Source organism: Diabrotica virgifera, chromosome 1, assembly GCF_917563875.1.
Source record: "Diabrotica virgifera virgifera chromosome 1, PGI_DIABVI_V3a".
Lineage (NCBI taxonomy): Eukaryota > Metazoa > Arthropoda > Insecta > Coleoptera > Chrysomelidae > Diabrotica > Diabrotica virgifera.
The window spans coordinates 254,899,831-255,029,168 of record NC_065443.1 but is presented as its reverse complement, the minus strand read 5'-3'; the positions used below and the strand labels follow the sequence as shown (position 1 = coordinate 255,029,168).

The 129,338-nt window shown below is 32.7% G+C and overlaps 1 protein-coding gene across 1 annotated transcript; it reads right to left on the bottom strand.

Moving 5' to 3' along the window:
- Nucleotides 1–11,361: 11,361 nt before the first annotated feature.
- Nucleotides 11,362–122,126, bottom strand: LOC114338892 (scavenger receptor class B member 1-like). Its single transcript, XM_028289522.2, has 6 exons — nt 121,968–122,126; nt 26,338–26,429; nt 26,114–26,274; nt 22,241–22,388; nt 15,717–15,917; nt 11,362–13,008 (listed from the first exon to the last, which is right to left on the bottom strand). The coding sequence occupies exons 1-6, from the start codon at nt 121,996–121,998 to the stop codon at nt 12,037–12,039; spliced, it is 1,605 nt and encodes a 534-aa protein (XP_028145323.2). The 5' UTR covers nt 121,999–122,126; the 3' UTR covers nt 11,362–12,036.
- Nucleotides 122,127–129,338: the final 7,212 nt, after the last annotated feature.

Here is a 129,338-nt window from a genome sequence, read left to right as displayed (position 1 = left end):
AAATGGTGGAGGTATTTAGCATCAACGGTTCTCCTTTAAAATCAATATGACGGCTAACCCTTCAGCGGAATTCAGTCGCAATTTTAAATTTACACCACTATTGACCTCCCCTAAAGGTTAGAATTATAAAATTTGGGGCAGCTCGGAAACAAGATTCAATTCAATAATTATGCTCCCCATCCCTTTTTAATATATTCCCGCTAACTCGGAAAATATCAACCGCACGAAAAAAATTGTCAAAAAGAAATAATTGTAGGAAATCATATTTGAAACAATTTTAAATATTCGTAAAAAAAATGAAAGAGATCAAAATTCAAAATTATGTAAAAGTTAATTCTATCTACTAAGTTCTATTTTTGTATTATAGGTACCTACATTTTTGTCGTAAAACTCATAATTAACGAGACAATTCAATAGTTATGCTCTAACTCTAACCTCTAACTGTCACTATTTCCCCCCATAACTTGGAAAATATCGACATCATAAAATAGTTATTTTCCTAACTACTGCGGAAAGTGATAATTTCACGCACGAGACGCCGTTGACCCGAACGACGCGATAGCGGAGTTCGGGCAGGCATTCGAGTGCGAGGAACACACTTTCCGCACGAGTTAGGAATAATATTTATTCTAGGGCCGTACGTTTGGAAAAAGCCACAAAAAATAGAGTTATATCAATTTTTATTTAGAAGTGAAAATACACAAATCAATTATTTGACAAGGTTGTCAAAAACAAACTTTCAATATTAGTTTATTGTATGTATTATAATATATTATAATGCAATATTACAAGGTATTTTACTTTCCCGCACGTCGTGCGTGAAAGTGGAACTTTCGGAAAGGAAATGCGTGCGTGAATCTTTAGTACCATGGTTGGATTATAACCGTTCACTGTACACTCGTCACCTCATCTGTCATTCTGCCTGGCATAATGACGGGGTAGTTACATTCGCGGTCGGACGGACCGATGGACAGACAGCCTTGGTCTAATTTCTCATCTTTAGTACCATCCTTGGATTATAAGCTTTCATTCGACACCTTATTTGTCATTCTACCTGGTACAGTGATGGAGGAGTTATATTCGTGGTCAAGCAGACCGACGGACCAAATTGCTCATCTGTAGTACCATTGTTGGATTATAACCGTTCATTCGACCCCTCATGTGTCATTCTACCTGGCATAATGACGGATTAGTTATATGCGCGGTCGGACGTACCGACGGACAGACAGTCTAAATTTCTCATCTTTAGTACCATCCTTGGATTATAAGCATTCATTTGACAACTTTATTCGGCAAAAATATTTCTTGGGGATTTTTTGTCCGGGATTTTTTGCGGGGATATTTTGTCAAAAAAAAATTGTGGGGATTATCTGTCCGGGATTTTTTGTGGGGATTATTTGTCCGGGGATTATTTGTCCGGGGATTATTTGTGAGGATTATTTGTGGGGATTTTTTGTCCTTGGATTTTTTGTCCGGGGATAATTTGTGGGGATTTTTTGTCCGGGATTATTTGTCCGGACCCCTAATAAACTCATATTTGTCAAGTACCGAAATTTCCTAAGGAAAGTTTCAAACGGGCCATTACGCTCCTGAATTTTTGATGTTTATTTAATTTTTTTCGTAGCGCCATCTTATACATAATTGCTACATTAACAGAGCTTAGATTCTTACAGATTCCTATACTTTTTGTGTATTATATGTACAAGATTTACGTTTCACATGCCAATTTCTATTAATTCCAGAAATTTATTTTAAAAGTACACCACGCAAAAAGTACTTTATTAATTCACATTTTTTTAACGTTACATCCTTCCGTTACATATAGGCTAGTGCTAAACGGACTTTTATCATGAAATTCATTTAAATACTTGAGTAATTTAGATATAAACGCTCTTATATTTATTGAGAAAAAAGCAAAACTTTCACATTTTTTTATAAACAATACACAACAGGTAGGGTAGCAAAAATATGGCTGTAATTAGCGAGATATATTGTTAGTAGGTTAAGCATTTTTCGGTATACATATATGCTCTAGATTATGAGTGGTGTACTTTATAAAGGTGATGGGATCGCCTATACTTGTAACATTACCAATGGCCGGCCTTAAACACATTCCAAAATTTTATAAAATATAATAAATTTTATCAAAGTATTTGCCAAATTTAGGCCACACACAGTGCAAGAATGTGTATAAGGTTGTCTGCGATCAGAGTGAAATTATATTAACAATATTTATTTTAACATTATATATCATATTAACAATATTTTGAACTGTCAGTATTTTTATTTTATCGTTTTTATTGTTTAAAAAACAATAAAGTCGAAAAGATGTCCTCAGTTGAGTCAGTTGAGGAGAAAATAGTAATAATAAAGATGTTTTATTCAGTAAATAGTTTGCGTACTGTCAGAAATAGTAACGTGTGGCTTTTACGCACTTACTTAGGTATGGCAAATGTATTCTATTTTTCAAAATTTTGGACTCTGTTTAAATCGTAGAACAATTTTAACTTTTGTTTTTAATACACAAATAGTTTCTCACGGCTTTTGATGTAAAATAATTAGGGAAGCAGGAATTCGACAATTTAGAATTTTACATTGAGTTTCCTATGGCCCGTTTTTCAATTCACCACCCGGTATGGTTCCGTTTATGGTTATATTTAGGTATATTCTTCTTCTTCGTCTTTAATTTATTGGCCTCCACCTACTTGGGTATTTGGCCAGCTCGTCGTCGCGTAGTAAACGAAAAATATTTATATTCTAATGACATTTATCGTATGTCATTGTAATAATATATACCAGTTTGTTGAAATTGGAGTTTGATACAGTTTTTGAAGGAAAGGAAAGAAGGTTTACTATGAAGAATAAAACCATGTTGTAAAAGTACAAGTTTTCTATGAATAGTTCGAACGATCAAAAACACTTGTAACGTCAAATAACTATATTTTCTACTGACGTTTATAATGTCTAATTTAAAATTATATACAATTTTGTTTACGAATGTAAACATATAACCCCGTGACGTCACGACGCATTTGGGGCTGGCTGGTATAAGTTGAATTTTTAATCGTCTTTAGAGGCCAAACGAAAGACAAACAAAACTTTTTTATCTTTGATACATGTTTTAAATTATGTTCTGTTGTGATTTATAACATTTTTTTCGAATTTAAAATTTTATGTAAGTTCCCTATTGCAACCGTAATAAAAATTGATTCCATGTTAACAGAACAAACCGAATTATTCAGTTTTGATATTACGAATTTGTTGTTGAATTACGAAGTTGTAGTTACGAAATGTCGCCGTTACGAATTCATAGCGCTACGAATTGTGGGGTTACGAAATGCCGCGTTACTGTATGTCTTGTCGCGCAGTTTCGTATCCAGTATTATCCTTACTGCTGTTCCTTAACAAATCTAAATTGTATGTCCTTTTTATCAAATATGTATGTCAGTCTCTGGTACGTTTTTAACGTTTAGATTTTGGTAAAAAATATTTTATGTAATAAAAATATTGATTGTTTACTGGATTGAAAACTTGAGTTTATTTCTAGTAGGTAACTATATTATAGAACTCTAATGATTTCTTTTATAGGATATCTTATAAAAAATCTTTGGTAATAGATGGTTTGCAAAAGGAATAAATATATTTTCCATTTTTGCTAATTTTTATAGAAATCAATAATTATAATACCAAAATCTCTAAGATGCCGCGAATCTTAGTGCTTCAAAATCAATTAAGAAGCACTTATATTGGATGATGCTATAGTCAGGGGTCACCAATTAGCGGACCGCGGTCCGCATCCGGACCGTGAGCTACTTTTGTGGGGACCGTCATTAAATTCAGAATATAGCGTTTGGCAATTATGAAAATCTTTGGCCATGAAATTGTATATTATGTTTGACTCAACTTATGTGTGCGAAGCCGCTTTATCAAGAATGAACTTTATTAAAAATTGGTACAGATCTCAGCTAACAGATTAATATCTCAACTCCCTAATGAAAATCAGTTGCACCAAACTCACTCCAAACTTCAGACAGGTTGTACATAATAAAAAATGTCATTTTTCTCACTGATAATTTAATTTTGTAAAGAATGACAAATTTTCTGATTCGGTTTTTTTGGATTCCTGTTCAAAAATGTCCCCTTAAACAAATCAGAAGGGGTCCGGGATGCCGGGCAAAACAATATTTTTATACAAATTCAAAATTACCTATTAGTCCCGAAAATTGTAGGAAAAAAAGGTCTCTTGTCATTTTTTTCAAGAGTTGATGGTTTTCGAGTTATAAGCGATTTAAAATCTGAAAAATGTGAAAATACCTACACATTTTCGAGGTTTGAAAACTCGTATGTCAATTATTAGTTTTCAGGTTGCCAGGTGCCTAAATTGAAGTTTATAAATTCAATTTCAAGATTCTAACGAGTAATCGAGACTTAATTCAGTATAGACCGTTGTTTTTTAATTGTTAATTATGCGAGTCCACTCGACTTTTAAGTCGCCGCACATCTCAATTTATGGTGCGTCTCTGTCGCACTTATTACACATATTATACGTACTTATGCAAAAAATGCCCAATAAATACTTCACATTTATTAAAATTTTATTATTAACATATTTTTTCTTAATGATTTATTTATTTATTCAATTAATTATTGCCAATGTGCTAATTATATATGCCAATAAAAACAAACGGTCGAAATTGAAATAAACCCCGATAACTCATCAGAATCTTGAAATTGAATGTTTAAACTTCAATTTAGGCACTTGACAACCCCAAAAATAATAATGTACACATGAATCGTCAAGCTTCGAAAATGCTTATTTTCGCATTTTTCAGTTTATAAATCGCTTAAAACTTGAAATCTATCAAGTTTTGAGAAAAATGACAGAAAATCTTTTTTGTTTAAGATGACCCAAAAATGCTAAAAACATATTTTCGAGAGCAAAAAAGGTGCTGTTTTGGATTTATTAAAAAACTGTTAAAACAATTTCTGCCTAAGAATTTCGCACTGTACCCTTCTTAGTGCAGTCAGTGAAGGTTTTCACCTACGATTTCGTTGAACCTGTATCGATTTTCATGAAAATTGGTGAGTAATTAGAGGATACTTCAAGGAACAAAAGTGACATGATGCCAACTTGCGCTTTTACCCTGGGGGTGGATGCCACCCCTTCTCGGGGGTGAAAATTTTTTTGTTAAAAATAATACTATAAGTCCATAGAGGGACAAATTATAAGCAAAATTTGTTATATAAAGTTATTAAAATAAATCAACACTTTTTGAGTTATTAAAGACCAAAGATTTTATTTTTTCGTAAAAAAATGCATGTTTTAAATCGGTTTTTCACGTATAAATCAAAAACTATAAGCTTTTTCAACAAAGTTGTTATTACTGAAATTGAAGATAATAAAAAATTGAATACATTCCTTACATAAAGAACTAAACTTATGTTAGTTCAAAGTGAGTTATTGGCAATTGAATGTGTATTTTTTTCGACAAGTACTCAAATCTAAGTATTCAAGCTTAAATAACATAAAAACCATGCAATGTATAAAATATTCCTGCGAAATATTTGTCAAAGTACTTCGGAATACCTATCAAATGAGCTTCAGAACAAGGCAATAGCGTCAAAATTGAGTAAGTTATAATGAAAATAAAATAACCGTTTCGAATTTTTTAGGAAAAAGTGAAAAATAAAACATACGCCATTTCCACAAAGATTAAAATTTATAGTAATCCTTACATGAACTTCTTTATATTAGCATAAGTAATATTTTCGATAATTTTGACTAGTTTAGAATGCATATTTTTGAAAAAAAATATATAATTTAAAAAAATCATAATTTTTAAAATGATTGTAATTCTCATATTCTTTTGATAATACTTAAAAAATACTCAATATACGTAAAAAATTATATATAAAAAATTTTTAGTTTTTTCTGTGCCAAATATTTTACGTGTTTTAATTTTTCTATAGGGTAAAAAATAACCTAGATAGAAACGTTTATATCTTAAATTTTGCTGAGGGAACCATGCAATCGGGGCCATTTAACCTTTAATTTTTAAAAAAGGAAGGGGTTTAAAAGATTAGTTTCAACGTGCTTAAATAGCACTTAGAATTAACGTTTACACAGTTTTTAGATGAACCTGATATCGTAAACACGAACGGAGTTACTAATAAAAACAATAACATTTTTTGGAAAAATTTTTAAAAGATAAATTTTGAAAAAATTTTGGAGCATAAATTTTAACGCTATCAACATGTTCAAGGGCTCATTTGATAGATATTTTTAAGTACATACTTTGACAAATGATTAATAAGTTTATGTTATAAAATGCATCAATGTCCCATTATTTCAGCTTGAATACTAGAGTTTTCTACTCGCCGAAAAAATATACATTCAATACCTATAGCTCACGTTTAGTTAACACTAAAAGGTTTTTCTAGTAAGAGGTTTATTTTATTTTTCATTAGCTTCAATTTTGATAATAATAACTTTTTTGTAAAAACTTACACTTTTTGAGTTATTGATGAAAAATTGGTTAAAAACAAGCATTTTTCTCAAGAAAAATTAAAATCTTTGATCTTTAATAACTTAAAAAGTTTTGATTTATTTTAATAACTTTATATAACAAATTTTGCTTGAAATTTGTCCCTCTATCGAATTATAGGGTTATCTTTAATAAAATAATTTTCACCCCCGAGAAGGGGTGGCATCCACCCCCAGGGTAAAAGCGCAATTTGGCACCATGTCACCTTTGTTACTTGAGATATCCTCTAACCACTAAGCAATTTTCATGCAAATCGATGGAGGTTCAACGAAATCGGAGGTAATAGCTCATATCCACCTTCATTGACTCCACTATCTGATTTGTTTACCGAATTGGAACAACCAGACAGGCAGTGTTAACTCCGGACCCCGGAAGTGTCATAGGTTTTCGAAACGGACCCGCAGGAAATATAATTGGTGACTCTGCTATAGAACAAGATGAATATTATTACATTCTCATTATTAATTACATTATTGTCCGAATAACGTAAAAAAATGATTGTCCGAGTTTCAACTTTGGGTTTCAATAAGTAGTTTAAAAATGTCTGAAATATATGCAATACCTTTCAAAACAACAGGTATGTATATTAAAAGTCCTGCCCAAAGTTATGATGACAGCTACTTTCTTTGCGATTATTTAACAGTGTGATAGTAGATCTTTGACGAGTTAATCTATAAAAGGTGTCCCAAAATTCACGAAAGACTTGACTTTGCCGCCATTTGTGCAGTAAAGTGTTAACAATAAAATAACAACAGTTTGACAGCTGACAGTTTAGGGATGGTAAATATGGATTGATTCACGAAAGACCAACCAGTTTTCATTGTTGAACAATATTTCAAAAATTATGAGAGTTTGACGCTCACAGTCTGAAAATTTCGTACAAAATATTAGACGGAGAGGCAGCGCTGAAAAATCTCTTTGAATTTACTAATGCTAGATTATTCACAGTTGATTACTGTGAGTGTGTAGAGAAACATACTGCGGTCGGTCAAGCGAAACGTAGAACAGGGGTTACTGAGAGGGTATCAAAGTTGCATTCCTACGAAGGTACCCAGCAAACAGGTTTGAGCCCAGTTACGTGATAATTACGTTAAATTTACGGCAAATTTCAACGAATACGTAACTCGGTGATTTATGACGGGAAAAAACCTATATATTAGTGCTTCCTTTATACATGTTTGACATTAGAATAATATAAAATCATAATGACGAATATAGTACATATTTTTTATAATAGGTGTGAATGTCGGTTACATCGCAAAGGTACGTTTATTTTACGTAATAATCACGAAACAGAAATAACTTCCTTTGGTTAAATTTTGAGAAATATTTTGGAAAACAATATTTTACAACGGTGTTGGTTAAATACGTATCGATTGAATTTTACTCACTGTATTTTATGGACGTCGAAAAATTAGATGTATTTCACGTAAAAGTAATGTAAATAATACCAATATTTAAACAAAAAGTTTATGATTTCGCTTTTAAAATCATTTAGCATAACTATTTCAATCCAACCTTGATTTGAAGTTATTTTTACTATTTTTTTCTTTAAAAATAACACAGGAGCTAAAATGATGTTGAGTCTAATTTTCAAATCGCGCGCGGTGATGACGTACTACCAAGCCTTTCTCCTCCTTTAAATACTATCACGTGACCACGGTACGTGATTAACATAGTTGGTTCGAAAACTAAATTAATCGATTTATCGAATAATAGATACGTTTCGATAGGATTATTTTTCTTATATTATTCTGGTATTGAAATAGATTTTTAGTAAGACCAATAATTAGTTAATAGTAGAAGAAATTTAAAAACAAAAAGAAAATACGTAATACTAATTTAAAGTAAGTAGAATAGCTTAACTGTAATTTAAAAATAATCGATTTTTATAATCGATGATCATAACCTCTAATATCACTAATATCAGCTTCTCACATTTCTCACAACAAAAAGTGAAACAGTGAAACGTGAAGAGCTTTATTTCCCTCGTTTTATTTTAGGCGGGTGTATTTATAATATTGTCTTTCGTATTAACGTTACTATATATTATTTATCTATGTTAACGTTTACCTCACTACTCGAGGGTTGAAGTGCCGATGATGCAATTAGGAAAAACAAGAAAGTGTCGAAGTGTCCTCCTCGAAATAAAAAGTGACCTGTGTTGTGTTTTGTGTTGGCAAATTTTTTAATGTGTCTTTAGGTCGGTACCATTTTTGGTTCATTATCTTGTATAATAATTATACAAGACAAATGTTTTAAAGTCTCTAAATTCTACTAAATAAATACATTGTTAATACTTTATATGCTTGTTTTATTTATATCATATGAGGATAATAATTACGTGATGCATAAGTTAATTAAGGTCGAATTATTTACGTGAACCGAAGACGTATCTTTCACGTGAATTACTAATATATACATTCCCTAAAAAAAACGTTAATCAACACGTATTTGCAACGTGAATTACCCGAAACATTTTATTGCTATTTAAGGTAAATAACACGTCTATTGAAGACGAGTTATTCACGTAATTTAAAGACGTATTTTCAATGTGACATTCCAACCAAATTTTCACGTGAAATTCACGTAAGCAATTTACGTATATTGGTGACAAATGTACCCAAAATTCACGTAATTAACACGTCAGTCTGTTTGCTGGGTAATTATTTCCATTTACTAAGGCTGAAAATCAGTACACACTTTCTAAGTTGAATATAAATAAAAGTTATTATAGTCGGTCAGCTGTATGACGGGACAGAGCCGGTCGGTCGGCCCCAATAGTCGATTGAGGAAATGAAGCATTTTGGCTCGCAATTTTTTCGTCCAGCATGGATTTACTTGAAATTTTCACAGAAGGTACGGAATAGTCCAAGGATCATTTTCTATATTTTCTATCAGAATAATTCATTAGAATCAACTCAACCAGGCCAGATGTGCCTTTAAATTCATTCCTTCGAGTAACTTCAACGAGTCAATATGTAGCATCATAACAGACTAAATATAATTCGCGTACGAGCCACATATCAGTACAACTACGTTCTCCCGGGGTTGGTTCTACTACCCTGGTGTCAGTCGCTATCAATGAAGTATCTAAGTGCTGTTGGTGTTTCTATAACAGACGATCATCCTCCACTGAGCCCGAAGATTAGACAACGGGGTTATTTGAAGTCAATGATCTATTCCAATAAGCCTACAAGCACCCGTGCATTGAATAAGGAAATTCAACGCTGCATTAAGGAAAATCAGCCACATTCAATACAAAACACGATTCAATATAAAAGTTACCATCCAAAGAAAAAAACAGTGTTTTCTATTATATTCAAATCTTTCATAAATATTGGGACACCCTTTATGTGGACAGTCGGGGTAGTAATTAGTTAAATCTATAATCCTGGATTTAACTCACTAAAAACTTTCGTTATTAAACTACCTCTAAAGCTGCGTTGACATTGGTCAAGTGACTTGATCAACTCACTTGAATTCAAGTGAATTGAATGCTTTTTGAACGTCTAAACCAACGATTCTTTCAAGTGAAATGAATCAAGTGCTATGAATTGGGGGGTTTGACGTTCAAAAAGTACCTATTCAATTCACTTGAATTCGAATGAGTTGATAAAGTCACTTGACCCATGTCAACGCAGATTTAGGAGGATCTACCAAATTATATGATAGATTGTGAATTTTAGTGATAATTCAGTAAAACCATCACCACAATTTAAAAGGTGTAAAAAGATCATAAATATCCATGCTGGAAAAGAATATAGTATTTTTTAACCTTCGAGCGGGCGCGCAGTCGTAAATTTTACGACAAAAACACATTGTTAAACCCTCGCTCATATCACAGGGTCTAACGAGTCTTTGTGAGATTCAATGTTTCTAAACTAACAACATATCGGGTTTACGCACACGTGTTTGATATTGACAAAATTTCCGTACTCGAAAAATTTTCGACACGTGCCGTTTCATGTAAGTATATTTATGCATTTTATGCTTGTAACTTTATTTTCTCATTTATTATGTAAAAGTACATTTTTTTCCAAACTTCTCGTATTATGGCTCGTAGACCGCTTATGCAAAATCAGATCATCTTCTTCTTCTTCATGTGCCTTGTCCGTTGCAGACGTTGGCTATCATCATAGCAATTTTAATTTTGTTTATATATCAGATCCTTTTAAAATATATTTTTAAAGCAGTGGGGCACCTAGAATTTTGCTCTGGGGGGGGGTTTGCTTGGGCACAGAAATTTTTTTGTATTGTTTGTGAAAGATAAGTTACATTTTCCTACTATTCTTTATATATTTTTATATGCCCTGGGAGGGGTTTTAACCCCCAAAACCCCCTGGGTGCGCCACTGTTTTAAAGTGTTGTTTGGTTTTTTTGTAAAGAAAAATAAAAAATATTAGTTTAAAATATAAAATATTCTTTTTTATAAAAATCCACGAGGAAAAAGTTTTCCTGTAGTTGGCTGTATACCATATATTAATTACAAAAAAACAAGTAAAAGCCTTTATAAAAGGTATATTTATTAAAATTCCCTAAAAAGGGCTACACCACAGAACTAGTTTTCGATCGGATGACCGATCTTCGTCAGTACTGACTTAAAATACGTATAACCTGATAAGTTAATTCAAAGTTTTTGAAATTTTGACTACGGTTTTAAAAAGTTATAGGATATACTGCCACGATGCTGACATGCTAACCACCAAAATACAAAAATATACGGGTAAAAACTTTTTAAAATTCATCCGTCATGGAAACATAGATTATATTTGTGAACTTGAACATGGATGTAGAAAATATCGAGCAAGATACAAGTTCACAAATATAATCCTTGTTTCCATGACGGATCAATTTTACAGGGTTTTTACCCGTATATTTTTGTATTTTGGTGGTTAGCATGTCAGCATCGTGTGAGTATAACCTATAACTTTTTAAAACCGTAGTCAAAATTTCAAAAATTTTGCATTAACTTATCAGGTTATACGTATTTTAGGTCAGCACTGATGATGATCGGTCATCCGATCGAAAACTAGTTCTGTGATGTAGCCCTTTTTAGGTAATCTTAATAAATATACTTTTTGTAAAGGATTTTACTTGTTTTTTTATAATTTTTATATTCTTGTAACAAGTTCCCAACATTTATAAAAAAAATTTACAAAATGTAGTAAATTTTACGACACGCGCCCGCCCATGTTACATTAAAGGGCGCGCCCACTTGAAGGTTAAGTAATCTAGATCTAATTTTACTATACGCAACAATATTAGGTCTCATTTACATTATGTCTAACAACATAATTGAAGCTCAAGGACATTTTTATATACTTTTGGCATGAATAAGTAGGTACCAAAGAGCAAAAGTGTTCAGAGTCTCGCCAATATTTGTTACCTATTATCCACGGCAGCGGTACTATTTTCACCTAAATTCTATACTGCACTGGCATTGTACTCTTTTTCAGGTCCGAATTTTAAACAATATCACAAAATAAGATCATTTACTTATCCGAAAATCTTTTTCTTTAAAATACTGAGCCGGGATAGTGATAAGAGGCAAGGGCGAGTACTCAGAGGCAATGCTTAATGACCTGGGAACATTAGCCTTCGTGAAGAATAGCGTGAGAAGAGCTGCTCCAGAAATGAATGCTAGTCCTAATATTCCCAATAGATAAACAACTACCTTTTGTAATATGGGTGCTACATCTACTGCTGCCCTTAGGAGGAAGTTTACTAGGGGTGATAGTTCGTCACAGGAGAGCTCGATCCATAGTATAGGAAGTGTGAGACCGTTAAAAGGTCTTGTCTTGCTGTTAAACTTTGTTTCTTTAACCCCGAGGTTGATTTGGATTCTCAAAGCTGATTCGTCCAGGGGAACGCCAATATCAGGCTGCATTTTAGCTAAACTGCTGTGTTTTTCATCCGAAGGGTTCATACCATTAACACTTTCCACTATTTCTTTAGGAGAATTGAGAAAGTGGGGCTGTGAAAGCACTATAGGAATGTCGTAGTAGCAAGGACCTATATTTTGCAACCCTTTTCCAGGACACTCCCCATTAAAACAAAAACATTCATTATCCTTATTTTCTTCTGGACTGGCAAACATATTATTCGGCATTTTATAGTTGTAAGACCTAAATCCTTGCTTGGTGTATCCTTCTTCGACAAACTGCAGCGATACGGGTCTGCAGAAAGCTTTTCTGAACAAGGTGATGCTGGTTTTTGTCATCGGTCTAGGGTAAAAAGTTCCATCGAAAGCACCTTCAACTAATTGACATCGTTTGGTCGATGAAATTGCTTCGTCACTACTATCATATCCCCATTCTGGCAGGCCTTGTTTCCCGTTCCAGTTGATGATGTGGTAGTCGGCAAGAGTCTCGTTTTCGGTAAGTATATTCGGGTAGCGTGTTTTCCTTCTCTCCGGATATATAGCAATGCTGACGTTATTGCCATTATCTCTGGATAGAAGCTAGAAAAAAATAAAAGAAAATTAAAACTTGAATATTGACTTTGATATATCGCACCCTCAGTAATATAAGGGCTCAACTCAAAATTTGTGTTAACTGTGATTTTAAATGATAAAGGCACAAAATGAAATTCTCTACCGGTTAGCATTGACAGAGGGAAAAAAAGAACATGAATGGTTCGGTAAATATATTTGTGCCTCTCTCTCACTCTCCCCGGTCACCTCTGGTTTTTACTGCTACAACGGAGCAATCACTAACCTGTCTATGATTTTCTATGACGAAAATCCTGGTGAGTTTGTGTTTTAACATTTTGTATTATATAGAACAGTTTTTAGTTGAGCCGTTATATTATGCAAAATATAATAAATAAATGGGTCTCATTCATAATAGATCGATATTTTGCATAAACAGTGACAAGATATTAATAATATAAGAGATCAAACTTAAACAGTTCCTTCTTTCTGTTATGTTTTTTTGTACTATAGGGGACTAACTTGAAAGGATTTTTTTCAATTACATGTAATTAATGGAATATTAATCATGTAAATGTAAATGTGTCAGGTGCCATACGCTAAATAAATAAAAACATAAAATATCTGAAGCTCCCTTTATAAGTTACACCTAAATTTCATGCTATCAGGTCATCAGGTGTATCCTTAGCCCTAATAATAGAAAATAAATTTTCTATACAGTCTGGTGTTAGCCTTCTTGTAAAAAGAAATTACAGCTAAACACTCTCTCATCGGGGTGAATGGAGGGAGGCAAAGTAATACACTTTTTAGTTAATTTTGTTGCCATCCTAAGTATTTGCTGAGAATCCATTTTACCGAACCTATTTTATGAGACATTTTGTGTAAAAATACAAACACAATTTACCAAGATGAGCTAATTAATTATCCAAAAATTAACAAAACTAAATTTGTATGTTTACTAGTCCAGAAAGCCACTGCGCATCCGCTAGGAAAAATATTCTAATTCGGATTTTTTGCACAATCTTACTCAAAAAGGACCCCTTTTAACAAATTTGCATGTTGCCAGGACCAAAAGTTGGTCAAAAATTTTTTAAACGTTTTTTTTTTGTTTTTTTCCTAAAATAATTTTTTTGCATGGAACAAATTTTTTTTAGGTTTTGTGGATCATTCCAAACAGAAAAGGTCTTTAGTGACTTTTCTCTAAAGTTGATAGTTTTTGACGTAAAAGTGATTAAAAATTGAAAAATTGCGAAATTGGCCATTTTTAACCCTCAAAAACTATGTGAAAAACTGAAAATTTGAATGTTGCCAAGGTAGGTAGATATTCTTTAAACATCGATTGATGAAATTCCGAAGAGTTTTTTGCAATACATTATCAAAAACCCCTTTGTTTTTTAATTGCCAATCAAACGTGCGCGACACTATTTTCCGCATTAAATATAAATGAATAAATTCGTTATTTCGTAAACCGGTGACTTTAAGGAAAAATCCCAAAGCAGGTCGGTTTTTATTTTTAAGTTATGATATTGTGGCATATATAGTATACTAGTGACGTCATCCATCTCGGCGTGATGACGTAATCGATGATTTTTTTAAATGAGAATACGGGTCGTGTGTTGGCTCATTTGAAAGGTTCTTCAATTCTCTATTCAGTAATATAAACATGTACATAATTATTTATACAGAGTGTCCAAAATGTTTTTATTAAATTAAATCATTTGGCAAATTGACAAAAAAATTAAATTATTGGACACCCTGTATAAATAATTATGTAAATGTTTATATTACTGAATAGAGAATTGAAGAACCTTTCAAATGAGCTAGCACACGACCCCTATTCTCATTTTAAAAAATCATCGATTACGTCATCACGCCCAGATGGATGACGTCACTAGTATACCATATATGTCACAATATCATAACTTAAAAATAAAAATCGACTTGTTTTGGGATTTTCCCTTAAAGTCGCCGGTTTACGAAATAACGAATTTATTCCTTTAATTTGCACCATACTGCATACACATGCAACGGTGGAAAGTAGTGTCGCGCACGCTTGATTAACAATTAAGAAACAAAGAAGTTTTGAATATTGTATTGCAAAAACTCTTCGGGATTTCATCAATCGATGTTTAAAGAATATCTACCTACCTTGGCAACATTCAAATTTTCAGTTTTTCACATAGTTTTTGAGGGTTAAAAATGGCCGATTTCGCAATTTTTCAATTTTTAATCGCTGATATGTCAAAAACTATCAATTTTAGAGAAAAGTTACTAAAGACCTTTTCTGTTTGGAATGATCCAAAAAACCTAAAAAAAATTTTTTCCATGCCAAAAAAAATAATTTTAGGAAAAAAACAAAAAAAAAACGTTTAAAAAATTTTTGACCAACTTTTGGTCCTGGCAACATGCAAATTTGTTAAAAGGGGTCCTTTTTGAGTAAGATTGTGCAAAAAATCCGAATTAGAATATTTTTCCTAGCGGATGCGCAGTGGCTTTCTGGACTATACGTTGAGAAAACGTAGTTTAACTCAAGCCGGCAGAGGAGCTAGTGGCAACGTGCTTCCAGTTTTCTGTGGGAGTTGGATGTATTATAGTCTAATGTATTTGGTCCGATACAAATCCGAACTAAGATTTAATTAATAAAAAAAGGTTAAGCTGTAAAAACAGTGAGTAAAAAAGTCATTTAAAGAAAGTAGGTAACTAAAAAAAAGAGTATTGTAAAGATTTTTTATACATACCCTTTCAAAAATTCCAAATGTTCCAAAATCGATCCAACTTGGTACGAACTCATTTGCTATGGAAACCAACTTGTCAGAATATCCCCAAAGATATTCTTGGATGGTTAGATTAAGGAAAGGTTCAGCGCCCAATGTTGCGCTCAGTGAGGAGAAGCCAATGTTCGTGATAAATGAAGAATTACTAAGGAAGCTCTGAATACCCTGAAAATATATTACTTATTAATAGTTAGCATGACAAAATAAATAAATAATACAAAATAAACAAATAATACAAAAATAAATAAATTACACAAAAATCATACGAACAAGTTGAATTTTACTGAGAATGTTAATTTTGAGAGTCCAAAAAAGTTACCAAAAGTTTGCTACTTCCTCTCGGAGAGGGATGGAAACGGAAAATATCGATTTACCAAATATCTGTACGCAGTAGAAAACATGCTTTATTTAGACAAGAAATGTAGCTGAGATAATTTTAAACAAAAATATTGATTAGCAATTGTTGTGTAAAATGAACTTACTGTTCTCTCAGAAACAATGCTTGTAGGGACCGGAAATTTTTAATGTCAGTTACTACCGCTAAATCGATTTTTTAAATAAAATTGGTATTAACTCGACGTTAAAAATTCGATATCTTGGATCAGAGTGTTCTATTGATAAATTCAGCATTTTCTAGGCATATTTCAAATGCCTCATATTTGTTTCCACAACTCAAAATCGAAATTTCATAATCATATGTATTGAAGATTAGGCTCTAACAATGAAAATTACATATAGTGATCGGTCAATGAAAGTAATAAAGGACACCGCACACATCTTATGGAACTAGATTGGTCTCGAAATTGCAATCATTTCATATCATTGCGCCAACTCTGTGTTTTAGTTAATAACGGTTAATAATAAATATTCGAGATTGATTCAGAACCGTGAAAAAACATACAGGCACACCGAGCGATAAGAAGTAGTCACTAAAAATTTCCACAGTATTTAACAACAAAACCAATCTGTATGATTATATGTGCTCCAAATTCAGCTCCAAATTAAATTGCAAAATTAAGAATTGCTGCACAAAAGGACTGGAATCGACTTTCTCAAGAAACCATCCAAGACCTGCGAGGCATGTACCTATAGAAGGATGCAGGCTATCACTAGAGCTAGAGGATAAAATACTAGTAAGCATAGGCGTAACCAGGGGGGGTTTTGGGGGTTGTAACCCCCCCATTGGGATGTACTTTGAGCTCTATACGCTTAACACCATAGCCCTCAGAGACCTTCCAGTAGTTGTAACCCCCCCCCCCCCTTTCAGGTAGTTGTAACCCCCCCCTTAAGATCATCCTGGTTACGCCTATGCTAGTAAGTACTAAACTGTTACAAGGTTGCCGTAAAAAAGTGTTCTATTGTCATTATTATTTATTTCTAATATTCTTTTTTTGCTTTTATGGTATAGACTTGGGTGTCAATTAGCCAGTCACAACTTTTTTTTCTACTCGTACATAAAGAAGGCAATGAGATCCTTAGAATTCCATAGCAAACTCTTCCACAGCTCTCTACTCAGTTCAAAAGCTGCAGCTGGCCGCTATAGACTGTCCAAGTTGCTCACCACATTTTTCCATTATACATCTTCTTCTTCTCTTTTCATATGTACAAATATATCAAATTATCAGGATTAATAAGTTTAGAGGTTAATTTTAATTTCACAGATAAATTTCATTAAACAATCATATATATTTTTGCTGTTCAGAGACAATAGATAGGATATATTGAAAGGTGGAAAAACATTACATTTTATTAAATTTTCGATTAAATTATAGGTGTATGGAATGTATTTTGTGCACTCAAATAAAGTGTGATTCAAATCACCCACCTTCTGACATTCAGTACAAAGATTTGAATCAAAAACTTTAATTCTTGCTAGATGTAGAGCGAAATATGCATGTCCAAACTTTATTCTGATTAATGTTGTTATATATCTTCGAGATACTACATATTTCAACCAATATATGTTTGGAACAGAAGGTTGAATCAGTGAATACTGAGATTTGGATTGTTTACAAAGATCTCGCCATGATTGACTCCATTGATTTTTAACTCGATGCTTAATAGTGTTAACTAAATCAGATATGCAAAACTTACAATTATTTGAAGTACCATACTCAATTATTATTATTATCCAGATTTAGCCATACGGCTCACACTCCCTCTAAGGGGAAAATTGACTCATCCCAGATACCTACGGTATCAAAAGGATTGAGCTCTGGTGGGACTCTTTCCGTGTTATCGAGCCCTAGGTAACTTGGAATGCAGGTGTATCTCCCAGAAATTTTCGTACGCATCTGGCCGTCGCGAGTAGTACAGCTTTCTGCATGGTCTTATAAAGATGTTCATTCAGACCCAGCTTTTTTATGCTTTCGAGGAGGGTCTTCGGAATGACTCCAGTAGTAGACATAATAATCGGTATCGTCTGGGTACTTTGCATTCTCCATTGCCTTCGTATTTGAATTTCTAGATCTCTGTACTTGGCGATCTTTTCAGTAAATTTACTACGTAGATTATTGTTGTTAGGTATCGCCACATCAATTAGTGTTGTTTGTCTTGTTAATTTATTAACTAGTACGAGATCTGGTCTATTATGTGCCACTGTTTGGTCTGTGAGCACAGTGCGGTCCCAGTATAGCTTGTAGTTGCCATCCTCAAGCATACTCTCAGGGACGTATTGATAATACGGGAGATGGTCTGTTTGGAGAAGTCCCAGCTTGATAGCTATCTCTTGATGAAGGATTTTTCCCACTGCGTCATGCCGTTCCTTGTATTCAGTTGCAGCAAATGCCTGGCAGCCCCCTGTAAGATGTTGGATGGTTTCTTGGGCTTGACATCCATATCGGCATCTGTCGTTTTGAACCTGAGGGTCTTTGATGATATATTTCAGGTAATTTCTGGTTGGTATAACCTGATCCTGAATGGCCAGTAATGAACCCTCCGTTTCAGGGAACATCTTTCCTGATGTCAACCAGTAGTTCGACGCTATATTGTCGACATAATCTTGGCTGACCTCATTGGGATGTCGCCCGTGCAGAGTTTTACCCATCCAGGCGCGCACTTTTTCGTCCTTAGTAAGGTGGTTTATGCGCATTTCTGGTTCCCTCAGTTTGATCGGTGTTGTGTCATCTACTGCGCAGATAGCGCGATGTAGAATAGATGTCTCAGCCTGCATCTGAAAATAAGTTCTTAAATTAGCAATTTGTTTATCTAATTGCTCACCTATATCCATAAGTCCTCTTCCTCCTAGATTCCGTGGTAATGTTGTTCTTTCTACTGCACTTTTAGGATGGTGTTTTTGTGCCTTTGTGAGGTGTGTTCGTACTTTTCGCTGAAGAGCCTCTATATCTGTTTTTGTCCACTTAATAATACCAAATGAGTAGCTAAGCGCGAAACATGCGTAGGTGTTTAGTGCCTTAAACAAATTTCTACTGTTAAGGTGTGAGCGAAGCAGCTGTTTTACCCTTCGTATAAACTCAGTAGTTATCTCTGTTTTCATTTGTTTATGGTCAATTTTCCGCGCTTGCTTTACTCCAAGATATTTATACATATCGTTTTCACCCATGGCCTCGATGTTCTGGCCATTTTGCATATCGAATCCTCCGGGCTGTACTTTTCCTCTGACTATATTTAAAATACGACACTTATCTAGTCCGAAGTGCATATTAATATCATTAGAAAAAGTTTCTACAGTTTTTAGCATCTCGTCGAGTTGGTTTCGAGTGGAAGCCATTAATTTCAAATCATCCATGTACAGTAAATGATTAAGCTTCGCCACCACATTGTTGTTATTTTTGATGCTAAAACCTGCATCTGAGGAGTTCAATAGCTGAGATAGTGGGTTCATAGCTAGACAGAACCACAGAGGACTCAACGAATCTCCTTGAAACAGGCCCCGGCTGATTACGATATTTTCAGTTTCGATGTTACTTTCACCAGGTATTTGAAGGTGAATTCTAGTTTTCCACTCTGTCATTATATGTTGTAAAAAGGTCACTATATTATCATCGACTTTATATATTCTCAAAATATCTATAAGCCATTCATGCGGCACTGAATCAAAGGCCTTCTTGTAATCAATAAAAGCAGTAAATAGATTCCTCTTTTTGGAATATGCTTGATTAGAAATGACTGAATCGATGATAACTTGTTCTTTGCAACCCATGGAACCCTTAGCGCATCCTTTCTGTTGAGGCTCTATGATATTGTTCAGAGCACAGTGTTGGTAGATACGCCGGGCTACACAGGATGTGACCAATTTATACAAAGTTGGAAGGCAAGTAATTGGGCGGTATTTTGCTGGATCTTGGGTGTTATTTTGATCCTTCGGTATTAAATAAGTGGTTCCCTGAGTTAGGAATGATGGTATATCCTGCGGATTAGAAATAACATGATTAATTAGTGTTGATAAGCATTCATGAGCACTCGAGAACTTCTTGAGCCAAAAGTTTTGAACTCCGTCTGGTCCAGGAGATTTCCAGTTATGAAGCTCTTTGATGATATTTGAGACTTCTTCAGTGGTGAAGGGTTCGTAGAGAGTAGTAGTGTAGTGTTGGCAGTTCTGTGCCGTATCTTCTATCCATCCAGCATTGTTGTTAAGAGCAGCTGGTGTGGAAAGTTGATTTCCCCAAAACTCATGAATTTCTTCTTGGCTTGGGTAAGACTTATCGAGATTTTCTACGGTGGAACTGAGTTTCCGATAGAACGCCTTCTCAGCAGTCTCAAAAAGGGCATTGTCGGATTTTCGGTTGTTACTCACTTTGTACTTTCTTAGTCGTCCTGAATAAACTGAGAGTCTTTGTTTTAATGTATCCAGGCACTGTTGGGCTGTGTTGTTTTCTGGATCGTATCTTGAGTGTCTTGCAGTATTCCGTATTATTTCTTCAGCTCTCCTGATGACTCTTGTACTTCTTACACCTCTTATATATTCTGTGACTTGACCAATATCCCTACGCAGCAATTCAATCTTTCCGAGCAGTCTTTTTTCCCAGGGTGCAATTCTGTTACCAGTCCTTCCGTTGTTAGTACCCCGTCGTGTTCTGATCTTAACGCCCATTACATTAGCAATTGCTGTTGCTGCACAGTAGATTAGCATGTGCAAATATTCTAATGTGTGGGCTTCTACGACATAATTGGGTAGGACTTCAGTGTTCACAATTTGTAACAGCGCCCCTAGTTTCTTACAAGAGTTTATTCGTGGTAGCGGTGGTCTGCTAAGTGGGTTTGTTCCATTAAACTCCTGTACAGCACGTGCCATTTCGCTTACTAGGTTATCATGTAGCTCGTTGTTTTCCTGCTCTGTATTGTCAGGTTGAGTTTCTTGTATGGCAAGCTCAGGAATCTGCTCATGAACTTCATTGGGGACTTGATCTTCAATTACAACATCGTTATGAATCTCCCGTTCGACTTCGCTTCTGATGATATTGCGTCTAGTCTCTGGGATAAGGTTGTTTCTTATAATTACCCGGTATTGGTCTGATACTCGTTGCTCTGATACTTGAATATCTGGGTACGTCCTGCAAAATTCGGCATACAGCTGTTGTCGGTAGCCGATCGTTTCTTGACCGAGGTTTGTCACCTTGTAGTAGAAGCGCAAAATGTTTTCATTAATGGACACAGTCCATTTCATGCGCTGCCTCGGCCGTCCCGCTTGAGTGAGCGCCGGCTGATGATCCAGCGCAGCACCTTCGGCGGGTGGAGCTCTTGTTGTTGTTTGGCTCGCTTGTGGTTGTGGTTGGGCTGTAGCTAATTGTATGACAGGGGCCCGCCTCCTCAACACCCTGCCACCGACGTCCCGCATGCTGTCACGTCCAGCGCCGGCTCCAGACGTGCCCTGGCGATCCCCAGGCAGCGATCCTAAACATAAATTATTATTCTCCATTCTCATGGGTGTGCATTTTATACCTACTGCCAGGTGTCAGTTTTTGTTCCATGGCAAGTATCCCTGCTACTCTCTGGGTACTGGCGCTACGAATACCCAGAAAGCATCCCCCATTCGCAGGGGGCCGCGCCTGATAGAAGAACTGACAAAAACTCCCACAGGGATATTATTATTATTATTATTATTATTATTATAGATTTTTTAGCCAAACTATCAACATATTCATTATGCGTTAGTCCTATATGAGCCTTAACCCATAAGAAGTTCACTCTTCTTTTATAATTTTATAAATTTTATATTTCTAATATAAGCAAAATCAGATCACTTCATTATTTTCACTACTTTGTTGTAACTCTTCAATATGCAAGTTACTTGACAATTGTTGCCACCTAGTATGGTCCAGCATAAATTATTTTGCAATAAAAAGTACTAAACTTTTCAAAAGAAAAAAAAAACATTTCAAAACTAGACTCAAAATAACATGTGCACTATTTTTGTCTGTGAGGGTAATATGCGCGAATGTGGAAGGATAAAGTTATAGATAAGGTTATAGAACAATAAACCAACCCTTACATACCTAAATAAGAATAATAACATATTTTTTACTTACAATCAACGGAATATTAGGAACCAAAAGTCTATCCACTGAAGCATTTCCTATGGAACATTCTGGATAAACGGTCATCTTTCTTAATGGATTAAAATTTATCGTTCCATCTTCTGCATTAAAAGAAGCATTTTCGTGAGTAAGGTGTTCCCTAAAAGAAAGAAAATATTGTTGCATTTATTCGGTTATGAATAAATGGAAATTGATTTATATTATGCAGAAGAAGAATTAACTAACCCAATTAAAGCTGGCAATGGTTGCAATGAGATAACACAAGGGGATTCCTGTCCTGGATTGTTCAACCTGATCATGGAAGAAATATGTAACAAAAACAGCAAGGACTACAAAAGGATACCAAATGGGAGAAAAGCAACTTAAATTAATCTACTATGCATACGATGCAATACTTCTCATAGTGAAGATGATTTACAACGTATGCTGAACCAATTTAGTATAATTGGGAGAAAATGTAACATGCTACTTTCCGCAAAAAAAGACCAAATGCATGGTTATAACAGAAAGTAGACAACAAAATATGTAAATTAGAGCTGGAAGGTCAGATAAAAGAAAAAGTGATGCAGTTTAAATATCTAGGCATCACGCTATCTAGCTACGGAAAGCTCTAAACGGAAGTGGAGGATCAAGTGAATAAAGCAAACAGAGCCGCAAGTTGCCTGAATGAAACAATATGGAGAAATTCGAATGCAGAAAACATAACCTGATACAGAGAGGACAAAAAAAATCCTTCGAAAAATCGATGGTAACATACAATAGGACAGAGCTAGAAGTGCAGATATACGACGGAGATGCAAGTAAACAACATTAGTAACTGGGTAAATAACAGAAGAGTTGAATGGAACGGCCAAATAAGCCGAATGCCAACCAATAGAGTAAGGAGGCGAAAGAGGGTTTCTCAATAGGAAGACGATCAGTGGGAATACCACGATGGAATATAAGCTTACTGGAAACACATTAAAAAACAGATAGAGTCATATACAGGGTGAGTCATGAGGTACTGTACATACTCCTACCTCGTGTAGAGGCTCCTATGGGGAATAACAAATGACCATTAAAAAGTGTCTGCTCCCATTGTTTAATAATATACAGGACGAGTTTCGCATTTTGACAGAAATTTGTATTCGTCATAATTTTTGAACGGTCAGATCGATGTGTCTCTTATTTTAGTCAATCGTTACACTATTACCACCTTATCAACTGATTTATTCAAACTAGAAAAAAATCAGGTCCGGCTTCAAAAAAATTTGTTCGTTTGGGTCTTAGAAAAAAGTTCACCCTGTATACGCTTTCTGAAAACTAATATGAATTTTACAAATTAGACAAATAGGCAATTAAAATGACATATTTATTTTTTTCCCCACACGATTACTTAATTTTTTATAAAAAAAATCAAATTTGAGTATGAATTAAAAGTTTGGTAAAGTGAACCATAGATTTAAAAAAAATAACTTTTATTACAAAAATTAATTTTTTTTTGAACAAATATTTAATTTATGTTACCACCCAATCAACTGATTTATACAAACCAGAAAAAGATCAGGCCCGGATTTAAAAAATTAGTTCGTTTTGGTCTTAGAAAAAATTTCACCCTGTATACGCTTTTTGAAAACTCTAATATGAATTTTACAAATTAGTCAAATAGTCAATTAAAATGGCATATTTATTTTTTTCCCCACACGATTACTTAATTTTTTATAACAAAATCAAATTTGACACTGAATTATTAAAAGTTTGGTAAAGTGAACCATAGATTTTAGAAAATTAACTTTTATTACAAAAATTAATTTTTTTTTGAACACATATTTAACTTATGTTACCACCCAATCAACTGATTTATACAAACCAGAAAAAGATCAGGCCCGGATTTAAAAAACTAGTTCGTTTTGGTCTTAGAAAAAATTTCACCCTGTATACGCTTTTTGAAAACTCTAATATGAATTTTACAAATTAGTTAAATAGGCAATTAAAATGGCATATTAATTTTTTTCCCCACACGATTACTTAATTTTTTATAGAAACATCAAATTTGACACTGAATTATTAAAAGTTTGGTAAAGTGAACCATAGATTTTAGAAAATTAACTTTTATTACAAAAATAAATTTTTTTTTTAACAAATATTTAACTTATGTTACCACCCAATCAACTGATTTACACAAACTAGAAAAAAATCAGGCCCGGATTTAAAAATTAGTTCGTTTTGGTCTTAGAAAAAATTTCACCCTGTATACTCTTTCTGAAAACTCTAATATGAATTTTACAAATTAGACAAATAGGCAATTAAAATGGCATATTTATTTTTTTCTCCACACGATTACTTAATTTTTTATTAAAAAATCAAATTTGTCAAAATCGAAATTTTAACCTAAAACTGAAAAAAAAAATCACGGTTTACCTCGCTACAACTCTGTTCCATTTTAATATTTTTTTTTCTGAAATTTTACAGCACATATCTCTTACCATTGTGAATATGAAAATTGTTGTAGATTTTCCGTCTTCTTCTCATAAAAGTTATAAATTTTAAAAAATAAAAGGTGCAGATTCGTGAATTGCAAAGTAAAATCGCAAAAATTAAGTGAAAAATTGTAAGATTTATCTATTTGATCACGTCTATGTTAAACTATAGAGTCCAAAGAGAAGTGTTATGGGTTTTAGATCTAGACGTGGTATAGAAAAAAAAATGGTGAAGTTTTTAATTTTGAGAAAAACGTTGTTTAATTTTTTTATTTTTATGGCAAAATTCCGATTTTGACAAATTTGATTTTTTAATAAAAAATTAAGTAATCGTGTGGGGAAAAATAAGTACGCCATTTTAATTGCCTATTTGTCTAATTTGTAAAATTCATACTAGCGTTTTCAAAAAGCGTATACAGGGTGAAATTTTTTCTAAGACCAAAACGAACTAATTTTTTAAACCCGGGCCTGATTTTTTTCTAGTTTGAATAATTCAGTTGATTGGGTGGTAACAAAAATTAAATATTTGTTAAAAAAAATAATTTTTGTAATAAAAGTTCATTTTTTTAAATCTGGTTTCTAGTAAATACTGTTCACTTTACCAAACTTTTAATTATTCATAGTCAAATTTGATTTTTTTATAAAAAAATAAGTAATCGTGCGGGGAAAAAATAAATACGCCATCTTAATTGTCTATTTGTCTAATTTGTAAAGTTCATATAAGAGTTTTCAAAAAGCGTATACAGGGTGAAATTTTTTTTAAGACCGAAACGAACAAATTTTTTAAATCCGGGCCTGATTTTTTTCTAGTTTGTATAAATCAGTTGATTGGGTGGTAACATAAGTTAAATATTTGTTTAAAAAAAATTAATTTTTGTAATAAAAGTTATTTTTTTTTAAATTTATGGTTCACTTTACCAAACTTGTAATTCATACTCAAATTTGATTTTTTTATAAAAAATTAAGTAATCGTGTGGGGAAAAAAATAAATATGTCATTTTAATTGCCTATTTGTCTAATTTGTAAAATTCATATTATAGTTTTCAAAAAGCGTATACAGGGTGAAATTTTTTTTAAGACCCAAACGAACTAATTTTTTTGAAGCTGGACCTAATTTTTTTCTAGTTTGAATTAATCAGTTGATTAGGTGGTAATAGCGTAAAGATTGACCTAAATAAGAGACACATCGATCTGGCCGTTCAAAAATTATGACGAATACAAATTTCTGTCAAAATGTGAAACTTGCCCTGTATATTATTAAACAGTGGGAGCAGACACGTTTTAATGGTCATTTGTTATTCCCCATAGGGGCCTCTATACGAGGTAGGAGTATGTACAGTTCCTCATGACTCGCCCTGTATAGACAAAAAGAAGAACAAAATAATTTTTATGATTTATTGCTTACCTATAACAGTAAGGTCCAACTTCTGTCAGGTTCAGTTTCTCTTCGCCTCGCAGAAATTCTTGTGGGTTAGTTACGTTAAAAATGTAGAATCTTAGCGTTGGTGCATATGGGGGCGCCTGCCACAAACCATACAAAAAGTTTCCTGGTTCTATCCTTGCCATCTGAAAGAAAATGTACGGGTTTTAAGATAAGCGAAAGGCAATTTAGCATTATATTTTCCTTACCTTGTTAACGAGTAGTTGTAGAGGATTGTATAAATGTATCAGGCATGAAGAACAAACCATTATAACACCCACCAACGCCAGGGTTAATATTTCTGAAACAGAAAGAAAATAGTAAGAGTTTGTCAAATCAGGTATAACTAAGTAAATTTTATCGGTTGGTAATATACGCATAGAAAGGTTCAATACTTCGGTCATATAATGAGAGGACCTAAATATAGTACAGTCATTGAAGCTTTTTAGCTCAGAAATTTTTTACTGTAGACCGATTTACATGAAATTTTGGAATTAGGCTTATCCTACCCTTAACTTCAAAAGTGATATTGACCCGAACTTTGTTTTCACCCTGGGGGTGGTTGCTACCACTTTTCGGTGGTGGAATTTTTTTTTTCAAAATAACCTCAGATATCGATAGAAGACCTAATTTTAAGCAGAAAATGTTGTATAAAGTGTTTTCAAAAACACAATACTTTTTAAGTTACTGGCAATTGAAAATTCGGAATTTTCTCACGATTTTCAACAGTTTTTGCAAATATCTCCAAAAATATGCATGATATTATTTTGTGATATATAATTAAACGATGATATTATAATGAACAAAATTGTAGAAGATAAAAAAATGAACAAATTGGTTTTTTAACCCGCGAGTAGTCGCGCGGTGAGATAGAATCTCAATTTTTATCCTTTTTCGCGATAACTTGATGAAAAATTTTGCAATTTTGAAAAAATTTCGTAAGTGCCTCGAGGAAGGGTGTAGTAATGCGTAGGAATTGTTTTAATTTTTTTTTCTTTTTCTTCTTCTTCTTCTTTTTGTGGAATTTATGGCTTTGGGGAGAGCCAATTAGCTTTAACCCGCGAGTAGTCGCGCCGTTAGATAGGATCTCACATTTCACCCTTTTTCGTAATACAGTAAAACCTGTCAGTAACGGCCACTAAAAATAAAAGAACTATTGGCCGATATAGAAAGGTGGCCGCTATTGCCAGCTTTTGTGGTCTACATATAATTCGTTTGGGAAATTTTTAAACTGGCCGTTAGGACAGGTGGCCGATGTTGGCAGGTGGCCGATGTTGGCAGGTGGCCGTTATCACAGGTTTTACTGTACAGTAAAATTTGTCAGTAACGGCCACTATAAATGAAAGAACTATTGGCCGATATAGAATGGTGGACGTGGTTTGGGAAATTTTTAAACTGGCCGTTAGGACAGGTGGCCGATGTTGGCAGGTGGCCGTTATCACAGGTTTTACTATTAATTATTTATATGGGAAATAAGCCACAATTAAAATGAAAAAAATAATTTTATTAACGTTTCGACGCCCAAATCGGGTGCCGTTGTCAAAATACAAAATATTACTAAAATAAACAAAAGTGTTGTTGCTAAGCAAAAAAATTCTTCTAATAATTTATTTAATCTCACTCATTTATATTGGCAATTCAGACATATATTATACATTTTAAAGTAGAAGACTTTAAAATGATATTGCCAATATTTATGAGTTGCGTTCCTGGGACGACTTACTGAAAGATTCGATTATATGAAATTAACCCCAACTCAAGAATATCCGTCATAAAAAATTATAGCATGTGATATGTCTTTAAAAAGACAACCAAATGCAACGACAGTAAAATTCTCGAGTTAGAGACTTCATAGTAAATCACAAGGGAAAAACCCTGTGATACTATCCCGACATCGTAAGTATTTGGTTTTACATTAATTTACTCTCAAAAAATAATACCAAATTCTGACTTGTAACATGTTTAAATTATAAATAATATTAATAATACTAGATATATTTAAGTAATACTAAAATATAAAATATGTAGGTATTATTTGGTATTAGTTGGTATTAGTTGGCCACCCGGTATTAGTTGGTACTAGCTCGATATTATTGACTTACTAATCTTGGTATTTTCTTTCTATTGACTTCCTCTTTCAGTATGGGTAACCACATCATTATGGAATCATTAAATCCTTATATGATAGAGCCAAAATTACTTGTTCTAACGAAAATTCCTTTTTAGCAGAAAAACAATTGTTAACATCTGTTTTATTAAAAAATGATTATCCTTTATCGTTTATAAATAAGGAATTGTCAAGATTAGATCGAATGGAACAGAACAACTTAGAACGGGATCCTACAACATTCACCAGAAATAATACGAGGAAAATATCAATACCATATATAAAAGGACTATCCGAGAAACTTAAAACAATAGGAAATAAATTCAACATTTCAACAACATTCAAAACAACAAACACATTGAGATCTATTCTATCTAAAACTAAACCTAACAATGATCACGAAAGAACAAAGAATTGCATTTATAAAATACCTTGTGAATGCGAACAATTTTATTTAGGTGAGACATCAAGACCATTAGACGTTAGAATAAGTGAACATCAATCTTATATTAAAAATAGAGAATTTGAGAGATCTCAAATATGTCAACACGCATGGGATAATGAACATAGAGTTCAGTAGAGAGATTCAAGTATAGTCCTGAAAGAATCGGATAGTAAAAAGAGAAAAATCAAAGAAGCGGCTCTAATTATGCTAAATGAAACCAATTGTGTCGCAAATTCCTCGGTAGAATGCAGTAGGATGTGGTTACCCATACTGAAAGAGGAAGTCAATAGAAAGAAAATACCAAGATTAGTAAGTCAATAATATCGAGCTAGTACATATTTTATATTTTAGTATTACTTATATATCTAGTATTATTAATATTATTTATAATTTAAACATGTTACAAGTCAGAATTTGGTATTATTTTTTGAGAGTAAATTAATGTAAAACCAAATACTTACGATGTCGGGATAGTATCACAGGGTTTTTCCTGGTTTTCCCTTGTGATTTACTATGAAGTCTCTAACTCGAGAATTTTACTGTCGTTGCATTTGGTTGTCTTTTTAAAGACATATCACATGCTATAATTTTTTATGACGGATATTCTTGAGTTGGGGTTAATTTCATGTAATCGAATGAACTATCTTTCAGTAAGTCGTCCCAGGAACGCAACTCATAAATATTGGCAATATCATTTTAAAGTCTTCTACTTTAAAATGTATAATATATGTCTGAATTGCCAATATAAATGAGTGAGATTAAATAAATTATTAGAAGAATTTTTTTGCTTAGCAACAACACTTTTGTTTATTTTAGTAATATTTTGTATTTTGACAACGGCACCCGATTTGGGCGTCGAAACGTTAATAAAATTATTTTTTTCATTTTAATTGTGGCTTATTTCCCATATAAATAATTAATCATAAAAATGCCACAAGGAAATAGCTTCAGAACAACAGGTTTTACTGTACAGTAAAATTTGTCAGTAACGGCCACTATAAATGAAAGAACTATTGGCCGATATAGAATGGTGGACGTGGTTTGGGAAATTTTTAAACTGGCCGTTAGGACAGGTGGCCGATGTTGGCAGGTGGCCGTTATCACAGGTTTTACTGTACAGTAAAATTTGTCAGTAACGGCCACTATAAATGAAAGAACTATTGGCCGATATAGAATGGTGGACGTGGTTTGGGAAATTTTTAAACTGGCCGTTTGGACAGGTGGCCGATGTTGGCAGGTGACCAATGGATTGGACCAAAATTAAAATTAATCGCATTCCGTCTAGAATCAACTTTAGTATAAATAGGTTGATGGATTCTAGCAGTTTCGCTGCTTTGGAACACATATTTTTTGAAAAAATCACGATTTTAAGAATAAAAAAAAATTCGAATTTTTAAAAAACCACTTTCTTTTCATAATATCTCAAAAATAATGAAAGATGCGTAAAAAAGTGCAATAATAGAAAAATAAGTTTTTTTTTGATAAAAATTTTGGTTTGTTTGTTTTTCCTATCACAAAAAAATTGACAAAGATATAATTGATTAAAGAACGCGCGGTAGCGCAACCACAGTCTCTCTCGGGCCCTTTGACCCTCACCGTTTCAAAATAAAAGGTTTTTCACTGCATATTATAATGAAAAAAATTGTAGCTCTTTTAATTACCTTCAAAACGGTTTATCATAAGTTGTGACAGCTTCAAAATTGAAGTAGTTATGGTCCAAAAACTAATCGTAATTTTTTTCTACTTAGTAAATTAAACATAATAAATGGTGATTTCTTACACTATAATTGAATTGTTTTTAAATGTATAATCATACATATTCAATGTTTTAATTTAGGGGTAGTTTTAAGGGTTAAATAACTTGAGCATATGATTTGCCAGCATAGCTTTTTCGAGAACGTGGAACAATATTTAAATCCTTTTTAGTTTATCAAATGAAATTTTTTATACAGTTTTTAATCCAGGGGTTGATTTTAAGGGTTGAAAGGGATTAGATATTTAAGATAGAGAACGTAAAATATTATTTACTCTATATTTAAGTCTTCTTGTCAAACCAAATTAATGTTTTGTAATTTTTTCTATTTAGGGGTTGTTTTTAAGGGTTCAAAGGGGTTTAACAATATGATAATTAAGATAGAGAACGTAAAATATCATTTACTTTATATTTAAATCTTTTTATGTCATACTAAATTAATTTTTTGTAAATTTTTTCGATTTAGAGGTTGTTTGCAAGGGTTGTACGGTTTTCAAGGGGATGAAAATGAGTTTAACATGAAGCTATTGTGTTATAAAACACTTCTCAATGTCACTCTTTATTATTAAACACGATTTCTGGCAATAAAATGGCTCAATGTCAATTTTTCCATTAAGAGGTTGTTTTCACTCCTTAAAAATAAAAAGCGGAGTTCGGGTCAATATCACTTTTGAAGTTAAGGGTAAGATAAGCCTGATTCCAAAATCTCATGTAAATCGGTTCATAGTAAAAAATTTCGGAGGTAAAACCTATTTTACGCTTCAATGACTGCACTAATATCGCTTACTTCGGTTGATCATTCGGGGAGAAATCGAAAAAATCTTAAATATCATCAAAACAAGAAAATTGGAATATCTCGGACATATTACACGTGGAGAGAGATACAACTACTTGCCTCAATTGATTATGCAGGGAAAGATTCAAGGAAAAAGAAGCCTAGGGAGACATAGAATATCGTGGCTGAGCAACCTAAGAGCATGGTATGGATTTTCATCAAATGAACTTTGAGAGAACAATGATTATTATTTTAACAACTGATGTAACTAATTTCTACAAAATTAAATTTTTAAACTTATTAGTTCCTAAGATTGTATTATGCAATTTGCAAAATATTTAAATTTTGCTAAATATTGTTTTTGTTTTATTTTATTATCTTTTATTTTGTAATATGGACGATTTATGTAATTTCAGTAAATTGTAATTAATATTGTTATTTTCTGACTTTGATAAGGCTATTCTATTCTAAGCTAATTATAGCCATGTATTGGTACATTCCTACACAAAAATAAAATAATTTTTCATGTTAAATGTGTGGCTTATTTACCAATTGAGGAGCAACTGAGTAAAAAGCAATAAATTCGGTTTTAGACATTTTTTAAGTAAATACACTCACCGGCACAAAATTCCGCCACCCAAAATTTTTGATTAAGTTTGACAATTTATAACTTTATTATTTGTATTCCGATTTGAAGATTCTTGCATCAGTTTGTAGGTATATGTTTTTATTTCGTTTTTTATTATTCCGGTAACAAAATTTTTTTACTTAGATGGCATTATACGGGGATGAAGAAAACATTGTATTTTCTCCTAACTTTAAAAAATTCTGTGGAAAAATTGGAGGGCTGATATACATACTCATTTTGCATTATCCTGGAGGTATTACTAAGATTTTGTTTTTTAAATTATCTGAATATCTCCTTTCTTTTAAAAGCTGTAAATAATAACACTTCTTGAAGGCTTACTTAATTAAAAATATCAAACGCACTGAAATTACCAACACAAAACAACAAAACAAAACAATTGAATAGCGGGTCTGTCCACCTCTCGCAACAACGACTGCTCGCAATATGTTTGGCATCAAATAAAGATGTTTTATCCTTGCCTGTGGAATAGCCCGATATTCCTCTACCAGGGCCATAACTGTACCAAATTGGCTGGAGGCTTAGGAGACGGCGAATAGCTATTTTTAATTCATCCCATAAATGCTCAATAGAATTGAGATCTGGTCTGCATGCGGGTCATTCTAATCTTATCAATCCAACCTATATTTAAGATATTCATGTTTATGAGTCAATCAGTGTTTTTATTTACAAAAAATTGTAGAGCTCTTACAAGAAAAGAGATATTCAGATAATTCAAAAAACAAAATCTTAGAGATACCTCCAGGATAATACAAAAGAAGTATGTAACAACATCATTCCTCAAATTTTTCCACAGAATTTTTTAAAGTTAGGAGAAAATATAACGCTTCCATTCACCTCCGTATAATGCCATCTAAGCAAAAAAATTTTGTTACCGAAATAATAACAAACGACACAAAAACATGTACCTATAAACTGATGCAAGAATCTTGAAAATCGGAATACACATAATAAAGTTAAAAATTGTCAAACTTAATCAAACATTTTGGGTGGCAGAATTTTGTACCGGTGAGTGTAGTAGAAAGTACTTGGTTTAGTTCAATTTACATTGTGAACTATTTATTTCAGGCAATTTGCTTTAAATCTTGTGTAATATTGCAATGAATTATTCAAAACTAAACAAAAGTGCATTAAATCCCATTTTGAGACCAAGCAAACTGACGTAAATCCGTCATTTTTAACCAAACTGCAATAAATCCTTGACAAAATATTTATTGGGAAGAAGAAGACCTTAAATGATATAAAAACATTCTAAAAAACCGAGAAGATGATATTGATAATGAAGGTGAAAAAATTAAAAACCAATGCGATTGTCTAGAAAATTATATCTATAGGTCTACATATTTGAGAGCTTTGTTTTATAAATTAATAGTGTTTTCCTAAACTGGTGTTTTATTTTCGACATTCAGGTATTTACTTATTTGGCAAAAAGACATCAATCCAACCAACGCAACGGTTCAGAAAAACGAAGTAAATTCATTTATATGGAGAAAAATGATATAAATCTACACAATGTTTAAGCAAACTGAGATAAATCCAACAAAATGAAAGCTTTAAAAATTGAAAACTCCGAAATTGAACTCAAAACTCCAACTTACTCTTAAAAATAATGTTATTAATAAATTTCTATAGTCAATAAAATATTTACTTTTAACTAGGTTTAGTTCAATTTAATTAGTTTTTTGTCAATAACTCAAAAATTTTGGATTCAATACGTTTTTCTCAGTTGCTCCTCAATTAGAATAGTAAATTACATAAATGCCACAAAGAAAATAGCTTCAGAATAATATTAGGTTTAAACTACCGCCTAGTTCAAGCGTTTTCACCGCTGAACTATTTGCTTTGTATCGCGCCCTAAAACATGCAAACCTTTCAAATATTTCAAAGCCTCTGTTTCTCACCGACTCGCTCAGCTCTCTTCTCGCAATCCAGCATCTGTATCCTGAAAGTCCTTTAGAGAAACTAATAAAAATTGAGCTACAAATTGCCCAAGAGAACAACACAACTCCGAAATTTATATGGATCCCATCACATATAGGGATTATGGGCAATGAAGAGGCAGACAGAAGTTCTCGTAATGCAGCAACAAGTGCGATGTCCGAATTAGTGCGCGAGTGTGTATCTAAAGATCTCAAAACGTTTTTTAAACAAAAAGTGATCGGTCAGTGGCAACGCGAATGGTTTCTATCGCAATCTAAACTAAAATCGGTAAAACCAGATACACGACAGTGGAAAACAAGTATTAGTTCGCACACCAAGATTACACACTCATATTTACTCTCGGCCAGTGAACGTCCCATGTGTGACCTATGTGCTACGCCTCTTACCGTCACCCATCTGTTAATCGAGTGTCCAAAATATCAACGTGAACGTTCAATGAACAATCTACCAAACACTCTACTAGCTTTATTAGGAGAAAACTGTCCAGTAAAAGACTTACTCAACTATCTAATATCTATCAATATTTTGTATCAAATCTAGTTATTTTTTTTACTTGTTAAAATAATTGTTAACCTTTGTTTATCAAGTAATGCCGCTAATAACCTGTTGGTGGATGCGGTAATTTTCTTTAATAAAAAAAAATAATATTAGGTACATTCCTGTTGTCAACATTGTCCTCCTTACGGCGACACTGGTGAAGAGTCGTAAATAATATTAATTGAATTTATACCATAAATTATGAAATGCTTCGTTTGATTCTTTTTCTAAGAAGTAGTATGTTATTCAAAAGGCTACAAGAACATTAGTATATAATTGACCTACAACAAATATTTGTTTTCCTTGAAGAATTTTCACCGCCAACTGACGTGAAATAAACAATTCTTATCGTTCTTCGGAAATTTATTAGTTAAATGTACAATGTCACTGTAATATGTTCACTTGAGTACAATTACAAAGTCCAAGAACTAAAAAATTTAACACGAATACTATTATTAGAGAAGATTTGACATTATATTTCTAATGCTACACCTACTTACAGGTATACACTACGAGTACATACGATATCACTTAAAAAAATGCCTCTTTTACTCTGAAAAAATTAAGCTATTACTAAAATGAGACTGTTTATCCAAATAATGACTGAATAATACTATGTAACATTAAAACTCGCTTTTGTTAATAAATTGTTATGTTTCTACTGTTATTTATCATTTAAAATTATCCGGAGATTAGAAGTTCTTTACTTATTCTTTCTGGGATATTTATTTCTGAAAATTAAAAATGTGATTTTGACGAAACGTCTGCAACTGTGTCCCATTTTATGGGAAATAAACAACCAACGGTATGAATACCCAGAAAATGAACAATACATACTCCTCCACAAGTGTATCAACTTTATTAAACATATACAGGGTGTGTGAAAAGAAGCAGGACCACCGTCCGTCGGTCCCAAATACATATTTCTCGAAATCAATATAAAAACTGAAATACACGTTTATAATATTTTCCAAAAATCTATCATTTTTTATCGAATGACACCAAACAAAACCCCCCAGCCACACTCCTTGGAGCAGGGAGGGGGCAACTTTGAAATCCTAATACGAATCCCCATTTTTATTGCAAAATTATTTATACAAAATAAATACCTTTTATCTAGTCTATGTTATATTATGTATAAGTTTTTAGTTTGTGAAAACTGTCATTATAGATAGCAGTGCGTGAAGGATTTAAAGTGTGCGTGAAGTAACAATGTATTTTAAATGGGATTTACTTTTTCGCACTGTTTTTGACACACTTTCATATAATCAAATATCCTTAACTTTCGCATTGTCATGGCATGGTGATGACTTGTGAGCAATAAATTACAACAAAACTTTTGACAGTTTTGTGGTTTGAAAGAAGTTAGGATTTTTAAATGTCAAAGTTCTAAAAATTGTAGAATAGAAATGAATTCCAGTGACGAAGAGTTACAGTTTTTTTATTTGTTTATCTTAGATAAAATATCTTAGATAAAAAACAAAAAAAAAATAAAAAAAGCAAAAAAAAAACTAAGAAGATGAGGTTGAATCGGGTTTACGTCTTAGCGTAGTAAAAAAAAACAATTTATAAAAAATAACAATAAAAAAATAATAAAAAAAAACAAATTAACAATAAAAAAAAATACAAAAAAAAATAAAAATTTACAAAAAAAAAATGAAAAACAAAAACAGAGTATTATTTAGATAATAATTGTAGATAATAATGTTAGTTTGTTATGTATTTAGAGTTAGAAATACAGAAAAAAATCCTCTGATTGAAAAATCAAATTTGTTTGTTTTTTAAATAACAAAAGGTCTGGCTAATTGGCTCGGCCAAGGCCATCAAATTCATTCAAAAAAACAAAAAAAAAAATAGATAAAATATTGTATGAAACTGTGCGTACGGTTACTATAGGTAGTACCAGTTTAATCAAAAATAAAAATGCAAAAACTTTTTGTAATTCAGTAAAAATTAATTAGTAATTTAATTAACATTCATTTAAATAATTCTAATGAACGTTAGCTAAAATAAAAAATCCTCAAAATTAGTGGATCATATTTCTTAGCTATTTTTAGAATCATGTTAAATATAAATAAAATGTTTAGTGTTTTAAATTGACTTTATTGATAATGCTATGTTATCGTATATCCCTATTATAGTCCTGTCGCCAAGGGGGGTACAACGGCCTCCTTAATTCAGATGGACTTACCCAAGTTTTTTTTTATGTATTTTGACCCGTAGAATACGAATTTTTTGGGTAACACTTGATCCGGATGTCGATAAGATTGTTATAGACAAAGAACTTGAGGAATTACATAACAGCGATTTCTCGCAAAACAAAACATCTTTTTGTATTTTTTGGGTCATTTTAAGCAAAAAATATTCCTACAAGTTTTTTCGTAGAATCCATAGTTTTCGAAATAATCGCGGTTGAACTTTCCAAAAATCGAAAAATTGCAATTTTTGAACCCGAATAACTTTTGATTAAAAAACAGAGTAGCAATTCTGCTTACCTCATTTGAAAGTTTAAGTCAAATTATATCGGTTTTGATTATTTGCATTGCTAAAAATTTATTATTTTATTGTTAAACAAAGCTATAAACACCTAGTGCGTGAGTGATGTTTTCAATGATTTCTCATTTAAAATCGAACGAGTAGGTAGAGTAGCTACAAGTGCAAGCGAGGCAATTTCTACGTAGCATGCGTTAAAACGCATGTATTAGGCACGGGAAACACTATGTGTTTATAGCTTTTTTTAACAATAAAAAAATTAATTTTTAGCAATGCAAATAATCAAAACCGATATAATTTGACTTAAACTTTCAAATGCGGTAAGCAGAATTGCTACTTTATTTTTTAATCAAAAGTTATTCGGGTTCAAAAATTGCAATTTTTCGATTTTTTGAAATTTCACCCGCGGTTATCTCGAAAACTATGCATTCTACGAAAAAACTTGTAGGAATATTTTTTGCTTAAAATGACCCAAAAAATACAAAAAGATGTTTTGTTTTGCGAGAAATCGCTGTTATGTAATTCCTCAAGTTCTTTGTCTATAACAATCTTATCGACATCCGGATCAAGTGTTACCCAAAAAATTCGTATTCTACGGGTCAAAATATATATAAAAAAACTTGGGTAAGTCCATCTGAATTAAGGAGGCCGTTGTACCCCCCTTGGCGACGGGACTATTATAAGTTACGTTTTATTAATACAGAGTGGGCCAAAGAAAAGAGTCCACCTCGATACTTGGCAGTATTTATTAGATTTTAAGGAAATAAGAAACAGGTCAATTTTTGATCTAAGGGGAACACATTCTTACGGTACATACATCTGTCATTTGTCAACCTCCTCCCTTCTACTTCCGCCACCCCTTATTTTTAAATAGGAAATAGGGGTCGTGTGCTAGCTCATTTGAAAGGTTATTCAATTATCTATTCAGTAATATCAACATTGACATAAACATTTATACAGGGTGTCCAAGAAAAATTATTTTGAATTAAATTAATTGACACAAATAGAATAATGTATGAAATTTATTTAACTCAGAATACATTCGACTGCTGACAGAAAACAGAAAAAGTGTTTATTTGATAAATAAATATTATTTGTTGCTTAAATTCAACATCCAACCTACTAAGAGGCAGATGGGTGGAAGCTTGAACATTGAAATTAAGCGAGAAGCACTGTCTATTTATCAAAAGATATTTTTTTCTGTTTTGTGACAGAAATAGAATGTATTTTGAATTAAATAAATTACATACATTCTTCTTTTTGTGTCAATTAATTTAATTAAAATATTTTTTTCTTGGACACCCTGTATAAATAATTATGTTAATGTTCATTCATATTACTTAACAGAGAATTGAATAACCTTTCAAATGAGCTACCACACGACCCCTATTCCCTATTTAAAAATAAGGAGTGGGGGAGTGGGAGAGGGAGGGAGTTGACAAATGACAGATACTTGTACCGTAAAAATGTGACCCCCTTAGATCAAAAATTAACCTCTTTTTTATTTTCATAAAATCTAATAAATATTGCCAAATATAGAGGTGGACTCATTTCTTTGGTCCACTCTGTAAAAAAAACACAAAGAAATAGAGAATTTTTTTTAGAAAATGTAGTAGGATATATGATGTATCTGTTTATATAATGAATTTAGGCCTCTTTTGTCACCATATGTGTCTTTAGTTTGTGTTTTTGATATAACGAGAAATCGTTTTCCGCCATTATCCGTCATCTATCAACAATGAGAAACACTTTTCTCATAACAGTTATTTATGAAACAGTTCGTGAAGTATGCTTTTTGCGAACTTACGCGATGTATTACGAACTGGTTGAGATAACTGTTATGAGAAAAGTGTTTCTCATTGTTGATAGATGACGGATAATGGCGGAAAACGATTTCTCGTCATATCAAAATAATGCTATTAGCAGATTAACTGCAAATTAGACGAAGTCACGATATAAGACAAACTGTAGGTCCGACGCACGTGAAAACCACAAACTATGAAAACCACAAATGGCGTTAAAAGTTAAAATATAAATATAAGTATACAGAGTGGGCCAAAGAAATGAGTCCACCTCGATATTTGGCAATATTTATTAGATTTTATGAAAATAAAAAAGAAGTCAATTTTTTATCTAAGGGGAACACATTTTTACGGTACAAGCATCTGTCATTTGTCAACTCCCTCCATTCCACTTCCCCACTCCTTATTTTTAAATAGGGAATAGGGGTCGTGTGGTAGCTCATTTGAAAGGTTATTCAATTCTCTATTAAGTAATATGAACATTAACATAATTATTTATACAGGGTGTCCAAGAAAAAAATATTTTACTTAAATTAATTGACACAAAAAGAAGAATGTATGTAATTTATTTAATTCAAAATACATTCTACTGCTGTCACAAAACAGAAAAAAAGTCTTTTGATAAATAAACACTGCTTTTCGCTTAATTTCAATGTTCAAGCTTCCACCCATCTGCCTCTTAGTAGGTTGGATGTTGAATTTAAGCAACAAACAATATTTATTTATCAAATAAACATTTTTTTCTGTTTTATGTCAGCAGTAGAATGTATTCTGAGTTAAATAAATTTCATACATTCTTCTATTTGTGTCAAATAATTTAATTCAAAATAATTTTTCTTGGACACCCTGTATAAATGTTTATGTCAATGTTGATATTACTGAATAGTTGAATTACTTTTAAAATAAGCTAGCACACGACCCCTATTCTCTATTTAAAAATAAGGCGTGGGGGAAGTGGAAGGGAGGGAGTTGACATATGACAGATGTACTGTTTTTTTATTTTCATAAAATCTAATAAATACTGCCAAATATCGAGGTGGACTCTTTTCTTTGGCCCACTCTGTATTAATAAAACATAACTTATAATATGGATATACGATAACAAAACATTATCAATAAAGTCAATTTAAAAAACTAAACATTTTATTTATATGTATTTAACATGATTCTAAAAATAGCTAAGAAATATGATCCACTAATTTTGAGGATTTTTTATTTTAGCTACCGTTCATTATATTATTTAAATGAATGTTAATGAAATTACTAATTAATTTTTACTGAATTACAAAAAGTTTTTGCATTTTTATTTTTGATTAAATTGGTACCTATAGTAACCGCGACCTCTGATTCTTTGATAATAGAACTACCTATATAAATCAGGATGATCGGTTGACAATGTAGGTAAAAATTACACGATTTATTAATTTAAAAATTTGAATATTTGATAAACTGTTTCTAAAAATATCAAATTTTATAATTTTGTAATAACTCTCACGAAAAAAAATTACAAGAATTCTATTTTAAACTAAAAATGTGGTTAATTTTATAATTATGTAATAACTCTCACAGAAATAAAATACTAGAATTCTATAAGAGTTCATATTACTTTGTATCAATATTCACGATATGGGCTAGTCGCAAAACTTGTGTATTTAATTTTTTGTTCAACAAATTCTAAAAAAAAAATTAATTTTTTTGCTTTTGCGCCCATATTTTCGCTTAAAACTCAAGAGATATAAGTCCCACAGAAAAAAACTGTACAAGATAAAAGTTTTATTTTTCAATTTTACATATCTAGTAGGTACTTCTAGCTAGAAATTGAATATTTAATGTTTGTTATTGTTAAACAAATAGTATTAATTGAAACAAAGTGTAAAAAATGGGTAATTTTATTTAATCTAAAATACAAATGAAACGTGTGTAAAATTTCGTTAGAATTGGCTTGGTAGTTTTTGCATAACAATTATGTAATCCAGGATCTGCAAAAAAAATTTCAAATTTTCAAAATTTGCTACAACTCTGCTTTTGCTGGATCTATAGACTTCACGAATACACAATTTTTTTAGTTTTTTTATGTGCTACATTTTTGCTCCAAATATTTTTTTGATAAAATACTTACTTTTTGAGTTATTTGCGAAAAACCGCCTGAAAACGTATTTTTTTTTTGTCGAAAAATGAATATTTTTAATCGCAAATAGCTCGAAAAGTATTGACTAAGTTAAAAAACTCTATAGATCGAAAGTTGTTTAAAACTTATTTTAAACGCGCGTTTTTTCACCCCCGAAGAGGGGTGATCACCCCCCAAGTAAAAGCAACCAACGACACAAGTTGAACTTTGAAGTGGAGGGTAAGTAAAACCTAAATCGAATTTTTCATGCAATTGTAAGGGTTGACTCTAGAAACTACATTCCAAAACGGATATTTACTGGCCTAAACGTGTTGTTAAAAACAATAAATTCCATAGACACAAATAAGAGCAATCTAAGATAAAATTTACGATTTTATTTTCTATATTAAATCACCTAAACCAGATTACATTTTAAAAAGCAACAACTGTGTCTTCCAACAAATTATCTGAAATGACAATTCCAAAAATAACTTGTTTAGACAGTAGCTGACCATAAATACAATTTTTAAATCAGAGTTCGATAATTTACATCAATTAAACGGAGAGATAATGCCTTAATCAAACAGACACAAAAGTTTGTAACAGCTAGTTGTAATAAAAATAAACATTTTTATTTCTGCTCCAAATGTCATGTTATATCTTTTTGGAACGGATAAAATCGAATTTTGGTGTTGTGTATTTGTTCAACAGACTGGAACGATGTTGTAATATTATAAACATAACCTTAAACTTATTTGTTACCATAGATGTTACTTGAGTTTTGGCTTTTGTCGTCTTATTAGTTCAGAGAAATAAGGAAAAAAAGAATGTGTGTGTACTTTGTAAACACGTAAGAAGTTATACTTCTATTATATGATTATATGAATATAAACGAAATTAATATACTTTTTATTTATATTTTATTTAAATATAAAACTAATTTATACTTACTACTTCTCAAACATTTTTATTAAAACAGTCCCAAAAATTAAAATAATAAAAGAATAAAACACACACAAACACATTAAAAATGCCACAAATAATTTCTGAACATTAATTGTCGGAAATTTTTTTAACTAAATACGTATTTTCTGAAAATAAAATTATATAATAAATATACTTACAATCATAAAATGTATAAAAAAAATAAAAAAATAAAAGTTTCTAGTGGGATTTGAACCAACTTACCAGCGCGGCTGGTATTGGCGTTGTATTGGGGTTCACTCGCATTAAAGCTTCGCCACGGAGACAGTGTGTCATTATGTGCGAAGATCGACTAACTAAACGGATTAAATTTTTGACATTTTCGAATTATGTAAATCAAATTATTTTAATTTTGAATTGAAATGATTTAGAATTGAAAAAATACAACAAAATATAGAGTAAGAAAACAATATATTAGGTGAATATTGATAGAAATTTTGATGGTAATCAAATTATGTAAATAAAAGTATTACATACTATGCATTTTGGTAGGTTCAAATGATAGTTCAAATGATATTACATACTATGTATTGTTGGTAGGTAGGTACCTATGATACATTTACAATTATTACGTACCTGTTGCTTTAAAACTATTTAAAAATCACTACAATTATAAACTTTTTTGTTTTGCCATATTGGATAATTTTTGTCATGTAATTTGAACATCCAATCAGAACAAAGTTGTAATGCGACTGCGCCGGGATCAAAGGTTTTAATCCTATTAAAATTCACCCTCATATCGCGCGTAAAGAAGTATAACTTAAAAAAATATCCTATTGGTGACACAACCCTCTCCAGGCGGAAACCAATTTTTTTGAGTAGTATGGACATCTATAATAATAACCTTTACCTATGTTTCCTGCAGCCGATTTTGATGATATGCGTAGTTTATTTTATAAACAAATGAAGATCAAAAAACAGTAAATTTTCGCTTTTTTCATCTATTACCAAAAAGTTAAGCATTTTAAACAAATTTGAGAGTAAGAAACTCATAAATCGTATCAATATGGCGTTCGCTGAATATGTCTATCCTTATTGGTTGCTTAGAAAATTTCAAAATAAATCATAAATTTTGAGGTTTTATAAATATTCATAACTTATGTAAAAATTAACTTAGAACCTTCTTATTACATGGAATGCTGAGACTTTTGGTGCTTAAATCATACCCTAAAGTTCAAAGCAATTGCTCTTGGTATGAATGTTCTTCTTTCATAAACTGTCTGAAGTATTACTGTAACTTCATAATTTTATGACTTATAGTGTTGAAAAAAAAATGAATTTGGAAAAAACAAATTAAATAACTTTTAAACTGTTTGACCAATTGCGTTAAAATTTAAAATATAATTTAAGCACAAGAAGTCTCAGCACTCCGTGTAATAAGAAGGTTCTAACTTAATTTTTACATAAGTTATGAACATTTATAAAATCTCAAAATTTATGACTTATTTTGCAATTTTCTAAGCAACAAATAAGGACAGATATATTCAGCGACCGCCATATTGAAGTTTTTTATATGATTTATGAGTTTATGATTCTCGCTTAGAATGCATCACTTTTTAGTAATAGACGGAAAAAAAATTTACCGTATTTTGATCTTCGTATATATATATGATCAAAATCAAAGAAGAACCAAAGGAGTATAGAAGAGAAATGGGATAACTAAAACTAGCTAATAAAAAAGCGATTAAAGAGATAAATCAGCTACAAAACCAATTAAGTAATACGAATATAAGATTAAAATCTTCGGTGGGAAAAACTTAAATGGACAATGGGTAAGAAGAACAAATAAGGAACTAAATGAGCTCTATCAAGATCCTAACATACTAGCAGTAATTAAGGCGCAAAGACTTAGATGGTTGCGCCATGTGCAGAGGATGATTCCATCTAGAATTCCCAGAATGGTACTATCTAGTGCATTGGAAGGGAAAAGGCGAAGAGGAAGACCGAGGTCACGATGGAGTAATGGAGTTAGAGAAGATATGAGAAGAATTAACGTAAGGAACTTGGAAAGAAAAGCGACTGACAAAAGGGAGTGGAAAAAAATAGTACATCAAGCCATGGGCCTACTAGGCTCGTAGTGCTTACATATTATTATATTATATCATCAAAATCGGCTACAGGAAACATATAGGTTATTAATATAGATGTCCATACTACCCAAAAAATTTGGTTTCAGCCTGGAGGGGGATGTGTCACGAGAAAAATCTTATTTCTCTGGACTATATTATGAAACTTTGCTATACTTCTAAAGGGGTCACAGGAAAATATAGAACAAAAATACACATATCGGAAAAGTCTATAGATATTTTTAAAACGTAATAAAATTCAGTTGTTCGTTTACAGTTGTTCAACCTGTAGATTTTTATGAATAAAAAAAACTGCAAACGTCGTAACGAATATTTGTTAAAGTTTTTAACAGGAAAGAACTATAGTTTTCATACGGCAGTAAATCTTCTGGTAGTTTCGATTGTCTTCGTATTCTAAAGGTCTTGTTTACTTAGACTTTTTTTATGAAGGAACGACGTCATTTAACTTTGGATGAAATGAATAGGGCTGTAGGCCTTCTTCAATGTGGCATGCGGCAAACTAATGCAACTGAGCTTTTGGTAGTTTCCCAAAGTATTGTTAGTCAGTTATGGCGGTGTTTTTGTGACACTGGAAGTCCAGTAGAAGGTTATCCAGGACATGAGCGCGCCACAACTGCAGCTCAAGATCGATATTTAGTGTTAACCGCTAGAAGACAAGTGCATCGAATTGTGATGCAATTTCATCATCACCTTGAAGTATCTAAGTAACATAATAATAATTTGTACATATCAATTAGGATTTAGACAACAGAATTTTACAGTCAGATAAGTGCATCGAATTGTGATGCAATTTCCATCATCACCTTGAAGTATCTAAGTATTCCTCTACGATATCCATAGACAGAGAATTCTTCTTCTTAAAGTGCCTATCCGTTCCGGATATTGGGAATCATCATGGCTGTCTTGACTTTGTTTACCGCAGCGCGGAACAGTTCAGTGGTAGTCGTGTTATACCACTTTCGTAAATTTTGAAGCCAGGAAATGCGTCTTCTTCCCGGTCCACTTTACCCCATTTACCTTTCCTTGGAGAATCAGTTGGAGAAGGCTGTAACGTTCATGATTTCTCATTACATGTCCTAGATATTCCAATTTTTTTTGTTTTGATGGTTATGAGAATTTCACACTCTTTCCCCATTCTACGCAGGACTTCCACATTAGTAATTCGGTCAACCCAGGATATACGTAAGATGCGCCTATAACACCACATTTCGAAAGCTTCGAGCCGATTCATAGATGCAACAGTTAGTGTCCACGCTTCCATTCCGTAGAGCAGAACTGTGAATATGTAGCATTTCAACAGACGGTATTTTGTTTTTAATGATATGTCTCGACTGTTGAAAATGGGTCTCATTCTAACGTATGCTGCTTTCGCTTTTATTATTCGCTGTTTACTTTCTGTTGAGTGGTCCCATTGGCTATTTAAATTCGTACCCAGATATGTATATTGCTCAATTCTTTCGATATTCTGTTGGTTGATTGTAAGTTGAGCGTTTAGTATTGGTTTTTTACTAATTGTAATTGTTTTTTGTAATTGTTAAAAGCTAGTCCGTATTTGTTGCTGACTTCTGTTATACGATTTGTTAATATCTGTAAATCATTCGGATTATCGGCCAAAACTATGGTGTCATCTGCATATCTAATGTTATTCAACCATTCGCCATTTATTAATACTCCTTTCGCACAACCGTCTAAAGCTTCCTTAAATACCCATTCAGAGTAAATAAGTATTGAATAGTAGTGGAGATAAAATACAGCCCTGTCGTACTCCTCCGTACAGAGAATTAGCATTTGTTAATAAGGAAAATTGAGCTATGTTTCCCAATATATGATACGGTTTCTTTTTTGTTAAACAAATTTTGGGAGATGAAAGGAGAAAGATAAGATAAGTTTTTTAAACAACGAGAGATCTGCTTTCGTTTTGACTGTTGTTAAAGTGAGGAAACGCAACGATAAAGTGTTCAATCACAATTTAATCAGACCTCGTACTCTCAGTGCAAGTGGTTTTGTGGTATTTAGTCATTATTTAACTAAATTGTTTTATATACCGTGTTTAATTATCATTGTACGTGTGAAATCGGGTGTGGAATAATACTGATTTCTCGGATTTCGGTAACGCAACACGCGCTCTTCATAAACATGAAGGTTCTACCGTACATGTACCTACGCTATGGTTTGGCTTTTACGAGATTATGGAAAAATTTGACAATTATTGAAGATGCTTTACAAGAAAATTCCAGGCTCTGTAATTTCTGCTTTAATAAGAATGCAGCGAATAACTTATGGCGGATGTGTGAGGGAAAACGGAATCTTCAGAAGTCGATACAACAACGAGCTTTATCAACTTTATAAGGAAACACCCCTGTCAGACTTCATTAGAATAAAAAAATATATATATTCTTTTACTTTTGTTTTGTTATTATTATTGGATTTTAATAATAATGTCTTAAAATTAAAATAAGGTGTTGTATTTTGGTTTTATAGTAGGGATGGGAAAAACCTACTGGTTATAACCTAAAACCGGTTTTTTCCTCCGCAACAATCGGTTTTCCTGGTTGTTTTGTTTTTGTCCCGGTTATAACCGGTTTTTCTTCTTAATGTAATAACCGGTGAAAAACCGGATAAGTTATCTGTGGAAAAAAATTGAGCTCAGAGGAAAAAGGGGGCTGTTTTTTGTATATTATGGGATCCATATCCATATTATATTATATTAATCCACCCTCATATATATACAGAGAAACGTCTATAAGCTGATGCTGATATGAAAGCATCTCTAAGCTAGACAGCTAGTACATATATATTATTCAGACTGACCATCTTTATATTAGTGCGCCAAAATTGTGGATCACTGAAAATATATAGCACAAAGCTCATGATAATTGGCGAGAAATAGATAACAGAAGGTCAAATCTACGTCAACCAAACCACAGTAAAGAGAGTGATGGACTACAGTTACTTCGGCACTATAATGAATGAAGAATGGGCCAACAACCAGAATAAAAGAGCGCTAATTGGAGCTTGCCTCTTGAAAGGCCTCCTTCAAGAGCCATAAAGCCACAATCTCTCTCTTGGTATAAAAGTAAGAATGCTTTTCTGTCCTTTATCATTGTGTTTAATCGTGGATTTTGAACGAAGATACATACAGAAAATTGGAATTATTTGAGATGTTGCTATATCCGAAAATACTTCGGTTACTTAGAAAGATCTGGTGAACTGACGAGTCGTAAATGAGGAGGTCCTCAGGAAAATGACGAATAACCGAGATCACCATCAAATCTCGAAAACTACAATATTTCGGACACATTATGAGAAATTGGTCTAGCTATGCCCTGTTACAAGCCATCCTGAACCGTTTATATATATCTATTGATTATCTTGGTATCTTCTTTCAATAGTATCGATATCGATAATATTGAAATCCATTCGAATGGAGTATCTGAAACTAAAGTGGAATCTAAATGAAACATTGTAACTTAGTGGGTATTGGTGATTAATTAAAAAACCGAACAACGGTTTTTGGAATTACCGGTTTTTTGACCGGTTATAACCGCCAGGTTAAACTGTAAGTAAAAAAAAAACAGTATAACCGAAAACCGGTGTTTTGTCAACAACCGCCATCCCTATTTTATAGTAGAAATAAAATGTCTGTATACATAAGAAGTGTAAAACAAAGCCTGAGGAAAATAGAATTTCCTCAATGCGCCAAAGAAGCGTTACCTAAAATTAATACAAAAATTACAATGGCCGGACATGTGATAAGAATGGGAGAGGATAGGCAACCAAAAAGAGCACTGAATGCTAGAATGCAGGGAAAGAGACCGGTTGGAAAGCCATGACATCGATGCGAAGACACAGTAAACAGCGACGCACAGGCCCTTTTAGGAGTCCGTGTAAGGAGAAGCGCAGCCACAGACAAAGGTGGTGCCGTGCAAGGGTGGAGGCAAAAAATTAAGAAGGTCAAGCAAGGCTCAGTTTGTACAGTAGTGTCGTAGAAGAAGAATAACGTATTATCTTTAACCCGAGAGCAGTGGAGCTCACTTTTGTCACGTAAGCAGTCGCGCGTTAAAACAAATTTCTATTTTATATTTTTATTTACGTGTTATGTTAAAAATATCTATTTCTAACAATTTTAAAGCTAATTAGTTCTCACCAAAGCTATAAATTCCACAAAAAAAATAAAAAAATTCCCACGCATTACTACATTCTTAATCGAGGCACTTAAGAGTGGAAGGTTATCTTGCAAAATTTTTCAATGTTAGATTTTTTCTAACGGCGCGACTGCTCCCGGGTTAAATTAACTAAAAATTATTGGCCACTGTTTTGATAGAGCAAGTATAATGTCAGGTTATCTTAATGGCAGACCGCCTGCTCAGCATGGCAGGAAGTGAGATGCAATTCTTAGATTTCCCCTAGATTTTTGCCTCAGTATTCGCATGGCTTGCAGATTACAGAAACCGCGAAGTGTTACCAGAAAATCCGTCCCAATAAAAGTTTTATTTTAATATTATTTTTAATTTCATTAAGGTTAAACTTACGCTTATTGTAAGCAGATGCCGCTACGGCACCCGTATCGCTTTGTTTTGCTGTAATTCGGTACTAGCAGTCGGATTTGTTTTAGTTAATTCGGAGAAAGTCATCTACATACTATCTGATGAAGTGATCATAGCGAACGAGCTTGAAATCAGTAAAGGTGTTGTTGACGCTCTCTGAATGAATTGAAATATAAGACGTCTTTAGTTTTCGTTTTACAGCAAAACTGTTATTTATTTATTAATTATATATTATATTTTAAAAGTTTATTGGAAAATATGGAAATACGTTGCCAATCATTTATAAAGTTGAGGAGGATACATTAACAATAATTAAGTATACTATTTTCTGCTTTTTTAAAAGAATAGTTTTTTTATATCTACTAAAATATTTGTTTCAATTTGTTTAATTATTTAATTCGACGAGGTAATTGGCTAAAACCTTAGATTAATTACAGTTGCGTTTCTATTATCTACACATTTTTTTTATTATTGAAATTGAAAAATCTTGTAGTACATCAGTAAGGTTAACGTAAAGTCACGTAAAAGCAATAAACATATTTCAAGTTCCAATCACGCCAAAGCATACCTTTGCCCTGATATACAAATGCATTTTTTGTCGAATCATTTTGCCAATCAACAATTTGAAGGAAATTGAGCCGCAAAACGGTTTGCTCCACCGTCTACCTCTACGTGGCCCGTGGCACAAGCTTTTGATAAAGTATAGCACAAAGGACTTAAATATAAATTAAGCAGGATTATTGGAATCATATATCTCAAATAGAGTTTATGGGTTAAGCAAGAAGAAGCCTAACTCGGACCTAAAACAAAATAAGGCAGGTGTACTACAAGGTACTGTGATAGGACCAGTCCTGTACCTATTATACACTTGTGATATACCTGAATTAGATCATAACTTAATAGCTACCTTTGATGATGATAGCCCACCCTATTTTTATTGATTTAGAGAACATGCAAAGATACCTCATTCATTATAACAAAATTGGGGGAAAGAATCCAAAAAGTGGGGCTTACAAATAAATTTTGGAAAGTCTGAATATCTAAACGATGGAGAACCAGCGCTTAACAACAAGCTCTTAGAAAGTCATGAGAACCATTATATCCCATGTATAATAATGTAGGAATATCAAATAGAGATATAAACAGCGCAATATCGTAAGAAAAAGCTGCAATTGAAAAATTTAAATCAATACTTCAGTCGACATAGCAGATGTGATCAAAATAAACAGTAAATGTATTAATAATTTACAATAAAATCCTTTATAAAATGTATATATTTAAAATCCCTAAAAAGGGCTACATCACAGAACTAGTTTTCGATTGGTTTACCAATCATCATCAGTGCTTACGTGAAATTTACATGCTAACCACCAAGATATAATTTTACAAAAATATGTGGGTCAAAGCCCTGTACAAGTAATCCGTCAAGGGAACATCGGTTAAAAATGCTAACTTAAGCATGGATGCTTAAAGTATTTTTCATTAATATGCCCCAGGTAACATCTGCCCCAGGTAACATCACTTACAAGTGCCTTGCTGCCATACTTTCACCATGTGAACAAGTCAAACCACAGCTCAGATGATACCTGGGGCCAGGGCCGCCGAGAGGGCGGCACAGCCGATACATTTTACCGGGGCCCGGCGATGTAAGGGGCCCGGCGTCGACCAGACCAAAGACGTAATTTTTCCCGTTTTTTTTTTTGCTCTTCACTTTATGTCTGTAATGCGATTAATTAATACTCGGCTATATTTAACATTATGTCCTTTAATCGATTTGGTGTAAAATTTTAACAGCAATAAATCACAGGAGTCAAGTACTACAGTGCAGTCAGATAAAACTATGGTATGGATATGGAGTTTAAAAATATATCAGGGCTTCCAGAAGATTTACAAAAAATCAGAACAATCTATGTTGAAGAATCTAAAATAGTTACCAGCAATTATGGAATAAGTCCAGTATTTACATCAAATACAGAAAAACTGCGCAAAAAGCCTGTGAGATTTTTGGTGATTTGCCTGGGCCTAGTAGTGATGCGACTGATAATTTTGAGCCCGACGCAATATTTCGCTGGGAAATATTTAATATTGTCATATAATAAGCAATTTAACCAGAAAATTTAAGGCGGAAAATAAAATTTATTCGCTATTTAAAATTTTATGGATATTCCAAAATGAAGATGAAGACAATATTAAAAAAAATGATATATTTATGTATTGTGCGAGTTTTATAAAGAAGACATCAGTGAAGAATTGATAGATGAAATTTTTCATTTAAGAGCGATATACACGGATATTATTGGTGAATCTCAACTTTCTCCAATAGATTTGCTCATCACAATTAAAAACTGCTCAAAATTAAACATCTCAAATTTGAATCGTTATTGCGTTAAGAATACTTTGCACATTACGGTGACAGTTACAGAAGCTGATAGCTCCTTTAGTTTTCTTTTTTGCATAAAAAATGCGGTCGTAATGATAGCTACAATGAAACAGGATCGGTTAGCTGCCTATCAACTTTGTGAATTGAGAATGATTTGGCAAAATCATGCGATTTTTCGAAAATTGGAGACATTTTTGCCGATAAAAAACTCGAAAACACCTGTATTACAAATATTTTCTCTATTATAAATAATAAGAGAGCTCAATAAGAGTGGCTCCAACTCCGCACGGAGTGTATAGCCTGTATATATATATATATATATATATATATATATATATATATATATAATCAATAATATAATCAAAATTTAATAAAACTTATATTTGAAATGTTTCTTATCATTTATTGTTAATAATTTTATTTCTATAAAAACTAAACAAGTTTTGTCGCTCTTCACTTTTTGCCGGGGGCCCGCCCTTCACTTTTTACCGGGACCGGCTCATCCCTCTCGGCGGCCCTGCCTGGGCCATATTAATGAAACATACTTTAAACATCCATGCTTAAGTTAGCATTTTTAACCGATGTTTCCTTGACGGATTACTTGTACAGGGCTTTGACCCACATATTTTTGTAAAATTATATCTTGGTGGTTAGCATGTAAATTTCACGTAAGCATTGATGATGATTGGTAAACCAATCGAAAACTAGTTCTGTGATGTAGCTCTTTTTAGGGATTTTAAATAAGTATATACGTTTTATAAAGGAAGGATTTTATGTTTTTTGTAGTACATGATATACAGCCGACTACAGGAAAACTTTTTCCTTGTGGATTTTTATTAATAATTTAATAATAATATGATAAGCAGATATCACATTGGCAGATAGTTTTCCAGTTCTTCTCCACATATTGCGAGACGCATCTCTGATCTTCTGCGGGTAATTATTCTACATGTTTATTCATTGGCTTAACCAGGGGGGGTTTTGGGGGTTATAACGCCCCCCCCCGTTGGGATGTACTTTGAGCTCTATACGCTTAACACCATACCCGCTAGAGACCTTCCAGTAGTTGTAACCCCCCTTAGGGCCTTATAACCTACCTTAGGGCCATCCTGGTTACTCCGTTGTGTTTATTTAATGACATGGCTAAGCTGTTGACTTTAAGACCTGTGGGTTTGCACCTTATCTGTTCCCTGCAAATTTCTAGAGAAGGTTGTTTCTCATAGTAACCTTTTGTCATGTATCTGCTACTGAAATTTATGTTAGTCACTATAATACCGGGTGTCCACTTATATTTTCCCCCATTTTACCTGCCTATAACTTCTAAACTGCTCAAGATAAAAATATGCGGTTTTCGCTGAAATGTTTAATTTTAGTAAAAGTTTTGTCTGAATGGATTGAATTTGTTATATCGCTTTCAAATACGAAAAGAAAAATTGGGGATTTTTGAAAAAAACGTTGTTGACCTTTTTTAATGGAACACGCAGAATATTTTTTGTAAATTGAAAGAAAGGACATTCACCTATCCAGCGATATAAAGTTTTTCAAAATCGGTTATCAAATCAATGAGTAATTAATTTTTAAAATGAGAGGTGCAACGTGGATATCACATACCTAAATAACATAACTAAGCAAATTGATATTGGTATGTGATTTCCACATTGCATCTCTCATTTTACAAATTAATTGCTCACTCATTTAACAACCGATTTTAAAAAAAATTATATCGCTGGAAAGGTAAATGACCGTTTTTTCAAGTTTTTAGCTAAATGACCATTTTTTATATCGCATTTAAATAAAAAATTGCGGAATTTTGAAAAAATAACGTTGTTGACTTTTTTATTAAAACACCGAGTATATTTTTTGTAACTTGAAAAAAAGGTCATTTACCTATCCAGCGATATAAAAAATTTTAAAATCGGTTGTCAAATGGGTGAGCAATTAATTTTTAAAATGAGAGATGCAATGTGGAAATCACATAACAATATCAATTTGCTTAGTTATGTTATTTAGGTATGTGATATCCACGTTGCACCTCTCATTTTAAAAATTAATTACTCATTGATTTGATAATCGAATTTGAAAAACTTTATATCGTTGGATAGATGACCTTTCTTTCAATTTACAAAAAAATATACTGGGTGTTCCATTAAAAAAAAAGTCAGCAACGTTTTTTTCAGAAATCCGCCATTTTTCTTTTCGTATTTGAAAGCGATATAAAAAATTCAATCTATTCAGACGAAACTTTTACTAAAATAAAGCATTTCAGCGAAAACAGCATATTTTTATCTTGAGCCGTTTAGAAGTTACAGGCAGTTAAAATGGGGGAAAATATAAGTGGACACCCGGTATATTACGGTCTAATATGACTGTAAGATATTTGGGCTATCAGTATGTTCCAAGTATTGTCCTTCCTCCTTCCCAAGATACATTCAGGTTTTAGAGTTTGGTTATAATGAGTTTTGTTTGTATAAGTTGACATCATGTTTAAAGCCTCTTCCATTGTCGACTCTATTTGTCTGAGAGTTTTACCTTTTATGACGATACCAAAGTCGTCAGCGCAAACAAATCTCTCAAGTTAGGAGTGCAATGGCTAGTCGTTGGTGTAGATGTTAAATAGGGTCGGCGCCAGAATGCTTCCTTGAGGTAGAACATTTTTTTGAGTTCTCCATCAAGCAATGGACAAGATATAAACTAGACTGATATAGTTTACAAGTTCTTAATGGATAGAGAACTCTGAGAAGAAGAGAAGAAGACCCCAAGAAAATCAAGATATTCTGGGGGGGCAAAGAAAAGTAAAATAATCGTAACAATCGACTAAGAAAGTCAATTTTGCAAAAAATTATTGTTGGATGGTTTATGCATTTACCTATTATTATTATTATAATTTTTCCCCTCCTTCAATATACATATTTTATACCTGAAGTTACCTTCAGTTTTCATAGATATTATGTATTGTGGTTTTCCTAAACAAATCATGTACCTTTTTAACTTAAAACAATAATTTTCTACTTGACGCCGGTGATTATCATTGAGGAAAGGTTGTTTAAAGTAAAAAAGGAAATGCACAACACAAATACGTGACATGATTCATAACGGATTATGTTAAAAAAATACAAATTTTTAATGAATCTAATCGAAAAACTTGTTTTTGGAATAATAAACTAAAATGTTTATTTATTAGTATTAAATCCCCGTTAGGTAAATTATTAAGATTCGATTTTTTTGCACAAACTTACTCAAAAAGAGGTCATTATAACAAATCCACAGTGTGTCAGGCGGTACCGTGGTCGAAAAATTGTTTAAACAATTTTTTTAAACAAATTCCCAAAAATATTGTTTTTCATTTCTGACATTTTTTTAGATGTTTTGAGCAATATGAGCAAAGAAGGTCTCTTAAGCTTTTTTTTTTAAATTGATTGTTGTCGATTTAAAATTTAAAAAAACGCGAAAATAACCATTTTCAAATTTTAATTACTCGGTTAAAAATAACTATTATGAAAGTCAGAAACTGACCAAATCAAAGTTTAAAGCCCCTCTACAAGATTATGATGAAATTTTTGTCATTATTTTATCACTAAGATGTTATTTTTAATTATGAACAATGAGTGCTAAGCGTGTATTGAGGTGGCCGTCAATGTGAGTATGAGATGTACCATTGGACGGCTGGAATGGTGCATTTCTTTGGCACTCAACATTGACAGCGGCCTAATACGCTCTTAGCGCTCAATATTAATATAAAATATAAAAATAATATATATAAAATAATATAAAATAACAGCTTAATAATAAAATACTGACAAAAATTTCTTGATCAATTGATCAATTTTATACGAGGTATGTCAAAAAATATGAATTTAGCTCAAGAATAAAATACCTTTATTTTTCACAATATTAAAAATTTTGTTTATAATTAAAAACTATGTTTTAATATGCAATTACATTTTAATTGAAATGTTGGTCTCTATTTCCTTGTGGCATTTTTATAATCAACTATTTTCAATGGGAAATAAGCCACAATTTTACCAAAAAAATGATTTTTTTTAACGTTTCGACGCCCGAGTTGGGCGTCGTTGTCAAAATACAAAATAATACTAAATTAAACAAAAATGTTGTTGCTTAGTAAAAAATTCTTCTATTAAGTTATTTAATCTGACTCATTTATATCGGCAATTTAGACATGTATTATACATTTTAAAGTAGAAGACTTTAAAATGATATTGCCAATATTGATTATTTGCGTTCCTGGGACGACTTTACTAAAAGATAGTTTATTTGATTACATGAAATCAACCCAACTCAAGAATATCCGCCACAAAAAATCATAGCATGTGATCTGTCTTTAAAAAGACAACCAAATGCAACGGTGGCAGTAAAATTCTCGCGCTAGAGACTCCATAGTAAATCACGAGGGAAAACCAGGAAAAACTTCGTGATACTATCCCGACATCGTAAGTATTTAGTTGACTCTCAAATCTAATACCAAATTCCGACTTTAATATTATGCTATTTTAAATTATAAATAATATTAATAATACATAGATATTATATACATAATACTAAAATATAAAATATATACTAATTCTATATGTTACTGACTTACTAATCGTGGTATTTTCTTTCTATTGACTTACTCTTTTAGTATGGGTAACCACCTCCTACTGCATTCTACCGAGAAATTTGCTTAATTTGTCAATTAATAAAGTCATTTTTTGGTAAAATTGTGGCTTATTTTCCATTGAAAATAGTTGATTAATTGAAATATTGTGAACTATAAATGTATGTACTTTATTGTTGACCGAAATTCAAATGTTAGTGCGTCAGATTCGTGCAAATATTATAAGAATTGTGCATTTAATGATAGAAGCATATAATTTGGACTACATATACTACACATATAAAGGTTCAAAATTATATATGAGGCCATCTCAGATTTTACCTGTTACAAAAATAGCGGGCATTCAAAATGGCGACGATACATATGTGACTAATAGCATGATAACTTTTAAACGAAAAGTCCGACTTCAACCAAATTTGGTATATGAGTTCTTTTTTTGATGTATAAGATAGAGCTCCTGAACCGGAAGAATCAGTTTACGAGAAGTTGTGTTTTTCCTGATTTTTTATGTAAAAATATGTTGTTTTTTTTTTCAATTCTTTCACCCTGTATATATTAATTTTTCAAAAAGATAATACCGGCATGAAAAAGAGCGTAAAAATATTTTTTAGGAAATATTTTGAACTTTTTAGTTATGTTAATTACCATGTAATAAATGCATAACTTATCTTCACATGTACCTATGTGCTGCAGATTCGTGAAAATATTATAAGAATTATTGTGCATTTAATGGTAGAAGCATATAATTTGGACCACGTATACTACACATACAAAGGTTCAAATTTAGATATCAGACCATCTCAGATTTTGCCTTTTACAAAAAAGGCGGGCATTCAAAATGGCGACTATACATATGTAAATAATAGCACGATAACTTTTGAACGAAAAGTCCGATTTCAACCAAATTTGGTATATGGGTTCTTTTTTTGATGTATAAGATAGAGCTCCTGAACCGGAAGAATCAGTTCACCAGAAGTTGTGATTTTCCATATTTTTTTTTGTAAAAATATGTTGTTTATTTTTTCAACTTTTTCACCCTGAATATATTAATTTTTTAAAAAGGTAATACCGGCGTTGAAAAGAGCGTAAAAATATATTTTAGGAAATATTTTGAACTCTTTAGTTATAGTAATTATTACCATTTAATAAATGCATAACGTATCTTCACATGTAACGTATCTTCACATCTGTGCGGCTGATTCGTGCAAATAATATAAGAATTATTGTGCATTTAATGGAAGAAGCATATAATTTGGACCACACATACTACACATACAAAGATTCAAATTTAGATATGAGGCCATCTCAGATTTTGTCTTTTACAAAAATAGCGGACATTCAAAATGAATCTGCCGCCCATAGGTGCATGTGAAAATACGTTATGCATTTATTAAATGGTAATTAACATAACTAAAAAGTTCAAAATATTTCCTAAAAAATATTTTTACACTATTTTCAATGGCGGTATTACCTTTTTAAAAAATTTATACATACAGGGTGAAAGGATTGAAAAATGAACAACATATTTTTACATAAAAAAAAAAAATAAAAACACAACTCCTGGTAAACCGATTCTTTCGGTTCAAGACCTCGATCTTGTTCATCAAAAAAAACCTATATACCAAATTTGGTTGAAATCTGACGTTTCGTTCAAAAGTTATCGTGCTATTAGTCACATTTGTATAGTCGCCATTTTGAATGCCCGCCATTGTTGTAAAAGGAACAAAAACTGAGATGGCATTATATCTAAATATATATATAACACCGGTTTATAGCGTCCTGCGCCTTCCGGTTCCTATTCTCCAGCCGCGTCGATCTGTCCAATCTCCTGGTCGGAGATCTCTCTCAGACATGGCTTTCTGGATTCCACTTATCCAGGTTGTTTTCGGTCTGCCCCTTTTCCTTCTTTCCGGGGGTTGCCATTCCATTATTAGCTTTGGGAGTCGATGTTCCTCCATTCTTTGTACATGGCCATACCAACAAAGTTGTTTTTGTTAAACTTCTTCAATTATGTTTGTTTTTCTATTCATAACATCTCGTACCCGTTCATTCGTTATATGTGAGACTCTGGAGATGCAGGCCGATCTTTGCCAGAAGTCCATTTCCAGTGCTATATATCCAGTATTATAAAGCTGTGTTTTCTTTTCTTTTGATATGGTTTTTGACCAAAGTAGCGAGTTCAAAGCTCCTATTACCTTCTTTCCTTTTATAATTCTTTCCTCTATTTCGAATTCTGTCCTTCCACTTTGTTGGATTCTCGTTCCAAGGTATACATAATCAGAGCTTGGCTCGATAACCATATCTTCCTCTAGATGTAACTCACTTTTCTGTCCTCCTATACACATATATTTGGTTTTCTTCATATTAACGTATAGGCCCCATTTTTTGTATTCTCGAAACAGCCGGTTTGTCATAAATATTAGATCATCTTTATCCTGGGCAATCACCACCTGATCGTCAGCAAAATGCAGTGTGTATAATGTTGAGTCGTCGTTTAGCTGTATCCCCATTCCAGAACACGATTTGCGCCACTTATGCAAGACCTCATTTATATAGATTTTAAACAGTGTTGGCGATAAGCTGCATCCCTGTCGTAGTCCCTTATTCACCATGAAGCTATCGGATAATCTGCTGTTGATTTTTATGTTTGCTTGGATATTGTTATAGAATTGTTGCACTGCTTTTATTAAAGTTATATTAATAGGGGATTTTTCCAGGACTTGCCATAATTTACAAAGTGGTACGGTATCAAATGCCTTAGTTAGATCAACGAATAGTAGATGTATTTCTCTGTCTCTGGCTACTTTTTTTTCATTGAGTTGGTTGAGCGTGAAGATGTGGTCGATACAGGATCTTCCTGCTCGGAATCCTGCTTGTTGTTCGATCTCTATAGGTGCATATTCATTTTCTATTTGAGCTTTTAAAGTTTTCCCATATAATCTGCTAAAGGTGTTGGTTACAGTAATACAGCGATAGTTCTTGCAGTCTTCCTTGTTACCCTTTTTGTGTATTGGGGTTATCCATCCTGTTTTCCAATTTTCTGGTATGTTTTCTCCATTTGTGTAGTTGTTGAAAATTAAGGTTATTAGTTTGATCAATTTTGCAGTTCCATTTTTTATAAGTTCCGCTGGTATTCGTTCTGGACCACATGCTTTTTTATTTTTTAGTGATTTAATCATTCTCTCAACGAATTCGTCATTTAATTCTACGACTTGACCATTTAAATTGTAGTGCTTTGGTGATGTATTTATGTATTCCTGTCTATTTTCTTGAAGTTCTTCTTTGTAGTGGGTTTTCCATTTTTTTAAATCAATCATTTGAAGGTTTGTATTATTTCTGTTTTCATTTCTTAGATTTCGAATGAACCTCCAAGCTTCTGAGGATCTGCTTCCACCTAGATGGCATTCCACTTCCCTACATCTCTGTTCCCAGGTATTGTTCTCATTTTTTGTTAACATTTTTTTATATTTGATTAATTCTTGGCGGTATTGGGTTTTATCATATGCGTTTTGTGATTTTAACCATTTATGATATTTCTGTTGTTTTATTTGTTTCTGTTGTTCAAGTTCATTGCTCCAGACTATGCTGTTATTTTTCCTGGTATTTGTTATCTCCTCCATGCCTAATGCTTCACTGGCTGCTTCCTTAATCGCAAGTGTTATTTTGTCGTAAATTATATTGGTGCCACATGTCAGGTCAATTTGATCAAGTTTTTGATCCAGTCTGTTCTGGTATAGGAACCTGGTGCTGTCGTCATATAGCCCAGTTAGTTTGTATTTGGGTTCTTTGATTATTTCTACTCTTTCTTCTTTCGATGTTTCATTTATTGCATATTTGAAGAGGATTTTGATTCGAGATATTAGTAGGTAATGGTCAGATCCGCATTCTACACCTCTATATACTCTTGTGTCTTGGATTTTCCATTCTGATTTTTGTTTTATTATAATGTAGTCTATAATCGATCGTAGTTGTCTTGTCTCTTGATGCCAAGTGAACTTATGTATGTCCTTGTGGGGATAGAAGCCGTTTAAAATTTTTAGGTTAAATTGTTGACATAGACTAATGAGCCTTTCTCCATTATCATTGGTTACTTCTTCCCCGTAGTTTCCTACAATTAGGTGGTCCTTCTGTCTTCCTGTTCTTGCATTCAGGTCGCCCATCATTAATATCTCCCGTTGATCTCCGATTTTAGAAATCGTGTCTTCAAGCTCTTGTTGGAATGCGTCTTTTTCGTTTATTAATGTATCTTCGGTAGGGGCATATATACCTATTACTGTGGTTCTGTGTCCATGGATGTTTAAGTTGACAGTCAGAATTCTCTCGTTTATTGCTTCCCAATTTGTTATTTTATTTTTATATCTCTTATCGATAAGGATTGATACTCCTTTGGCAGCTCTTTGATGTTTTTGTACGCCACTGAAGATGTGGATAAAATTATCAATTTCTTCTATACCTTTACCTTTTCTTTTTGTTTCAGTAAGAACGGATACTGATATCTTGTGTTGTCTCATTCCTTTGATTACGTCTTCAATTTTTCCTTTTAAGCCTTGGACGTTCCATGTACCATAATTCATTGTCCATTTTCGTTGCGGATGTCGTCGTGGTTTTTTCAGGTCCGGGTTCCGAGGCTGGGTTTTCGGATTTTTAGCAGTTCCTTTTTTACGAATGTAGAGTCGCTAGCCCTACGATCCAACCCCCAACATGGAGGGCCAGAGTTTAATTTTGAAGTTTGCTTTCTTCTAGATGGACTGTCTTCTCTACGACTCTAGAGCTCCATCTGCCCATTTGTATTTGATTTTATACCATCCCTAAAATCGGGGGTCGCCACTTCCGCCATACACACCGTACCGAAGATTTTCTTCTCCGCCGTGGATACCGTTGTGGTCTTCATCCGTCACCCTGGACAAGGGACCCTAAGCAGGTACTAGTTTCCCGGGTCAGGAACCTCCTGGAATCTGCGGAAGGCAGGGATTGATTCACTTTCCCTGGTAGGACTGTCCAAAGGAGTTCCTACCCGCTACCGATTATATCTAAATTTGAACCTTTATATGTGTGGTACATGTGGTCCAAATTATATGCTTCTACCATTAAATGCACAATAGATCTTATAATATTTGCACGAATCTGCCGCACATAGGTACATGTGAAGATACGTTATGCATGTACTAACTGGTAATTAACATAACTAAAAGGTTCAAAATAGTTCCTAAAAATATTTTTACGCTCTTTTCAATGGCGGTGTAAGCTTTTTGAAAAATTAATACATACAGGGTGAAAGAATTGGAAAAAAACAACATATATTTACATAAAAACCAGGAAAAATACAACTTCTGGTAAACCGATTCTTCCGGTTCAAGACCTCGATCTTAAACATCAAAAAAAGAACCTACGTACCAAATTTGGTTGAAATCTGACATCTTGTTCAAAAGTTATCGTGCTATTAGTCAGATATGTATAGTCGCCATTTTGAATGCCCGCCATTTTTGTAAAAGGCAAAATTTGAGATGGCCTCATATCTAAATTTAAACCTTTATATGTGTAGTTTATGTGGTCCAAATTATATACTTCTATCATTAAATGCACAATTGTTTCACATATCGGCTGCACTATTTTGTGACATACCTCGTATAAAATTGATAAAATTTGATGTATGATGGTTGTTGCATCTTAGGTTTTAGACCATAGAGTTCTTTTTATTAAGAATTTTTTTTTTCGGTAATTTAATATTAAAATAGTTACCATAAAGATGTTGAAACAGTTGCATGTGTGAGTCCATAAATGCAATGGTTAGGTAAAGAAAAGGGTCAATACCCACAATTTTATCCTTTTATTGATGTTAAAAAATTGGCTAATTGTTTGTTACATAACAAACAAATTGACCTCTTATTTTGGCCTGATGATGTGACATAAATTATTATAAGTCCCAAACCGGCAGCCAATTTTATAACCTTTGTTATCATAAAGAGTTGGGTATCCACAATTTGAGAAAAAATTTCAATTTTTTTCAATTTTCAATTGAAGTGTAATTGTATATTAGAACATAGTTTTTGTTTCTAAACGTATCTCTTTAAAATACATAACAATTTCCGATATTGTGGAATATAAAGGTCCGTTATTCTTGAGCGAAATTCATATCTTTTAACATACTTCGTAAAATATTGATAAAATTTGATATCTGATGGTTGAATGTTAGGTTTTAGAACATGCAGAACTTTTTATGAAGAATAACTTTTTTTCGTAAAATTATTAATAAAAAGTTTCCCATCTGAAGCTCTTGCGTCTGTCATAAGTATAATGCTAATATTATGAAAGATGCTATGTGTTGGTCCCGTCTAGCACAACAGTCAATACCATTAGGCACAGCTTCAGTTCTTTGTATTCCATACCTGTTGGTCATATTCGTAATTATTTTTCATAATATGAGCTGGATAGGGTAGATTGTAGAATTCTCTTTTTAAATAAAGTTGACACTGATGTTAAAACTTATAAATAAATCATACTTTAATATCTTTAGGTATTTGTTTAGACATTCAGGGTAGTCCAGTACGAATATCATATAGCACACAAAACCTTCGTCCTGTAAAGAAAAATGCACTAATGAGATAGAATTTGCATTAAAAATAAATCACCAAATCTTGCACTACCTTCTCTAGTTCGTACTAGAGATAGACGATGGTCATTATTCAAGGAAATTCAACGATTTTGGTCAAGGTAAGTAGGTAAAGTGTTGTAGATTAGAGGAACATTAATAAAAAATATTGTTACTTTGGTCGTTAACGATCTTCCGCTTGCTAATGTATGATAATTTTATTTATTTATGAAAATCAATCAATTATTTATGTAACGGCTTACTTAAAACTGTACTGTAATGAAAACATGAAAGAAAAGAGTAATTAAATTATTACCAAATCACCGTTAACCAGTTTTTTATTGCTGTACACTGTTAACCATGTTTTAAAGCTTGACAATGCTTGATAAATACAAATTTAATATTCGTGGTACTCGTTGGTTCATTGGCAAACCGAGAAAATTTATTAAATTATTTAATTTTATTTATACAGGGTGTTTGGTAACGAATGGGCCATAACTTAACCTTAGATTCCTGAGGTTAAAATAAGTCGAATTAAGCTAACTTACCTTAGTACAAAAGCTGATAATAAGCGAAATACAGGGTGTCAAAGTTAAACTTTTATTTTATTTATTTTTGAATATTTCCTGACAGGCATGAGACAAAAACACGAAATTTGGTAAGTGATGCTGGTACTGTACATCCTACTAAATTATGTTAAACAAACGTTTCTGGCGACTACCAGAGGCGTACGACGGAGGAACGTGAATGGTTGACCCTTCCCAAATTCTACGCCACTGGCGGAATTTCTATTTTAGTGCAATTTTTTGATTCTCCAGTACTCTTTATATAAATAACATAGTCTTCATTCGTAACGATAAAGCTATTAGTTTTCGAGATATTTGAAGCTAAAAACGAATGAGCATAATACATTAATCAAAATAAGTGTGCCTTTTCATTTTTAACTTCAAATGTCTACAAAACAAATGACTTTATCTTTATTAATGAAGAGTATATTATCTGCATAGAAAGTATTGGAGTATCTAAAAATTATGCTAAAATAGCAGTTTCATCAGTGGCGTGGAATTTGGGAAGGATCAACCATTCACTTTCCCTTGTCGTACGCCTCTGGTATTAACCAGAAACGACAATTTAACATAATTTAGTAGGGTGTACAGTACCTACACTTTCTGCCAAGTATCATAAGGATATGTCAAATTAATTGTTTTTTAGTACCAGGCACACATAGTTCTGGAGAGAGGAAAATGGCATTTTAAAACAACTGCTGGCAACGTCGTCTATTTTTCAGGCCCAGATAACAAAAGTACAAATGGAGTCGCAATAATTGTACCCTCTAAACTTAACGACTGCGTAATTGGATATAGTACTATTGATGACAGGATAATATCCCTTAGAATCAAATACACTACATCCTAATAAGATCAAGATGGAAGTCGTCGTCCATCAACTGTAAAACATATCCTGGCGCAGACTGTGGAAGCGATCATCAACTCCTGGTATTGAACGTTCCATTTCGTTTTAAAGTTCTCAAAAGAAGACCCCCAGCGAAAAGCCATGTCTCTAAATCCATCAAAAATCAATGACTTCCAACAAAACCTAGAAGATGCTCTTTCTTTAGATCAAGTAGATAGTGACCCTGAGAGCACTTGGATCTATCTCAAAGATAAGGTAATCGAGGCTGCAAAAGATTGTGAGACAGCGGTTTCCACTGGCCGTAAGCCATGGATATCCGATAATACGTGGACTGTGATTCAACGCAGAAAAGAACATAAAACTAGATACGGAACAAACGATGAATACAGAGCGTTATCGAGAGAAATCAGAAAACAGTACCGCAAAGATAAAGCTGATTACGTCTCTCAAATATGCAGAGAGATAGAGGAACATGGCTGTCGAAATGAACCGAGGGACTTATTCTAGAAGATAAAACTCGTTACCAGAGAATTTAAACCTCAAACGTGGTCTGTAATAGATAAGGAAGGTAATTTAAAGACCGACACTGATGAAATATTGGAAACATGACGAAACTACTGTGGCGAGCTATATAAAAATAACGAGGTATCAGCAGAAAATCGGTAGCCTTCTGACTACCCTAGAGAACCTACTGTCTTACTCGCTGAAGTCAAAGATGCAATTAAATCACTAAAGAGGAATAAATCCCCAGGTATTGATTCAATACCATGTGAAATACTACAGTTACTAGGTGACAAAGGATTAGGTACATATCATCCATTCTATCTGTGTCGCTGTTTGGAATTCAGGAAAATGGCCATCTGATTGGTATACCTTAATTTATATCCCACTACACAAAAAAGGAACTACTACCAGATGTGAAAACTACCGCATACTGTCACTAATAACACATGCTAGTAAAATCTTGTTGCATATCATCAAAAACAGATTAAAAACCTATCTACATTACCAAATACCTCAGGAACAAGCAGGGTTTGTAAAGGGTAAAGATACAAGGGAACAAACCCTGAACCTGAGACAACTTATTGAAAAGTCTAGAGAATTTCAGGTACCTATGATTATATGCTTGGTTGACTACCAAAAGGCATTTGATTGTGTAAGCTGGATAAATCTGTGGTCAATTTTAATAGAAATGGTCGCACCAGTGCACCTGGTGACACTTATTAAAAATCTGTACCAGTCTAATATAGCGACAGTACGACTAGATCAGAAGTTGTCAAACCAATTCAAGACCCAGAGAGGTGTTAGACAAGGACGCGTGTTGTCACCTGACTTATTTAACATTTATGGTGAACATGTCATGAGGATGGTTTTAGTAGGATGGGCCGGTGGAGTAACAGTAGCTGGTAGGAATATCTCCAATTTAAGAATTGCTGATGACACTACACTTATAGCAGCAAATGAGCAAGAAATGTTTGATTTTCTGCGAAGAGTTGAGTACGAAAGCAATAAAGTTGGTCTGAAAATCAATAAAGCTAAGACAAAAATAATGGTGGTCGACAGATTTGACACTATTCAACTGACTAACATATTACAGGAATACCAGATAGTAAATACCTTTGTCTATCTCGGGTCTATTATAACTAACGATTGTAACTGTGAAGCAGAAGTTCGGAGACGTATCGGTATGGCAAAAAATGCGATGAGTCGCCTAACTAAAGTTTGGAAAGACAGATCTATCTCTCAAAATATCAAGATGAGACTGGTGAATGCCGTTGTATTCTCAATATTTTTATACGGAGCAGAGACTTGGACTCTTCGCGCATGCCAGCGCCAAAAAATTGATGCCTTTGGGATGTGGTGCTGGAGAAGAATGCTGCGCATACCTTGGACAGCTCATAGGACAAACGTTTCCATTCTAAACAAACTCAAGATTAAAAAAAGGCTGTCCACAATATTTCTGCAACGAATACTGCAATTCTTTGGTCACGTGGTTCGCAGAGGTGACGACAGTTTGGAGAGATTAATTGTTTCTGGAAACGTTCCGGGGAGAAGATCAAGAGGACGATCACCAACTAGATGGTCTGACCAAATAAAGCATTCAGCTGGAAACTCATTCTGCGAAGCTCTTAGAGCAGCTGAAGATAGAGACCAATGGAGAAACATTGTTAGGAATATTGGAAGAAATCACGATCCTCAGTAATGGGGAAACGACAGGAGAGAGAGAGAGAGACACATAGTTCTTAAAGTTTTAAATAAAGAATAAATTATTTAAAAAAATACTTTAAAATATTTTGACATATGCGTGTCATACTTGGCAGAAAGTGTAGGCACTGTACACGTGTACACCCTACTAAATGATGTTGAATAATCGTTTCTGGCTACTATCAGAGGCGTACGACAGGGAAAAGTGAATAGTTGACCCTTTCCAAATTCTACACCACTGATGAAACTGCTATTTTAGCACAATTTTTAGATTCTCCAATACTTTCTATGCAAATAATATACTCTTCACTCGTAACGATAAAGTCATTAGTTTTCGAGATATTTGAAGTTAAAAATGAAAAGGAACACTTATTTTGATTAATGTATTATGCTCATTCGTTTTTAGCTTCAAATATCTCGAAAACTAATGGCTTTATCGTTACGAATGAATAGTATATTATTTACATAGAAAGTATTGTAGAATCAAAAAATTGCACTAAAATAGTAATTCCGCCAGTGGCGTAGAATTTGGAAAGGGTCAAATATTCACGTTCCCCCGTCGTTCGCCTCTGGTAGTAGCCAGAAACGTTTGTTTAACATAATTTAGTAGGATCTACAGTACCTACCAGCACCACTTACCAAATTTCGTATTGTTGTCCCATGCCTGTCAGGAAATATTCAAAAATAAATAAAATAAAAGTTTAACTTTGACACCCTGTGTTTTGGTTATTATCAACTTTTGTACTAAGGTAAGTTAGTTTAAATCGACCTATTTTAACCTCAGTAATCTAAGGTTAAGCTATGGCCCATTCTTTACCAAACACCCTGTATTATAAATTTGATGTGGTATGCAAAGAGAAAATATCTTTTAAAAATCGTTCGCGTATTATCGATGCATTTTCAACAAAAATATGAGTCGTTTAATCCCCATAAAAAATTAAGTGGGCTACAGTTTTATGTATAAGGAAAGAGTATTTTGACGAATTATTAAATGGCAAGAATAAGTCAAACCAAGTAGGATGCATGAAAGCAGAAGCAGGAAACAAACACTTAGAAGATATAGAAGATAATTCACCTAGCAATGAACAAATCGAGGAAATCATACAAAATCTGAAAAATGACAAATGCCCTGGAAGCGATAACATAACAGCAGAGAGGATGAAAAAATATGGTGGAAAATTGCTAAATAATTGGATACACAAGATCATAAGGGAGATCTGGATAAAAGAACGAATACCAGAAGATTGGAAGGAAGCAATTATTTGCCCATTATTCAAATTCTATCAAAATCTAGAATAAAAATAAAGAATTAAATAGGTAATTCTAGAACCTTTTTTGGATGTAGAGGGATTTTGGGTATAAAGGAGTGGCAAAAACTTTTGGAGACTACTGAGCTATGTTTGTATTATTAAGATATTCTTTAGATATTCTAGAAAAACATCAATATATCGAATCGTCAAGATATTTCTAAGATACAAGCGGTTTTGTTCATAAAATATGTTAAGGGCAGCTTAAAAAGACTTACAACTAAGATGCGGTGCAATTAAGTTGTTTCCGCCATTTTATAATATGTACAATCCGACAAACGAAAGCTGGCGGGTGACCTTGAGTGAAAATACACAACGATAAATACACAATATGAGAAGGTCACCCGCCAGGTCTCACTTGTCGGATTGTAATAAAATGTAATGAAAATAAATATGTAATGAACATTAATTGTAAAATTGGAACCACTTTGTTTAACCTCCATTTAGAACGCTATTTTTAGAATACTATTTTATAATAATTACAAAAGAATTAGTTACAAGTACCAGAAGAAAATGGCTTTAGAAAAATATCTGTTATTATATTATTTTATAGTATCTTATACCCAACGATTAAACCAAACGAAAAGAATGTTTTAATAATTTAAAACGTATTAAACGATGCATTACGAAATTTACCAAGATCTGTGATTTATAAATTACTGTAAAAATAGGTCTTAGCATCAAATGATAATCATTATCACTGGCTACCAGTCCATCAAAATTCCGTTGCCGCATCTATTGGTGTAATGATATATTTGACAAACGCATAATTATATCTTTGTAAACAATAATATCCTAACAATTTCGTGCTTACTTGGGAATTCTTGAATTTATTAAATTAGTATACACGGTGTTCCACAAAAATACTTATCTCTATCTGTGACGTTTTCAAACGTATTATTATTTAAATCGATGGTTGTATTATCTTAGTTTTTATTAGTTTTATATTATTTTATTAGTATTAGTTTTTATTAAATATATCTTCAGGAATAAACGATAACTGTATATTTAACTGTTTCGGTTGGATTCCTTATTGATTATTTTACACTTTTATCTTTTAATTTCAGAAATGAAACACATTCACTCGTAAGAAGAATAAAAAAATGATACGGATAATAGAATAGAACGCAGAACGGGGGTAACGAAACTAATAGAACCAAAACATAGAAAAAGAGCAATTGATTGACTATCTAAAACTAAAAAAGCTCTATGCAGAGGAAGAACAAATGACATTAGCACCGAAAACACCAGAAATTACCACAAATCAAGATGTTCATAAAAGTACACAGAAAGTTCGAAAACACTTGAAAAGCTGAAGAACAGAAAAGCTGCAGACGGAATACCAAACGAATTACTGAAATACTGTGGATCAGCAATGACAGAACAATAAATTAAGAATAATAAAAGAATCATGTAAAACAATAAAATACCGGAAAAATGTAGAACGAACCTAATTCTACTATTGAAAAAAGGAGATAAAAAGCAGCCAGAAAACTACAGAGGTATAAGTTTAGCAGATGAAAAACAGGGTTTTTTTACTGGAAAATCATATACAGACGCAGTATTCGTCATAAAGCAAGTTACTGAGAAATCACTAGACTAAAGACTATAATGATTTGGGTTGTGGGGTGGTATTTCCTCCTATAGTGTTAGGTATCTTTATTGGAAATGCCACAATATGTTTGTTGTGTCTCTTCCTAGAACAACTATCGAAAATAACAAACAATAATATACTACATACATAATTTAAACTAAAGTGTTTCCGCCAAAGTAGAATCGACCAAAATATTTGTATCCAGGGCATTTACCTTTAGTCCGAAACTTGTTATCCTTTCCTTTCAAAGAATATACACTTCTTACACCTCAAGGATATATGCTGCATGTTAGAATATTAAAAATTTATAACCACACCAGATCTGCATAAAATTACTGGGTTACTCTTGTGTGAAAACGGTGCCGGTGTCTACAATTAATGAAGTGTGACGTTCGGATCTAACTGACACGAGAAATGTTTAATTAATTTGTCACGTTTCTCTAACTAACAGTATATTTTGGTAATGGAAAATAGTTATTTGCAGATATTTTATAGACCAGGACATTTGCAACAAAAAAAACTGGAATAAATCGATTTTTAACTACAGCACTTATCGTCTTATAAATATGTTAAAATCAGTATAATATTAAGGGACAGATTTTGTTACTCGGAGGGTTTTTGGGGTCACTCAACACGAATGCGCCCCACATCAGAACCTATATACGGAGCATATGGTGTCCAGGGTCACTTCTAAGTAGTGTTGCCCAAAATCGGTCTTGGTCTTGCAGTCTTGGTCTTGTTCTTGCGTTTTCGCAAGACCAAGACCAAGACCGCCTAAATTTAGCAAGACCAAGAACAAGATTTACCGTGTTAGACTTGAGCAAGGACAATACTAAGCCTGCGAGACTCTTGAGTCTTGCAGTTAGAACTGAAGGTCATTTTAGGGAGTATATTAGTTCGGCTATATTCTTAGATACTCTATGAGAAACAAAAAAATTTGTAACAAAAATTGGAAAATTTGACTTATGCGCATTGCGAACAATAACATAAACATACATAGCGAATCAAAATATCCAAAAGAACACTTGACACGTACTAGGAGGTGATTATCACAATGTAAAAATAAAATATTTTGTACAATTTTTTTCCAGCAGACGACTTCTTCGCTCTGAAATTAATTGTCCAGGTTTTGGGAATAGTCGCCCTCTAATAATAAAATAACATTCTTCCGTTGCGTAGCAAACAGTAATATCGTATCTCGAAACTTTTTAAAAATATGTCACAGCTGATAAAAAATATACCTAATACCTAAGTAATTTATTTTTTTCCTTATTAGTTTTCTAGGAACCTAAATATCACAAATCTTATCGGTATATTAAGTATAGTAAGACTATTATGTATATTGTTTCTGCTGACAAATGAGATTGTTAAAACAGTGTGCAATGATATGACTGGGTTAAACAAAATTTGCCGAAATAGCGCGGCTAATATTTAAAAGTATTCGAGACAAAATACCAGATAATGCAGGCTACCGTGTAAACAAAATACCGAAATATTATTTAATAACGATATACACGTCTCCAAGAAATTAACGCACCACCTTAAAAATGGGTCATTTTTGATGTCTCGAATTTCATACCTAAACATGTTGCCGATTTAAGTGATTTTTTTAATATGTTATATTTATCTTTATAAATTATTTATAAATATCGCTGTAATAATATTGTTGTTAGACAGGTCAATTATTGTCATTGTATATCGGGTGTACCAATTAAACTGTGTTTTTTTCTCAGAGTTAGTATTACTATTCTAGCATTTATAAAATACTTCTATTAAATCTGAATCCCATACTAGACTATCCAACCCAACGAGATGGAATTCCACACATGATAATATGATTAAATTTGGTTTAAAAATGAGAACTGACATTAACGTATTGTGCACATCTGTCACCGAATTTAATACTTTTCAAATCACATACATATAGTAAATGGCAAATACTCGAAAAAATACTTAAGTTTCTAATAAACTTTGTTTAGTTAGAACATAGGCACGGATCACTTAGATCGTGGGTTGAAACAACACCCGCTGTCAGTTGTTTAGATATTTATTAATTTGGCTGGTCTTTATTTTTTGGCTATGACATTCAAGTTTAAAATGTACCTCTCCGTTACTCTTGTTTTAAGATATGCAATATGCTAATGGGCAACTGCGAGACTTGCAAGACTCTTGCTGCAAGACCAAGACCAAGACCAAGACCGGGAGCGCAATACCAAGACCAAGACCAAGACCAGGTGTACTGGCGCAAGATCAAGACCAAGACTGTCTAAGTCTCGTCTTGGTCTTGCATTTGGGCAACACTACTTCTAAGGCACGTCATCTTCTGGAGTTTCGCAGGTTTTTGGGCACCAGGTGTTCTGTGTGCCGGTTCTGATAGCATATACGTGCTCAGCAACCCCAATACTCCCAAGTAATCTGTTTTCATCAATTTAGTGCGGAAAACTCTCAAAATTCCATATATCGCGCCTTAGCAGTGATGCTGGGCCTCAGGTGCTCCGGTAATTAGTTCTGACGGCGTATTCGTGTTCAGTAACCCAAAAATCCCCCGAATAACAAAAAACTGGCCCTTAATATACTGATATTTCTACATGTTTATGCACTATTGGGCCACGAATTACAAATAGATGAATAGCTTTAGGATGGACAGTGCATGGCAAACTAAGAGACGTGTTCAAGGGAAACATCCCAATAAAGCTAAAAAGAAAACATTTAACCAGTGCGTACTTCCGGTAATCACTTAAGAAGCTGAAACACTGACATTGACTAAAGCATCAATAAGAAAATTACAGAAAGCACAACGAAAAATGGAAAGGTCCATGTTTTGCCTAACTTTGAGAGACAGAATACGAAATGATCAGATACGGCGAAAAACTGGAGTGGAAGACATCATAAAAAGCATTACGCAGTTGAAGTGGCAATGGTCAGGACACGTCGCAAGATAGAGAGACAACAGATGGACAAAGAAGATCTTAGAGTGGCGGCCAAGGAGCCAAGGAGACAAGCGAAGCCGTGAAAGACCACTTACCAGATGGACGGACGACATTAAAAGAATAGCGACAAACTAGATTGCAGCGGCGCAGGACAGAGAAGAGTGGAGACATCTTGGGCCTTGGGGAGGCCTATGTCCGACAGTGAACAAATTTGGCTGTGTGATGTTGATGATGATGATGATAATGATGATGATGATGATGATGATGATGCACTATTGGATGCATTTGATGTACTGTAAATGCAATTAAACATTCCCTTTCATTTTTCTATTGTAGACATTTTTCCTGACGTTATCACGAATACAATGCAAAAAAGGAAAAGTCTATAGTTGCTGTATTTAAAAATCAAGTTATTTTTTCCTAAATGTCCTGGTCTATTAATATTAATTAACCTTCAAATTATTGAGAAGGTATACGTAACTATTGCTATTTAATTTTTATTTATTTGGCCTTTAAAAAAGATCTGGTGATTTCTTAGAAGAACTCAAAATAAGGTACAACAAATTTTAATAAATAGGTACTTTGAGAGTTTCTCAAAATTAATCCAAAGTGGCAAAAAACTTGAAAGATATTTTTGAGTGACGTTAATTACTGAAAAGGTGCAGGAGGACCTCGATCTAGATTTAATTGTAATTAAACAAATTTATGTGAAATATTACTATTTTATTGTGAATAATAAAATCCAATTCATAACTCAATTATAGTTATACACAATGGTTGTGTGTTGGTTTGTTTATTGAATGTTGATCACATACCGGCTTTGAACAGATTTTGCAATTTTTTGCTTGTCTTTTGTTGTTTTTGATTTTCTTAACGGTAGGGATGGCGGTTTTTGTCAAGACAGTTTTCGGGTTTACCGTTTTTTTTTTACTTACGGTTTAACCTGGTGGTTATAACCGGTCAAAAAAAAGGGTTATTCCTAAAACCGCTTTTCGGTTTTTTGAATCAATATTCAATACCCAATAGGTTAAAACGTTAAATTTGTATTGAACTTTAGTTTGTGATACTCCACATGCCGATTTTTAATATAAAATCCCTGACAGTTTTCGATATATTGCAAAAAATATATTTTCATTTTGGAACTTCTAAGGGCAGCAACTTTTTTTATGTGCACTTTTGTACTAAGGTAAGTTAGGTTCAATCGATCTATTTTTGGTCCCAGAATATGCGATTTAATTTCTTACCTACCTTTTTGTTACACCCTTTATAATAAACTAACGTAATGAAAATGTCGGCTCCAAATATTATCAAATAATTGCAAAATATAAATGGTGGTGAAATTAGGTATAAGACTATAAACGTCATAAATTATGAAGAAAATTATACTACAACGTGTAGAATATATGAATTATAAAAACAAAAATGTAACATCAAAAATGTTATAACTTATAAAATCAATCTTAAAATTCTGAACTGGATGTACTATTGTCTTCAATTTGTATGTGTATTGTATGTCCGAAAAAAAATCCTTTTTGTACAACATACACAAAACAATTTTATTATTTTCATTTTTTTTAAGTGATTCCAGAGGAATTGTTTTTTTCTCCTGAATTTATAAATATAAGTTTATTCTCGTTTGTGTAGGTAAGTATAAAAGCAAGACATGCTTATTCTCAAGTTCATCAAAATAGCCAATTCAGCTTATCACATTTCTTAAACATATTTCAGTGACTGCGAGAGTTATTAACGAATATGTATAAACTTATCTGTCATGGGAAGCTGTACTAGAGATATCCACAAGGATCTTTAATGTAGTGGTTTCTCCTGGATGTAAAACCTGGATCATGAAGGTTAACATAATGAACAAATTAGAAGCCTTTGAGATGTGGTCGTATCGTAGAATGCTCAGAATATCTTGGGTTCAACGCATTTCAAACAGAGAAGTCTTAAACAGAGTAGGTCAAGGCGAAGGTGATTTAACCAAGATGATAAAAAAGAGAAAACTTGAATATCTGGGGCATAGAATGAGAGGTAGCAGATACAGGATGCTGCAGTTAATACTCAATGGAAAGATAGACGGAAAAAGAGGAATTGGCCGAAAGAAATATTCGTGGCTCCGAAACCTTCGTCAATGGACTGGCTTATCAGCAGATCAGTTGTTACAGGCCGCACAAGATCGAGAACGATATCGGCAAATTGTTATGGAAGCTGCCCACGCCTAAAAGTTTGGGCACGGTACTTAAAGAAGAAGATATATAAACATTAAACAAATCAAGAATTATTGATGAATTTAAACAAACAATATTTTTTCTTCGAATTCCTTATTTTTTTCAGAAGTAACTTATCTGGTTTTTCACCGGTTATTACTATAAAACGAAAAAACCGGTTATAACTGGGGGAAAAAAACAACCGCTAAAACCGGTTATTGCGAACTAAGAAAACCGGTTTTAGGTTATAACCTGTAGGTTTTTCTTTTTCTCCTTCCTACTTATAGGCTATTGATTATGTTTTTAGAGAGGAACTACAACGTTAACGGGGTTTTATTGTTTCATACAGTTAATGGACCTCTAAATATTAAAAACCCGCGGAGTAGTACCATTTAAAGGGGTGCGTTTTTGAGAAAGGGATGAATTAGTCCCTAGGCACAGGGCGAATTAGGGTGAGTTTTATGCACTTTTGGTACAAACACGTCTACAGAAAAATTGTTCCAGGTTAAATTTACTATCGAAACATCACGTTTTAAAGTCAAAAATATTTTTTTTACAAAAACATATTCAAAAAAAAAGCAAGAAAAAAACACGAAAGATAGCAATTTCGTTTTCTTCCCCATAACTTTTTTCCACCGGGATATAGGTATAGGCATTGCTTCATAGAAAAAAAGCCATCCTTCCTCTTTAAAATGACGTTTGGTAGAAGTCTCTATGCTTTATGGTTTCCAAAATATGATTTTTCAAAGTTCGCTACTCACAGCAATTTTGGCCCATTTTTCTTGTTACTTCTCAAACATTGTTCTGCATTTTTTTTCTACGTAGCTTTAGGTATACGCAATGGTACATTTAGTAGAAAGAAAAGTCAATTACCTTTAAAATGTTCTATCGAAGAAGGCTGTGTGACTATTTTTAGGCAAGATATGGTTGTTCAAAGTTTTATACTTTTAATGATTTTTGATATATTTTACGATTATTTTTAAATTTCTTATTACAACTTTTGTTATTGTATATTTAGTCATATACATTGTACAATAAAAAGAAGGCTTACTTTCCTTGCTTTAAAATGGTGTATTGTAAAAAATTCTAGGACTATTATTTTTAAACAAGATAACCTTTTTCAAAATAGGTCCCATTAAGTTGGAACCATATGGAAAACTTTTTAATTATTAACTTTATGAAAAAAAAATATCCTTTATAAAATGCTCTGCATAGTCGAAAACCTAAGATGCAATCATCAGATACTTATAAAATTTTATCAATAGTGTACGAGATATGTTAAAAAATATGAATTTCGCTCAAGAGTAAAGTACCTTTATATTTCACAATATCGAAAAGTGTTATTAAGAAAAGTTATTTGGAAATAAAAATTATATTATAATATGCAATTATATTCTTCTAATTGAAAAAAATTAAAAAATTTAAAGTTTTTCTCAAAACATCCATCTCGTGGATATCCTTGGATATCCTACGGATATCTTGTTTAAAAATAGTCCTAGAATTTTTTGCAATACACTATTTTAGAGTAAAGAAAATAAGCTTTTTTATTTCACAATGTATACACTTACCTAAATGTACAAGAAAAGAAGTCGTAATGAGAAATTTAAAAAATAATCATTAAAATATCAAAAATTAAAAGTATAAAACCTTGACAAAGCATAACTTGCTTAAAAAGAGCCCTGTATCCTTCTAAAATATACCATTTTAAAGGTAACCGACTTCTCTTTCTATTAAATTTCCATTACATATACCTAGATATGTGTAGAAAAGGTTACAGAACAATGTTTGCGAAATAATGGGGAAAATGACCCAAAAATTCTGTGAGCGGCGGAATTTGAAAAATCCTGTCTCAGAAACTATAAAACCTAGAGACTTTTATCAAACTTTATTTTAAAGAGGAAGGACGGAAGCTATTTTTTGCTAAATTAATGCCTATACCTATATCCCTGTGGAAAAAAGTTATGGGGCAAAAAATAAAATTGCTTTACTTCATGTTTTCTCTTGCTTTTCTTTTGAATATATTTCGGTACAAAAAAATATTTTTCACTTTAAAATGTGATATTTTGATAGTAAATTTAACCTGGAACAAGTTTTCTGAAGACGTGTTTGTACCAAAAGTGCATAGAACTCACCCTAATTCACCCTGTGCCTAGGGACTAATTCACCCCTGTCTCAAAAACGCACCCAATTAAATGGTAGCACTCCGCGGTTTTTTCAAACTTAGAGATCCATTGACCATATGAGACAATAAAATCCCGTTAACGTTGTAGTTCCTTTTAGCCTTCTTATTTTGAACATAATCAATAGCCTATTAGCGACATATGTGACAACTCTCAGCTACGATGGCGTATCCAGTTGTATTTTATTGCTGCTCTTTTTGAACTTCTGGTATTGTAGGTAGCAATAGTTGATGTCCAAGAAAGTCTCTATAGCCATTTTGGTAAAAAAATTTCATATTACCTACTGGAAGGATAACGATAATATAGGAGGATGCAATGCAAGGTTGATTTGCGTTACTTTTTTTATATCAGCTCCTTTGTTTGAAGAATCATTTCTGATTTTGCAGAAAATATTTTTAATACTTCTGGAGTCGTGTGTATTGATTACAGCAATATCACATTTTTTTTTAATTCTTTTATATTCAAAATTACTAGAATAAATGTTTAATGTTGTCGAATATTATTGACTATCAAAAGACGAAACCTTGAGTACTTAGGACATGTGATGAGAGGGCAAAAATACTCATTATTACAACTTATTATGCAAAACAAAATCGGAAGAAAGCGAAATGTGGGAAGACGAAGAAAATCTTGGTTTAAGCACTTAAGCACTTAAGTCATTGGTTCGAATGCAGTACCGCAGAGTTATATAGAGCAGCAGATGGAAGATGGAACTTGAAGAAAAAGAAGAAGTTGTCGAAGGGGGTTGCAATTTTGGCTCAACAAAATAATAACATTTAATAATACTTGTTGTTATTTCTGTTTCTTTTATAATTTTTTTAAATTTAGCATAATTTTAAGTGATGCATAACTTTTGAAACTATGTGTATAGTGCCATCCGAAATAAAAACACCAATTTTTAAGAGCAGGTACACAATGTTTATTGATTGTTTATTACAATGTATTAATAACCACGATTTTTATAAAAACAACAACTATGTAGCTATAAAAAAGGATAGATAAAAACAAACAGATTTATTTTTGTTAAAAAGAACAGTTACCTATGACCCGTTTGCCTCTAGGTGCTCAGTGTAGGTACTAAGTCAACATAGTGTTGTTTGCCATCAGCATGCAGTTAGGAACTGAGAGGTAAAAACACCCAAGTTTACATGGCGCTTTTTACCTCTCAAATTATTTGAACATAGTGTTCTATTTTTTTTTTTGGTAATTTCGTTTTCGTGGTCATTAGTACCAAGTGTAGTATACCTCTAGAAAGCTCTTGGAGAGCTGAGTGAGTTAAAGGAATAAAAACAAAACAACACCATGTCGACATAGTGTAGTTTACCTCCGAGGTCCAGTTATATAACCCAATTTCGATAAGATAATTCCTAAATAATAAAAAAGCATCTAATTCTTCTTCGTTGATGGGCTCAAAATTTTTTCCGGTTGCCTCCTGTCGGCATTCTGAAATTGTGCTATAGGTTCAGTATTGTAGTTCTGTTATTTTTTACCCTTTCTGTTGCTCTCTCTTAAGATAATATCGCACATTTCAGGTGTTATTAGGAATTTTAAAATTTATTTTATCGTTAATGTTTTCTGAAGTTCACTGCACCAGAACAGCATGCGTTTCATGGAGAAGAGCATTTTGAAAGTCCATGTCGAATTATCTTCGTCTGACTCTGCTCTTGTTTCATCGTCGTTGTCTTCATTTTTAGTGTCTTCTTTATATTTAATTGTGTGTTCTAATTCTGAACCGGACGCTCTAGCTGCATTGTTGGGCAAGTCCAAGATTATTTGACTGTCAGCTATTGGTGATGCGATGTACTTCTATAATAACATTTAAAATAATAAAACCATTTGAAGGTTATGTAGGTACAGCTGCACTTTTTACGAAATTGGCGTAGGTACATTGTATCAAAATGCCAATAGGCATAATGGTTAAGAAGTTTTAGTTTTATTTTAGAAATTTTTTAAAATGTGTCACTGAAGATACGTTTATTTGACCAAAATCGGTTATTATATAAAACAACAACTAAAATCGTACTATATTTTGAAAAATATCCATATAACATAGAAGGCACAAAATTGTTTCTATAATCTTACTGATCTATAAATAATTTTAACTATTTAGAATGGGAAATAAGCCACAATATTATTAAAAAATGATTTTTATTAACGTTTCGACGCCCAAATCTAAAATACTATTAATATAAACAAAAATGTTGTTGCTTAGTAAAAAAATTCTTCTAATAATTTATTTAATTTTACTCATTTATATCGGCAATTCAGATACATACGATACATTTTAAAGTAGAAGACTTTAAAATGATATTGCCAATATTTATGAGTTGCGTTCCTGGGACGACTTTACTGAAAGATAGTTCATTCGATTACATGAAATCAACCCCAACTCAAGAATATCCGTCACAAAACAAAAATCATAGCATGTGATCTGCCTTTAAAAAGACAACCACATGCAACGGTGACATTAAAATTCTCGCGTTAGAGATCTCATAGTAAATCACGAGGGAAAACCAGGAAAAACCTCGGGATACTATCCCGACATCGTAAGTATTTGGTCTTACATTTAATTTATTCTCAAAATTAATACCAAATTCTGACTTTACTATAATTTTGTTTAAATTATAAATAATATCAATAATACATGGGTATATAAGTAATACTAAAATATAAAATATGTACTAACTCGACTATTGACTTACTAATTGTGGTATTTTCTTTCTATTGACTTCCTCTTTCAGTATGGGTATCCACATCCTACTGCATTCCACCGAGGAATTTGCGACACAGTTGGTTTCGTTTAGCATAATTAGAGCCGCTTCTTTGATTTTTCTCTTTTTACTATCTGTTTCTTTCAGGACTATACTTGAATCTCTCCACTGAACTCTATGTTCATTCCTCGGTGGAATGCAGTAGGATGTGGATACCCATACTGAAAGAGGAAGTCAATAGAAAGAAAATACCACAATTAGTAAGTCAATAGTCGAGTTAGTACATATTTTATATTTTAGTATTACTTATATACCCATGTATTATTGATATTATTTATAATTTAAACAAAATTATAGTAAAGTCAGAATTTGGTATTAATTTTGAGAATAAATTAAATGTAAGACCAAATACTTACGATGTCGGGATAGTATCACGAGGTTTTTCCTGGTTTTCCCTCGTGATTTACTATGAGATCTCTAACGCGAGAATTTTAATGTCACCGTTGCATGTGGTTGTCTTTTTAAAGGCAGATCACATGCTATGATTTTTTTTTGTGACGGATATTCTTGAGTTGGGGTTGATTTCATGTAATCGAATGAACTATCTTTCAGTAAAGTCGTCCCAGGAACGCAACTCATAAATATTGGCAATATCATTTTAAAGTCTTCTACTTTAAAATGTATCATATGTATCTGAATTGCCGATATAAATGAGTAAAATTAAATAAATTATTAGAAGAATTTTTTTACTAAGCAACAACATTTTTGTTTATATTAATAGTATTTTGTATTTTGACAACGGCACCCGATTTGGGCGTCGAAACGTTAATAAAAATCATTTTTTAATAATATTGTGGCTTATTTCCCATTCTAAATAGTTAAAATTGTAAAAATGCCACAAGAAAATAGCTTCAGAACAACATATAAATAATTTATTGTCTTATCTATGAATTGTAACATAAAGGACTTATTGTTTCTATTAAAAGCATGTAGGTAAAAATAAACAAAAGTACAAACGAAACACAGAATATCAATTACCCAAAAAGCTTTTTTGAAATGATCCGACACAACAACTCATTACTTACTAAGGCGTTCATAATTACCAATTAACTTATTTATCCATTATTGAATAATCAAATTATTTTACTCTAACAAGTAGCAATTCAAATTTTTAAGAGGTTTGCAATTAGTTTGTGGCTATTTTTGTGTGTTGAATTTTATACCCAACGGATGATTTGCTACATGCATTAAGAAACAAATAACGCCAAAGTTTACTTAAATAACATATTGCGCAAATAGAACAGAGACAATAATATAACGTAATCATGATTCACAACTATAATGGTTTGTCTAATGTAGCAGAATAATATATACGGTATTATGATCCCAATATTATGCCACGGCAGTATTCTTTGGTTATCACGTGCAAGGCGCCTTGAACCTAGAAACTACCTGTTGTTCGACAGTAAAACCTAATACAATGACACTTCTTTCATCTTCCAACAGGGGGAAATTAACAATCTAACAGTTCACATGAATGGAGAAATGGAGTAGCAATATTCTTATCGAAGGAAGTTATGTACCATTGATAGGAAATTTACGTGGCATCCACAATGCACATCTCACAACCATCAAGTCTAAAGCCACTTTTTCTACGTATTGTAAGCTTTTGTCAAAACAAAGAATTATGGAGTCTGTTGCGATGACTTAATGGAACAAAACAACAAAATAAAAGTTAATAACAGATTTCGTCGCATAGAAATATAAGATGCAGTGGGACGTTGCCCCAATCAATACAGATTGCCGCTTATGCCGATGACATCAGCATTATGTATCGCAGAAAGGAAGAAGCGGCAGGAATATATTCGCAACTAAAAACAGTATGAAAAGAGATTGGGCTAAAAATAATTGTTCAACAGACAAAAAAGCTAACACATGCAAGAACTAGGGGAAACAGACGCACAGTTGAATTAGAGGAGGATACTCAAACTGTAGAAAGTTTCACATATTTGTAAGTTGAATGAAACACAGATAGAATAGAGGAACCAGACATTCAAAGAAGAATAGTAAAGAAAAGCAAATCTTATTTTTCACTCGTCCATATCTTCTGTTCCAACACACACTGGAGATCAAAATTAGGGTCACAAAATTATTATCAGACCAATAAAATGTTATGGATGCGAGACGAGGGTGATGACAGGGAACACGAAAATAAAGCTGAAGGAAGATATTTGAAACCTGTATATAAGGAAAATGGAGTATGGAGATCCAGGTACAACCATGAACTCCACCAACTGTTCAAAGACACACCGACCTCAGAATTCGTTATAACTTCAGAGACTTCGATGGGCTGGTCATGTAGTGAGAATGGAGATTGAAATATTACCAAAAAGAGTACTACATAGTAAAATGTAGGGGGGCGCAAGATCAAAAGGAAGACTATTAAAAAGGTGAAATGATGAAATAGCAGCGGAAACGCAAGATTTCCTACATATGAGAACATAGAGAAATCAGCGCGAGACCGGCAATGTTGGAGGCACGGAGGAGGTCAAGGTTCCATTTGGGTTGAGGCGGCGTTGGAGAAAATGTTGCCTCACTGCAGACTTAGAGATAATGTTGGACCTCTAATAGTTGTCTACAGTGATGAGCGCGCTAATAACCGGCAAAATAACGCAAAAGATGGAAAACATAATATATTGCGAACCAAAATAGATGAAACTAGTGGAGGTGGAAATTATCGTTACAAACGTTTAAATTTACATTACATAGCTTCCTACATTTAGACCTATCAGAGGAGTATGGCAACTGTCACTGTGACAGTAGAATTTTATAAAATACTCCTGTCCCAGACGTCTTTTGAGTTATTGTTTATGACGTCTTTTGAGTTATGTTTTCCAACTTTTGAGCTATTTTGCTGGTTACTAGCGCGCTCATCACTGTATACAATTATGTTTTGCTTATGTTATGCGCTAATAACCGACAAAATAGCTCAAAAGATGGAAAACATAAAAATAACATTTCGAAACAAAAAGGGATGAAACTATTGGAGGTGTAAATTATCGTTATAAACGTATAAAATTAGCATTACATTACATATTTTCCTACTTTTAGACGTCTGTGACCGGAGCATTTTATAAAATTCTACTGTCACAGTGACAGTTGTCATACTACTCTGATACGTCTAAAGGTGGGAAACTATGTAATGTAATGTTAATTTATACGTTTATAACGATAATTTTCACCTCCTCTAGTTTCATCTCTTTTTGTTTCGCAATGTATTATGTTTTCCATCTTTTGAGCTAATCTGCCGGTTACTAGCTCGCTCATCACTGTATAAATATAGATGTATAGTCGGACACAACTGGCTAGTGATTTTAGTAAGTAATTTTGCCAATTTTGGTAAAATTGGCCAAAAATAATTACTAAATAGTTAATAAAAGTACTAAATAGTTATAGTCCTGTCGCCAGGGGGGGTACAACGGCCTCGTTAATTCAGATGGACTTACCCAAGTTTTTTTTATGTATTTTGACCCGTAGAACACGAATTTTTTGGGTAACAGTTGATCCGGATGTCGATAAGGTTGTTATAGACCAAGAACTTGAGGAATCAAATAACAGCGATTTTTGGCAAAACAAAACAATATTTTGTATTTTTTGGGTCATTTTAAGCAAAAAACATTTCTACAAGTTTTTTAGTAGGATGCACAGTTTTCGAGATAAACGCGGTTGAACTTTCAAAAAATCGAAAAACTGCAATTTTTAAACCCGAATAACTTTTGATTAAAAAATAAAATAGCAATTCTGCTTAGCGCCTTTGAAAGTTCAAGTCAAATTATGTCGGTTTTGATTATTTGCATTGCTAAAAATTTATTGTGTTATTGTTAAACAAAGCTACAAACAACTAGTGCGTGAGTGATGTTTCTATGATTTCTCATTTAAAATCGAACGAGTAGATAGAATAGGTACTAGTGCAATCAAGACTATTTCTACGTTACATGCGTTAAAACGCATGTAAAAGCACGGGAAACCCTACGTGTTTATAGCTTTGTTAAACAATAAAAAAATAAATTTTTACCAATGCAAATAATCAAAACCGATATAATTTGACTTAAACTTTCAAATGCGGTAAGCAGACTTGCTATTTTATTTTTTAATCAAAAGTTATTCGGGTTCAAAAATTGCAATTTTTCGATTTTTTTAAAGTTCAACCGCGTTTATCTCGAAAACTGTGCATCCTACGAAAAAACTTGTAGAAATATTTTTTACTTAAAATGGCCCAAAAAATACAAAATATTGTTTTGTTTTGCCAAAAATCGCTGTTATTTGATTCCTCAAGTTCTTGGTCTATAACAATCTTATCGACATCCGGATCAACTGTTACCCAAAAAATTCGTGTTCTACGGGTCAAAATACATAAAAAAAACTTGAGTAAGTCCATCTGAATTAACGAGGCCGTTGTACCCCCCCTGGCGACAGGACTATTAGTAATTCTGCCAGTTTTGGCAAATTGTCAAAAAACAAAAAAATTACCGACTAAAATATCTACCCAGCTGTGTCTGAGTTTAGCGAACCGACTATATCTACACATACATATAAACAAAATTGCTGCCATATGCCTTTGGACTACTACAGGTTTATACAAGTACCAATTTTAAACCAATTTAGAAACAATAATAATTTTGAAAAATAATTAAATAAAACTATGATGATTTAAGTTAATAATTTCTAAAAAATATTGATTAAAATGTCATCATACTCTTGATTAAGCTATTACAAGTAAGACAAGATGCCTGCCTCGTTTTATAGTAAATAAACAATAATTGTAAATATTTGCATATCCACAGGAGAGATAATGACAATAATTATTTCTGTTACAGCAACGCATATATTTAGTAATAATATCAAATATTATTATTTGTGTTGTTTCTTAAAACGTCAAAAATAAACTATTCAGCAAACTAGAGTAGGCAAACTAGAGAGTTTCGCCAAGTAAAGTACCTGCAAGGTCCCAAAATAAAATTGAGAAAATGTGGAAAAACCGAACATCAACATCAGTGCGCATCTAAATATCAAATATAAAGTGAATTTGGTCGTGCTATCAAAACGAATGAACCACGTTAATTTATAGCTGAATTTCAGTGTACTTCGGACTTATTCAAGAATTCAAATTTTAAAAGATATGAATCTACGAGACCATAATCTGACTGATAGTGAGCAATGGATGTGAAACTTGTCTTATTGACACATGCATCGGTAAACCTCAAGGACATCTTTGAAAAAAAAGTACTGAGACGAACATTAGGCCCTATAAATAAAAACTACAGGTGACAAATCAGATACAATTATAAAATATCTTCTTCTTTAAGTACCGTGCCCAAATTTTAGGCGTGGGTAGCTTCCATGACAATTTGCCGATATCGTTCTCGATCTTGTGCGGCATGTAATAGTTGATCTGCTGATAAGCCAGTCCATTGACGAAGGTTTCGGAGCCATGAATATTTCTTCCGACCAATTCCTCTTTTTTCGTCGATTTTTCCAATGAGTATTAACTGCAGCATTCTGTACCTACTACCCCTCATTATATGCCCGAGATATTCAAGTTTTCTCTTTTTTATCATCTTGATTAGGTCACCTTCGCCTTGACCTACTCTGTTTGACTTCTCTGTTTGAAATGCGTTGAACCCAAGATATTCTGAGCATTCTACGATATGACGACCTCTCGAAGGTTTTTGATTTGTTCATTATGTTAACCTTCATGATCCAGGTTTCACATCCATACAGTAATACAGGATACAAGTAACATTTTAGGAATTTGATTCTTAGTTGTTGTAAATTCAGCTGAGAGTTGCTCAGAACAGATATAAGTTTCATAAATGCTCCTCTTGCAATTTCTATATACAATTTCTAGTCAAAAGTCCTTACCCCCCTCGTATCTTTTGAACGGTTATACCTATAATAGTGAAATTTGGAGGGAGGAAATAAACGGACGTAAGCTTCTTAACTAGTCATGACAGGTGACGTAATAGTGACAGACGACGTTACAGAGCCACTGTGGCCGATAATTTTAAATGGGACCTTATGGCAAGTGACACCTCGATTGAAAGGTATTCAAAATACCTATTCAGTCATACAAATTTTTTTGGGTTTTAGTTAATTTTGATTTTGGTGAATAAATTAAATAAATATAATATTGTAGTTTCGCATTTAATTAATAAAAATTCAAATGTCCGCCTATGGTTTTTTTGTCAAAAAAGTTAACATTTTTCAGTTTTCTAGTAGTTTTTACGTCAACGTCAACCATTTTGACAAGTAATCATATGCGGAATTTTGAATTTTTATATTTATTTCATTTATTCATCAAAATTAGCTTAAACACAAACAATTAGTATGACTGAATAGGTATTGTCAATACCTTTCAAACGAGGTATCACTTGCCATAAGGTCCCATTTAAAATTATCTGTCACAGTGGCGCTGTAAAGTCATCTGTCATAATTACGTCACCTGTCATGACTAATTAAGAAGCTTACGTCCGTTTATTTTCTCCCTACAAATTTCACTATTATAGGTATAACCGTTCAAAAGATATGAGGGGGGGTACGGACTTTTGACTAGCACTGTATATATATACACCGTTTTTAGGCGTCAACGCCCTTCCGGTAGGGATCTATGGAGGAGTGTCACTGAGCCGCAAGCCCTTATCCCTTGCCGTACCGCTCCTCCATAGGCCGATCAGACACCAGCTTATTCCAGACCAAGTCGTAGCGGACCTACTTAGTCGGACCTACGACCACACATACGTGTTAGACTACGACGTCAGCCTTTTTATTTTTCTATTCACCGGGCTGGGGCTCGAACCTCGATCGCCTCGACCGCATATTCACTATAGATTTGTCAATCGTGCGCCTCAGTCCGCTTGGCTAATCTGATCGACTAATTCGGCTAATTTCTATACGAGTTTTAATTTCTTCATCCAGATATAGTGTCTCGTTTATCCAACATCCTAGGTATTTAAAACGGTTAACCTTTGTTAAAGGTTCATTATTGACAATTAGTTGCATAGGGTCGACGCGTCGTCTTGTTGGCTAACCACAAGTAACTGTCTTTGTTGTATTTATGTTAAGTCCGTTATTGAAGCATTCTCTAGTAACTCGATCTATAAGAAATTGAAGATCTTCGATACTTTCGATACTTTATATGCTATATACATATGTAAATAACCACATTTATCTCAGTATGTCCACCTACAGCGCCATCGTCTTCAATAGACAGGCCATATATGTTAAGAATGGACAGAAAGAGGCTTTCAAAAAAACTTGCACTTAATGCAAGAATGCGAAGGAGAACAGGTGACCTATTGGAAGACCGAAAAATCGATGGAAGGATGATTTGGATGAGGACTTAAGAAATATCATTGGCAGTCGATCATGAACGAGAATGGCTACAGACCGTGATGAAAGGAGGGGTTTTATAAGGGAGGCCAGGCCTCTAACTGGTCGGTGGAGCTATAGAATGCATGGATGGAAGATATCTTTCAATGTCTTTCATCCCATACCTTTTCCATACACTCCTAAATCTCACCTGAATATTTAAATATTATTGGTCAACGGTTATCTCCTTAGCTTACTATAGCATACAGTGTATCTCCATGCCAAAAACTTAGGTACACGTTTTTCTCATTGACATGTGCGCTAAACGAAACTTGAATTTTTAAATTTTTTCCACAGTTGCATTGAAACTCACATAAACGATGTTTCTTAAGCATTAAACAAACAAAAGTTATGAATGATATTTGCACTGTTAAAGGTGTGAATTTTCGCAAAATTCATAATTTTCTTTGATGTCATCTAAAAATACCCGGATGAAATTCTATAAAACTACGCAAATATTTGGATGTTGCTCTTAGCACGATAAAATAAAGAAAGCCTTTGTATACATATAATTGCACTTCTTGGTATTGTTATTAGACCTTTGAAATTTTCCAACCGTCACGTGGAGGTAATCAGTGAGTGAGCGATATTTTAATATAGTCAAAAATGTTTTACGCTTATCATATTATATTAAACAGCTATTGATTGTAATGAAAATTACATTTTTAACCAACTAATGTTTGACGTTTCTACTTCCAGTCCGGAAATCGTTTTTAAAAAAGATTATTTTTAAAAAAGTTTGCCAAAATGTGACAAACTACAAGAAAGTAGTTTCAGAAGCTTGTTAATTTCGTTTATATTATATTATTTTCTATGTTAAGTCAATTCCATCTCTTTTATAGTTTCTTTCTTTTTATAGATATTCGTCTGTTATTAAAAATACACAAAATGTAGATGGATAAGCACAATAAATAAATTATTTAAGTGCATTTAACGAAGGATAAATTGTATTTTCCGCAAATCGCCAGGAAATTTTGACATTCCTGTCAAAATTTCTTGAAGAAAAAGTCAGGACTTCCTTACTGTAAGGAAATGTCATTTCCTTACTGCAAGGAAATGATATTTCCGTACAGTTGTTAGTGTTCTACATAAATGATAGAAAATTATTAATAATCCATAAAACGTCTGTATGCATTTTCGTACTGCTCTCTTGATTTCTTTGGCAATAATTCTAAAGAAGCAGTATTCACTGCCTCAACCAGCTCTGGAGGAGTCCCAGGAATGGAAATTTCATCATCACTTATCATTTTACTTTCGAGAACACCAGCAATTAAATTTATAAGCGTCAAGTTTGACAATTCAACCTCAATACGTTTCCATAGTAACCCAAGTAATTTTATTAGGAATTTCAAAGCACCATTTATTTGGGAATAAAATTATCGCGTTTTTTTTTAAATCAATCAATATCTGTCGAATTTTAAACGATTTGCGGAAAAATAGTATGTTTACCTCGTAGGAAAAGCCACATTCCTGGACTCTGTGTTGCTAAGTCTCGGCTTGCGCCTCGACTTAGCAATCTTCACAGTCGTCCAGGAATGTTAAGCTTTTCCTACCCGGTAAACAATGTACTATTGCTTAGACACTGAATGTATTTTCTGGGTCAGACAAGGATTGTACTTCATTATCACTAATAGACGGAGAGCTAGAGCCGAAAAATCATCGTCATACGTAATATGGAGTTTTTCCTGTGAAATGTGTCCATTGTATATTGACAATTATGACCCCTTTCAGGCTGACACCTCAGTGGATACAGGAAGTAGCAATAAGAGATGAAAGGGTATGACGGTCCGAAATTCGTTGTATTTTTGCTCCATCCTAAATACCAAAGTTATTTGAGATTTCGATCTAGTTTACATTTGTAACACTTTCGCTGCGCCCTGTACATTGAATCGATAAATTCTTATTTCTTCAGATGTTGTGTGTTTTGTCGATTCTACGTTCTCACGAGCGTCGGGCATGACCTGTTTTTACGCAGAATATGACGTGATTATCTGTGAGTGTCTCATTGATGCTTTATCGGAGCTCGCCGTCAAAGAATTTTAATGTTTTTTCCAGACCGAAGTCTGAATTTTGTTTATATTATCTCACAAGTGTTTGGCGATAATAGCTCAGTAAAGCACATCTGCAGAAATGCTGAGTGCGTGAGAAACCAAAGACTTGCTTACGGAAAGTAAGTATCCCTTATTGGTGGAGAAATTTTGCATGGCGTCAAATTGGTGGTTTGGCGTAGTATGATTTAGGTTTTCTGATTGGTGAAGATCTGATTAATTAGGAATTAGAATCTGTAATTGGTCGATGGGACGGATCCTGTGATGATTTTGAGAGGGCGTTGATTTTTAGAGATTATAGTTTGAGGGGATCAAGTAAGTCAGTTCCATTTGAGAGTGCTAGAGGAGAGTTTCATTTGAGAGTGCTAGAGGAGAGTTCCATCTGAGAGTTCAGTGGTAGAAGTTATCGAGCGGTTGCCTCGGACCGCGAGATGTGGTTACCGGCAAATAGTTAGCACCTCGGGCAGTTTTGTTGGGTCCGTTGCTTGCAGCGGCACCTGAAAGGTGGAAGTTCCAGTTTAGTTTGAGTATTATTGTGCAATTTTATTGCAGAAGTCTTAGTATTGGAGTAAAGTGTTCGTTCCAGTATGGTCTAGCAAGCCGCAGGCCACACCGTTCTTCGCTGTTTTTAGGCGAACGCGGTCATTTTATACCAATGTTGGTATAATAAACCTTTCTTACATGCAAGCAGGAGTTAGAAGTTTCCTTTTGTGTTACTAAGTTTGACATTACAGTTAAATCATGAAGTTTGCTTATATATTTCATTTTGATCCCGTTTAATAAACTTTTAATATTTTTGTTCGAGTAGAACTAATTAGTGTTTTTGAGAATGCAGAATGCATACAAAGCTGAATTTTTCTATAAACTATGGATAACCTTATGTACTGTTGCTGTAGCTATTAACATTGTGAAGTGACTTTCACGTAGTGAAATAGCGTCTTGTACTTAAAAACCAACCAAGAAAAAACCAGGACAATGATACGTAAATGTATTATTTTTATGTATGTAGAACTTTTCTTTCATTTTTTTTGAAGTTATACTTCTTTACGGGCGTAATGACGGTGAAATTTTATATGGGAAAACCTAGCGACCGGGCGCATGCGCATTATAACTTTGTTCTGATTGGATGTTCAAATGACATGACAAAAATTATCCAATATGGCAGCTGTGGCACAGCTGTGGGACTGTGCATGGTTTGGTTATAATGTATGCTTGTTGCGTTTTAAAATTTGTAGGAAGAGAAACAACAAACAAAAAGTTAGTTAATGGTTATACTGCCTTTTTAAATAGTTTTCATATTATATTTTTGGACTTACTTACATAGAAGAGATGATTGTTGCATGCCAATGTGAAAGCTCATCAAACTGTGCCCTGGTATGAGTGCCGCAGATCTCGCTTATTCAAAGCTAAAGAATCTTTCACTGGTAAGTGTTTTATAAATAGTTGATCAAATTTTGTTATGATATTTGAACATAGCCACTTTGCACGACGCAAGTGATTGCGAAATTTATTAGTCGTTATACGGGCTCCGATACCTACCTTGAACCTACCAAAATACATAAGTAGTATGTAATACTTTTATTTACATAATTTGATTACCATCAAAATTTCTATCAATATTCACCTAATATATTGTCTTCTTACTCTATGTTTTGTTGTATTTTTTCAATTCTAAATCATTTCAATTCAAAATCAAAATAATTTGATTTATATAAGTTAAAAATGTCAAAAGGTTAATCTGTTTAGTTAGACGATCTTCGCACATAATGACAAGCTGTCTCTGTGGCGAAGTTTTAATGCGGGTGAATCCCAATACAACGCAAATACCAGCCGCGTGGTAAGTTGGTTCGAATCCCAATAGAAACGTTTATTTTTTTATTTTTTTTTATACATTTTATGATTGTAAGTATATTTATTATATAATTTTATTTTCAGAAAATACGTATTTAGTTAAAAAATTTTCCGACAATTAATGTTCAGAAATCATTTGTGGCATTTTTAATGTCTTTTTTGGCACTGTTTTAATAAAAATGTTTGAGAAGTAGTAAGTATAAATTAATTTAATATTTAAATAAAATATAAATAAAAAGTATATTAATTTCGTTTATAATCATATAATCATATAATAGAAGTATAACTTCTTACGTGCGTACAAAGTACACACACATTCTTTTTTTTTTTATTTGGTAATCTCGATCTCAATCTGTAATACCGAAAGATCAGAAATTCTTTTTTTTTTCGTTTTTTAATAAATAATGTTCGATTTGCAAAATATAAATTTATTATTTCTTTCCTTCTCTCTTGAATCGTAAGAACAATAAAGAATTGGCTGAGTGTAGAATATTGAGTATAGAGTAAATAAGGTAAGTAACATTATAATATTTTGTATATTATGTATATTTTCTGTGAGACTATTTATTTTGTTTTATTTTGATTTAGCGATCTATCTATTTTTCTTTCATATTTCTATTTTGTGTAAAGTTTGGTTTCCTTTAGGTAACCAGTGGCGCCCAATATTTTATTTTTTTTTATTTTACATCCTTATTTCGATTTTCTATCTTTTTAAATTTTTCTAAGCTAATAAGAGTATACTATTAACACCCCTTATGAATCCACCCCTTAAATCTCTGAGACTGAGCGACCGTGGCCTTGAATTTTGTTGTGTAACATCCCCTTATATGACATATCAACAGCTTGTCAAATTTCAATTCCCTTTTCATGTTATGCAAATAACACCCTCTTTTTGGGGCACGTTACATAAATGTCGCCCTTTCGTGGGACTGTTTCAAGGGGAAAGTGCAGTCATTAAAGGTTTTCACCTCCTATTTTGTTAAACCTCCATCGCTTTGCATTGAAATTGGTGACTAGTTAGAGCATACCTCAAGAAACAAAACTGATTTGGTGCCAACTTAAACTTTTACCCTGGGGTCGATACCACCCCTTCTCGGGGGTGAAAACTATTTTATTAAATATAACCCCACAAATCGATAGCGGGACAAATTTTAAGCAAAATTTGTTATATCAAGTTATTAAAATAAATCAACACTTTTTGAGTTATTAAAGATCAAAGATTTGAATTTTTCGTGAAACAAATGCATGGTGTAAAGTGGTTTTTATAAATAATTCAAAAACTGTAAATTTTAACAAAATAGTTATGATTACCAAAATTGAATATAATAAAAAATCGAATAGATTCTTTACGCGAAAGACTTTTAGAATTAATTAAAAGTGAGTTATAGTATTCGCTCCGAGCGTTAACAAAGTGTCAAAGCATAATCGACGGACCTGCTCATGGTGGCGGTTTTTTAAAATTTTATAAGGACGCTTTGTGTATGTTTAAAAGAGATATTAAAAAAATGCCGTGTCACGCTAGTGATACTATGTATTAATATAAACAGAAAATAAAAACGCACTTAATCTGATATAAATTCTTCACTTTCCAATATTGATTATCAGTTTGATTTTGTATACATAACCTCACTATCGCAGTTTATGTCAATAAATCTTTATTAACGAAAAAGAAAATATTTTTGTTGCACTATAAATTACAGTATAAATTAATAACTAATGAATTCTAACAATTGTATTCGGTTATTATCACTACAAAATAAAATATTCAAGTTTAACAAAATAATCCCATAAGACTCGATGGTAAAACGTCCTTACAAAATCTGACAGCTTGTCACGTGACTGTAAGTAGAGGGGAGACGCACGGAGCCAATAGTTGATTGAATATATATTTTTTTCGGCTAGTACTCAAATCTAAGTACGAGTATTCAAGCTTGAATAACGGGAAAACGATGCATTTTATAAAATATACACACTTACTAAACACTTGTCAAAGTACTCAAGAATACCTATCAAGTGAGCTCCAGATGAAATTGATAACATCAAAGCTAAACAAGTGTTGATGAAAATAAGTGAACCCTTTCGGATTTTTTAGGAAAAAGTGAAAATTAAAACATAGGCTATTTACACATTTATTTTGAAATTAGTTAACAGAATAATTTTCAAAGGAATTTTGGGAATGAAGTTAGATTGTAATTTAATAAATAAATTTCAATTTTAATTTTTAATAATATTTAATTTTTCTTTTGCAGTTTTCAATGTTTTTTCACTAATTAATTTCACAGCAGTTCTGTATCAATTGTACAATTTATTTTAAGTACGCAAGTGTATTCTGTTGCCATGTTGAAAACAGTTATATTTTTTGGAGTATACATTATAATAAATGTTCGATACAAACGCCGACTCCGAAATGACAGTAGCAAGTACCTATACAATAGCGTCTATTTAAGAGTACATTCGTGAAGTTACGGATGATAAAAATAACTTATTAATTAATTGTGCGTTAGTAAAATATTATTTTTATATTATTTCGATATTTAATAGAATTTTTTCTATCAATATAAACTGAATATGTCCAGAAAATGGGGGTGTCCAATAATGGGTACATTCGACATATTCGAATACATTTTTGCTAAATTTTACATAACTGTCTTAAAACAAATTAAAAAACGTATATAAATAATATAATAATTAAGCTCCAAATTTTTGGAGCCTAAACTTTGAAAAATGTTTGTAGCAAATGTTTAATGGTATCAACTTCTCCGGGAGCTCATTTGATACAAATTTATGGGTACTTTGACAAGTGTTTAGTAAATATATTTTTTAAAATGTATCGGTTTTTCCTTATTTAAGCTGGAATACTTAGATTTGAGTACTAGCCGAAAAAGATATACATTCAATCACCTATAACTCACTTTTGATTAATTCTCAAAGGTTTTTCCGAATAAGGAATCTATTTTATTTTTCATTATCTTCAATTTTGATAATTATAACTTTTTTAATAAAACTTATAGTTTTTGAGTTATTTATGAAAAACCGCTTTACACCATGCATTTTTTTCGCGAAAAATTCAAATCTTCAATCTTTAATAACTCAAAAAGTATTGCTTTATTATAATAACATGATATAACAATTGTCCCTCTATCGATTTGTGGGGTTACTTTTAATAAAATAGTTTTCACCCCCAAGAAGGGGTGGTATACCCTCCAGGGCAAAAGTGCAAGTTGGCACCAAATCAGTTTTGTTTCTTAAGGTATGCTCTAACTAGTCACCAATTTTCATGCAAATCGATGGAGGTTTAACAAAATAGGAGGTCAAAACCTTTATTGACTGCACTAACTTTCCCCTTTCATCCCTTATTGCTACTTTCTGTATCCACTGAGGTGTCAGCCTGCAAGGGGTCATAATTATCAATATACAACAGACACATTTCACATGTCAAACTCCATATTACTTATGACGATGATTTTTCGGCTCTAGCTCTTAGACTATAATGTTTAATGTAAAATTGAAGAGATTTATTATTTACAAAAAATTCTAAAAAGAATAAAGGGATGTATGTCTAAGAGAGACACGGATGAAAGCATTTAAAAAAAGAATAAAGAGAAAAAATCGTTAAAAATTAAATGTTTAGCGGACAATTATTGACAAATAAATTAATTTATATTTTTGTAAAATAGGTAGTGGTTGAATGTTCGAATATATCTATAAAATTTATAAAATTACGGAAATAAAAGACAGATATAGAGCACTGAGTTTATTAAATCTTCAAAATTAATTAATTATATATTGAAAAGCAGATTATATTGTTATTCTACGATTTTTAATACGTTTTTGTGTATCCACTTCCTTTTGTGCAATTCTGCTTTAATTTCATTTCTTTGAGCTTCATCTCTTTTGGCGTTTTTTATTTCGTTATCATTATTCTTATTTTATAATTACCGATAGGTATGTTTTATTGACCAGAGTCTTCTACTATTAAGTTCCTAGTCGTCTTTTTTGCATGTTTTTTTAATAAATGAATATAATTTTTGGTCTTATTGCTGATTATATATTTATAGTAAGTTCTTTATTTTTGGATGTACCATGTAGATACCTGTAAGTAAGTTGTAGTATTTCCAAAACATTTTACGTTCATTAAATAATTAATTAATTATTTTATTTGGGATTAAACCACAACTAATTTCAGTCGGAATTATATTTCACGTTTGTTTTCACGTTTCGATTTCCAATCCAGAAATCGTTTATCTATAAACGTTTTTCATAAACATTTAGAAATCTGACACACAATACAAATAATAACCACACAAACAAAATAGTCACTGACTAAATTTATTTACCAGATTGGAAAAAGCATTATGAATATCTGCTGGTCAAAAACAGATCAGGGCACCCAACTGAAGATCAACTTTACACTATTAACTGAACACAGTCCCAACTGTCTAGTAAATTACTCGTAATTTAGTAATTATTTTTTTGCTATATTCGTCAAATTCTGATTTGTTCTAGATGTGGCTAAAATTTATAAAGTAAAGCCAATGTGCTCATAAGCAATATTATTTTTCTACAACCACTATTCAAAGTGCACTTTTCTGCACGGTTTTATGTTAGCAAACTTGATATTTTCTCACAGTAGAAGATATTTGACATTAATGTGCAGAAAAGTGACGTTTCTGTGCCGCAAAGTGACGTTTCTGTGCCGCAAAGTTCTTTTCTGCACAGTTGACTACCTCATTCTGAGTAACGTTATATTCTGTTTACATCCGTGGACTACCGCATTCTGAGTAACGTTATATTCTGTTTACATCCGTGGTTAAACTTTAGACAAATATATAACCTATAAGACAATTATTATATTTAACTATAGCATAGAAACTAAATTATGGATGTTACAACTGTTTTATTTTACAATTTTATTCTTATTAAACATTTTATAATTATCAAATAACCAATAAGGATTTAGCAACCTGTGCAAGAGACGTCGAATGAAGTAGGTTTTGTGTAAATCCGTGACTGCGTAAATATAATGTCAATAATGTGTAATAATTGTTTAAATTTAAACAAATTAAGGCAGTGCATTAATTTTTTAACTGATTTCTGTGCAATTTATTTAGGTATAAGGAATTTAAATTGATTGGTAGGTATTAATTAAATACAGTTTAAAATTTATCACATAGGTACCTATTATAATTAATCGTCGTTTGGAAATTGTGATTTTTATTTTTAGGAAAAACTGTGCTTGTAGAAAAAGTATAGTGTGAAACACGTGCAGAAAGGTAATTTCTCACTCGTTTGAATTGCGGCACTCGCTTGCGCTCGTACCGCAACTTTTCAAACTCGTGAGAAATTAGTACCTTTCTGCACTTGTTGCACAATATACTATTGTAATCTATTAGTAAAAAAATATTCTCTTGTAGTTTATTAACAAGATAAAATCAATTAAAATAATAAACCTCAGGTTTAAATGAATATTTTTGTAGTCTTTTGTAGATTATTATCTGCAAATAGAAATCTTTTAATAAAAATTATTTAATATTCATTCATGATTTTCCATTCTTCCATTATTCATGATTTTTCTGATTTATTTAATTAAAAAAGTCTACAATAGTAAGTGTATTTCAGCTTTTAATAAGATGTGGCAGGAATTTTTAGTATTGCATATTTCCGACAAGGACACTGTCTAAATATCTCCTGTGAATCAATTTATTTAATAACGAAGTAGCATAACAGAAAAATAGAAATGCAATTATAAGAATATAGGAAGTTAAATAAAGGGTAGCCAATTCCTAGGTCCTGGAAATATTACTATCGAGCTACAGACACCTTATAGTCTTAAGAAATTCAAGATTTTGTTCTGAGACTGAGAGTCTGAACCCTCGTACAGCTCTTGCAGGACATAGTGGATTGTGAAGATCGGCACTGACCAATCTTGAGATGCATCATATCCAGGGGATGCATCATACAAGGGAAAAGTACGAAGCCCCAAATCTGGGAGTTGACAAAACAAAAAGAGTTCGGCCAGGAAAGAACTCAGAAATAAGTAGTTCGTCCAAGTTTAAAAATAAAAATATAAGTAGAACGAGTAGAGATGCGACCCCGGAGGCTCATTCTTTCTTTTTCTACAAGTCTCAGCTTTAAGGCAGCTTCCATATAACTTGCTGTTGTTTTAGAAGGTTTAATGTCACCTTGACATAGTTTCCCTGGGTGTACCAAGGGTAAATAATTTCCATTGGGTGTTGGTGGAAAGCTTATATAGAGCTGATATGTGACGAGGGCTTGTGTACTGGTTTAGAAAAAAAAACTGGTACTGGTGGAGAATTGTTCTCACTTTGTGAGAAAATAAAGCAGAATAAAAGATACGTCTCTCTTATTTAATCTGTATGTACAATACAAGCTCTTTTACTTAGAAATTGAACAGCATGTCTGGGTAACAGAAAAGTTAGAACTATGGTAGAATTATTTTTGAGCTACTGGTCAGAAGCAGATGTAAAAGGAAAGCTCTTAGCAGTAGAATAAAATTATATGAGAAGAAACGCAAGAATATAAATGATAAGTAATGAGAAATCAATAATTCAAATTAAATAGAAGAAACAGAGGTGAGCAGAATAGAAAAAAGTTCCTTTAAGTGATTGGGCATTTATTAAAAATTTCTTAGCTGAGAGAAAGATATATAGAAGAGGACCTATGGAACAACCGGAAAGTTGCGATGGAAGTCGGAAAACGGCGGAGAACGTTATAAACCGACATGTAGTGGTAGTAGTATTAAAAAATCCTTACTGCCTACCATATACTGGGTTGGGATAAAATATGGAACCAAGCAAATATCTTTGAAACGAAAAGAACAATATTTATGAAACTTTGCATGCAAGTACAGTGACGCAAAAGGCATCTGTTGTCATATTTTTTGTTACTATTCCACTTCCCGTTTCACCGGAAATACCCCTAACTTATTTAATTTAAATGGGACACCCTATATATTTTTGCGGATTTTAAAAAAACTTGTTATTTTTAATTCATACATAGCAAATTTGGTAGAGAAAATTTGTGAAAAAGTGTCTGTAGATAATTTTTTGTATTAATATAACGTAATAGGAAATAAACGAGTACCATCTATACTGTAGACTAAAATTGTTGTTTACATGCACTGCATGACTTATTTGAATTTAGTATAGTAGATAAAACTGTTACTGAACTAATTGACGGAAATAAAATGTATTAAAAATGGTTCTTTTAAGTGGAAAAGTTCGTATTGAAATATTAATGATAATAGGTTATGGTGAATTTTCATTTTTTGGAAATGAATTTTCCAAATCTATGGATTGGACGTAGAGGATTCACAGAGTGGCCCGCTCGTTCTCCGTACCTCAACCCGTTAGATTTTTTTCTTTGGGTTATCTAAAATTACGTGTTTACGTTAGGCGACCAACATGCTTGCAGGATTTGAGACAAAAAATAATAATTGATGAATGTGAACTAATACGTGGAGAAATTTTGCAAAAAGTGACTCACGAATTTATTTATAGGCTTGCGCGTTGTCAGGAGGTGAACAGCAAACATTTTCAACATTTGAAATTATTATTTTTTAAATATCATTGGTCTAACCTAATAGGTCTGGATCCCGCGTATGAAAAAAAAGTTGATTAATAGCAAGCTGAAAATTTGTTAATAGCTTAAGGGTGTCTAGTCGAATAAACTTTGATATGTGTGAACACTGGAACAGGGGTAGTTTTAACTGTGGAACAGGTTAAAAATTTGGAACGGTCACAGCACGAAAACGGCACATTTATTTTGTCCGACAGAACAGACTTAAACTCTTCGAACAGAGATTAAACTCTCATGCAAAAATCAGACTGCTATTTATCACCAAATGGGCGTTTTAATGAGTGGAACATGTAGAATATGTCAAATGACAGGAATTATGACAGGTAATAAATAGCAGTCTGATTTTTTCATGAGAGTTTAATCTCTGTTCGGAGAGTTTAAGTCTGTTCTGTCGGACAAAATAAATGTGTCGTTTTCGTGCTGTGACCGTTCCAAATTTTTAAACTGTTCCACAATTAAAACTACCCCTGTTTCAGTGTTCCCATATATCAAAGTTTATTCTACTAGACACCCTTAAGCTATTAACAAATTTTCAGCTTGCTATTAATCAACTTTTTTTTCATACGCGGGATCCAGACCTATGAATAAATTAACCTATTTTTCTAACTGTAAAAAGATTTATTTCTTGTTTTAATAGTTTTTTCTTCCAAACTTGGTATGTATGGATTAACAATAACAAGTTATTTTAAAATCTGCAAAAATATACAGGGTGTCCCATTTAAAGTAAATAAGTTAAGGGTATTTCCGGTAAAACCGGAAGTGGAGTAGTAACAAAAAATATGGCATTAGATGCCTTTTGCGTGACTGTACTTGCATGCAAAGTTTCATAAATATTGTTCTTTTCGTTTCAAAGATATTTGCTTGGTTCCATACTTTATCCCAACTCTGTAGTTATTTCAATGGTAACCAATCGGAAGGAAAATCAGGTAATGAGAATATCAGAACAACAAGAACAACAAGAGCTACAAAAACAATAACAAAATTTTACTATAAGCCACCTCTGTGTAGTTTTCATTACGGTTCATGTACCTATACCTCACGTAATTATCACACTCTCATCGTCTTTTATGATGTTTATAAATGTTTTACAGTTTAAACAATTTTTGCATAATTATTTTTTATAATGTTTTAAATACCATTTTGATGGGGAACTTATGATTTCAATGCTACCTCAGAACACAAACCTCAGAATTTAGTGACTAGCTGCTGACAGGATGTTCTTGTTACAAATAGTAGAACGTTGAATTTAAATGATTTCGGTAGATACTTTAGACTTTAGACGCTATAAAAAAAAAGAAAAATTTCGTACCCAAATAATAATCAAAATTTTCAGTTCTTATTATTATTTTGGTTTGATTTATTATTCATTGTTATTGTACTTTTTCCACTGTCTTTGATACTACGACAAGCTTTAGCAGCTATTGTACCTTTAATATTTTTTATCTTCTCATATTTCCCAAAAACTTTCTAGATCATGCCATCTGTAGCTTTGGAACTTGTTTTCAGTTCCGTTTTTATCATAGATCATATTATAATGAGAATTTTAATTTTTTTTTATTTACATTAACAAAAAGAAAAAAATTGTAAAAAATTGAAAAAAAAAACACCGTATAGAACAAAGAAAACGCAACAATAATTATTATTATTAACGATAGGGCATAATCCACGCATTTCTATTATAAGATAATCCCGCATAAAAGTAAACAAAGCTACATGTTCCATAAGCACATTAATATTGAATGTCGTATATACATTTTAACTAAAATATCAGATTCTCATGTTTAAGAGTGTAGGCACAAAATTTCGGGCCAATGCTTTTCATTTTTTCGAATCCCGAGAAAACTAATAAGCAAGTACTTTTTTTATTTAAACGCAGAATAAAAGATTACATTATTACTGAAGTCCCTGAAAACTTCTATAATGTTTATTTTAATGAGTTACAGGGGTGAAAAAGAAAAAAAAATGAGTGTGATTTTTAATTTCAAGTGAGTATCTCATTCAAAAGAAACTTTTTGTTTATTCTAAGGGACTTTCGGCCCTCGGTAATAATGTAATCTTTCATTCTGTGTTCGAATTTTAAAAAAGAATGTGTGTGTACTTTGTACGCACGTAAGAAGTTATACTTCTATTATATGATTTAAACGAAATTAATATACTTTTTATTTATATTGTATTTAAATATTAAACTAATTTATACTTACTACTTCTCAAACATTTTTATTAAAACAGTGCCAAAAATTAAAATGTGTAATAAAAGAATAAAACACACACAAACACATCAAAAATGCCACAAATGATTTCTGAACATTAATTGTCGGAAAATTTTTTAACTAAATACGTATTTTCTGAAAATAAAATTATATAATAAATATACTTACAATCATAAAATGTATAAAAAAAAAATAAAAAAATAAAAGTTTTTATTGGGATTCGAACCAGCTATCAGCGCGGTTGGTTTATTGGGGTTCATTCGCCTTAAACGCTTCGCCACGGAGGCAATGTGTCATTATGTGCGAAGATCGACTAACTAAACGGATTAAGCTTTTGATATTTTTAAATTAAATTAAATTATTTTGATTTTGAATTGAAATGATTTAGAATTGAAAAAATACAACAAAACATAGAGTAAGAAAACAATATGTTAGGTGAACATTGATATAAATTTTGATGGTAATCAAATTATGTAAATAAAAGTATTACATACTATGTATTTTGGTAGGTTCAAATAGGTAGGTACCTATGATACATTTACAATTATTACGTACCTGTTGCTTTTAAAAACTATTTAAATGTTACTACAATTATAAACTTTTTTGTTTCTGTCCTCACAACAATAAAACTCATATATTATACATTTGTTTACCTTCATATTGAACAATTATTTATTATTGACAGATCATTTCAACACCCAATCAGAGCCCGTATAACGACTAATACCATACTGTCGGTGTGCGCATGCGCGCAGATCAATATAAATTCACCCTCAATCTCAATCGCGCCTAAAGAAGTATAACTTCAAAAATATTTATTAACTTTTTCAGGATCTGAAAAAATGAATTCATTTAAAAAGCATTGGCCCGAAATTTTGCGCCTACACTCTTAAACATGAGAATCTGATATTTTACTTAAAATTTATATATGACATTCAATATTAATGTTCTTATGGAACATGCAGCTGTGTTTACTCATTATAATAGAAATGCGTGGATTATACCTTATCGTTAATAATAATTATTATTGTTGCGTTTTCTTTGTTCTATACGGTGTTTTTTTTTTCAATTTTTTCCAATTTTTTTCCTTTTGTTAATGTAAATAAAAAAAAATAAAATTCTCATTATATCGTCGCCTTAGTACTATAACTTGATAACTCCAAAATTGACGTTTTTGAGATCACTAGTTCACAAGATGTATTTTGTTTGCCTCCATATTTTGTAAAAACTTGATATCTCACTTCAAACGGGTTAAGTATTTATTTATGATTGACGAAAGTTGATAAAACTCAAATGCCACTAATATTCTGTGCTAAAACTTGACAAGATAAGTTATCAAGCTATTATTTAATCGAAATAATCGTGAATACGACATACACTGAATGCTATAACTAGATAACTCGAGTTATCTAGTTTTAGCACGTGTTTCTCTGAAACCATTGAACTTACCACATAATTGCTATCTGTTTATTCGGTTCATTTTAATGCAAGAATTCGAGAATTGTTAGCAGATCTGGCAACCCCCATGACAGAGGGCTAATTTTCAACAAAATAATGTTTAAAATATTAGTTGTGTTAAAAAGTTCACTTATATGCGACTTAGCACAACATGCGACATTACCAAAAATGTTAACATTATGGTAGTGCTAAAAGTTGATAACTTTAATTTTTCATGTTTTTTTCCATATTGGAAAACAAATTTACACCATATTCCTAAATAGATCAGTTGCCAAAAAGTTAAGGAACAGTATTTTAGAGCCGCAGAGTGAATTCCGTATTTACCAACATCATGGTTGCAGCACAAATACCTTTAAAATCTTTAAACTCGTTTATCTCAAAACTACTAATTTCGAGTTATCAAGTTATAGTATTAAGGCGACGATATAATATCATCTATGATAAAAACGGAACTGAAAACATGTTCCAAAGCTACAGTTGGAATGATCTAGAAAGTTTTTGGGAAATATGAGAAGTTAAAAAATCTTAAAGGTACAATAGCTGCTAAAGCCTGTCGTATTATCAAAGACAGTGGAAAAAGTACAATAACAATGAATAATAAATCAAACCAAAATAATAATAAGAACTGAAAATTTTGATTATTATTTGCGTACGAAATTTTTCTTTTTTTTTATAGCGTCTAAAGTCTAAAGTATCTACGGAAATCATTTAAATTGAACGTTCTACTATTTGTAACAAGAACATCCTGTCAGCAGCTCCTTACTAAATTCTGAAGTTTCTGTTCTGAGGTAGCATTGAAATCATTCTGGATATTACCTTAAAAATTAGTTCCCCATCAAAATGGTATTTAAAACATTATAAAAAATAATTATACAAAATTTTTTTAAACTATAAAACATTTATAAACATCGTAAAAGACGATGAGAGTGTGAATTACATGAGGTATTTATAGGTACATGAACCGTAATGAAAACTACACAGAGGTGGCTTATAGTAAAATTTTGCTATTGTTTTTGTAGCTCGTGTTGTTCTTGTTGTTCTGATATTCTAATTACCTGATTCTCCTTCCGATTGGTTACCATTGAAATAACTACAGAGTTGGGATAAAGTATGGAACCAAGCAAATATCTTTGAAACGAAAAGAACAATATTTATGAAACTTTGCATGCAAGTAAAGTGACGCAAAAGGCATCTGATGCCATATTTTTTGTTACTACTCCACTTCCGGTTTTACCGGAAATATTCATAACTTATTTACTTTAAATGGGACACTCTGTATATTTTTGCAGATTTTAAAAGAACTTGTTATTTTTAATTCATACATACCAAGTTTGGAAGAAAAAACTATTAAAACAAGAAATAAATCTCTTTACAGTTAAAAAATAGGTTAATTTATTTACGTAAGACCAATGATATTAAAAATAAAAAAAAATAATTTCAAATGTTGACAATGTTTGCTGTTCACCTCCTGACAACGTGCAAGCCTATAAATAAATTCGTGAGTCACTTTTTGCAAGATTTCTCCACGTATTAGTTCACATTCATCAATTATTATTCTTTGTCTCAAATCCTGCAAGCATGTTGGTGACCTAACGCAAACACGTAATTTTAGATAACCCAAAGAAAAAAATCTAACGGGTTGAGGTCCGGAGAACGAGCGGGCCACTCTATGAATCCTCTACGTCCAATCCATGGATTTGGAAAATTCATTTCCAAAAAATGAAGATTCACCATAACCTATTATCATTAATATTTCAATACGATCTTTTCCACTTAAAAGAACCATTTTTAATACATTTTATTTCCGTCAATTAGTTCAGTAACAGTTTTATCTACTATACTAAATTCATATAAGTCATGCAGTGCATGTAAACAACAATTTTAGTCTACAGTATAGATGGTACTCGTTTATTTCCTATTACGTTATATTAATACAAAAAATTATCTACAGACACTTTTTAACAAATTTTCTCTACCAAATTTGGTATGTATGAATTAAAAATAACAAGTTTTTTTAAAATCCGCAAAAATATATAGGGTGTCCCATTTAAATTAAATAAGTTAGGGGTATTTCCGGTGGAACGGGAAGTGGAATAGTAACAAAAAATATGACAACAGATGCTTTTTGTGTCACTGTACTTGCATGCACAGTTTCATAAATATTGTTCTTTTCGTTTCAAAGATATTTGCTTGGTTCCATACTTTATCCCAACCCAGTATATGGTAGGCAGTAAGGATTTTTTAATACTACTACCCCTACATGTCGGTTTATAACGTTCTCCGCCATTTTCCTACTTCCATCGCAACTTTCCGGTTGTTCCATAGGTCCTCTTCTATATATCTTTCCCTCAGCTAAGAAATTTTTAATAAATGCCCAATCACTTAAAGGATCTTTTTTCTATTCTGCTCACTTCTGTTTCATCTATTTAATTTGAATGATTGATTTCTCATTGCTTATCATTTATATTCTTGCGTTTCTTCTCATATAATTTTATTCTACTGCTAAGAGCTTTCCTTTTACATCTGCTTCTGACCAGTAGCTCAAAAATAATTCTACCATAGCTCTTCCTATTCTGTTACTTGTTACCCAGACATGCTGTTCAATTTCTAAGTAAAAGAGCTTGTACATACAGATTAAATAAAAGAGTGGTATCTTTTATTTTGTTTTTTCTTCTCACGAAGAGAGAACAATTCTCCACCAGTACCGGTTTTTTTTCTCCACCAGTACAAGTCCTCGTCACATATCAGCTCTATATAAGGTTTCCCCCAACACCCAATGGAAATTATTTACCCTTGGTACACCCAGGGAAACTATGTCAAGGTGACATTAAACCTAGAACAACAGCAAGTTATATGAAAGCTGCCTTAAAGCTGAGACATGTAGAAAGAGAAAAAATGAGCCACGGGGTCGTATCTCTACTCGTTCTACTTATATTTTTATTTTTAAACTTGGAAAAACTACTTATTTCTGAGTCCTTTGCTGGCCGAGCTCTTTTTGTTTTGTCAACTACCAGATTTGGGGCATCGTACTTTTCCCTTGTATGATGCATCCCCTGGATATGATGTTTGCATCTCAAGATTGGTCAGTGCCGATCTTCACAATCCACTATGTCCTGCAAGAGCTGTACGAGGGTTCAGACTCTCAGGCTCAGAACAAAATCTTGAATTTCTTAAAACTATAAGGTGTCTGTAGCTCGATAGTAATATTTCCAGGACCTAGGAATTGGCTACCCTTTATTTAGCTTCCTATATTCTTATAATTGCATTTCTATTTTTCTGTTATGCTACTTCATTATTAAATAAATTGATTCACAGGAGATATTTAGACAGTGACCTTGTCGTAAATATGCAATACTAAAAATTCCTGCCACATCCTATTAAAAGCTGAAATACACTTACAATTGTAGACTTTTTTAATTAAATAAATAAGAAAAATCATGAATAATGGAAGTGTATATTAAATAATTTTTATTAAAAGATTTCTATTTGCAGATAATAATCTACAAAAGACTAGAAAAAAGAAATAAAATTTCAAAAATATTCATCTAAACCTGAGTTTTATTATTTTAATTGATTTTATCTTGTTAATAAACTACAAGAGAATATTTTCTTACTAATAGGTTACAAATAATATTGCTTATAAGCACATTGGCTTTACTTTATAAATTTTAGCCACATCCAGAACAAATCAGAATTTGACGAATATAGCAAAAAAAATAATTACTAAATTACGAGTAATTTACTAGACAGTTGGGACTGTGTTCAGTTAATAGTGTAAAGTTGATCTTTAGTTAAGTGCCCTGATCTGTTTTTGACCAGCAGATATTCATAATGTTTTTAAATAAATTTAGTCAGTGACTATTTTGTTTGTGTGATTATTATTTGTATTGTGTGTCAGGTTCCTAAATGTTTATGAAAAACATTTATAGATAAACGATTTCTCGATTGGAAATCGAAACGTAAAAACAAACGTGAAATATAATTCCGACTCAAATTAGTTGTGGTTTAATCCCAAATAAAATAATTAATTAATTATTTAATGAACGTAAAATGTTTTGGAAATACTACAACTTACTTACAGGTATCTACATGGTACATTCAAAAATAAAGAACTTACTATAAATATATAATCAGCAATAAGACGCTCTTATATAAACAGAAAAATGAAATAAAGTCATATTCAACTCCTAAAACAGCTAAATTCTTTGCGTAATATTTTTGTTGTTTTTTCTTCCGCAACAATTATAATCTTCATCTGAAACGAATTACAAAATCTCAATTTATTATGTCGTCCTAAGGCTAGATGCAAATTTGATAAATGTCCAACCTTACGACGTGAGCTCTGTGACAATGAACCCAGATTCAAGAACAAGGTAAACCAAAATCGTCGATATTACTTTCCTGATAAAAACGGGTTGCAGGAAAGGCGCCGATGCACGTAATTTTTGAAGTAAGGTCACTCTTATTGTACTCGCATTTTTCTTATTTGGCTTATTAGAGTAACTTTCCGCAAATTGATCTTGATTTTTGATCTTCATTATTGTTCTAGATTATGTATAACGAGGAAGGTCGAGTTGAAAATATGCGGTTTTCACAATACGTGTTAATATTCATGTATTTGTGGTAGTCACAGATTGATAATTATTGATAATTAATGAGATTATTTTTTAATTATTTTAATTTCCAATCATGTACTAAGATTTTTCATCACGTATTTAATTCTGTCCAATCAGATTATTATTACAGCGGTAATTTTCTACTGTACAAAATTACAGTAAGAATTTATTTAAGTAGATTGTTTCTGTATAATTGCAATCAGTTTCCAAGTTTTGGCAAATGTCACATTTAAGAAAATATCCACAATAAACTTTTAGTTCTGCATCTAATGTCAAATTGTCACCAGGAGAACACTTATCAGCAAATTTAAGCACTCGAGTTTACTTCGTAAAATTATTTCGTGAATAAAACTGGATTTATAAATAATTTTAACTAATATTTTAATGATATCTTCCTCTGACTCTTTGCTAAACTGTGCTATTCACTTTGACAAGTTGAAAGATTTTTGTCACAGTAATTGGGATCAATGTCACTGAATGTTTTTATACAAAGACTTGAATTTTATATGTTAGTATTAAAAAATAGCCTTACAAATATCACATGACAGTAGGAATAAATACTAAAAGCTCAATATTTGTTCCTAAACTTGTTTCCATTCGGCAATAGACACTCGAGCCCTTGGGGCTCTCGTGTCTATTGCCAGGCAACAAGTTTTCGAAAAATGGTCGTATTATTGTCAATTTATTCTCACTCTCTTGTGATATTAATGTTGGGAATAATCTACTTACATAATTATACTGAGAATATTTTTAAGTATTTTGTTTCTATTTAATTACAACTGTTTTTATTGTTTTGACAACTGTCACATTTAAGAAAATTAATCAATATAAACTTTTAGTACTGGATCGATAATATCAACTTGTCACGAGGAAAATACAAATCGGCAATTTTAACCGCTCGAGTCTAATTCGGTAAGATTATTTCATGAATAAAAGCGTATTTATCCTTTATGTAGGAATGGGACAATTGAGATGTCGTTTCTGGCGGGGTGAGCTGGAGGAACTGCCCCAGCTACATTCGGGCCATGGATGCGACTCAATTAAAATAACGTTTGTCTTCGACAAACCCTACAAAATCGAAACAAGACAACATAGGGAGTCAAACGTGGCAAATGCATATTGCATCTACACCGATGGCTCCAAAACGGAAGAAGGCTCAGGATGCGGAATATACTTCAGATCACTGAACCTTATTATAAAATGGGGAATGGGCAAACATAGTTCAGACTGAACTGGTTGGTATCTCCATAGCCGCAAAAGAGATAATCCGGAAAGGTGTAGCCGGCAAAACTATAATAATCTGCACAGACAGCAGACAAGCGCTACTAACCCTGAACAGACCACGTGTTATATCAGGGCTAGTAATGGAGTGCCATGAATCACTAGCCCAAGCTTCGGATGGTAACAACATCATCCTGAGGTGGGTTAAAGGACACAACGGAAATAAAGGCAACCGCATTGCTGACCAGCTAGCTAGGAAGGCGGCTGGCCTAAGACTCTTAGGACCTGGTGATCTTTTTGGCTGGTCAACTGCAACAATCGCGGAAATTGTCAAATGTCACTCCCACACGCAAACCGTAAAAATATGGGAAGAAGGGCCAGGATGTAGACTTGCCAAGTTAAGACTAAGGAACCTTGGGAAGTCAGCATCAGAAAAGTACTTGAGAATGACCAGGAAAAACCTACGCTTGACAGTTGGTTTTTTACCTGGCCATTGTCAACTAAGAAAACACCTTCACACACTGGGGCTAGTAGACACAGCTCTATGCAGGAGGTGTGAACGAGATGACGAAACTGTCGAGCATGTTCTATGTGAATGTCCGGAGTTATCGTCAATACAATAGTATGCGTTCGGCGATCCTTTGCCTATACCTGCCGATATAGGGGAGATGTCACCAGGTGATTTGTCCGCCTTCCTGAAAATGGCAGGATGGATAATTAACTAAGGACGACAACCCCCTGGGAGGATGTACAATGGGTCAATTGTAGCCTAAGTGCTGTGGGACTTGACTCACACTCCCTACTCTACAGATACAGAGCGTATTTATAAATAATTTTAACTAATATTTTATTGATATATTCGTCTTAATATATGTTAAACCAGCTCATTCTGTTCATAACAAGTTGTAAAATATTAATAATTGTGAAAAATGTCACTGAATGTTTATTTATTTACAACGACTTGAATTTTTTATGTGAGTATTAAAAGATAATCTTGGGAATATCACACTATAATAAGAATAAATAAGAAAATAATGATCCAGTTTTTTTCTCAAACTTGTTCTCACTCTCGTGAAGCCAGGCAAGAAGTTTTCGAAAAACTGTTGCATTATTTTCAATTTATTCTCATTCTCTTGTGATATTAATGTTGAGAATAGGACTAGTTAATTTATTTTGGTATGTCCATGACTGCACATGCATATAGACAATGAAAACCATACTGTATTTTATCCAAATTTCATAAAATAGCAAATATCTAAAGGATGAAGATATCTCTCTCAGGAATATATCTATAGCTAGACAAGTCAAACGTTTGAATAACCCATACAAAAGATAACAATAGTGTGATAACTGTCGCGGAAAATCAAGCACTACTCACTAGTACAATTAGATGAGTATAATCGATATCGCTACTCAATTAGATGAGTAGTCCGATATAATATCGGAATGTACCAAAGGGCCTACACACGTCCCGACTGTACCATCGGGCACAACAGAACAGCCCGACAATTTTTGTCGGAGTAGAAGGTTGGCCAATTACCCCATAGACCTGTCGACTCGATAGATTTTGGGTTAAGAAATCGGGTTGTTGGAATAACCGGTCGGCCCGACCGGTTTAGTCGTACAATAAGCGTATACATACTCCGACGGGCGGACCCAACGTTGTCCAATGCAAGAGTTGGGTAGATGGGTAGGGACGTATGTAGCCCGTTTAAAAAAAACATGTTTTTCCTAGAGAAGTGCCGACAGGAGTAAAAGCTTATATAATATAAACATTTGGGACTTTATAAGGAGATCTACAAAAATAGTAAGAAAACGAACTAAAGCGGAGAGAAGAGGATATGGGTTTACTGATGAGGGGAAAAAGATCTCCGAAACCGGTATAGACTCTTCCTGCACTCTCCGCTTTAACCAGAATATTATGCAGCTGCTGCATTTTCGTTTTGCAAAGAAATTGAGAATGTTTATACATTTTTAATTCATTTACTCTTTTGAGTATTAAGGAATCTTTCTTGTTGGAGCTTTACCATGCTGGGTAGATGAGTTGTGAATTATTTAAAATTCTCTCATCTTAATTTTCTCGGCACCTGTATGACTTATAAATTGTAAAAGTCTCAGGAGGTGTAACCAAAGAAAGTATTCCACCTGTTGTCAATCTGGTGGTACGGAGGCGATATTTATTGTCGTTTTCTGCGCTGCTTCGATTGATAACTTAGTTTGTTTTCCGGTAGATTGCCCTAGTTCATCCGTGACATTTCTTTCTTTGCAATTCGGGAAGGCCCTAAGCTGTGGTAAATGGTTAAAGCGGAGAGAAGAGGATATGGGTTTACTGATGAGGGGAAAAAGATCTCCGAAACCGGTATAGACTCTTCCTGCACTCTCCGCTTTAACCAGAATATTATGCAGCTGCTGCATTTTCGTTTTGCAAAGAAATTGAGAATGTTTATACATTTTTAATTCATTTACTCTTTTAAGTATTAAGGAATCTTTCTTGTTGGAGCTTTACCATGCTGGGTAGATGAGTTGTGAATTATTTAAAATTCTCTCATCTTAATTTTCTTGGCACCTGTATGACTTATAAATTGTAAAAGTCTCAGGAGGTGTAACCAAAGAAAGTATTCCACCTGTTGTCAATCTGGTGGTACGGAGGCGATATTTATTGTCGTTTTCTGCGCTGCTTCGATTGATAACTTAGTTTGTTTTCTGGTAGATGGCCCTAGTTCATCCGTGACATTTCTTTCTTTGCAATTCGGGAAGGCCCTAAGCTGTGGTAAATGGTTAAAGCGGAGAGAAGAGGATATGGGTTTACTGATGAGGGGAAAAGATCTCCGAAACCGGTATAGACTCTTCCTGCACTCTCCGCTTTAACCAGAATATTATGCAGCTGCTGCATTTTCGTTTTGCAAAGAAATTGAGAATGTTTATACATTATTATTTTTAACTTTGATGATGTCACTTATTGACAGAAATTATTGGCGGTATTGAGTTGAAGAGTATCTTGAATCCAGAATACGACGAGAAAAACGCAGAATATGAGAAGAAGAAAAATACCCGTGGACCTCAATGTATGTACCAAATATTCCAGATATTCGGGGCTTCTAAACTTTCTACATTCTAGGACTATCTCGTTAACAAAAAGAAAATGAGTAATAAGAGTGCACTAGGATCTATTGATCCCCAAGTCAACATTATTGTTTCTTGCACCAAGAGAAATAAAATTTACCAAGTTTCAAGGAAGTTTCTAGCAAAAAAAAACAAACAAAAAATAGAATATGAGAAGAGAAATGACTTCTTTCTTCTTCTCTTTATATAACCAAAATGATCGATATTATCTACTTTTCTGATAAAAACGGGTTGCAAAAAAGCGCCGAAGCACGTAATTTTTGAAGTAAGGTCACTCTAATTGTACTCGCATCTTTCACATTTGGCTTATTAAAGTAACTTTCCGTAAATTGATCTTGATTTCTGATCTTCATTCATGTTTGAGAGAATCGGTCGTTAAGTTTAATGAGGAAGGTCAAGTTGAAAATATGCGGTTTTACACAATACGTGATCTTAATATTCATGTATTTGTGGTAGTCACAGATTGATAATTGATTAATTAATGAATGAATGGACATATTTAATCTATTTTGGTATGTCCATGATTGCACATACTTATAGACAGTGAAAACTTATTTTTATCAAAATTTCATAACAATAGTAAATACGTAAATGGTGAAGATATCTCTCGAAGATATAAATCTACAAGACTTTGGTCAATATAATATATATCTATCTATCTATCTAGCCCGTTCCCGCATTAACTTGAATAATATTTTAGGTAAAACGAACAATTTCACACTACTTCCCATTAGTCCATGTAGAATTTTCAAAGTCCAAAATATTGTGTCGGTATAGATAAAAAAGAAATACATATGGATGTGAGTGCATCTAGACCTCTTTACTGCTTTAAATCGGACAACAGATACGTCACTAAAAGATGGTTGTATAAAAAAGTGTACGGTTTACATTCTCAAAAAAACACGACCTACAAAACGATATTTCGTTTTTTATAATCAACAAACAACAAGATTAGATTCACTTTAAAATCTAATTTATTACCGTATCAAGTCTACATTTTTTATATGAATATTTTTTACTATATAATAATGAAAAAAATCTCCGATGTCCCTTGCTGGCATACGTGCTTAACGCATTTTTTTTTGTGATGATAAGTGTGACAACGTCTTGAACGTGTCTGTATCTCTGACGCTGATGTAAATGGTCTTCTGCAAGAAAATCGTCGACAGTTAGAAGATGACGTAAATAAGCTGCAACCCAGACAATGGTGGTAAACTTAAAACAGAGTTTTAAAAAGGCACCACAATTATTAGAACAACTTCTTGAGGAAAACAAAGTAATAAAACAGATAAAAACAAAGTAGTGAGACAGTACAGGGAATGACTAGTCAATGAAAATCTACTAAATTAATTAAATTATGTGATCAAAATAGTCCTCCTTACATAAATAGATTTTAACAACACAAATTATATGGATCAATTAATTCTTGTAGGACAGGACCATCATATACAGGGTGTCCCGAAAAGATTGGTCATAAATTATACCACAGATTCTGGGGTCAAAAATAGGTTGATTAAACCTAACTTACCTTAGTACAAAAGTGCACATAAAAAAAGTTATAGCCCTTTGAAGTTACAAAATGAAAATCGTTTTATTTTCATATATCGAAAACTCTTAGAGATTTTTTATTGAAAATGGACATGTGGTATTATTAGGGCAGCAACATCTTAAAAAAAAATTAAAGTGAAATTTGTACACCCCATAAAAAATTTATGGGGGTTTTGTTCCATTAACACCCCACCCCCCAAACTTTTGTGTACGTTCTAATTAAATTATTATTGTGGCACCGATAGTTAAACACACTATTTTTAAAACTTTTTTGCCTCTTAGTGCTTTTTCGGTAAGCCAGTGTTTATCGAGATATTTTGAATATTTGTAGAATCCACCACATATTTGTATATGGTTAAGTACGATTATAGAAACCTGTTAATAATCTGAAAATTTATTTATAATTTATATTAAAGACTAAGAGACAAAAAAGTTTTAAAAACACTGTGTTTAACAAATGGTACCGCAGTAATAGTTTAATTGGAACGAACACAAACATTTGAGGGGTTTAAAGGAGCAAAACCCCCATAAAATTTTTATGTGAACATATTAAAAAAGAAGGCGCATCTCGATAAAAACTGGCTTATCGAAAAAATACTAAGAGGCAAAAAAGTTTTAGAAATGTTGTGTTTAACTAATGGTACCACAAAAATGAATTAATTGGAACACACAAAAGTTTGGGGGGGTTTAAGGGAACAAAACCCCCATAAAATTTTTATGGGGTGGACAAATTTCACTATAATTTGGTTTTAAGATGTTCCTGCCATAAAAAGGGTACATGTCCATTTTCAATAAAATATCTCTAATAGTTTTCGATATATTGAAAAAAAATCGATTTTCATTTTGTAACTTCAAAGGGCTGTAACTTTTTTTATGAGCACATTTGTACTAAGGTAAGTTAGGTTCAATCGAACTATTTTTGACCCCAGAATGTGTGGTATAATTTATGACCAATCTTTTCGGGACACCCTGTATATGTGTAGGTTTTGGCTGATTGTACAATTTTTTTTCCAATTGTCTTGGTCCTTCATCAGTCTGTATTCAAATGGAATGTTTATTTTTTGGCCTTTCTATCAAATCTAACAAATCGATTGGGTACTCCAGTTGTCGAACGCTCAAAAGTTGACGATTTTATGCATTTTCTCTCCGTCTCCTCTCCGAAAATTTTCCGTATTAGAAAATTTGTCCGGCATGACATGAATAACCGAATAAACGAAGTCTCATAAGGGAGGTAATCATGATTTTTTGAAGTCTAGGCCCAAGAACTATATAGTTTAAATAAATGCCTATGGTAACTGGTGAAAATACCATGCGTTAAACATGAAAAACATTATATAAGTATTTTGACCATTCATATAACGGATTACAGCTACCAATTTATACCAATTAACCTGAATCTTTTTCCATATTGTTATATCGATTTGAGTAATTAGTATTTGTATATCAAATTAAAATGGAAATCGTACTTAGTTGCACTAATGTGATTTGTATATTTTTAGTTACTTCAACTATATTTCGTATAAATTAATAACACAATCTTACATCATAACATGATTTAGTTGAATATATTTATATTTGAGGATCTAATGATAAGGAGTAATAATTGTCATTCGCTATAGCAGGGGAGCGAAGTATGCTAAATGTGCAGTCACTCGAGGGCTTTGGGGACCTATTGGGTTGTGAAGAGTAGGTCCTAAAACCAAAAAAAGTGTAAGTAAAGTTTTCCATTTTAGTGGGGACTTTCCATTTTTAATTTAATTTTTCATTTCCAACCATGGTTTTTTTTAGATTAAAGCGCCATCTATCCATAATTTGAAAAAATGTTTCGAATAAAAGTTGCTTATTTTTACGTAAAGAATCCAAATCTGGAATAAAAATTTGGGGCTCCTATTTAAGATTTTAAGTAACTTCACACCCCACCTCGGTGGTGGGTCGTGTTTGGTACCATTCGATAGATTTTTCAAAAATATTGATTAAGTGTATTTTACAGTTTTTCGATCTAATGTTTATTTTGCGAAATATCACGGGATTTGTATTTAAAATTTTGAATTTACCCCTCACCCCTCTTCGTGGGAGATCATGTTTGTTATCATTCTATAGATTTTTGAAAAATATTGAACATGTATTTTTTAGTTTTTCGATCTTACGTTCATTTCTCGAATTATTCGCTTCTTTTGTGAAACTTTTTAACTCGCCCATTTCCTTACACCCCGCTCAAATCGTCAGATTTTTGAAATGTACACTGTTTTGCATGTCCTTAACTTACCTTATCTTAATCTGATAATTTCGAATATTTTTAAGGATAGATTTTTTTTTCGGGCCCCCCTTAACAAACTCCCCTGTGTTAAGAGCTAATATATGGTAGAGGTACATCTACAGGGCACCAGGTTTCTCCCCATATGATAATCTAACGCGCTCGAGTAACTGCAAAAATCCCCGCTTGGGCTCCCCTACCACTAATTTCAATGTGTCAAACAGTCGATTTACCAAATTGGCAATATCTTTAATACATTTACTTTTGATTGAGACTGGCTGAATGGCTATAGTCCAAGCCAAAACAATCTGGGAGGTCGTGTATTTTTACGGTGATTTTAGCACGGATTCTATGAATTTATTTTGATATATAGTGCCTGTTTGATAACGAAAATATCTGTCATAAGAAATCATAAAATATGAAAGTAGATGAAAAAACCCTACAACTTATATGTCAAATATTTATATCTCCGTGCCTTACATCCATAATGGCCTGCATAGTGGTTAGAATACCTGGATCCTGGGTTTCACCCAGGCGAGTAGGGTTCGATTCCTGGCGTCGGAAATCCTTTTTGTTTTTAAAATTAACATTACGATTTGAAAAAGAATTGTTTATCTACTCTATCTCATATTATGTATAAGTTTTTAGTTTGTGAAAACTGTCATTATAGATAGCAGTGCGTGAAGGAATTCAAGTGTGCGTGAAGTAAAAATGTATTTTAAATGGGATTTACTTTTTCGCACTGTTTTTTGGTATACTTTCATATAATCAAAAATCCTTAACTTTCGCGTTGTCATGGTGATGCCATGTGAGCAATAAATTACAACAAAAGTTTTGACAGTTTTGTGGTTTGAAAGAAGTTAGAATTTTTAAATGTCAAAGTTCTAAAAATTGCAGGATATGAAATGATTTCCAGTGACGAAGAGTTACAACTTTTTATTTGTTTATCGTACATAAAATATTGTATGAAACTGCGCGTGAAGTACTTTTTGTGAACTTACGCGATGTATAGCACTCGCTTCGTTGTCGCTCGTGCTCTAAACATCGCGTGCGTTCGCAAAAAGCATACTTCATGAACTGTTTCATAAATAACTATTTTATAATACCACGTTTTTTTATTTATACGACACAATATAAAAAGTAGCTCAGGAATAAAAGCTCAGGACAAAAAAGTAGCTCAGAAAAATAGACGTCACATATCATGCATGCTACAACTATCGGTTACTTTTCGAGTACTTCTCTCTCCCTATTTTAAAACCCAGGAGCGGAATGTAAAATATGCCGCAGAAAAGTGGAGACGGTTTCAGAAGTTTCAGATGAGGTTATCCGGTCAAACTAAACTTAAGATCTTGCAAAAAACATTACAAAATAAACTGAACGACAAATTCCAGAATGAAAAGAACTAGACCAAAATCACATAAGGACATTATTAAATTGATCCAAAATTATTGATTGATTTTATTGATCAAAAAATCATGTTAAAAGAGAATATTTTTTTTAAATAAAAGTTAATAGAGTAAATGAAAAATAAAATATTAAGGGGATGGGTACGAACTTTCGGCTTCAATGGTATTTCAATGGGATTCATTTTTTTCTAATCGTGAGAAAACTAATGAGTAGTTTTGAAAAATTTAAACGCAGAATGAAATATTACGGTATTTCCGAGGGCCGAAAGTCCCTGAAAACTTCTAAAATGTTTATTTGAATAAGTTACAGGGGTGAACAACTAAGAGAATTTAGTGCAATTTTTAATTTCAAATATCTCATTCAACAGAAACATTTGATTCATTCTAAGGGACTTTCGGCCCTCGGTAATAAAGTAATCTTTCATTCTGCGTTTAAATTTTTCAAAAATACTTATTAGTTTTCTCAGGATTCGAAAAAAAATAATTCCATTTATAATACATTGAAAATTTTGACAGGCGTCAAAATTTTGCATTTTGTTCCTTTCCCCTTAAAGCCATTGGTAAATAATTAGCAAATATTTTACGGCTATCCCTACTTTTCCTCTCTTTACACGGCAAATTACGTGTAGTAAAATTCTCACTGGTATGGATATGTATACTTTATTTGACAATGTCATCGTTAACTTTAAAGATGGCTTTTGAATGTTCTTGGATAACTGTTACTTGTATAATTAATTCCCTTAATTATTAATTCAGTTAATTAATATGATCATTTTTTCACTAACTATGTATTCAGTGATTGTAATAATTTATCTACTGTACAACAAAAACTAATAATCAATCGAGAAAAGAGGAAAAGTGATAAAGTGATTTTTTATTAATATATTGTTACTATGAAATGCTTACAATTTTTAACATCTTTAGCAACATGATACTTGGATCACTGAATATATCCTGCTGTATTCTCTGCTTGGATCTTCCATAAATAATAAACAATAAATAACTTTTTATTAAGTTCACGTCTTAAATCGATTATTTATCAAATACACTATCAATATAAATTTAATCAGCAACTCAAAATATTCCCGATGCCTGATCAAATATTTAAAATTGTCACTGTCTGACTGACAATATGCTGAGAATATTCTATTCGACTGAGTGCGTTTTATGACAAAGATAGATTTCGAAAATATTACCACCGACGTTGTGTTAATTTTTTTCGAAACCTGAAAAAACCAATAAATATTTTTGAAAAATTTAAACGAAGAATAAAATACTAAATTATTACCGAGGGCCGAAAGTCCATTAGAATAAAAAATAAAAACTTTATTTTTACTTTTCTCTTCTTTTTCCTAACTTTTTTTTTTTAAACAAAAAAAAACTTTTTCGTAACTTATTTAAAAAAAACATTATAGAAGTTTTCGGGGATTTTCGGCCCTCGCTCATAAAGTAATCTTTCATCCTGCGTTTAAATTTTTCAAAAATACTTACCAGTTTTCTCAGGATTCGAAAAAAATGAATCCCATTTGAATAGCATTGGAGCAGAAACTACGTACCCATCCCCTTAAAAGAGAAAAATGGAGAATAAATCATTAACAGAGTTTCCATATTCCCGAAAAAAGCAATATGTCATTTAAAATATCATAGGTACTTTTAGTCAAAATATACTTTAATTTATTTTAGTCTTATCTAATCTGAAAAAAAAACGGCATATTAAATTTAAAGTAAAACCGTTAATTATGTATATACCGTAACATTATTCTGTTGAAACGTATTAAAATAGTGTTTATGGTAATATTTTTATTACAACAATAATGAACTGAGATAAGTTACTTTTTTCGTTATTCTGATTTTATTGAACTAGACATTGAATGATTTATAGATTTCTACACCACATGTTTGCATAATTTCTAACGATTTTTCATAAGTTTTTGCGGTATTTGGTCTACAAATATTCTTGTTTGTGCGATATTGAGTTGACTGTGTGTAGTGTGTGTAGTACTCAATAGTAGTTTTGACAAATAAAATTAAGGTTATTATATCTTTAAGCACTTACGAATAATTATTTGTTAAATGTCGCTTATTAATTGTTGTTCTACATATCGTTATTCTAGAAGTGCGACATTGAATATGTTTGTCGCAGTTACAGACAAATTATATCAGAAAGAAAAGTAATTTCATGCCATGGTCTATAACTTCAAAAACGTACATACCATTAAAGAATATAAAATAAATAAATAAATAAAAAGAAGGAGAATTATAATTTTTATTTCGGTTATACATGAAAGCAACAAAATTAACAAGAATAGAATGAACATTTTGTTATACATGTTCGCTAAAAATACGACCAGAAGAAATACAACACCTACTGAATAAATATATTACCAGAGAACGGCAGTTCTCGCCAGTGGCGCACACCTACACCCCCTACACGCGACACTATATATACACGAAATTTTCGATTTTCTAAATCTGACTGAATTGAAAATTGGGCCAACTTCCATCTTAAAGTTCAGAAAAAGACTCACCCATTCATATGTCAACCATCCTTTTTGGTCCAAGGGTGTGGATTTTACGGCCCTTCCTATTTAGGGTGTGTTTTTCGTTCTTGTCCCCAAAACTCCCAAAAACTTAACTCCGACCTTTACGGCGTCTAATAGAAGCGATCATTACCTTTCCAACGCATGTCTAATTTTGAAAATCGGTTATACCGTTCAAAAGTTACCGAGCTTAGAAATATGAGCTAATTTTTATTTAAAAAAGGGAAAATGTTTGTGGATATGTATGTATGTATGTACGTGTGTGGAAAAGTTAAACCGATCTGAATTTTTTTCTGTGTTTGAAGAGGGGGTGAGGGTCGATTCAGAACTGGTGTAGTTTGTGAGTTTTGACTAACCATAAGCCAGCTATAGGACTTGGTAAGTACAAAACAGCATAATTTTGGCGGTATATATATATTCGGTTCAAGAAGAGACAGGAGAACAGCGGAATGGGACGTTTCGATGCCGCCGGTTCATCGCCGGCCGTTTCGATGCCGCCGGTTCATCGCCAGTCCATTTAATCGCCGTCATATCTCGCATTTCCTAGAATTCCTAATTAATACTAAAAATAACTAATAATTGTAACTGTCGAAAATTCGGAAATATATCAGATAGCGATTAATTGACTGGCGATGAATCGGCCGGCATCGGCATCGAACTGGCGGCATCGAAACGGCGGCGATGAAACGTCCTAGACCCGGAGAACAGTAGATACACCAAATCAATAGCGTTGAGTTAAGGTTTCAAATGGTGTCTAAGCTGTCAGTATCAGACATACACAAGGCTCAGTATAGCCGAAAAACTGAAAAAATAAACTTTAAAATTTTGGTTTTTTGACAATTACTCAAAATTTCAACCTACGAATTACGCCAATAACTGAGCGTTTGTAGAAGGACTCTAGACAAATCTAACGGTGTATACCTTATATCCGGGAAAATTCGAATTGTTAAGTTATAGGCTTCATAGTTATGATCAAATCTATTTCTTATGGGAAAAACGGTTTTTCAAGCTCAATAGTTCCTGTAATAGCTTCAGTTATCATACTTGACCTTAGATGCATAAGATACTACTTGTCAATACGTTTCAAACTCATGTTTAGTGAACAAAATCGGTTAAGCCGTTTAGAAGGTATTAAGCTACAAAAGTATAATCCAATTAACGATTATTCCCTAAATGGTTTATGTAGTTGTAGTGGTTACGACGCTAATTTGATCTGGCAACGGGCAATCCGAGTTCATTTACCGGCCATCCTAATATTTTCTTCAATCTATTTCGAATAGAAAAAAAATCTAGTGTACATTTGATGGACACTAGATCATTTGGGAGATAATGCAACAAAGGCGACCATTTATAAAGCTTAACGTGTAATCGAGAAACATTGCATTCGATTTTATACATTTAACTTATAAATAACTTTGAAAAACTCCTGATACAAGAATAAAATACCACTAAATGCCTTAAAAGTGAGTGACGCATATAATATTCCAGCTACAAAAGATCTGGGCCTCGATTTTTGACCCTTCGCTTCGTTATCGAACGTATTCGCTTCGTATCTGTTTAGTGTGCGTAGCGAATAAGTTCGATAACGAAGCGAAGGGTCAAAAATCGAGGCCCTGATATGAATATTACGTGGCGTGAAAATGTATTTTCATTTTGATGCAAAACAAAATTTTAGTTTTATTTTAAATAATTTTTTCATAATATTTGCTAAATTTGAAGTAAACGCGCCACAAAAGAGTTTCAAAATTCAAACTGTATCAAATTTACTCTTTTGTGGCGCGTCTTACTTCAAATTTAGCAAATATTATGAAAAAATCTTTTAAAATAAAACTAGAATTTTGTTTTGCATCAAAATGAAAATACATTTTCGCGCCACGTAATATTCATATCAGATCTTATTTAGCTAGAATATTGTATGCGCCACTCATTTTTACGGCGTTTAGCGGTTTTTTATACTTGTTCTAAAACACAGGCAATTTATATTTTATACTAAAAGTATTTTGTATTAAAAGTATTATTCCTTGGTCGAACTATTTCAAAAAAAAATATTACCTCCCTCATGAGACATTTTTAATTCAGTCATTCATGTCTAATCGGAAAATTTTTTTATTTCGGAAAATTTTTTTATTTCGGAAAATTTTCAGGAGGGGGGGTGTTTCGTAAATATAGAGGTTTCTAAACTTTGGTGCGTCCAACAACTGGAATACTCTTAAAAAAATTTCGGACTATATTACCAGTAAATTGTAAGTATTTTTGTCAAAGAATCCTGCCAAAAATGATTATTTATGATTCCACAGATCGCCGTCCCTAGAGAGGGGCGCATGCTTCATAAAGAGTCATAAAATTTAAACCCTCACAGCCGATTTTTGCAAGATTGTTTGATAAAAATATTTACAATTAACTGGTAATTACAATGTCCGACTAGTACAATTGTCCGACAAATTTTTAAGGTAGGTACTCCAGTTGTCGGATGCACTAAAGTTTAGAAACATCTATATTTACGAAACTGAAATATCCACCCCTCCCGGAAACTGAAAAAATAATCTCATAAGGGAGGTAAAAATTGGTTTTTAATGGTGGGCCAAGACCTATATGTCCAAAAATCCAAAAATATAGAACTTGTGCCATTTAAAAACCCATGTGATATTTAAGTTATTGTTTAACTTACTCATATTTTTACATTTTGATAATTTTACGATTTAGAAACTGAATTTAAAAGCTGAGAATAACGGTTAAACATGGGGGAATACCAATAGGAAAATGCTTAGAATTCAATAAAAAAGAAGGATTGAGTATTGTAGAACGTAAATAAAGAAGGAGACAATTTCAAACGTGAGCCCTAAATAGTACAAACAATTGGGCAGAGAAGAGTTTTAATAAAAATAATTTTTAAATAATTTTTTTTGCTCAAGATAACATGTTCTAAATATAAATTGAAGAAACACTTAGGTGGCTGACTCTTTGGTACTCAGATTAATCTTGAAAATAGTATAACAGGAATAAGTATAAACATTTTGCGAATAAAAGAAGAAATGACTATATTAACTCCCATGATGGAGAAGGTATCTTTACCATAAGATACATAACGTTTTAGCAGTTCTGCGAAAAATGCAACCAGAATAGAAAAAACACCGACAATCTCTTATGTACAGTGGGTGATCATATTATTAGAGCCACCTAGTAAAATTCAATGTTTTAGAGGAAGGGTATATAATTGAGCTGTATCATATATTAATGGATTTGTTTCCATTTGGCTGTCTTGTTACAATTTATGAAAGTGCAATAAATAGTCTGACAATAGTGGCAACACGCATAATATGTGGCAATGCGTGACTTAGATGCCATTGTTTGTCAGTGCTGCCCAGCCTAGCTTGCAACTCGTGTGCCTATTATTTTGTCTTCTTGGTGTTTAGAGTTATAATAAACTTTGTGAGTTTCCATTGCTCTCTAATGATATTCTGACAGGTCTATACTATTTTTTGCGAATTTAGTAAAAATTTCGCGTTCGTTACACTAGTGGTACCAGAACATCATGGGAAATCCAAAGACATCTCACCAAGGAAAATAGGAGAAATAAAAACTTCAATATGCAATACTAATCACTAAAACAGAAACATCGCATCCATTTCTAAAGTTTCAAAGGCAACGTGGACCGTATAAAGTAAAAACTTACATACCATTATTAAAAAAAAAGTAAAATTTTCTGAGGTGGCTCTAATAATATGTTCACCACTGTATTGCAATTTCGGTATCGATAAGTAAAAAGGTTTTAAGTTAAAAAATATCGATTTCGACTAAGTTTTTTAGTTGGTACATTAAAAAAATCGACAAAAAGTAACAGAAATCGACTGATTCCCATCTCTATTTTAATACTTAAAAAAATGCCTTAAAAAGTGTTGAAATTCGATCCCTTTTCATAGCTTTTTATTGATTTTTTAAGTTAGTAAAATGCTTAGACAGTATTGATATTTTTTTACTTAAGACCTTTTTACTTATCAGTACAGATTTGTACAATACAAAAATATATTTTTGTAATCATGGAATTATGAATAAAATAGGGAAAGTCATAAACCGGCACCATAAAAATCATCAGTGAATGAATCAAAGATGAAGGAAAATTTTTATAAATTTTTTTTAAAGTTTGCCCTCAAAGCCTTTTTAAAATGTCCAAATTGTACTTACTTTTATTGAAAGTGTACTTAATCTCCCTCATCTTGAACTATCCACGCACTGTAGTCCAAAAAGCTAAAAGCCGCTAAGTCACTGACACTTATTTTGAACAAAATTATTTCCTCACGCGAGCACAATATCCGCTTTTTTGAGAAATAGATGCATTCGAAGCTTTTCAATGGTTTTAAACCACGCGCGAAGATAAGAAGAAGGCGCTAGTGGGGGAAACCCGATATCAGCGTCACTCAGTAAGATGCTTAGTATGTGACAATATTGTTTCTAATGCGCTGTTTATCGTAATAGACGATTGGCGTGGGAAATTAGGTATACGAGGGAAACACCAACAGTTAGAAGAAAATATTGTCTAAAATAAATTCTATTGAGTTATATTTTTTTTTTCTACGAGCGTGCAAAAATGTCTCCTTTCACGCACGCATTTTAGGTTAGAAAGTTTTACTTTTCCGCACGCGTGTTACTTTTCCGCACGCGTTTTACTTTTCCGCACGCGTTTTACTGTTCCGCACGCGTGTTAATTTAGATATGTTAATATGGCCTTAAAGTAATTATTATAATACATGCAATAAACTAATATTTAGATATTATTAACTAATTTATTTCAAATATATCTTATTGTGTTCATGTTTTAATGAAATTAACGCGAGAATTCGATGAAATAAAATAATTTTGACATAATATTCGAAAGTCAAATCAGTAGACAATAACAGTGGTTTTGAATCGTCCTCATGGAAACCAAGATCGTCGTCATGCTAACCAATTATGCTGAAACTTTGGTTTTGACAACCTTGTCAAAGAATTAATTTGTGTATGTATTTTCACTAGTAATACCACTAGAGGTCAAATTATTTCCGGAAATTTTTTTGAGATCATGAATATTTTGAAAATTTCCCGAGTCGCAGACGAGGGAAATTTTCTAAAAATATTCATGATCAAAAAAAAATTTCCGGATATTAATTTGACTTCGCGTGGTATTCGGTAAGAAAATTCCACACCAAATTTGCATTTGAAAATCCAAAGCTGCATGAACAGATTAATAGCGCGCCATAGCTTTGTCAGCAATTATTTAGGCTTTCAAATTCGTAATTTCTACTCATTGTAGTTGCATGGGAATACCATTTCAAGATAGAAAATAGTATATTCTTCAATTTTACATAGGTTTTGAGTAACTACAAGTGATAGAAAATGAATCAAAATTAATTATGTAAACAAATAAAAACCAGTCTGTCAAAAATGTTCTGTTATTGTAAACGTCAAAAAATTTCCACTATAATTCGCTGTTGGGTACCCCACGAGCAAAAAATTTCCGATAAAATACATCCGTTGCCATGGTGATCTGTCAAAATAACGTGTTTTGATTGGTTCAAAATTACAGGTGTGGAATTTTTATATTAATTAAATTAATTGATTAAGATTTGGTCATTTTTTAAAGACTCGTAGAGAAAATATTGTTCCTAACGCTTGCAGAAAGTCTCTTTTTCGCACTCGACTGCTTGCCGAACTCCCGCTTCGCGTCGTTCCACAAACTGCAGTCGCGTGCGGAAAAGTATGACTTTCTGCACTTGTTAGGAAAATAACTATTTTATTTAAAATTATTTTGCAATCTATTAAATATCAACAACAAACAAAAGTAGTGAGATTGACTAAAAAATTGTTTGCAATAGTAGAGTTAGCGATCGAGTTTTTAGCCAAACTAGTCTACTTTACTCCACTATAATCGACCAATTACGTTTTCATTTGTAGAACTGCAGGGATAGTTAGTATTTGTCAGGATTACTCGATCAGTAACTCTACTAATGAAAATAAAGCTTTCAGACAAGAAGGATTTTACACATTTGGTAAAATCAAAGTACAATAATTATTAAAAAGTTATATAGAAATTAACTAGTACCTATCTAATTAGTTTACAAGTTTACTCTAAATGGTAATTCCTGTGGATCGAATCCCTTTAACCTACATTGTTCTTAGAATTTATCTAGGGGGTTAAGGTTTTCATGGTCTTCCAGCTTGGGAATGTATGTAACGTACCTCCTGTGACATATCTATTTTAACGTAACCATGAATAATTCTGTTGTTGGGGTACCACGGTGCATTGGTGATAGTTGGATGATAGGAGGTGATAGGAGGATTTTTGATTGGAAGCGTTGAATGCTTTCGATGTTAGAGTGACTGGCTGTTTCCCATGGTTCCAACCAATATGTCCAGATGGACGTAATTAATGCATTATAGAGCAGCAACTTGTTATCCAGAGATAATCTTGATGAACGACCCATTAACCAATGTTCTGAATTAGACACCTAGTTGCTTTCTCTTGGTCCAAATATGTTTGCTCCTTGTGAGATTTCTGTCCAAATGAATAGCAAGGCATTTTATCTCGTTGGCTAATGATTATTGAAAGTTACAGGAGGACAGGCTCCTCTTCGTGTTGTAAAAGTAACATGAATATATTTTCCTTCGTTGACTTTAAGTTTCTATTCTAAATACCAATATTGTAATCTGTTTAGATTTGCTTGAAGGAGATGCCAGGCATAAAGAGGGTCAGCACGTGAAGCCAAGATTTCTGTATCGTCGGCAATGTTCCTAGCATCATTTCTTCTGTAGGTCTTCTCTCCACTAGTGGTTCCTGAAGAGCTGTAGGTATATCTGCGGTAAACAAGAGATACAAGGTAGGTCCCAATACGCTACTCTGTGGTGCGGCAGCTTTGATTGGATATAATTTGGAATGCATTCGAAGCTTTTTAGAGGTTTTAAACCACGCGACAAGATAAGAACAATGAGCTAGTGGAGGCAACCCGATATCAGCGTCACTCAGTAAGATACTTAGTGTATGTGACAATATTGTTTCTTACGCGCTGTTTATCGTAATATTAATAGACGATTGGCGTGGGAAATTAGCTATACGAGGGAAATACCAACAGTTAGAAGGAAATATTGTCTAAAATAAATCCTACTGAGTTATATTTTTTTATTTAAAATCATTTTGCAATCTATTAAGTCTCAACAACAAACAAAAGTAGTGAGATTGACTAAAAAATTGTTTGCATTAGTAGAGTTAGCGGTCGAGTACACCAGTATGCTTTTTAGCCGAACTAGTCTACTTGTTAGAGTAGCCATTTTACTCTACGTACTTTAAGGTACGATTCCGAAAGTGGCTGCAGACTGCAGCGACAGTGTCGTCTGCGGTCAGACCAATTCCGAGCAGAACTACACTGCATCTACATAACAGCGACAACAGCATTGCACGATGAGAATTTATAATAGTATAATATTAAAAGTCGTATAAGTAGGATGTCAGACGCAATGAACAACGATGAATTAATGTTATATCTTTAGATGGAAGAAGAAGATGACGACGATCTTTTACTTTTGCATTATCAAAGAAAAAGGCAGCCAACTAGGTCTCTATTTAAAAATAGACAATTTGAAGGAAGTTATTCAATACTCATTAAAAAACATCTAATGGCCAACGAAGATATATTCAGAAGCTACTGTCGTTTAAATAAAAAACCGTTCAATTTTACATTCAGTTTTATTCAGGATGATATCAATGCTAAAGTCACAAGAAATGCTATTAGTGGCGAAGAAAAATTATTTTTAACTCTAAGGTGAGTAACTAAAATTAAATAATACATTTAAAGTATACGTCAAAACAAAAAACTAACTTTCAATATCAAATTTTATAACTATCTTATAACAGTATTATACAGAGAGAGTCTATAATTTGGAATAAATTCAATATCTCAAATAATAATTGTTTTTTCGAAAAATGCTCAGACCCGTCGATTAGTATTTCAAATTATCTTTTTTGACATACAATAATAATGCATACAGGGTGTCCCAATTTAGAGATATGACGTCATCGATGACAGTGTTGCCATTTAAGAAAGTCAATAATGACGTCATATATCTAAATTGGGACACCCTGTATACATTATTATTGTATATCAAAAAGGACAATTGGAAATACTAATCGATAGGTCGGAGCATTCTTCAAAAAAAAAAACAATTAGTATTTGAGATATTGAATTTATTCCAAATTACAGACTCACTCTGTATACTGTAAAAAAATGTATAGTATCTATAGCACAAGTTTATAAACTAAGTAAATAAAATGGAGTTTCTTCATTGTCCCGTGCTGATAAATCTGTCGGTTCTGGTGTGGTCCCTGTAGCACTTATTGGAAAAAAATCACTGGACAGATAGTGAACTGATCCTGGTGTGTAAGGTGGGTAATGTGGTGAAACACTTGGACCTGGCAACTCATCTGAGGAGCTTTGAGGTGATGCACAATTAGATCCAGCTGAGCAACCTTGAGTTGCACATGCATTTCGTGCGGCCTTGATTTCATAGTCTGGCAAAACCATACTTAAATGTTTTTTTGCTTCGGCTTTTTCCACGTGAGGTAAATTTCGTAAAACTTCCCCATTGTGATGGCAAAATGCTTCTATATCATCATAATTTCTTTTTTTGACAATTGATTTAAAAAATGTCTCTCGTTTTTTATCTCTTTCTTTCAAGATATTTAGCTGTCGTCTATTTTACGTTTACCTCCAATTTTTATTTGTTTCCTTGGCTTCTGAGATGTTTCTGTAATATTTACAACTACTGCAGATTTGGCGTCAATTTTTTCATTTTCGGTATTACCGAATAAGAGATCTGTAGGTTGATTACAATCATCATTTTTCAAACTGAGATCAACATCTTCTTCATTGTTTGGCAATTCTTCTGGCGATGTTGGTACATTGGATCCTCCGGTTCTATGGTTGGGAACACCGTCAAGAAATTTTAGCTGTTGATGTCTCTCCTCTTTAAAATTTTTCGGAGGAGCAGCTGAACCAGTGCCTAATTTGTACTTTTTTTTTAATCTGTTGTACCCATCACGAATAAACTTCCATTTTTTTGCACTCGTCACCTGCAAATTAAAAGTAATTTAGGTTTGAATAATATTTTTTGTTACAGATTCTTGGCTACTGGTGAAAGCTACAGATCATTGTCATTTCCAGAAATCTTACATATCCAGAATTGTGAAAAGTGTACTTAAGTGTTTGAAACATAAATTATTGCCAGTATTAATGACATTACCTACAGAAAACGATTTTTCCACCTACCTCTATCGAAAGTATACTTTTCCAGACCTGATTGTAGGGAGCAAAGTTGTACTTTTCCTCCCTAGGGAGGAAAATATTTTTCCTCCCTAGGGAGTAAAAGTAAAAGTGACGTCATGGTATTTCATTCATGAAATATAACTTATTGACACCCTGTATAATATCTATTTTCTATTACGTAAGTATCTATACATTTTAACGTTTATTTATAAAACACCCTGTATTTTGCAGAATGGTAAAAAACAGTAAATTGTTATTTTGATTTAACAATGTTTACATTAATAATTTGACTTATATTTGACAGTTGACAGTTATATTGTACCTACTTGTTAAAAGTAGCACTTTCCTCCCTTGTTATACAAATAGCTATTAAATGTGTCGAACAAGATTTTTGGCATAAATGGAACATACCAAATTGCATTGGAGGGATTGACGGTAAACATGTGCGCATCAAAGCACGTAAAAATAGTGGATCACTATTTTTCAACTATAAAGAATATTTTCTTCATTGTATTATTGGCTATCGTGGACGCAAACTATAAGTTTTTAGCAGTTGATGTTGGTTCTTACGGCAAAGAATCTGACAATGGCATATTTCAAAAATCAGTGATTGGAAAGAAAATTGCTAATAATAGATTTAATATACCACCACCAAAAAATTTACCGGGTACTCAGGTAATATTACCACATTTCTTAATTGGAGACGAAGCATTTGCATTAAGTAATTATATGATGAAACCTTATTCTAGAAGGTTGGCTAGATTAGAAAGAGAGAAACAAATTTATAACTATAGATTATGCCGAGGTCGTCGTGTGACAGAAAACGCTTTTGGGTTACTAAGTCAAGTGTTTAGGGTGTTTTATACGGGTCTACCCCAAAAATCCCAACAGCCAAAATCCCGACAGCCACAATCCCGATGGCCAAAATCCCGACACGCCAGAATCCCGACAGGCCAAAATCCCGACAAGCCAGAATCCCGACAGGTTTGATAAGTTTCTTTTTAACATATAATTACATTTATTTCTTGTTTTTGTTTATAGCCATCTGTTTTTTTATTTTTTGTTACTAAAAAAAGTATTTTGTATTAAAAGTATTACACAAAAGTCGGAATTTTTACTTATGCGAGGATTGTTGCATGTCGGAATTCTGGCGTGTCGGGATTCTGGCGTGTCGGGATTTTGGCCGTCGGGAATTTGGCCGTTGGGATTTTGGCTGTCGGGATTTTGGCTGTCGGGATTTTGGGCAGCACCGGTTTTATACACCTATTGCTGTGGCCCCAGATATAGTTGACGATTTAATATTGACAGCTTGATGTTTACACAACCTTCTGCGTGATGGTTACCTCGAGGAAAATAATTATCCATTTTTTAATTATGACAATGAAGAAAAACCCAGCCAGGCTAATATGCTACGCTTTGCTCGACACGGTGGATTTAATAATAACGAAGGATTCCAAATTAGAGACAAACTTAAAGACTTTTTCTGTAGTGAATATGGGGCAGTTGCATGGCAAGAAGATGCTATTAGTTCTGGACCATACACAAAATAAATAAAGAAAAATAAAAATACATACCGCTTTTATTTAGCTCCGGTCCTAAAGTCTTCCAAATGTTTTCTTTAATTATAGTCCAGAAAGCCACTGCGCATCCGCTAGGAAAAATATTCTAATTCGGATTTTTTGCACAATCTTACTCAAAAAGGACCCCTTTTAACAAATTGGCATGTTGCCAGGACCAAAGTTGGTCAAAAATTTTTTAAAGATTTTTTTTTGTTTTTTTTTTCCTAAAATTATTTTTTTTGCATGGAACAAAATTTTTTTAGGTTTTTGGATCATTCCAAACAGAAAAGGTCTTAGTGACTTTTCTCTGAAGTTGATATTTTTTGACATATAAGCGATTAAAAATTGAAAAATTGCGAAATCGGCCATTTTTAATCCTCAAAAACTATGTGAAAAACTGAAAATTTGAATGTTGCCAAGGTAGGTTGATATTCTTTAAACATCGATTGATGAAATCCCGAAGTGCTTTTTGCAATGCAATATTCAAAACTCCTTTTTTTTTTTAATTGCTTATCAAGCGTGCGCGACACTATTTTCCACCGTTGCATGTGTATGCAGTATGGTGCAAATGAAAGGAATAAATTCGTTATTTCGTAAACCGGCGACTTTAAGAAAAAATCCCGAGATAGGTCGATTTTTATTTTTAAGTTATGATATTGTGACATATATGGTATACTAGTGACGTCATCCATCTGGGCGTGATG

Excerpts from the sequence above, each read along its gene's own strand:
- LOC114338892 (XM_028289522.2), bottom strand. The coding sequence starts at position 121,998 with ATGAGGGAGATTAAGTACACTTTCAATAAAA. Across the intron at positions 22,389-26,113 it reads GTTGGACCTTACTGTTATAG|GGAACACCTTACTCACGAAA; the intron begins GTAAGCAATAAA and ends TCTTTCTTTTAG. Across the intron at positions 15,918-22,240 it reads TTCCTAATATTCCGTTGATT|GGTATTCAGAGCTTCCTTAG; the intron begins GTAAGTAAAAAA and ends ATATATTTTCAG.